At 36.7% G+C, this 144,179-nt stretch overlaps 3 protein-coding genes and 1 long non-coding RNA gene across 7 annotated transcripts in view; 3 read left to right on the forward strand and 1 right to left on the reverse strand.

Moving 5' to 3' along the window:
- The window catches only part of LOC141562529 (uncharacterized), a 10,698-nt gene extending 1,570 nt beyond the window's left edge, over nt 1-9,128 (reverse strand). Inside the window, exon 1 of one of the 3 annotated variants that reach the window (XR_012488204.1) lies at nt 7,267-9,128. This is a non-coding gene — a long non-coding RNA (uncharacterized LOC141562529). Of the gene's footprint in view, nt 1-4,860; nt 5,501-7,266 lie in introns of those variants that run through there. The other 2 variants (XR_012488205.1, XR_012488206.1) reach the window with 2 other exon arrangements.
- Nucleotides 9,129-16,754: 7,626 nt separating this feature from the next.
- Nucleotides 16,755-73,204, forward strand: POU2F3 (POU class 2 homeobox 3). Its single transcript, XM_074302188.1, has 12 exons — nt 16,755-16,776; nt 17,392-17,426; nt 49,318-49,422; nt 50,876-50,978; nt 53,741-53,823; nt 58,231-58,413; nt 59,208-59,349; nt 60,479-60,615; nt 60,936-61,097; nt 67,453-67,519; nt 68,443-68,572; nt 69,762-73,204. Exons 1-12 carry the CDS (start codon nt 16,755-16,757, stop codon nt 69,799-69,801), a joined length of 1,209 nt encoding a protein of 402 aa, XP_074158289.1. The 3' UTR covers nt 69,802-73,204.
- Nucleotides 73,205-81,947: 8,743 nt separating this feature from the next.
- TLCD5 (TLC domain containing 5) lies at nt 81,948-91,206 on the forward strand. 2 transcript variants are annotated; one of them, XM_074302551.1, is made up of 3 exons: nt 81,948-82,056; nt 88,990-89,189; nt 90,542-91,206. In XM_074302551.1, exons 2-3 carry the CDS (start codon nt 88,991-88,993, stop codon nt 91,078-91,080), a joined length of 738 nt encoding a protein of 245 aa, XP_074158652.1. In that variant the 5' UTR covers nt 81,948-82,056; nt 88,990; the 3' UTR covers nt 91,081-91,206. The 2 variants fall into 2 exon arrangements, with proteins under 2 accessions (XP_074158652.1, XP_074158653.1); XM_074302552.1 differs by lacking the exon at nt 81,948-82,056 and having other exon boundaries at nt 88,900-89,189.
- A 7,915-nt stretch (nt 91,207-99,121) lies between these two features.
- ARHGEF12 (Rho guanine nucleotide exchange factor 12) overlaps nt 99,122-144,179 on the forward strand; it is a 169,708-nt gene continuing 124,650 nt past the window's right edge. The window contains 1 exon segment of the mRNA XM_074302550.1: nt 99,122-99,362. Coding sequence (XP_074158651.1) covers nt 99,331-99,362 — 32 coding nt within the window. The 5' untranslated portion in view covers nt 99,122-99,330.

Genomic DNA, 144,179 nt, shown 5'->3' on the forward strand with positions numbered 1-144,179 from the left:
ACTTATTACCAACCATCTTCCCTCCCCAATTCAGTTCACCATTTGTAAGGATCTTTGGGGATTGAAGTGATATGAATAACTTCAGAGCACGGAATCAAGAAGTGGGGAAAGCTTACTGACAGAAAATTATCAGGAGTGTTGATTGTTGGTCATTTAGGATAAAGCTTGATTGACTTGAATAACCTCAAGCATGGGTTCTACCTAGGTTGGCTTATCTCACTAAAAGTGACTATTGGAGGAAGACAGAGGTTGTGGAAGAGTAGAAGATCTTGGGAGCTTCTGATTTCCCTGGCCTGGTGGGGCCTTTTGGGAAATAAAGCCATTAGTGAGTTAGAATGTAGGAGTAAAAATAATAAGAGATTAAAATTCTTTCCCCATCCTACCAAAGATTACTTGTGTATTTTTAGGCAAGTCATTTAAGTTCTCTGGATTTCATTTATTTATTTATTTATTTTGTGAAATGGGAAGATTTGACCAGAGAATCCCTGAAGATCTTCCAAGCTTCCAAATTCTATTAGTCTGTAATTCCTGCTATCAATTTTCAAAGTCATTCATGGAGAGGATTTAGAAAAATAATGTGGGTTTACTGGAAAGAGAAAGGAGAAAGACAGAAACAAAGAAAATAAGAGAGAAAGAATAGGAGAGGAGAGGGGGGAACACACACAGAGAAAGAGACAAAGAGAGAATATGTTAATTTAAAAAATAAAATAAATAAATAAAGCTGCTCAATCAGAATTTGGCATTTTAAATTCAGATATCCAAAAACTTTTTTGATATCTGATATGTGAAGTAGAATTTTAAGGATTTCTCCTGAATATAGAATACAGAAAACTAGTTTTAGATCAAGCATTAATTTAAGAGTGTAGTGAGGAATGTACTAAGTTATATCTAGGTATTTATTGAATCATAGTAGTATTTATTTTTTTATTTAAATCTGGCTAAAATAGAAGAAAGAAGAAAGAGAAGGGAAGGCATTCTGTTGATAAGCCTCAGTTTACCTGTTTCTATAATAGACTTGATCTCTCCACTCCCTTCAGAGCAGTATCGTGAAGGACTCTTAGATTGGGGGAGGGAGAGGGAAATGGAGAGAGAAAGAGACAGAGAAAGAGGGGGGTGAAAAAGAAGAGAGGGGGGGAGAGAAATAGGGAGAGAGAGAGAGAATATATTTGGGGTCATGGGTTCCCATCCAAACTCTTTTACATACTACATTGTGCAAGGTCATTTCACCTTTCTGTTTCTTTATCTGTAAAATGAAAGGATTTCATTAAATGACTTGTAAAATCTTTTTTAGATATAGATTCTATAGTTCTATATTCGCTTTTGCCCTTTCCCTCCTTCGGCCTGAGGTCTACCTGAGGCCTGGACCACCTACCCTCCAATATGAACCCAAGGCTCTCCAGAAACTGGAAAAGAGGATCTTGAAATCATCAAATAGGAAGACAACCTAATTCTTTCCAGAAGCTGTCCAACGTGTTCTCATTTTGCAGATGCTGGGCCAGCTTCTACCTTAAAGAAATCACCCCAGAACAGGGAGGAGTGACCTCCTTACCCTAGGGGAAATTTTCTGGGGCAAAAGCCCCTCTGGCTTCCTTTCCTCCTCCTTCTCAGAAAAGTATAAACGCAGGTTTTCCTCTCTTGGGCTATGGTTCCATTGCCCTCCAGGGTAAAAAAAAAAAAAAAAAAAAGGAAGTTTGCTAGAAAGTTAAGGGGGCCAAAAGACAGAAGCCCCTCTTGCCAAGTCCTGAGCATGGGAAACAGCGTTGTGGGCCTCTCCCAAAAAAGCGTCGGTACTGTTGACTCAAAAAAATAATAGGTGTTAATTTGTATACTGGTTTGCATCTAATTTCCATGTAGTTCCTTTAATGTTAGACTGCAAGAGCCCTAAACTCAGAATCAAAAAACCTGGGTTCAACACCCAGCTCAAAGCGTCACTGGCTCTGCAGTCTTGGGCTTCGTTTTATTTTGGGTTTTTTTTTTTTTTTTTTTTGCGCCTCGGTTTCTTCATCTGTAAAATGAGGGGGTTGGACTACAAGATTATTAAGATGCCTTTCAACACGAACATCCTACACATTCTGTAAAAAATGAAATAAAAATCTCCATGCCTGCCCTCACGTCTGCACTGTATCTGCCTAAGGAAGTAGTGGCCCTGGCTCTCTGGGTACATGTCCCCGGCTTGTCCCAGCTTGGGGGAAAAAAAAAAAAAAAAAAAAAGTTAGTACCTCGTTTGATTATATTAAGTTCATGGCCATTTGAACTGGACCGGACCTTCGCGATCACCAAGTGCAACCCCTTCTTTTACAAATGGGGAAACTGAGGCTCAGAAAGGGAAAACTGATTCGAAGTCCCGCGTAGAAAAGAGGGAAGCGGCAGATCCAAACCAAAGCGTTCCAAATCCCAGATCTAGCACAGCTTTCCCTCCGCTGCCCTGTTAGCTGGCCCAGGTCTGCACCGGGAGGGAGGGAAGCCTCCAGGTCTTCCAAGGCCAGCTCAAGGGTAGCCCTCCCAGGACATGGATGGGGACCACGGCAGCAGGGCTGCCTCCCTGGCCCAGCGCAGCTTGGGGAACAGCAGAGGAAGGATAGAGACCAAGGTGCATTGGAAACCGAGAGCAGCTACACTGCAGCCCCGCCACAGAGAAGGGGGAAACCGGACGGTTGCTATGACAACGGGGCTTCAGCCTCGATTTGCATAGGGCGCTGATTTCCCTACAGTCGCCCAGTACGGGGCCCAGCAAATTTCCATATCCCTGCCTCAGAGCCCGTGGGCGGGGGGCAGGGGGCTGAGGAGAGAGGTCATTTGAAATTCAAATGAGGATAATTTAGATTTTCTCATGGAGGGAAGCGGGGACAAAAGGGGTTAAGCCGCCTGGCAAATGTCAGTCTCCTTAACCGAAAGTTATTTAAGGGAGGAGTGCACCTGGCTGGCTCCTCTCCAACGCCCCACGCTACCTGCCTGACATCCCTCCTACCGCCAGGGCCACGGTACCCCATCTCCCACGGTACCCCATCTCTGTGCAATCTAAGACAGGTATTTCTAGACAGAAGTTTCTCTGGACAGAACACAGATTAGCTGAAACCTGTTTTTGACACTGCCTCTCACCCTCTAAGAAAAACATTTTCTTTATTGTCCAAATACCTGTTTACCTGTCTGTGAAATGGACTTAGTATCTCCACCGGTATTGAAAGGGTTTGTGATCATGGGAGAGGTGATGTGATGTGCTGGAAAACGCCCTGGATCAGGAGTCAAAGGAGCTGGGTTGGCCACTTTCTACTTGGGCAACCTTGGGCAAGTCCTTATGTTTCCAGGCTTTTAGTTCCTTCTAAAAACTTAGGAATTGGGTTAAATTATATCAGAAGGTCTTTCCAGACCTAAAGTCTATGGGTTTGTGAATGAACAGATGTTGAATTCCTTAAGAAAATGAGACTCGATTGTCAAGTGGTTAGAGAGTACTTAACACCAAGAGTCAGGGTCCCCTGAGTCCAGGTTTAAGTTCTGTTCTTTACCTTGTTCTATGGTCATGGGTAAACAGGTCACTTTGCCTCTCAGAGTCTGTTTCCCTATCTGAAACAGAGATGCTCTGTAAGTGGTAGGCTGGACACTAGAGTGCTACTCATAACCCTGCTTTGCTACTGAGTGATAAGTCATTTTACTTCTAGGGCCTCAGTGTTTTCATCTCTACAACAGAAGCTCAGCAGTGATGAACTAAATCATCTCAATGTTTCCCCTCATGCTGACATTCTATGAGGAAAAAACCCTGATTCTTCCTTGTCTCCATGATGGCACCAGAACAAATGAAATGATATCCATAAGAAGGAAAAAAAAAAAAAGTCTTTATGTTTGTAATGTTGGGTCCCCAGAGAACCCAGGAATGGGATCTCTGCCTTACAATTCCCTGGTGTATAGAATCTGGGGGGGGGGGAAAGTTCCATGTCCCAAGAGTCGCTATAGGGACTTTGTAAGAAAGTGCCTTCTCTTTTTGTGGGAAAGAAGGTCTAGAAATGTTCTGTGAATAAGAATCCTGCAGAACTGTCGTTGAAAAGTTCAATAGACATGATCCCCCACAGATATACTCTGGACTCAAATCACAACTCTTCTACTGTGACTTAAGGCAATATGCTTCACATCTCTGGGATTCAATTTCCTAATCTGTGATACATTTTTGATACAGAAATTTATACTCAAAATATTTGATTATATGATCTATAATCATATAGATTATATATGATCTTTCAATTAGCCTCCAGAATATAAGACAGTGATTCTCAACGTGTGGTCCAGAAAATCCTGGGGGGGGGGTCCCTGACTTTTATATAAAGTGGTTAGCATAAAGAAAAAAAGGAAGAACATCCAAGTGACCTTAAGGGTGAGAAGAGCCAGCTCTGCTTATGGCTTATTAGACCCAGAAAGGACTTTGGAGATCATTTAATGCAACTTCCTTGGTTTAAACATAAAGAACAAAGGTCCCACAGCTAAAAGTGAAAATCTTGAGTAAATTTGTATTTATGAAACAGTTTCTAGTTGATAGTTATTCATAGCAGCCCTGTGAAGTCAGAAGTAGATGGCTGATGAGGACCTTTCTCTACCTAAAGTTTTGGTGACATGATCCTATGAACTTTTGATACCTTGATTCTAAATTTAGGGCTCTGATCCCTCTACCACACTGCTCCCCAGGTCCTTGGACTCACTCTATCACAACTAGATAGTAGCAGGTATAAGCATCTAGCCCTTGGGATCCATAGGCACCTAAGCTCTTTGACTATCATGTCGTGGGGCATCTTTGTGATTCTTGGTGTCCCACATCTTTTGATCCCTTTTTGTAGTGGTAAACAGATTTCTATATATTATTTATATTCACCTCACCTCTCATCTTCCCCCAGTTCCACCAGAACCATTCTTCTGCAAGGTCCCATAAGCATAGACATCTGTCCTGTGAAGACAGGAAATCTTGCTCATCTCTTCACTGGCAGGAAGGTTCCACTATAGGAGTTTAAAATTTGCCTTTTGGGAAATCCTGTTGTCTTGTTTTCATGCTGACAGTCATCTCCAAGCTCTTGGGAGAGACTTCCAACCTTATCCCTTTTTCAAGGACACAATAAATGGGAAGCCTTTTCTTGGTCTGGTCTCAAAAAAAGGTTAATGCCTTCAATGCCATCCAACCAAACATTTATTAATTGCTTTTTCTGTCCCAAGAATCGAGCTAAGTACTGGGGATAAAAAGAAACAAAACCAAATAATGATCCCTGCCCTTAAAGATCCTAAGTTTGATGGCAAGAATAAGGTCTCTTTAACTCTATATTGATTATCCTAACCTCATTTCTCCTTTTAAAGCGTGGGGGGGTATCAACTGACAAGGGAAAGGACTTCATTGAAGGTACTGCTACTTCCACAACCCTGTCTAGGAGCTGTCTCCCACCATAGATGACAGAGCCCTTGCCAATTAATCGTTAATGGGTGGCAGGCAGGGTGGGAGGAGGGCTGGGCTGAGGCTTATCTTGGCTTTGTCAGGGCCGGGCTCTCATAAGACTGGGGCAAGAGGTCTCTGTGACGCCCGGCACACCCAGCAGACTTCCCTGGGGATGGTTGGGGGAGGGTGGGACTCAGAACTTCAACATTAAACAATAAGCCCTATCCCAACCACACAAGATGGTTTCTTTACCTTTAACTTCATCCAAGTCCTTTTTTTCTCCCTAAGTCCCCCAAATTTATGTTTTGAGAGAAACAAAAGGAGAAACAGGGAAATTGATACAGAATCCTAACTTTTCCCCATTGTGTGACCTTGGGAGAATGGTTCCACTTTTCTAAGCATTCCCAATTGTCCAATGATAATAATGTCTTCGTATATTTAAATATCATTCAATGTCAACAAAGTATTTTACTCACAACAATCTGTCCAGATAAATCATGCCACTATTTTGCAGATGAGGAAACCGAGACTCAGAGAGATGGAGTGAGACTTGCTCAGCAAGTGCCAGTCAAGACAGGAAGTCTCTAGACTCTTAAATCCATTACTCTTTCCACTATACCACATTATGTCTCAATGAAGAACAAGATACCTGCTTTCCAGTAGATCACATTGTCAGAATCACATCTTAACCCTGGAAGAAACTTCAAATAACATCTAGAAACTATTCCTGAACAACTCCAATAAGTAGTCACCTGACCTTCTTTAAGACTTCAAGGAGATATCCTCCCTCCTGAGACAACTCATTCAACTGTAGATAGTTCTGGGCCATATCTCACCATTTCTTATCTAACTCTTTTCTATTTCTAGCCACCATCCTGGTTGCTCAAGTCACTTAAACTTTCTGAAACTCAGTTTCCTTACTTGTAAAAAGAAATTAGATTTACCTTTATAGTCGCTTCCAACTAAATTTATAGCATTCTGTTATCTCACATTTTAACATCTGGTATCCAAGGTTATGGAATGGGAGTACTTGAGCTCTTCTGCTGAGTACTAAGGAGATACTGTGATCTTTCTCTGGGAAGTGGTAGCCCATGAAGTTTGAGAGGAATCCCCAAAAGCTGTTGTATTGTTCTGAGGAGCCCCTCTTAGCTGCACTTTATTAATCTTCTGGACATTCATGTTTAATTACACACACACACACACACACACACACACACACACACACACACACATCCTGAGCAGTAGAGTATATGTCCAGGAATAGGGACAAAGAGGGGACTTGCACTGGTCACTCTCTCCTAGGATTTCATTTGATCTTTACACCAACCCCAAGAATTAAGGTATTGTTATCCCTCATTTTTCAGATAAGTAAACAGGGATTCAACAACATTAAATGACTTGCCCATAGTCTCATACTCATAAATGGTAGGGCTGGGATTAAAACTCAGATCCTCTGGCCCCAAATGCAACACTTTCCTCCACTGCATTGTAACTATGGCCTTAGTCACTAAACTCTCTCCTTAGGGCCTGGCATCCTAGAAACATGCCCAGCCCACTTTAAGGATTTTGTCATAGGATTACAGGATTAGAACTGAGAGGGACAGAAGAAATCCTCTAATACATATTCCTAATTTTCAGGCTAGGAAACTGAGGCCTAGAGAGAGTGATTGTCTCAAAAATACACAGGTGCAATAATAGGTAAGACAGGATTCCAACTACAATTCTAGTATTCTTTGTACTATACCACTGTCTCATGATATCCTGCCCCATGCTTCCTAAGAGAGAGGACAAGAGAAGATTGCAATGAGCCATGAAATAGAGAAACAAAGCTAGAGGTTAAAAAAAAAAAATCATTTACTCACAGTGTAAACTTCTCTGTGCTTTATTTTCCAAAGAATTTAAAGTAGGGGAAAATGGGTAGCCTCTATAAGAAGCCTTTCTCAATGGCTAGCTCCTGCTCTCTTTTGATTATCTTCTTTTTTTCTTGTATGGATCTTATTTGTACATAGTTGTTTGCATACTGTCCACCTCAGTATCGCTTCTTTTTATTGTTGTTTATTTGTTGTTTTTGCTTTTGTATTCCCAGCACTTAGCATAGTACCTGGCACATAGTAGGTGTTTTTAAAATCTTGACTGGCAGATGGAGAGATGTACTTTGTTTAGAAAATGGGATGAGAAAAAGTAGAACTGAGAAAATTTGGAGCATCCTTTGTTCCTGATTATAAGACCTTAATCCCTGAAATTTGTGAGGAAAGAATATAGGATAATGTCATTTTGGAGTTTCAGTCTCACGTCTTGAATTTGCTATTAGCATTGGCAGATACTTTGGTACACTCTGTCAAAAGCTAAGCCGATGGCTAGGGGCAATTTCCTCTTCCCAGCATCTTTGAAATCATTTTGTTGCTGTTGTTTGTTTCAGTCATGTCCAACTCTTCATAATCCCATTTAGGGTTTTCTTGGCAGAGATACTAGAATGGTCTGTCATTTCCTTTTCCAGTTTATTTTACAAATAAGGAAACTAAGGCGAACAGGGTTAAGTGACTTCTCCAGGGTCACACAACTAAGTATGTATAAGTAAATAATTGTCTGAGATTGAATTTCAATTCAGGAAGGTGAGTCTTCCTAAGTCCTGGCCCAGGAACGTATCCACTGTATCACCTAGCTGATTCCTTTGAAACTATAACAAAGCACACACCCAGATCCTTTGAAATCTGAGACTTGAAAAATGACAGAGATCACTTAATTCAACTGCTATGCAATTTATTCCTGATCATTGTCAGTCATCCTGACTTTTGTCCTGCTACTGGACTTTGATGATTCTGGAAGAGAAAGTAAGGTTGATGACTTTGTATAACTCTGCTGCACTTAACTCCTGTTCACATGAGTCAAGACACCACCCCTTTGATGTCATTTGGTCCTCTTCAAAAATGAAGGATGAACAATAACAATAACATTTGAATGATACGTTGAAATTAACACTATCATTGAGTTCAAAGACCTAAGTTTGAAGCCTTGCTCTGCCTCTATTTTCTCATCTGTAAAATGGGGTTAACAATCCAGTAGAATTAAAAAAAAAAAAAAAAACACAAAAAACTGGCATATGTAAAGTGCCCTACAAATGTCAACTATCATTACTAAGTATACAAAACAGGATTTTAACCCAGGATTTTAACTCCTGCCTCTATGCCCAAAGTTCTTTGCTAGACAGAATCAAGCAATCATTAAGCATCAAGTATCACGTACTGTGCTAGGGACTGAGATAGAGACAACACTGAGATAATCCCTGCGGTCAAGGAGTTTACAGCCTACTTGGAAATGTTTCTCTCCTGGTAATTCTGGTGCGTACTCTGGAGAATTTCCAAGGTTGTATTCTCTTTTAATAAAAGCAACTCTAGGAAGTCCCATTCAGTTTCCAACTTTAAGATTAAACTAGAACTCATCCCACACTAGAATGGGAGCTGCAGGATCCCAGTAAGAATAGAAAGCAGCTTAGGTTAGCTGGGATGGAAAAGGCCTCAGTTGCTGAGTGCTCTCAGCATTTTGTTTACCAGCAAAAAGTAAAAATTCCGGCTCGAACAGTTTTCCTGCTTCCACCTCCCTCACCCAGAAAAAAAGTCCCCAGGCAAACTCACATCCCAGCAGCTGCCAGAGCTATGCAAATCAGCCAGGGCCTGCAGGCTCCTAGACCCAAGAGCTAGAAAGGCAGGAGGCTCTCCCAAAGGGGCTCCCCCCTCCCTCCACTCTGGGTTGTAGGAGAGCCTATCTTTTTGTTGAAGAATACAGCTACCCTCCTGGCTCCCTCCATCTGCTCCCATTAGATAAGCCTCTTTGAGGTAGGATAGTGGTAAAAAACTATTTTTTATAAACCCTCTCATTTCTTTGCTGACCCTCCCCCATACCTCACCATATCTTGGTCCAAAGGAATTCATTGGTACTTAAAAAAAAAAAAAAAATCCAAGAACCCCTTGAGAAGCAGATTCAGCCTCCAATACTTCCACATTCACTCTCAATTACTTCATTTCACTTTCTCACTGGTTAGAAGTGTTTTACTTGATTCTAAGTGAAATCTTTCACCAGCATAAGTCTATTTATACAAGTTCTTTGCTGACTTTTTAGAGGGAGGCTAATAATCTTTGATGTACTATGGAGTCAGTGAAACATCTGGAGCTGGAATAGGTTGGGCAGAGTGGAAAATCAAAATTTAAACATAGAATATTTTTTTCTTTTTATTTGGGAAATATATGAATTTTGAAAGATTCTGAGCATCACATGATATAGTGAGGGGAAGTACTATGGCCAGAAGGTAGCAGACCTTTCTCTGAAAATTCTTGCTACTCCTCATTGGTTGCAAGATACTTGAGAAGTTACTTTACCAATCTAGGATTCAACTGTTGTGTTTGTAAAGTGACTGTAATAATAATTTCTCTCCTCTAGTCTTGGTTCCATATCCAAGAATTGTGTGTAATCATGGACAAGCCATAGATCCTTTCTGTCATAGTTCCCTTGCATAAAAAAGTAAGGGGGCTGGAAAGATTCCATACAAGTTGGAGATCTGTAATTTTCATTTGGTTCTTGTGCTTCTGGCTCTTTCAGCTCTTCATTTACTAAAGGCCATGGAGCCTCCTAAACTGGGAATTACTTATTACTGCCCAAGGAAGAAGAACTAGCAAAAATCTCAAACTGTTGAGTCATCTGAGAAGATATCAATCCTTTCCATTCTTACCCTCTAGCCCTTTGGAATCAGGAATTTCTTACTTCTCTTGATGGAAGTGGTCCTGTCTTGCCCACAATAGTTGACATTCAGGGAAAGAACTCACCTTCTAGAGTCATACAAGGTCTAAGTTCAAGTCCTCTATTGCCACTTAGATAAGTGTGTTCCACTTTCTGAGTAACTGTTTTCCTCATCTGTTAAATGGAATAGTTGTTATATATATATATATATTTAAGTTCACAGCATTGTTTGCTTTGGGGTAGCTGGAGCGGAAGAGGAGGAAAACTGTTCAATTCTTCCTGTTCACTTCCTGACATTGGCCAATTTGTCTCCAAGTGCTAAGTCATCAAAAGTTTCTACCCCATCTCAAAATCTCCAATAAGGTAGGGAAATTAGGGCAGGAATATTTGTGAGAAAAACTTGAGAAACTTTAAAACTTGACAGAAAGTCCTCCTAGATGAAAGAGATCACAAAGAATATCTAACCCAAGCCATAATTGAGCAGGAATTCTTTCTACAAGTATTCCCCTAGCCCCTACTAAGAGCTCTTTAGTAATGAAGACTCTTAAAGCATTACCAAAATATATAAAATGGAGTTCTTGCCCTCAAGGTGCTTATAATTTATTAACATAGCTAGCATTTGTCTAATACTTTGAAGTTTGTTAAGTGCTTCACAAATATTTGATCCTCACAACAATCCTGAGAGGTGGATGCTATTTTATAGCTGAAAAAACTGAGGCAGACTGAGGTTAAGTGGTTTGCTCAAGGTCATATAGTTAGTAAATGTCTGAGGCTATATTTGAATTAATAGAGTTCTTTCTGACCCTAAGTGTAGAGAGCTATCCACTGTATAACCTAGCTGCTACTTATTTACTACTTTGCTTATTTACTGGCAAAAAAGAAGAAACATACATAGATATGTATTCACAGTAATGGACAGTCTAATGGATATTATCTAAGTCATATAGGACTACAAGTATAGAATAGGAGTATGAAATAATATAAAACCATAGAATGTTAGAACTTTGGAATCATGTCAGCTAATTCTTCCCACAACCTCCACTAATTTTTTTTTTTTTTTGAGGCTGGGGTTAAGTGACTTGCTCAGGGTCACACAGCTAGGAAGTGTGAGGTGTCTGAGGTCAGATTTGAACTCGGATCCTCCTGAATTCAAGGCTGGTCCTCTATCCACTGCGCCACCTAGCTGCCCCCAACCTCCACTAATTTTACAAGTAAATAAATTGAGGCTAAAGGAGGTTAACACAAGGAAGCAATAAAGTCTGGACTTAAAATCTTCCATTGTTTCTCCCAACTCAAATGAAGGAAAATTCACTTCCAGCTGGAAGAGACAATTTCTTGGAGGAGGTGGTGTTTGAGTTGGATATTGAATATTAAATAGAATATCAAAAGGCAAGGATAGTAAGGAAGACATTCTAGGTATAGGGAATAGTCAAAAGCAAAGGAGTGGGGTAGAAAGTCATGTGATATGTTTTGGATGTACAAGAATTAGAGGACAGAATCAAGATCCAAATGACAATTTTTAAAATTGCATTTTACAGAGATGCATGCAAAACCCTACACTAAGGTTCAAATATTAAGTTATGTAATAAAAGGAATGTTTAGATGTGGTTATTCAGTGAACTATGTAATAAAATTGCTCCCACAAAAGCCATTCCAATCTTGAATTTTATTAACACACTAAATGAACAATTAATATGTGTTAAACATCTATTATGTGCATGGACTATGCATTATAAGCTTAATATTTAGAACAAGTTAAGTTGCTGTACTTTCTCTAATTCTGGATGCTCTCTATTAAGAGGGATATTGATAAACTAGAGTTACTTTGTAGGCAACCAGGGTAAAGAGATTTTTCAAAGTCATAATAAGAATCATTCAATCACAAATGCATAGACTTGATGGGAGAAGGAAATTTGAAGGACATAAATTCAACTCTTACTAAAATCATGAATCCTCTCTATAATGTCCACCAGAAATAGTCATTAATAAGAGGTATTCTGGAAGTCATCCAAATGATGGGGAATCCCCAAGGCAGCCTCGTTCAGCATAGGTCAGCTCCACACTACAATAAGACATCAAAGGAGAAATTTCATTTTTCTTTATGCTGAGTTGAGATTAGTCTCTGTTCCATCCAACAATGAGTGTTAGTTCCATCCTCTAAGATTAAGTAAAATAAGTCTATTCTCTTTTCTACATGATTATCTTTCAATGTTTGAAGGCAATTACTCCCAACTTTTCTGTTTTCTAGGCTAAATGTCCCCAGTCAACCATTTCTCATATGGCATCAGTTGCCAAATTTTCTTTCCTTTCTTCTTGTTTATGTCCCTTTCCCTCCACTCAAATGGCCACCACATTTTTTCAAGCCCTCATTAGCACAGCACCTGCACTATTATCATAGCCTCCTAATTGACCTCTCTGTTTCTAGTTTTTCACCACTCCAAAATCCTCCATTCTGCTACCAAAGTTATTTTTCCAAAGCACAGCTTTGTCCATGTCTCTGTACCTGACTCAATAAACTCTAATGACTCCCTCTTACTTCTAGTATCAACAACTCTTCAGTACTTTTGCCCCTTTCATTTTTCTAACCTTCTTACTTACCTTCATATACTCTAAGATCCAACCACAATGGTTTTTTGTACTCCCTCACAACACAAGATTCCATCACCTATCTCCATCATTTTGTATTGACTGCAACCAATGCCTGGAATGTTCTTCCTCCTCTCTGCCACTTGTAATCCCTGATTTGATTACAAAACAAGCACAATTTTTTGTACCACTAATCTTCCTTGTTATATATACCTTCCAAGGAACACTGAAATGTAGTGCTGGAGAAACTGAGGTAAGAGAGATTAGAAGGTTTTTAATATTTTAATAGTGGAGAATTTGGACTGGCAGCCATATTAGCCAGCTAGCTGGATGGGACTCTTGTCTCAAAGCATCCAACAACAAATAAGGGATTCCAGAGGTTTTTATAGGGCTCCAGCGATCAGGAAAACAAAGAAAAGGGGGGGAGGGGCAAGTGGGGCAGAGCACTGTTAGAAGGACCAAAACTTTAAATTCTGACAGGTTGGGGGTAAAGAAAGAAGGATCATAAATTCTGATAAATTGGGAGTGAAAAAGTTAAGAGACAGGAAGTTTGAAGCAGAAGATGCCCAAGCATTTGAGAGAAACCATTTGTAGTTTTATGATTCTTTGGAATGCTATATTGTCCAGAACTGCTCAGCCCTAATTATCTCAGTCCTAATAGCCAAAATGGAGAGGAGGGTTGCCACCAAGGAAACTGAGGCAGAATAATTCGGGGAAACTGAGGCATAAAAGTATTTGTCTTCTATGTGTTCTATACACATTTATTAGAATGCACATATTCTGTTGTGTACATGACAATTTTCTTTCTTTTCCTATTTTTGTATTTTAGTTTAAAAAATTTTTTAAAGGTCTGGTGTGGGGGAAGAAGAATTCACATACAGAATATACATTCTCTCCCATTAGAATATAAGCTTCTTGAAAGCAGAGATTATTGATTGCACTTTTGGCTTTGTATCCCTAGTACCAACCTTGTATCAGATACAAAAGAGAATATTTAATAAATGTTTGTTGGTTGATTGATTGGCATGGTTTCTAGTGTCCTCATCATCCCAAGAATTCTCTTCTGGATGGGCTCCATTTGGAAATATATAGTATTTAGAATTCAACATAATACTTGTGACGTGACTTAACCAGATCACTTTTAACAAAAGCAGCCTAAGACTTAATTAGCATTTGGGACTGCTGTATCATACTGCTGATTCATATTGAATTTGTAGTCCACTAGAACCAAAGGGTTGTTTTCTTTTTCCAAACTGACTTGAAAATATGCTATTGTTGAGCAAGTGTTTTTTTTAATCTAAATGCAGAATCTTACATTTATCTTTGTACAATTTGATCTTATCCAATTTCAATTCATATATATTTTGAAATTATGACTCTCATTCAGTATATTAATCAGACTCTTCAACCTTTGTGCCCTTAGCAAATTTAATAAGCTTGTCTTCTATCTCTTCACAAAAACATTGCTAGTGACGTTTATTATTCACTTGCTTTGTGTTAGATGTAAGAAGCAACTTAGTGTAAAGGGAAAAGTGTGAGATGGAAAATGAAGAGACCCTGGTTGTCTTGGTTTTGCTGCCAACCAGCTATGTGACCATAAGCAAATTGCTTCAATTCAGCTTCCATATATGTAAAAGGAGGCTGAGTTGGACTAAATAATAAATCTGACATTTTTGTAATATAGGTTGATACATTAAATGTATTCTCTATTTTGAACCTCAACAACTCCATGAAGTAGGAGTGCAAATATTTTCACTTCCATTTTGCAGATAAGGAAAATAGAGCTTTGAAAGCCAACATGTCTTCCCCCAGACAGAATCAAGAATTTAACAAGCATGTCAGTAAAGATTTATCAAACACTTACTATATGTAACCTGGGGCAGCTAGGTAATACAGATGGAAAGACTCATCTTTGTGAATTCAAATCTGATCTCAGACACTCACTAGCTGTGTGACCCTGGACAAGTCACTTAACTGTCTCAGTTTTCTCATCTGTAAAATAAACTGGAGAAAAAAAAAATGACAAACCACAATAGTGTCTTTGACAAGAAAACCCCAAATAGATTATAAAGAGTTAGACATGACTGAAAATTATTGGACAACAAATGTGGAACAGAACTTGGAGAAATAAAGATCAAAATGAACGAGTCCCTGCCTTCCTTACATTCAGAAATTTAACCCAGATCTTCTGATTCCCTATCCTATTCCCTCTCCATTCTACTACATTGCCTCAGATGACCTCTAACATCCCTTCCAAATGTAATCCTATAAATCTATGTTTTTTTTCATTGTCCCCCAAGCCAGTAATTTTAAACCCAGAAAGAATAAGGATTATATCTAGGGAACTGCTTTCTTTAGGGATCTGTATGTACAAGATCACTAAGTAGCCTTTTTTTCTTGATGATAATAATGATGCTGGATCAAATCTCTTAAGTATGGATACATATTTTGATCTTGTATTTGATCTTTCATCTTTACATTCAACTCTCTATTATTTAGGAAAAAATTTCAGGATGATCCAATTTTTTTGGCTTCTTTTCTTCTCTTTCTTGAATTTAGAATATTGTATTACTTTTTTATACTTTCCCCAAAAAGTGGTCAGGGGCCAAGCCTGCTACTTGTAAATCTCAGTGACTAATTATTGTGAATACCTCTTCTACTGTTATACAGTTCTACACCTTAATCATGAATTTACATTTCAATTGGTCACCTCCACAAGAAGATACTGAGGTGGGACTTTAATGGAGATATTTGTGGACACACTTATAGAAAGAATTAATAAAGGAAAATATTTGGGGGAAAAATGATACAGATGTGATTTCTAGGTGACATGTAATATTCCTACCTTCCCATGAGCACTGACAATCAAACTTGTCTGTCCAACTCTGGTCAAGTTTGAAGTTAACTTTATTTCTAAATAAAATCAATAAGCTCTTCAACTCCTTTTAGAAGTTTCACCAAGAGGGATGGGCCATTTTATAGTGGAGATTGATTCATATTTAGAACAATATGGTAATTGTTTGTCTTCAAAGTTCCAGAACAAAATGTTTTTCAGAGAAGAAAAGTTGAGGCTTAGAAAGAACCAAAATAGATTCCTCTAAAGCTTTAGCCCCACAGTCCTATATTTTAGTTCTATTCTCTGAGGCCTTCTCATTTAGGTAGGTTGAGAAGTGGTGCCAGGTAGAACACATCTTAATTATCTTCAAAGCCTGCTTACTTTTCTACTAGCTCTTGGGATCAATCCTCCACACCGACCAATTAGTAACGATAATAATAACAGCTCGTATTTATTTAGTGTTTAAGGTTTATAAAGCACTTTTCTTACAACGCCTCTATGAAGTAAGTAGGAAAAGTTTTATTATCCTCTGTTTATAGAAGAGAAAATGAAGGCTCAGGGAGATTGTGTCTTGCCCAAGGTCATATAGTTAGTAAATGTTCAAGCCAGGGACAAAGCCCACGTTCTCTGACTCTACTACTGATATTTATATAGAGTGTTTTAAGATTTGCAAAGCCCTTCACATATATTACCTCATTTGCTTTTCACAACCTTATGAGAAACACAACAAGAATTATTGTCCCTATTTTATTTATGAGCAAATGAAGGCTCAGAGCAATTTGAATGACTTGCCCACCATTATCCAGCCAATGTCAAAGGAAGAATATGAGCTCTCCTCCCTATAAACTCCAGTGCTTATTCAGCATTTTCAGGAGTAATAGAGCCTGTTTTCAACTTTCAGTTTGATGACCTGTTTTCTAAAATCACTCTTAAGCAGAGAAAAATGGGGAGGGGGTATCTCTAAGATTGTTATCTATATAGAATTATAGATTTAAGGAAGAGATCTTAGAGATGATTTTGTCCAGTCTCTTATTTTACATGGGGAGAGAAAAAGAGAAAATTGGCCCAAAAAACCTAATTCTCGAAACACACAAGGTGTGCTCTTCCTAATATTAACTGTACACTCCCAACCTTGCTTATAGATGAGGTAACTGCCCAGAAATCTTAAGTGATTGCTCAAAGTCTCTTAAAAAGTAGATGGCAGAATCAAAATTCAAAAGTGAGTTTTAGTTGAGACAATAAGATTTTACAGTTAGATCCCAGAAAAAAAATTTCCTGATGGTAAAGAACCTTTAATACTATATCTGAGTCTATGGGGAGGTCACAGAATCTCCTTCCCTGGAGATGTATAAGAACAGGATTGACATCCATCCCTCTGGTGTGGCTTCAGTAGAGTCCCGCCTGAGGAGGAGGGACAGGATGATTTATAGAAATCCCTTTGAGCCATAGGATCTTGCAGTTGATTTGTTTTTGCTCATGCATGTAAAAAGGGTTTTAGAGGTGATTACTGAGTAGTAGTAGATAGTTCAGTAGGTTTTTAAGCAGAAAAGAAATAGTTGTTTCAAGTTCAAATCTCAACTCTGATACAATGTGATTTTGGTAAAAATCACTTTCCTTCTTTCTTTCACTGGTTATATGATAGATTGATAAGACTTCCAAGGTTTCTGGGTTTGGAATAATGAGGTAAGTTGAAAGCATCTGGGGAAAAAAGAAGTGGATTTTTGTTTCTCTTTGAAAGTGAATACAGTCTCCTTCCATAATGTTTTGTTTCCTTTTTAGCTTTCTATCTTTCCTGGTGCCATTCAAGTGACTAATTGTTTTCTTTCCATTCTAGGAAGTGATCGAAATGGTCTGGACTTCAACAGACAGGTAAGGACTTTCCTGTCTAGGTCAAAACTAATACTATGAAGCTTGGGTTGCAGAAAAAGCTTGGTTCATTAAAAGAACAGCTAGACAGATGGAGCATCAATTTAGGACCAAATACAAACCACATATAAGATATTAGTCAATATGTTCCAATTATGGGCCTCATAGGCTTCCCTTAATACATGATACATGCTTTATGGGGAAGCCCTAGAGAAGCTCTAGGAATTGGAGCAATTCCACAATAGTGCCTGCATTAGTGCTTTAGTATCTGAAGGAAACTGAGCTAAGTAGGTTTGGTCTTGGTCAAAGAGACTTATTCAAAAGGGGAAGGATTTTTTTTTTTTTTTGACAGGGTCAGGTTGTAGCTAGGAGGGGCTGTGGGGTTTTTTCCCCCAGATATTAGCCTATATGAAGGCTGAGAGAAAGGAGAAGATGGCATGATGGGAGTTAGGAAGTGAAGAAACTTTGGTTTCCTGGTTGAGGGGAGAATGTAAATTGTATGGTAACTGATAAGGCTAGTAAGCTGGAGGCCTAGGTATGAACCAGCAATTGCTAAAGAGCCTACAGACAATTCCTCCTTTTTTTTTTTTTTTTTTTTTTTTTTTTTTTTTTTTATCTTTAGTGAGGCTTGACGTGGACTCCTCTCAATATAGTCCTAATCTTGGAAATCCCTTAAGGGTTAGATCTTCTGACACAGGGATAGGGGAAATTTCAAGCCCTGAGCAAACACTCCATAGCAAAAACCTTTAGGTTCCGCCTAGCTATCAACAACTGATATATGGAGATGGAGGTGAAAGGAACACGTTAGATCTGGGGAATCTGCTGAGATTCATGATGAAGTCCTCCACATTTACTCTAAACTAAATAAGGAATATTTTCAATTATAGTTGGAAAGATTTAGGTGAGATGTGATGAAGGAATTCCCAACAGTGAAGATTATTAAATACTATTAGAGGAAGTGAGGAAAGCTTACAGACTCACCTTCTTACTCAAAGTGTTTGAATATAAAACAGTTGTGTCTGTGCAGTATGACCTGACTGCTAGACTTCCTAGTTGATGAAATAGGAGGATGACTTCCACGAGCTCTGGGATTCCAGAAGGGAGCTTTGAGCAGGATGGGAGGAGTCCTGGCCACTGTGCTTTCTACTCTGAGGCCTGGGGGTCTACTGGCCCCAAGTCCTCCCAGCCCTCAGCCTAGACAGAATGTTGAATTAGTCCCACACCAAGCCAAGGCTCTGCCAGCAGCACTGGGAAACCAGCTCACTCCACAGGCTGTGCAGGTTTTCACTGCCTGTGTGGTCTGACTGAGGCCTTTCGAAACCCTCATCCTGATGGTAGGAGACTGGTAATGGCATCTTCCACTACTCTATGACCAGCCTCAATTGGATGCTCTTGACTTTCTGACCCATATAAGTTCTAAAACCCCAATTCTCTGGACTCCTGAAAAAGGTATCTCCTCTCTGTCTCCAAAGTTCTGGGATTATATTTATTTCCTTTAGAGAAGCCCTGAGGGAAAGGTCTTTTCCTCCTTAGATTCCTCCCTCCTTCTCTTCCTCTTACAAATGATTTTTTGGATTTCTTATAGCCTTTGACAAGTGTCAACCAGTCTCATCCTTCCCAAAAAGAAGTGTAGAGAGAAAGGCTTAGAAAACACGTTTATCTAGCACTGATACTCTCCTTCTTACACATGTCCTCTCATACACAGTCTCTCATTCTCTCATTTGTGTGACAAAGAAGTCTGTACCCATTCCAGTTCTCTCCTACTCTTCTAATGGGATTATCACACATAGATACCCTCTCAGATTTGAATTTACTCTCTGGATCATAGATTTAGAAGTGAAAGGGACCTTAGAAGCCTTTTAACAAAACCTTCCCATTTTATAAAAGAGGAAAATGAAGTTCAAAGAAATGACATGATCTGCCAAAGTAAATAACAGAGTCAAGGTTAGAATCCAGTCCCAACTCCAAACTCAGCACTCTTTCCATGGTATCACACTCTCATAGTCCTCTCAACATCACTCCCCCAAAACACACACACACACACACACACACACACACACACACACACACTGCCCTACATGTAATCCTATGTTATTATGAACCTGAGCTCTCTCATGCCAACATGTTCACATTCATGTTCCCGCTTGTTCACACATTCTTTTTTCCTCTCTCCATCTTTCTCCTCTCTATCTTGTCTTTCTCCTGTCCCCTAATAAACACAAAGTATGTGTTTTTCCTTTGAAATTCATCAGTCTTTTCTGTAGGGTGAGACATGGGAGATGGGGAGGCTAAGTGTGATCTCACCATTACTAACTAGGTGGAAAGGGAAGAGAATAGGGAGGGGAAAAACAGGGAGTGATTGTGTAAGGTGTTTCAATCTATGAGACAGTGAAGGTGTCAGCAAAAACCTCCCAACAAAGCAATAACTTCAGTTCTCAGCACAGGACAATCTGTAAGCTAGTTGGTATAATTGGGAGTTAATAGATGAGGCCCTCAGTAAGCAGCAGGAAGTACAGATGGTTAGATTAGAAGAGCTGAATCTTTAGAAAATGTAATGCTTTACAAACATTAAATGCCCAGGTTCAGAAAGATCACTGAATCTAATTCCCTCAGTAATTCAATTGAAAAAGATACTTACTATACAATAAGACACCCTGGAATTAAGGATTCAAAGATAAAAATATTGCAGTCCCTGTCCTCAAGGAGCTTCCCATCTATTGAGAGTACAAGGTATTGCCAGTCTGACTTACTCAAACATAAGTGTATCATGAGGAGTAATGTGAAATGACAGCTATATTTGAACCAGATCTCTAAGCTTCTCAAATGCTAAACTGAGTATATATATTTTACCCTAGGTGCAATAAAGAACCATTGAAAAATTTTAAGGAATATTATCATATCAAAATTATTTTGGTAGATATATGAAGGATGAATTAAAGCCAGAAGAGCTACAAGCAAGGAAATCAAATAAGAGATTATTACAATAGTCCAGAAGAGAAACAAGGATGGTCGAACATAGGTACAGGCTGTGTGAGTAGAAAAAGGTATGGGTATAAAAGAAGTTGTTGAGGCAAAATCAACAAAGTTTAGCAATTGATTGGATGTTGGGAGTGATAGAGAAGAGTTTGTTACAAGGGTTTGATCTTGGGTTATTAAGAAATTGATGGTATCTTCAATAGAATTAAGGTAGTTTAGAAAAGAGGTGGGATTAGGACTGTAACATGTTAAGTCTGAGCTTAGATTTATGTGGCAGTCAGTTTGAGATGCTGTAGAGCTCAAAGATTGATTAAAGTTGGCTTTATTAATGAGGATAGTATCTATGTAAAAAAGATAATTTAACCAATGAAGTGGATGAGATCAAAGCATTGGAAGATGCCCATGTTTTAAGGAGCTGAATATGAGTGATGATCCAACAAAGAATGTTGAGAAAGTACAGTAAAAAAGTTAAAAAGAAAGCTAGGAGAGAGAAAATGTCATGAAAATCAAATAGGAAGAGAATATCCAAGTAGAGGAGGCTGACTGATGGTGTCAAATAATTCAACACAATGAAGGAAGGAGATATCAAAAAGGTTATTGGATGTAACAGTTAAGAAACCATTGGTAATAATAGAGATTAGTTTCAGTTAAGTAGTGAAGTTTTAAATCAAACTGGAAAGGGATGAGAGGTGAGCATATGGTAAGAAAGTGAAGACAGGGAATGTACATAAATGTTTCTAGGAGTTTGGCAGTAAAAATAAATAAATAAATAAGAGATAGAGAAAATCAGTGTGAAGACATAGTGGGGTCTAAGTAAGGATTTTTGGTTTCAAACTTTCTCAATGACTTTCGAACCAGAGAAGCAATATGTAACACTGAAAAAAGCACTGGACTTTTGGTTAAGAAAGACCTAGACTCAGATATTTTGTAGCCGTGTGACCATAGGCAAGTCATTTAATCTCTAAGAGTTTTGGTTTTTGGTAACAAGTTATGTAGTACTTACCTAACAGAGTTGTTTCAAAATTCAAATGAAACAATGTACATACATAAAGAGCTTTGAACATTGCGAAGGTCTGGTCTAGCTCCTCTTGTCAGGATAAGCAAAAGTCCTTGCCCCACGTTGGGCGCCAATTGTAGTGAGCTGTCGTCTCTAGAAGCTGCTGGATCGCTCTCTGGGAAGAGATCTGCTGTGTCTACTCACTTCCTTTCCTGCAGAGAGCCCCGTCAAGCCTGATGCAATTCTGAGTCTCCTTCTTTCTCTGAGAGTCCTCTCTTTTATTCTCCTAGAGAATGGGCGTGGGATAATGCAAGGGCTTCTGGGAAGAACCACCCCAGCCAATGAGCTTGCCCCCTCTATCAAGTCAACCTGAGTTCTCACCTTGTAATTGTCCAGAAAACCTGAATTCTCATCTTGTCACTGTCCAGACAACCTCAGTTCTCACTTAGTAATCCTAACAGAACATCTCAAAGCCATATACAAGGTATTCCCAAATCTAAGATTATTGAGACATCCTGTATAAATGTCAGCTATTATTCAGTCTTCCCATTCTGTTTTCCAACCAGTACATTGTGCTACCTGTCAATTTAAATTCAACACATATTTATTAAGCTCTGTGTGCAGAGTACTATATGAGAAACTGGAAGAGTTTCCATAAGACAACTCCTTTCCTCAATGAGCTTACTGTCTGATGGGGGGATAGGACACAATCACAAATAACAATACTCAATCAATGACTTATTAGTGAATTGAAGCACTCAGGTGACACAAGAGATAATAGGATAGACTTGGAATTAGGAAAAATCAGACATCAGATACTAACTCTGTGACTCTGGGCCAGTGACTAAAAAACAAACAAACAACTACCACCACCAACTAAAACTCACTGTTTGCCTCAGTTTCCCCATCTGCAGAATGGGGATGACAACAATAACCCTACTTCCCAGGGTCATTGTGAGGACAAAATGAGATATTTGTAAAGCACTTTACAAATCCTAAAATATCATATAAATTCTAACTATTATTAAGACAGAAACTTGTGTTAGGCTAAGTCTAAGAATTTAGATAGTCACTGAGCGTGCTACTCAATAACAGAAGGCTTTGTGAGGAGGTGGCATTTGAATTGATCTTTAAAAGATAGGTATGAATTCTCCTCATCCCCTAAACAGAATCTTGGATGTTTTCCCAAAAGATGTCTGACATGAAAGTAGTACATGAGGGATGACATATAAAGGGAATTTCTTTCTTGAAGTCTGAAGTTTTCTCTGATTTAAAGAGAGTTTACTATTTAGGAATAGGAACAAATCAGGAGGTCTTCAAAGGATAGGAGCTTCAATTCTATTAGACCCATATTATTCTCTCCATAGCAGTATCATCTTCCACTGACTACTTGAGATGTACTGGAAAAACTGCTAAATAGCTTTGCCACCTAATTACCTGTGTGCTTTGGGGCAAGTCATTTAACTCCTGGTTTTAGTTTCCTCACTTATAAAATGGGGGTGAGGTGGGAATGACTATGTTCCATATATGGTCTTTTCCAGGTCTAGATTGATATATGATCTTATTACCTCTGTGGGTTTGTTTTCTTATTTATAAAACGGGTGCTGGGATTGAGGTCCCTTCTAGATCTACAATCTTATTACTCTCTGAGCTCCAGTTTTCTCCTCCATAAAAAGAAAGATTTGGACTAAGGATCCCTTAGATTTCTTCCATCTCTAAATCCATGATTCCATGGTCCTCCTGATCTTGTGGGATAACTGAGGGTGAATGGAAAATCACAAATGACAAGTGCTATAGAGTCCTGGTGAGATGAAACATATTCTTGTGGAAATAATACCAGACTGAGAGTGAGGAGCACCTGGTGCCTAGCCCTAGTTCTGTTACACAAGAAATCTGTGACATATAGTGAGTCATTTCTCTTCATCTGTCAAATAGGAGAGGGGGGGTAGACTAAATCTCTAATGTCACTGCCAATTCTGGCATTTTATGATTCTATAATAATAATAATAACAGTTTTGCAAAGTGTTTAGATTTTATTATTCTTACTCAACAGGACTTCTAAGGATCCTAATACCTCAACCCTCCTTTAGTTCTTAGAACTTAGCTCTGTGCCTGGCACATACTAAGCACTTAATAAATGTTTATTGATTGATTAAAGAATCCCTCAGGACAGAACAATTTATCTCTGGGGCACAGAAACACAAGAATCCCTAAAAGTTTGATGTTTCTCTTTGAGCCTCAATCTGGGCTATACCCAGTACAGTTATACCAGTTGGCAGTAGTTCAGTGCTACTCTGTTTCTGTCATTTTGACTTAACCTTCGAATTAAGTAGATTTGCATATGTGCCTTTCTTGGATGGAATTGAACATTGTCAATTTTCCATAGAGCTCTCAGACTATAGTGTGAAAGGGGAAGTTTCATAAAAACATTGAAATCATACCAAAAGAAAATATTCTCAATCCTAGAAGATCTGTGATGAGGGAATTGCCTCTTTCAGTGGTGAGGAATTTCCATGAGAATATGGTTAGAATAGTTTCCTGAAAAATTGGGAGTCATCAAACTATTTAGATATCAAAGAAAGATAAGAAAGCAAACCAAACCTTTTAAGTTATAAACAGGATTTCTAGATTATAGCATCAGTTACCATTTCAGGTTCCAAAATGGTGGATTGGAAAAAAGTGGATTGTAGTATAGATGAAAATTTAAACTCTGTTATCTGCTTCTTGCTGACTAAGAAAATCACCCATTATCTTAAACCTCAGCTTCTTTAGTTGTAAAACAAGGGGCTCAGACTAAATGATCGATCTAGTTTTAAGGTCACTTTGACTTCTAAGAATCTATGATCCCATGATCCTATTCACAGTCTCAGAAAACATTTCCCTCCACCCAAGAACAACCCAAATAGAGAAAAGCTAAGATTCTCCTGTAGATAATGAGACTGAACAGTCACTATCTGGGTAAAGAAGCTAAGGCTATCAAGGAGAAGGCTTATAGTCTGAAAGGACCAAGAAAAGGCTAATCATATAACAGCTAAGAAGAAAGCAAGTTCATTTGGGGTTGTGGGGGAAGGTGGGGTTAGTCAAACTGAAAAGGGGTGAGAAAGAGAAATTCTTCCTTTGAAAAAGCTGAAGACATCAGAAAATGGGAATTAAGGATTTCATGAGTGCTTTCCATCTGCTTCTAATTCAGAACAGCTTGATTTCAGGAATACTCCTGTTCTTGGAAGCAGGAAGAATCAACTACCAACAAGAATGATGCAATGGAAAAGAGGATTGAATCTAAATTTTGATGATCTAGGTTCAAATCCCGGTTCTTTTTATTTTCTATCTATGTAACTTGAATATGTGAATCTACATCTCTCCTGACTCTAAACTCAGTCCTCTTCATTAAGAAAAGATGCAAAATGTAGTCCCTGTTTAAAATCTAATAAGGAAGAATGGCACAAAATACATAAAGTAAGCAAAAGAATACAGCTCAAGAAATAGACAAATAAGTACAAAATTATTATCAGAATTGGTATTAACTACAAACATTGAGGAGTCACAGAATGATCTGAGAGAACTAAACTAGACAGGGTTAGTTAGGAAAGACTTCCTGGTGGTGGTGGCTTTTGAATGGAATTTTGAAAAATATTATTTGAGGGAGAAAAAAGGATTAGTAGATAATGATGGCTCCTTTCCTTGAGGTCTCCTCATTTTAATTGAATTTTCTTCACATAAAATGATAAACAGACTCTTTCTTTTTCTTTTTTTTTTTTCTTTTTGGTTGGGGTGGGGAGCAACTAGGATTAAGTGCTTTGCCCAGGGTCACACATCAAGTAAGTATGTTGGTTTTGAATGTAGGTGCTCCTGACTCCAGGACTGGTGCTCTATCTACTTTGCCATCTAGCTGCCCCTCCCTATTATGATTTTTTAAAAATAATTTTACTGGGGCAGCTAAATGGTGAAGTGGGTAGATCACCAGCTCTGAAGTCAGAAGGACCTGAATTCAAATCTGACCTCAGATACTTAACACTTCCTAGCTGTGTGATCCTGAGCAAGTCACTTAATCCCAATTGCCTCAGCAAAAATAAATAAATAAATAAAATTACTGAAATGTTTTATTTTTACACCACTTAATTTCCCAATATAATACTCCCCCAACCTTCTCCCATCAAGCCACTCTTAGTTTATCACAAAGAATTAAAGGAGAGAGACAGACAGACAGAGACATACAGAGAGAAACAGAAGGAGACAGAAAGAGGGGAAGGTGGGGGGGGGGGACAGAAAGAAAGAGAGAGAGAGACACAGAGAGAGACAGAAAAAAAATTTTAATGACATTCTTTGTCTTTTAGATCCATAATCTCTCCTTCTGAAAAGAGGGAAATGAAACAACTTTTCATATGACTTTTGTCTAAGATTGGTCACTATAATTTTACAGCATTCCATTTAAAATATTTTGTTGATGTTTTTCTTTTCATTTACATTACAGCAATAGTGTTTATTATTCTGCTTACTTCACTTGGTATCAGTTCATATATTTTCCCATCTTTCTTGGTATTCATTTTTTAAATAGCATAGCAATATTCCATTATAGTTATGCACTACAGCTAGTAGTACATAGTACTATACAGCTAGTATAGCCATTCCCCAATCAGTGGAAACCTACTTTTACTTTCAGTTTTTGTTAAAAGCACCATCATAAATATTTGTGTGTATTTGGAGCCTTTCTTTTTTTTCATAATTGACTTTCTTGGAGTATATACCTAGCAGTGGAATCTCTAAGTCAAAGGGTAAAAAGAGATATTTTAGTCACTGCCCTATCCCCTGTCCCATAGTTGCAAATTGCTTTCCAAAATGGTTGGACCATCCAGAGCTCTACAAACAGGGCCTGTCTTTCCATAAGTTGTCTAATATTGGCTATTTCCATCTTTGTCACCTTTGCCAATTTGTTGCGTGTGAGGTAAAAGCTCTGAATTGTTTTGATTTACATTTACATTTCTTTCTTATCTTTGATTCAGGGAAGTCTTTCATATGATTGATCATAATTTTCCATTCTTTTAAGGGCTTTTTTTTTTCCTTTACTTCTTGAGGAACTGCTTTTGATTTTATATATTTTTGCTTATTGCCTATTTATATCTTCAAACTTCATTAGAGATATCTGGTACAAAGATTGTTTTCCCACTCAACCACATCTTTTCTTATCTTAGTTGGAATAATTATATTAATTCAAAAATATTTTCAATTCCATATAATCAAAATCTATCTTTTGTAATAGTTTCTGTTCCTTGTTTGATTAGGAATTCATTTCATCATTAACTATGAAAAAAACCACCTGATCTGGCTCTCTTCTAATTTTTTTTAACAGTCTGACTTTTATTAATATTCATTTTGTGTTTATTCTGGTATGTACAAAACTGCTTTAACCAGTAGCTTTTTACTTAGGATCTGAGAACTTTTTTTTTTTTTTTTTTAATAAATATAACTGTACTTCAATAGAATTTGTTTCCTTTGTAATCCTTTGTATTTAACTTTAAAAAAAAACTATCCATCTTTTAATTCGATACTTATTTTATTATTAATTTATGGAATAAAACAAGCATTTCTGTAAAATTGTATTATTAAAAAATAATTGCCCACAGAACTGCAAATCAATTAAGCACAATTTGCTGTTCCTTTCAAATATATAATGTTGCCTTATGCAGTTAAAAACCCTCTTCTGAGAAGGGGTCCTTAGACTTCACCAGATTGGCCAAAAGATCTATGACACAAAAATTTCTAATCTAAAACTATTTTCCACCATACTGCTTTTTAGTTTTCCTTAAAATTCTTATCAAATAGAGAATTTTTGCTAATTTATATTCTCATGTGCATTACATATTGTGTTAAGTACAATAACTTCTAATTTTTCCTTGTCCAGTTTGTTTTTTTATCCATTTTATATTTTAAGTTTTAATTTCTATGAAATAGATATAGTTTGAGTTCTAGACATGCTACTCTTCCTTTATCCCTATTTTTTAAAAGTATTTTCCTTGATACTCTAGATTTTTTTTTTATTACTCCAAATACATTTAGCTAATATTATGTCTAGTTTGAAAAAGTAGTTTTTGATAGCTCTCCTTTTTCTATCGGTATTCTTCAAGTGTAGGTTTCCAAGAAGAGAACATCAGTGAGGGCACAAAACTATACTTGCTCCACCAAGATCGCTTAAACCATTCTATGACACCCTATTTCCTTAAGAGTTCCTTTAGGGGAGTGGAAAGTGATCTAGATTTGTCATCCCCAAACCTCACTTTACTATCTCTATGCTCTGGATTAAGTCGTTTCTCTTTTCTGGGCCTCAGAATAGGCTAATCTCAGCCCCAAATCCTTTCATTCTTCCCTGGGCTGTTCAGTTGAACTGTTAGCTTCAAAAACCGGAGGATTCATAATAGAAAGCTGGTCTTCCCTGCGGTCCTTTTAGTGCACTTATGTTCCTTCCCAAAACTCCACCATTACTTTCATGGGAAAGCAGTTGTTGATAAGTGTGGTTGCATGCGAAGAGGTGGGAGTCTGGGCCCTTGCTCTGCCAGTTGGGTTCAATCTCTTGGCCTGAGGCTCAGGTGCTACCTCAGCGGCTTCCTGTTTGTGGCTAAGGCTGTAGCTACAGTTTTGGGAGGAGGGGGCTTTGCAGAGCTGAGCAATGAGGGGCAAGCAAGAGGGGAGAAAGACAGATACACCCATATAGAAAGAAAAAGAAAGAGAGAGAGGGAGAAGGATCACTTGGCTGTTTATATTTATGATATGGCTATCACCCACACAACAGACAGCTACTATGGATTCCACTCACCCAGATCCTAAGGCTACTGGCCAAGCTCAGCTGGGTTCCAGAAACACTTTTGCTTCTTCCCCCCCCCCCCCTCGCCAAGTCCCCCAGGCAATGGGAGTTTCCAAGCCTGGATTAAAGATAGAATTTTCCTCTAGGACCAGGTGTGAGGGTGGGGAGATCTTGGAGACTTCGAATGAAAGAAGAAAATAAATGGAGCCCTTCTCCCATCTTTCTGTGATGATAAAAAAAAAAAAAAATCTAGTTCTCTTCAGAGTCAGTTAGGATCTCTTTGATACTGACATTCATGAGATAGAAGGCTTGAGCCCTCCTTTAGTCCTTTCAGAATTGGTGATTATCTCTGAAAGGTAAACTGATTCAACCCCAAATTGGAGTTTTTCCAAGAAATAATTTCCCTCCTTCAATTGGGGCTGGTAGAGCATCTTTAGATTGGAAAGAGGTTACAGAAAAATGTTTCAGGAAGAAAATTAGGCTCAAGTGACCTACATGAAATTTTTGACCCTTAGTTTCTAGTGTCTACTTTTCTCCCACCTTTGCATTTATTTTGTATATGTTGTATAGACTTATCGATGAACTTTTTTTCCCCTCATAGGATATAAACTATTTGAGGGCATTTTTGTATTCCCAGAGCCTAGCTCCTTCTAGCTCTATATACTATGATCTTCTCTGCTTACTACTTGCCTTGCCAGCTTGTACCCATATATCTAGCCTAGTACAGTATAGTATCTGACACTTGGTAGAAGATTGCTGGCTTAAGTAGGGCTTAAAGAGTTAAGTAGGGCTGAGAAGGATTTAGTTGTCCCCAAGCATCAACCTAGTCTCCCTGGGGCAGATGTGGAAGATAAGGAGTCTTAATGTTTAGGGGTGTGTGTGTGTGTGTGTGTGTGTGTGTGTGTGTGTGTGTGTGTTAAAGGGTGGAGAGAGGAGAGGGGAGGGAAAGAGAGTGGATACACAGAGCTTCCTCTGTTCTCCATCAGAAATGTCTATGGAAGCAATTCCAACATTGAACAGATTAACTCCTCCCCTGAATCACAGGCTTCACTGACAATTATAATTTTTCCTTCAGAATTCTTCCCCTCTCCTGGCCCCCAAAGGGCTTTGGATTCTACTTTTGAAACTTGCCTGATATCTCTACCCCACTCCCCTTCCCTGTTGATATTAGCATCCAATGAAATAATATTTAGAAAATGCTTTGAAAATCTCAGCTTCTTACTCTATTGATACCAGCTATTATGAATTGTCTCTTTCCCATTTGTATCCCAACCAGGTGTCTATGCTGACTGTTGATTGAAATTCTACAAATATTCTCCCTTTCTTGATATTAGTTCCTATCCTGTTTCATATTGTTTTACAATCTCTCTTTTCTTATTATCCCAATAGCCCTTTGGGTTTGACTTCAGCCTCCGTCTTTGCCATTTGGCTGGAAGCATATGTCATTACTTCTTTCACTTCTAGGGAGCTGTCAATATCCAGTTTGCTTTTGATTCTTAGCCTGGGGGATTTTCATTCATATCCTGCTTTGCTTTTGTTCATTTTCTAGGCTCTGCCCATCTCTGCTATCCCCTCCAATTCTCCCACCAACATGCCAGTTGCCAGTTCACATTGGCTTGTGTCCAGTTGGTTCTTTCTTCTTTGCTACCAGATTGAAGATAAGGGGTCTACTCAGATTCTTTAGAACTACCACTGAACTGTCTCCTGATAAGTGGAGGTACAGTCCTGGACCTGTGCACCCCACCAGAAGGAATGCTAAGTGTGGAGTTCCAGAACCTGAGATGAGATCCCAGCTTTATTATTCACTACCTATGTGATCTTGGACAACTTGCCCCATCTCACTGAACCTTGATTTCCTCACCTGTTAAATTAGGGGACCAGAAGAAATTTTTTAGATCTGAAATCTCTTCTAGCTCTATATACTATGATCTTTTCTGCTTACTACTTGCCTTGCCAGCTTGTACCCATATATCTATTACTAGTGGGTAGATCCTGTGTCCAATATGACTCTGAGCACTCTGGAGCTACCTCGTAATAATATTATTGAAATTGTGTATTTCTAAACAACTGAAAGTATAATTCACTTTATATAATAAGTTTCCTGAAAAGTTGTGTGGAAATCAAATTTTTGTGAGAGCCTATTTTCATTGCACCAAGGAAATTTGTTATAATTAAAGGAATTCTGTGGGGAAATTCTAATGTAAAATAATGAATGAGTTTGTACTCTTAATTTATCTGCTTAACAAATTGAATTTTCACATCAGAATTCTTAAAATAGGCAGCGGAGGTAGGGTGGCACAGATAGGAGTGTATACCTATATTCCTATTTTTTGAAAAAGTGAATTTGATCTTTTCAAAGAAAGAATAATCCCCTAACGGAGTCTATTCAGTACAATAGTTCAAGCTTTCTGATGTGAGATTCAGGCACAGTATATGACTTCAATCATTGGAGTCTTGGATATTATTTTTTGTCCAAACATGGTGCCTGATGAGTCCAGCCTTAGAAACAACTACTCAGCTAGTTGCCCAGGGCAGAGAGTAATTTCTGGCCAGCATAGACATTATTAACTGATAGATGTGAAGCCTTCCAGAGGAGAAAGCCTGGTCAAGGTGGTGAAGAGAGGCACACTGCAGGTGTTAGAATGTTCTAGGATATCTGAGAATTTGAACCCTCATGCCAGGAACAGGTGATTAAAATAGATCTGGCTTTCATTACAAAACATAAGAGAAGACTTTCTAATGCAGATCCTATCCAAAGGGCCTAAGAGGAAGCTGAGGTTTCATGAAGTTTGGGCTAAGTTCCATTTTCAGGTTTGATATGGGATCAGAACTAATGAATGAGATTTTAAGGACACCACCACCACCACTCCCCTTAGTTGAACTGGCAGTTCCCTGAGCTGGGATTTCTAGGCTATGGAGCAGGAGTAGGCACTTTTCAAAAGTCAGGAAAATAACCAGGAAAATACTTATTTGCAGGAAATACCTTTGTGACTCTGAGCACTCCCGACCTACCTTGTCATAATACAGTGGTGTCAGATCCAAATAAAAAGTTTACTTAACCAATCATAAAGGTCACTGCTGGGCATCTCTTAGCTCATTTAAAAAAAATATAATATTATCTTTGTTTTGTTGTATTTTTATTTATTTTGTTAAATATTTCCAAATTACATCTTAATCCCATTAATTAAAATCTCATTCTGGAGTAACAGATCGTGTGTCTGACACCTTTGCTGTAAAGTTCATGAAAAGGAAAATTTGATCCATAAAAATCCAGATTTAGATTTAAGCACCCTTTCTCATCATCAACATTTATCACTTCATCCTGAATGAAAGACCTACAGATTAGGTGACACTTTCTTGTTATGTGATGGTAGATAAATCTATAACTTTTTAAGGGTATGTAAAATCAGAATAAAAATAACAATAATAATATAGTGAGTATTTAATATCTTCAGATTTGCAAAGCCTTTACAAATCTTATTTCTTTTTATCCTCATTACAACTCTGGGGGACAGGTGCTATTATCCCCTTTTCATAAATGAGAGATCTCTTATTTCACAGATTGTGACGTGTCCAAGATCATATAACTAGAATGTGTCTGAGGCTGGATTTGAATTCAAATCTTTCTTACACCATTTTCATGTTTTATCCATCATACCACCTACTTGTTCCATAATACTCGTACCTAGCAAGAGCAAAGTGCTTTGGAAACTTAAAAGCTCCACATGAGTCTGAGTCATTATAACATCAAACAAATTCAGCAAACGTTTTTCTTTTTCTTTCAGTAAACATTTTTAAAGTGTCTCTTATTTGCTGAGAGACAACAGTGTTATAGCATATGAAAGAACTGGCCTGAGAGCCAGGAAGTCCTGGTTTCAAGTTCCTCCTCTGAGGAGGAGGGGAGGAGTAAAGGATCCTAGCTATCCCTTAACCTGTTTGTACTCTTTGTTGTTGCTATTTAGTTGTATCCAATTCTTCATGATCCTATTTGGGGTTTACTTGGAGTGGTTTGTCATTTTCTTCTCCAGTTCATTTTTACAGATGAGGAAACTAAGGAAGATAAGATTAAGTAACTTGTTCACACACAGTTAGGAAGTGTATGAGACCAAATTTGAACCCAGGAAGAGTGTTCATAGTCCAGCATTCTATTCACTGGCCACCTAGCTGCTTCTGTCAGTGATGTAGGCAACTCTTTAAAACTTTAAAAGTTTCAGAGAAAGCACTGATGTGCACTAGTAGAGAAAGCTTTCTTGCCCAGGAGTTCAATCTCTAAATCCCTATTTATGTTGAAGATATTGTTCTAGGTGGTCGAGGTACAAAGGTGAAAAACAAAATATCCAATCCCTGTCCTCTTTCCTGGCTCTCAGGTGGAATGAACTACTGATAGAATGGCAGTCAACCAAGCTGGATAAGCTCTATCAAACAGGCCAGCTCCATTGCCAAGGTTTGGTCCCTGGGCAGCATTAAGGATTAATGCCATTGTTTCTTCTTTTCCCTACCTCAAAGTCTAATTTCCTCCACAGGCTAGGAGGGTAAATATCTAATTGTTCTGGGGGAATTCCCCTTTTCTCCCCACCTATATCTCCTACCTGTTTCATGGCCTTATGCTCCTAGAAATACCAAATACCTCCTCACTATTTTTTCCTTCTAGCTCAGTGACTTCCATTTAAGTCCCACTTTGGAAAGACATTGTTGTTTAATAGAAAGGGTGCCAGATTTAAAATACCGAAGATCTGGATTTCATTCCCAGCATGAAATTAAGAATCAAAGAGGTCTAAAGAACAGAACATTGGATTTAGAATCAGAGGTTTGGGGTTTAAATTATGTTCCTGCCTATTTCTGTTCAATTTTGTGAAAATCACAACCATTCTAAGCCTGTTTCTTCATCTGAGGCAAATTTATGAGATTGTTGTGAGATTAAATGAGATAAAAATTTGTAAAGTGTTTTGCAAACTTTAAAATGAAATATAAATATTATTGTTGTTATCTTTTCCACTAAATTCAGTCTTCCTTCTAACTTCCCTATTTCTGTTAAGGACCATTCTTACAATCCCATTCTAATTTGAAAAATGAGGAATTTGAATTAGGTGAGCTCTTAGCTTCTTCCTTACTACAAATCCTATGAGTATCTAAATTTTTCCACTTAGACTTACTTTATTTCCCTGTAAACTGGCAATAATAATAGGTTCTTCCTAAAGGTTCCTGTAGAAGTTCTTTTGTGATTTACTGGTGTTGTGAGGAAAGCCCTTTATAAACCTCATAGCACTGTAGAAATATGGATTATTTTAAAAGCAGGAAAAAAAAATGAAACCAGTAAGAGAAAGGAGCTAATTTTGAAACAGTAGACCCATATTTCCGGACTCCCAACATAGAGCCTTAAGTCACCTTGCCCAAGGGATTCACATTGATATTACCTTTTCTTTCTGTGTTCTGCTATGGAACTTCTCCTTTGCTCACACCCATGATGGTGCCCACACCCAGCCAGGGGGGATCACAAGAACATAGTGCTTATTTACCAGGAGAAGATCAGGTTGGCTCTATGCAAAGAGAGGTGTGGAAAGGACTCAATCCAGCTATCCATTGGTAAATATTTTCCAGTTCTCCATAGCCACTGGCCCTGGCTCTGGAAACTGTTTGCTGAGGCATCCCAGCTGTTTGGTCTGTGGGAACTGAGGGAATCCAGCCTGGTCAGAGAATTCAGTGGAGTAGGGGGAAACAAAATGTGTGAGAAAAAGCTGTTCGATGTTGTTTTCCAACTAGAGGTTAGCAGATGAGCAGGGCACGTGGACCCAGAAGGGCTCAGATCAGAACTGTTCTTGGAAGGCTCTGGCAGAGTTGAAAGTAGTCATGCCAGATATAAGGTTATTTAAATGTTGCTTCTGGGACATCCTTTTTTGGCCAATTTAAATTATTTAAATTGAAATAAATTAAAATTAAGGTGACTGATGTCCTATGAATTAATTTTACTTTTATGGTTTGAATTCACCTTGTCTTAATTCAGTAATAATATGGCTAAGTTTCTTATCAATTTCTATTGCTAGATAGAAATTGCCTTGTTCTATGATAAACCTTTTGAAGCATCTTAATATCTTCTTTTTAAATATTATATATCTAATTATTGACATGTTATCTCCTGCATTAGAAGGTGGGATTCTTAATGTCCTGGACTATTTTTGCTTGGGACATAGTAGGTGCGTGGCATATAGTAGGTGCTTAATAAGTGCTTTTGTTTGACTGGCATCATCTGAATTCTAATATATAATACATCTAATATATGATAAATCTTCACTCAATCAACACACCCCAGATCTTCAAGATGCCCCACTATCATCATGATGCTAAAAATAATGCTGATAATAATAATAATACTTTAATAAGCTCCATATTTCATAGGTTTCATAGGCATCTTCCCATTTATCCTCAGAGCATCCTTGAGGGCTAAAATTATTATTTCCTTTTTACAGTTAAGAAAACTGAGGCATAAGGGTTAGCAGCTCAATTTGATCCAAGTCCACCCAGTAAAGAGAAAGAAACAACACAGAGATACAGTTCCAGTAATTAGTTGCTAGAATTAATTGATCCTCAGCCTTGGAAAATATGATTTGGTGAACATTGTGATGCAGGGTATTATAGTACAGAGACCTAGGTTAGGATCCTTTTTCTGATACTAGCTGTGGCACTATAAATAAATCACCCTATCTCTTTGAATCTCAGTTTCTTCATCTGTAAAATAGAAGTAAAAATAAAGATTCCTGTAGTAGTTTCTACCACCAGAAAGAATCCTTGCCTCAAAAGAGAAGGACCATTTCTTCTTTAAAGACTTGGACAAAGAAGGAGAGAAGAGGTAAGACTGAGTGGAGAGGTCATCTTCCTGGTCTGTGACTTTGTCCTAGCTGTCCCTTATGTCAGTGATTCTGGAGGAGAGAGTGAGGTTGGTGACTCTGTATAGCTCTCTCACTTAAATCCAATTCATGAGCATGTAAAGACTGATTGGTGATGTCATTGGTCCTCTCCAAGAATGGTGGATGGACAACAACAATGTTCTATGTTCTCACTTCTGCCTTTTGAAAAAATTCAGGTACAGGATTAGAGGGTGAGTGACAGGAAAGGGTTGTGGATATAAGAAAGAGAGTCATTCCTACTATGTAGGAAATTTGGACTATTGATATGAGCTGTGTATTCTGGGGACCTCCTACCAACTGGACAGTGACTAGGTGGTAAGGGGAAGTAATTGGGGAGAGGAAGTAAGTATACTGAGGAATACTGAAAAAAAAAAAAAAAATTCCCAAGCCTCATCTACATATACATAGTTCCCCCTACCTATCTCTCTGGCAGAGAACTAATTCTGCCCTTCCCTCTGCCACACCCCCTACCTCAGGCTCCAAGTTGCCCATTTGTGGCTTCTTTCCCCACCTTAAATGTTCATTTTAACCTGCATACTAACTAATATGAGGGGGGGGTGAGTTTTCTCAAGCCTAGAGACAGCCCTGGCAATAGAATCAAGTACCAAGATGTATTCAACATAGAGACCCTCATCCCATCAGAGACTTGGCAAACTCAACAGAAAAAAAGGCAAAGACATAGCCAGGCTTGGAAAGAATGACAGTCTGTCTTCCATGCTCTCACCCTTTCCATTTATCCAATGCCACCACCACCATCCATGGCCATAGGATCAGAGGATTTAGAATGAGAAGAAAACCTCTGGGATCAGTTCCTGACTGTCCAGGGTCTCAGATACAGGCCCTTTACTAGGAACTTGTTGTCATTGGTAAGACCAGTGATACTACATGTCAGCCAGTATAATATAAAAAATGCTGAATTTGTGTTGGCATCCTGAGTTTGAATCCTAGCTTTGCCACTTACTAGCTATATGGTCTTAGACAAATCACTTTAGCTGTTTGGGCCACCACTTTTTTATCTATAAAATGAGATTACTTCTAGCTCTATCAATATATGATCTTCCTTTATTCCATGGTGGTACAGTAGTAGAGTATGAGGCTTAAAGTCAGAAAAACTCATCTTCAGGAGTTCAAATGTGGTCTCAGACACTTAATAGCTGTGTGACCCTAAACAAGACATTTAATCCTGCTTGCCTCAGTTTCCTCATCTGTAAAGTGAGCTGGAGAAAAAATTGGAAAATCTCTCCAGTATTTTTGCCAAGAAAACCCCAAAAGGGGTCATAAAGAGTCAGATACATCTGAAAACAACTGAACAACATTTATTCTATTATTAATAATAATATGATAAAATTAAATGCATGCTACAAAGTTGTCTCTGATTAATCTCTGATAGTTTTAAATATGTACCTGAAGCTCAGAGTTTAAGTTATTTGCCCATGTTCACAAAATTTGTAAAATTGAAGGTAGGATTTGAATCTAGGTCTTCTTTAAAAAAAAAAAAAAGGATAGTAGATTCTGCAAATTATAGGATGGTAAGCTTAATTTTATTCCTGTGAAAATTCTAGAGGCAGTTAGGAAATATCCTGCACAGAAGGCTGTTTCCAGAGTCATGAAGACTTGAGTTCAATCCAGCATCAAACACTAGGCAAATTACTTCAGTTTTCCCAGAGTTGTTGTGAGGATCAAATGAAATAATATTTGTAAAGAGCTGATCAGCAAAGTGCCTGGCTTAGGCACCTGAACTGAAAGTACTTAATAAATGCTCCAAATCCTCACGTAAAATGAGGGGGTTGAATTTTATGACCTACAAGTCTTCCATTTTGGAGTCTAAGGTCCTATGATTTTTAAAAGATTACTGTATGAATTGTGCCTTCATTTTCTTTGGACCTTTCTTCCTTCCTTCTTTCTTTTCTTCCTTCCTCCCTTCTTTCCTCCTTTCTTCCCTTTCCCCTCTCTTTCTTTCTTCCCTTCCTTCTTTCCTTCTTCCCTTCTTTCCTTTCTTCCCTCCCTCTTTCCTTTCCTTTCTTTCTCCTTCCTGGCCTCCTTTCCTTCTTTTTCCCTCCTTTCCTCCCTCCCTTCCAGGCTTTCTTCCAACAGGACAGTCCATGCCAGACTAAACTTTTTCCTCCTTTTTTTTTTTTTTTCTTGACAGGGTTGCTAAAATAGCATACCAAGATGATAAAGTACATAAGGTTTACCTAGATTTTAACAAAGCACTTAATAATATATCTTACAATATTCTTAAAGAGAAAATGGAATGATATGGACTATATAGAAATACAATTAGAGGAAATGAGTTTCAATGACTAGATTCAAAGAATAATGATTAATGATTCAAGTTCAGCTTTTTAGGAAGACACCACTGAAGGTTCCCATCAGTCTGAGCTTGCCTGGGACTCTCACATTTTGACCAGTGATTTGGATAAATTAATAGAATGCTCATCTAATTTGCAAGTATCCCCAAGCTGGGAGGGATAGCTGACATACTAGCTGACAGTCAGAATCCACAAGGATTTTTACAAATTAGGCTAATATGATGAATTTAATCAGAAGAAAATTGGTGAGGATGAATGTAAAATCGTATATTTGGATTCAAACAATCAACTTCACATGAATAATACAGGGGAGACAGGGTTAAAAAGGAGTTTATCTTTAAAAGATCCAGGGATTTTAGTGGACTTCAAGTTCAACGTGAATCATAAGTGTGAAACAGTAGCCAGGTTGTCTCTCTATAAAGTGATAATATTACATACTGGCTTCCTTTTTTTTTTTTTTTTTTTTTTTTTGGGTCTGGGCCTGTGATTTCATGAGCGTGGAAACTCCCTTCATGCATATTGGTTAATGTATCCTTTAACTTTATCCTTGGAGAGTGGCTTGGGGCACTGCCAGATTAAGTGACTTGGCTATGGACATCCAGCCATTAAGTATTAGAAGCAGGACCCAAACCTAGGTTTTGCTAACCACAAGACTAGATTTCTGCATATTAATGTAGTTATTTCTTTGGCAGTCTCTTGACTCCCAGCTCCCTCCAAGATTCAGCTCAAAGTCTAACACCTTTCCTGATTTCTCTAATTTATTATTGTCTTCCTGCTTCATTTATCCTGATTTTATTTATCTGTATTCATGTTGCTCCCATCCCTATCCATTTTACTCCCCAGTAAAAATCTTTGATGAGGGGGACTGTTGTTTTTCTGTATAAGGCTACTAGCAAAAATCCTTACACATAGTAGCTGCTTAAACTACTTATTGAATTCAACTGACTTAATGCCTACTAGAATTATTTTTATTTTAATAAAAGTTTCTTTAAAATGAAAATGTTTTAAATAAATCTCTAATGGGGGAACCCTAAACATTGATTGTGGTCAGCCAGTATAGAAGCTAGTTTTCAGAAAAGAGATCTTTGATTTACTTCCCTTTTATTGAGTCACTCTGGTGATACCTGCTTCTGGGAGAAATATGAACTCTCAGACTCTGGTAAGGTAGAAAAGAACTGAATTTTGAATCAAAAAACTAAGTTTGAAGTCTTGAGTTCTCCATTTACTACATGTGGGATGCTGGCAATTTCATTTAATCCTCACAAAAATTTTGGAAGGGTTGGTGTCATTATCATCCTTATTTTATAGTTGTGGAAACAGGTAGTTAGAGGATAAGTGACTTGCTACTAAGTATATGAGTTCAAATTTTAACTCCACATCTTCCTGATTCCAGTTTCTTTTCTTAAACTTTCTGGGATGTCACTTAACCTCTACTAAAACTCATGTAAAAGGAGGGGTTGAATCTAGTGGCCTACAAGTCTCCTTCTATTTCTAGGTCTAAGGTCCTATGATTTTTAAAAGATAACTATGAATTCTGCCTTCATTTCCTTTAGACCTTATTGGGCTATATGGAGGTATGTATTAATCAAACCCTAGACATAGACTAGTATTCTAGATTCATCTCAAAAAACAATTGAAAAAGTTTCATTGTGAACATTTATACCCAACAAATACTACAAATTAGGGCTTAATTTATTGTTGACTCTCTCAACTTAAAAAATGATGGAGAAAATGGTAATAATGCAGATTATACTAAAAGTATCATTTCTCTCCCTGGAGAGCAAGAGGTTAAGCTCTTACTAGTATACCACTGATGGGGCTGGAGGTGTGAGAGGGGCTTCCAGCTGAGACCCAAGTATTTTCAAAATCACCCAGGGAGGTAACAACTCTAGCTGTCACACAAGAGACAGATTCCCTTGTTTTCTGTATTTAAGGATTCAGCTGGTTTACCCACACAAGATCTTAACATGAAATTCTCTTCCTGAAATATAGTTAATACTTAGCAGGGAAATGCAAAGTAAGAATCCATTTTGAGTTCCATGTGAAACTTTCCTCTGAAGATCTGATTGTGCCAGATGCTAATAAAAGCTACATAAAGTGACAGACAGATCCAAAGGTTTCTTTAGATGGAATAGTTTCATACTAGAGGTTTGAACTATAGGATTATGGAAGAAAAATTGGAGCTAGAAACATGGGTTTGAATTCTGATCCTGTTATCTCTTGATCTCAGTTTCTTAACCTGTAAAATAAAATGATCACATTAGGACAGGAATTCTTATTCTAGGGTTTGTGAAATAAAAATAGACAGGCAGATAGAGAGATGGATAGCTTGATAGATAACTGAATTTCAATATAATTGGCTTTTGGGAGTAATCTTATGGATTGCATTTTATGCCTTTAAAAACATTATTCTCAGAAGTCTATAGGCTTTGTAATGGTAGCTTTGTAAACATGTGGGACCATTCCTTTATGCTTACCTCTTCTCTTCTTCTCTCCCTGCCTACCCTTCTCTCCAACTCCCCCCGCATTTGAATTTGCTCTGCCTTTTTGTAATTTCATTTAAAATCCTCTGGAATAAATGCTAGGGTAGGCATTTCTTTTGAGGTCATGGTTTATTCTCTTTCTCATATTTTCTCCTTTAAATTGGGGACCAAAAGAACAAAAAGCAATACAAAATTCAAAATAGAATCATCATGTGCATCATGAGAATAACACACTACAAAAAGAGTTTCCAGGTTAGATGATGGAAAAGGTTTCTCTCTCTCTCTCTCTCTCTCTCTCTCTCTCTCTCTCTCTCTCTCTCTCTCTCTCTCTCTTTCTCTCTCTCTCCCTTCCTCTCTCTCTCTCTCTCTCTCTCTCTCTCTCTCTCTCTCTCTCTCTCTCTCTCTCTCTCTCCCTCTCCCCCTTCTCTCTTTTTCTCCCTCTCTCCCTCCCTCTCTCTCACCCTCCCTCCCTCCCTCTCTCCCTCTCTCTCTCTCTCTCTCTCTCTCTCTCTCTCTCTCTCTCTCTCTCTCTCTCTCTCTCTCTCTCTCTCTCCTTCTGTCTCTCTCTTCTTCTGTCTCTATCTCTGTCTTTCTGCCTCTCTCTCTGCTCGTTTCTCTAACTGTCTCTCTGTCTCTTTTGCCTTCGGTCTTTGTCTTTGTGTCTCCATCTTTTTCTGTCTCTTTCTCCTTTTCTTCATTTTTGTATTTCTCTTAATCTTTCCCACCTCAGAGAAGATAGTCAAGATTCTGCAGCAAAAAGCAGATAGGAATATGACAATTGACGTGATGCAAGGTGGAGATTTCTGACAAACCATATCCAAGAAAAGTCATGAGGACAATTTTCCATGGCTACCATAATCATGACCTAGTTCAATGCACTGCCCCTAGAAAAGGTGAAAATAATTTTTGCAGTAAAAGCAGCTGTAATCAGTAGTTCATAGGATTTAGAGCTAGATGGAACCTTATAAATCATCTTGTCCAATCCTTTATTTTCTAGATCAGAAAAATGAAATCAAGTAGAAAATGACTGGCCCAAGTTCACATAAGCATGTAAACGACAGAACAAGGGTTGAAACCCAGTTCCTCTTTCCATTGTACTCCTTTATTTATTCCATATGACTTATACCAGGCAAATAATCTGCACAATGGAATTTAGGGATCTCCCTCCTTGCCCTGGGGACCAAAAATCCCAAAGAGTCCTGTTTTAGAATACTAGAATAACAGAATCATTTGCTTATAACTCTTGGAAAATCAGACATAGGGATTGTGGAAGTATTGAAATGTGGAAATAGTTTTTAAAAATGAAGGTTATGATTTTGTAGCTTGGGTTTAGGCAAGAAAGAAACATTTCTACAGGCCTTTGTTGAGGTCTCTATGCTTTTTGAATGCAATTTAAAGGATTTCTCTATTTTTTCTAGGAAGTGGTAGAATCTTATAGGTGTAAAATGATGATACTTTTCATGCTTGTGCCAGCTGTAGCAAATCTCCCTTCTTGCTAAGGAGAGAGTGAAAAAGTGTTAAAACGCTGTGACTGATAAGCTTGTAACATTTCCAGGGTAACTACAAGCAGAAGAAAACATAAAGATGTCTCTTATTTTGAGAATTTCATTTCTGGAGGTGTCAACTTCAAGTGTCAGATGGAAAAGTAATAAAAATTATAGGCTTTACAGAATAGATTTTTGAGAGATGGAAGGGACATTAGCAGACATTTAATCCAATTCCTTCATTTTACAGATGGGTCAACCAAAGCTCAGAGGAGTTACTATGTGTTGTCACTATACTAAGTTCTGGATGCATTTGTCACTGAGGGTACAAAAAACCAATCTCTTCTCTCAAGGAGCAGACATTCTAATTGAGTATTGGGGGAAGAGGGACCACACTGTGTAAATAATTGGGTACATACAAGATATATATGCAAAGAAGATAAAAGGTAATCTGAAAGAAGTGGGGGGAAGGGTAGGAATCAGGAAATGTCCATCAAACAATAAACATTAATAAGCACCCACTAGGTGCCAGACACTATATTAAGCATTGGAAAGATCTTGCAGGAGATAGGATTTGAGCTGTATCTTAAAGGAAACCAAGAGGGAATTAAAGTGAGAAAACTGGGCATTGGATCACACAGGCATGGGGGTCCAAGACAGGAAATGGAGTGTCTTGTCACTTTTTGGAGAGCTTTGAGTTGGCTGATATAGCTGTGCTGTAGACTTTGTGCAGGAGAATTGGATCATAGCCAGTAAGCAGCAGAACTCAAACCCAGAGCTTCTGATTCCAGGTGCAGAATTATTACCTGTTGTGTGTTGATTGTGTCTGGCTCTTCATGGAGTTTTCTTGGTAAAGATACTGGAGTGGTTTGCCACTTTCTTCTCCAGGTCATTTTACAGATAAGGAAACTGAGGCAAACAGGGTTAAGTTCCTTACCCAGGGTCACACATCTTGTATCTGAGGCTACATTTGAACTCAGTTCTTCCTGATTCAAGGCTCAGCACTCTATCCCCTGCACCCCTAGCTGCCTTATTATTGCACTAGACCATGTATTACTTAAGGTCATAAAATTCTAGATTTGGGAATGATTAGACAGCCAACCCCCTTGGTTTATAGTGAAGCAAATTGAGATTTAGAGGAATTAAGTAACCTGCCCCAGGTCACATAGCAAAAACAGGACCAGATAGCAGCTTTCCTGGTTCTCAGTTCATTTCCCTTGTACTTCACCAAATTTGAAATATGTGCAATTTGTATGTGCAAAGGAGCTTTCTTCCCTGCTGGGAGATGGATGGAGGAGGGGACTTCTCCATCTCCTCTACCTGCCATGGGTCACACAGATGGTTTAAGGAGATGGGGCGATAGGTCTGTGGGGCGGAGCAGGGAGCAGAGATGGAGTGCCCTGAGCCACGGCGCAGGCGCTGGTCATGGTGGTCCCTCGGGTCCTTGCTCACCCCTGCTAGAAGCCGGATTCCACCACTTGCAATATGTCTGCAGGATGTTTTCGTGAGCAGCACCTTTGCCAAACCTTTATGGATCAGTTACAAAACAGAAACTGTTCCTCACTGGTAGGGAGAAGCAGAGAAGGGGAGGGAAAAAAAAACTGGGCAGTAATTGAAGGCAGGTTGGGAGATGTTCACTCTTTGAAATTCTCCTTCTTGTGAAATGTTTATGAAACACTTTCCACAAACGAGTTATGCAACTAGGGCAACAGCTTTGATCACTTTCATCGCCAGTGATATATTCATTAGTGTTTGGTTGTTTTCCCCTTGTGGGTCATGTGAAAATGTCAGTGGACTCTTCCTGTGGAAGGTGAATGACTATCGGCTGGCTCTGTCCAGCAAAGCATGCCAAGGGGTGAGGGGAAGGGTAGAACGTGCATCCTTTTCCTCATTGTCTCTCTCCTGCTCCTGGAAGATCTGAGTTGATTTCCCGGGCCAATCTTATCTCTCAGTTTTTTAGGGCTTGGGTTTTGTTTGTTTGTTTTGTAGAGAAGACATTAAATGAAGAAATTTGGAGACTGGGTTATTGATGTGGCTGAACTAACTACTTGGAAGAGAAGTTTTACATCAGCCTCTTAATATTTCTAGGCCTTGGTTTCTTCATCTGTCAAGTGGGACTAATAACACCTGCTCTTTATCTCTCCTTTGGGTTGTGCAGCCAAGTGTATGTTAAATGTTTTTGGTCCTTTCGAGGGGCTCTCTCCTTCCAAGATTAGCTCACCATATTCTGATCTGAACAGTGCCAAGGAGTTCATTGAGATTAAGGAAGAAAAGAAAACAAGATGCCATTTTAACCACCTGGGACACCCCTGAAGATACAGGGTACCACAAGAGCCACCTCATTTGGTGGAGATAATCAACAGAAGTAAAGTGCGAATATTAAGGAGGTCCAGAAAAGATTTTTTGGAAGAAGGTGGAATTTTAGCATGGCCAGGTTCTAGTGAGCAACTGGCAAAATTGGACCCTGTATCACAGTCCATGCCCTTAGCCTCCAGTGAATCTTTTATTAGAGCTTAAAGAAGTACTTCACACTGTATGTAAAGCCTCAAAGAGAGAGATGGACAGACAGACAGACAGAAACAAAGACAGAGATAGAGCCAGGGGACAACCTGTATGTTTCCAGTAAAGCTGTGAGTTTGGTTTAGTTTTTACAAATATCTATGGCAAGGGGTGGGTGGGTGCAAGAATCAGATTTTCATCCAATTCGCCTCAGGTTCTCATGTTATGAAGTTATGAGATCCAACTGAAGTCTTCTCTATCTTGTCTCCCAAATCCACAGCAACACCCAGTTGCCTGGAAGGCGTCCAATCTTTTCCCCTCAGCAGCTGTAAAAACGTTTGCTTCCCCCCCTCCCCCCAGTTGGAAAGGACTCTGGTTCTTGAATACTTGGATCCTTCTTTGGACGGCACCTCAAGAGCATTTGAGAAGTCAGCTGGCAGCAATGGAAGCTGTTACTCTCCCCCCCCACTTCTCCTTTCTTTCCAGCTATGGAGTTCCAAAGATCCACAAAATCCAGATAGCCAAAGTTGTCAGACTTAATTGGAAAACTGGAGAATAGGGATTTTGTTCTTTAGGGGGACTTTCCCCACCCCATGCCTAATGGATGATCAAGACATCAATATGAAATAATGAGGGTTGAGAGAGTCCCTATGAAGCAAGAGAATAGAATCAGAAAAGCATGAGACAAAGCTCTCAGAAAACTCCATAAATAAATGTCCAAAAGGACATTTCCCAGCATCCTGTGGACATCCTTGTCAGAAGGGGCTTCAAGAGACCCCTAGAAGGAGGGCAGTTGATCCAGGGAATAGATGAAAGGGTGAGTTTTCTTTCATGATGGCACTGGGTACTGAAAGTAAGTGTTGCAGGAAGACCTGGCATTGATTCTAACAGATAGCACCCAGTTTGGACGCAGAGCACATGTTTTAGAGCTCTGTCATAGCTGCTCCTCCTTATCTTCTCATGGTGCATAATGAGTCTGTAAAGGAACCCTACTACTTGCCTCCCAAACTGGGGCCCTGCCAACCTGCCTGAGGTGGTTCCACTGGAGAGATTCTGGCTCCTTATTTTCCATATCCTCCCTTCATTCCCTTCCTCCCCTCTCCTCCCCCAATCCTACTTCTCAAACTCCCAAAGTTACCAACAGCAATGAGAAGTAGGGGGATGAAACTCTGTGGAAACTTGGATACTCAATCAGAAAGATTTCCCTTAGATTGAGTAACAATATCACTGCCTCTCCCCAGTTTTAGACCAAGGTTTAAGATTTTTTTGAAACCCTCCATCTCTCTCTCTCTTTTTTAAACCAGCTGCCAAATGTCTTCTTAGAATCTGGCGTGTGGAAATCTAAAATTCTCGGGGCAACAGTAGAACACCTAGAAGTTACTCAGAGCTGATCAGATGATGGTGCCATCCAAGGCGGGGGTGGAAAAGGTGAAGGGGCAACTGGGGTAAGAGTCTCAGAGACTCTTCTAATGGACCAACACCTAGGAAGTAACTTACATGTTCCTGAGGCCTTCTTTTTCTCTTCTGGATGACATTCATCCTTTCTTCTCTGTTGTTGACCCTTATTCACAGGACCCAAGTGTGGTCCACTGAGGCAGGAGGAAAAGGAGAGGGAGATGCAAATTGGTAAGATCATTCCAGAAAGAAGCTGTCTTCAACCGTTATCTGGGGGGGAAAGGTCTCCTTTTGTATTCTATGGTTTTATCCAATAATTCCAGAGAACTGGCAAAATCTGTATTCTCCAAATCCCCAATTTCTCATGACATAAGGATTGCCATTTGTGTTTCATAAGCTGATGGGAAAGAATCATAGCATGAAAAAATATTAGAAGTGGAATACTTAAAAATCATAGGATCATAGAATTTTAGCAGGAAGTGACCATAGACCTTGATGTGTGACTTTGAACAAGTCCTTTCACTTCCCTGCTTCTCAATTTCCTCATCAGAATAATGAAAGAAGGGTAGAATAGATTACATGATACCCAAAATCCCATCTCTAACAGTATATGGAAGTTGCTAAAAAAAAAACAAAAAAAAAAAACCAATAACAACAACAACAACAACAAAAGCCTAAAAACCTTGGCTAACTCATCTTAGAGCACATAGTCTGTGATAAAGTTGGGACTAGCTCTCAGGTGTCCTAATTCCTAGTTCAGTTTTATTATATCATGCTAGAGATCATGGGAGATTTTAACCTCTGTAATTCACTTCTCAGATACCAAAGTCATTTGATAGTGTGTTTTGTTTCAGTGAAAAATGTCTTGGCCCTAGCTCATTCTTATTCCCATAGGAATTTCACATGGTTATCTAGTATAAATTTCATTAGGGGAGGGAGGGGAAGTGTACATATTTTATCTGACTACATCTAAATTATATAGCTTTCTCAATACCTATAGTGAGAGTGCTCATCATACAGTAAGTCCTTAATAAATGGTGAATTTGTCAATCAGTCTATCAATAAATATTTATTAAGATCTACCATGAGCCAGGAATTATTCTAAGCATTGGGGATACAAAGACAAAAGACAATCCTCCTCTAAAACCAGTGTGTAAAGAACTTTCTAACACTTCTAACCAGCATGTAAACAACTATGAATAAACAAGCTATATATAGGAAAAAATTGTAGATGATCAACAGAAGAAAGACATCACAATTAAGGGGAAATCTAAAAAGGCTTTTTGTAGAAGATAGGATTTTAGCTAAGATTTGAAGGAAGCCAATGAGGTAAGCAGGCAGAGATGAGGAAGAAGAGAACTCTAGTCATGGAGGAAGGTTGGTGAAAATAGCCAGAATCAGGTGATATAGTGCCCTGCACAAGAAACAGAAAGGAGCACAATGTTGTTGTTGTTGTTGTTATTGTTTTAATTTTTACTTTTTTAAAAAGCTTTTTATTTTCAAAACATATGCATAGATCGTTTTCAACATTTGACCTTGCAAAAACCTTATGTTCCAAAATGTTTCCCCTCCCTTCATCCCCTAGACAGCAAGTAATCCAATATATGTTTAAACATGCAATTCTTGTATACGTATTTCCATAATTCATGCTGCACAAGAAAAATCGGATCAGAAAATAAGAAAAAATGAGAAAGAAAACAAAATGCAAGCAAATGACAACAACAACAAAAGTGGTAATACTATGTTATGATCCACATTCAGTTCCCACAGTCCTCTCTTTGGTGCAGATGACTCTCAAGGAGGACAATGTTATTGAGTCAAAGAGTATGTTGGCTGAGAGAGAGAGAATGGAGGGGAAGCAAAGCATAAGAAGATTGGAAAGGGGTATGTATGTGCATGCATGTGTGTGTGTGTGTGTGTGTGTGTGTGTGTGTGTGTGTGTGTGTGTAGGGAGACAGAAGTGTATTGGAGTCAGCTGGCAGGCTCTCTGGAGCACCATTATTAAATTTTCAGTGTGAGTATTCACATGGCAAATTGTAGAAATCAGGTCTTGATTTATCATTTTGTTGATTGTCTTGAAAAAGAGATGGAGAAATATTAATAATGTAGATTAAACTTAGAAGTGTATCAAAGTACTTTTTCCTCCCAGCGATCCTCATTCATTTATTCTTTCAACACATATATAGTAAGCATCTACTATAGATCAGGACTTGTGCTAGATCCTGGAGATATAAAGATAAATTGAAATAATTCTTGTCCTCAAAGATCTCACATTCTGTTGGGGAAAATTAGCATGAACACAGATGAATAAACACACAATAAAGACAAAATAATTACCGGGAAAGACAGGAGAGGAATAATACCCTATTTCCCTTTGTAGATTTAAAAACCAATTTCAAGATATATTGGGTCCCCAAGTCTAGCCCAGAATACTAGAGGATCACATAACAAACTGGAACAGTAATGTTACTGTAGAGTAAGGATAGGAGATGAGCCTGAGAAACAAACAAACAAACAAAAAAAGACCCCTTGGGACTCTAGTATGAAAATTGCTGTTAAGTCAGGAGACACGTTAATGCCTGCAAATAGGCAATGGGGTGGAGGGGGTTGAGGGGGTGGCGGGATGGGATGGTAGAGATTGTCACCAAACTCACTGGGGTGTGGTGGCAGCTTCCCATGTGAAGGGCAAGCAGCAGTGGAAATAACAGCATCATGGCATTGCAGAATACCAGAGCTTTACAATTCATCTAGTCTTACACAATCATGGATGAACTAGCATTCACTAAGTTTTAAATAGTTTGAGGCACTGTGCTTAAGACTGGGGATACCAAGAAATACATAAGATAGTTCTTGCCCTCAAGATGTTTATAATCTAATGGGAGAGGCAAAAAATACAAATAAGTAGCTATCTACTGGCTATGTGCAGAGTATGTATAAAGAGTAGCTGGAAAGTAATCTTGGAGGAGGAATGTTTGAGAAGTTGGGGGAGTAGAAAGGGAAGGTAAGGAAGCTGGGGCAGGGGGAAACACTGAGAAATGTAGTTTAAAACAAATCCCTTATTTGCAATATACTTTACAAATCAGAAATGAATCCTTGGGGTGGAGGTGGGGAGTCTCAGTCTTGTTTCTTTGCCTTGTAAACAAGTATTTATAGTATTTAGCCCCCTTATGGACTGGTCTACCATGATGGAGGCCCCCACAAGTAGCAATACTGATTTATATATGGCTTTATATATATCATCTCATTCGAGGAAGGGTTTACTAGTATAGTATCCCAATCAAGAAACAGACTGAGAGATTAGTCCTTTATTGATCAAGCAGTCATCAATAAATTGGGCTTCTTGGTCCATGCTTATAGTCCCTGGAGGGTGGGACTACCGGAGGAGGCTGAGGTTGGTAGATCACTTGAGTTAGGGAGTTTTAATTTGTATTACTGCTAAAAACCAAATGGACACCCACACTAATTATGACACCAATTCTCCTGGAGTGAGCATTGGTCAGATCTTCCAAGCTGGGGACCATCACACTGATAAATGCAGAAAAAACTGGTTTAGATGGGAAATGGAATAGATCAAAGCTTGTGAAGATCAGCTTTGGATCAGACCATGAATAGTTGATACTTCCATTCTGGGCAAGACAGGGAGATCTTTAAAAAATGAAACGAGCAAATCAACAATCTAGTTACTGTGCTCTAGAAACTGTGTTAGCTATGCAAACAAACAAAAAAAAAAAAAAAACAAAAACGAAATAGCCTACTCCTCAAGAAGCTGGTATTCTACAGAAGAGACAACGTGGTCACACATAGCAACAGAGGGAATACTTAAATATAAGTATTCTTTTCTAGAAATCTAGCACTCTATCAAATCTGAATCTGACACTGCTAGCTTTAGATAGTCAAACAAGGTAATTTGCCACATACCCAGTGCCTTTTTCCATATGGTGAAGCAAGTAGTTATTTACGGAATCCAGTAGTTTTCTATTCTCCCCTACTCCTTGACTTACTCCAGAACTTCTTTGAAAGAAACTTTAACTCTTCTCTTTCTTCTTGCAGATCAAAACTGAAGACCTCAGTGATTCCTTGCAGCCATCTCTATCACACAGGCCCTGCCACTTGTCTCAAGGATCTGCCATGATGTCAGGAAACCAGATGCCTGGGGTAACTATCAGCCAGTTTCAGGAAGCTTGGATCTTCTCAAAGGGAAGATGGCATTTCTCAGAGGCACCCCAGTGACCCACTCCCTCCGAAGTCAACCCATACTTTGTCTGAAGAAGCCCCAAGCAGTGAGTGTTAGGAAGGGGCTAGAAAATTGAGACAGAAGGAAAAATTTCAAAAATCAGCTTGGCTAAGAAGTTGGGGAGAAAGAATTCTAGTTCTCCTGTGGAAAACTGAATACCAAAGATACTAAATGGAAGGCCATTTCAGAAATGCCAGTGTCTTCAGGGGGACCTGCCATCAACGACTATCAACGAGGGTTACTGTTGCATGATCTGACAGTCCCAGTGGCTTCCTTCCTGGTTTTAAGACAGAATCTTTATCTCAGAATTAACCAAGTTGGGGGAGAATAAAAAGACAAAAGATAAAGGGAATGTTCTATTATTCAGATTGGTAATTTGGAAAGACAGGAATCTCCTTTACTAGAGGCCCTTCATTTGTTTCTTAAACAAATATTTATCAAAATATTTAAACAAATATTTATCAAACAATTAACTATAGACATAGCATCCTATGAAAGCTACATGGCACCAAGAAGCCTAGATTCACTAAGCTTCCCTTATGGCAAATTGGAAAGAGGACCATAGAGAGAGGTATCAGTCTGATCTATGTAAGATCTAGGCTAATTACTGGGTCCTTTTTAAAGGAATTAGAACATAGAAAGATGCATTACTGTACCCTCGTTTGACAGGTGAAGAAACTGAGACCCAAATAATAAATAACTTGACCAGTGTGATGCAAGTAATAAGTAGAAGAGCTAGAATTGATGTCAAATTCAGGATATTTTTCCAGTATACTATGCTGCTTTTGAATTCTTTGATTGGATTCTCTCATCTATTTAGCCCAGGGTTTTAAATCTTTTTTTGAGGGAGGCCAATCTAATGAAGCCTATTGACCTGTTGTCAGAAGTGTTTTAAATGCATGACATACATATACAACATTGTAAAGGAGAACAATTATATTGAAATACGATGATCAAAATTAAAAAAAAAAAAACAAACAAGTGAGTTCACAGACCTCAAGCCTGTGATATAACCCCTAATCTAGTCAAAGTTAATGTCTTCAAACTGGGTTTAATCTCATATGACTACCAGCAAGGCTTCTGGTCTGATCACTGGATTTGGCGTAAATCAGTTTAGATGTCTGGGAATGCTTCTGAGCTTCCAGTGCCCTCAAAGAACATAATAGAATTTAGGCAGATAAACTTAACACCTATTTTAAAAAATAAATGAGAAGACAAATAACAGAGGTGAACAGTACAAAAAGTTTTCACTAGGATCTGTGTGATTAAGGACTAAGGAGAGAAAATAGTGGCTATGCCAGACATTAGATTCAGGTGGATGGAGCAGTTGAACTTAGCTCAAATGTTTTGTAAACTATGTCTCTCCACATATAGGACATGGCTTCTCTCCACCCTCTCCAGCAACTTGTACTGGTTCCCAGCCATTTGCAATCTGTGTCACAGTTTCTGCTGTCTCAGTCTCAGTCTGGGCAACAAGGTAAGATGCCCTGAGGTTCTCTACCTGAACCCAAATACCATTTTGTCAAACCAGGAAACAGCCAGCCTCTCGGTGGGGAGCACAACCTGTTCCCAAGAAAAGGACCCCTGGAATTCTACATTTTGGTTGTATCGTTCTGCTCCCATGGCCCATATCTTGCTAGATCAGTTTCAATCTCTCTCCTTTCTAGGCCCCAACCCTAGGGGCAAAAGGGAAAAGAAAAGCCTCTTCCAGAGCAGAGCAGCAGCTGTTGCACCAGGAAATCTCAGTTCTGTGGAAATCTTGTCTTCTCCGCCTTGTGGCTACAGTGGGAAGGAAGATTGCTCCAAGTCTTTGGGCTCGGGGTGTGTCGGGGGGGACTATGGCTCTGTTTGGGCAGAACAATGGTGCCACCCAGGGGCAGCAGGGAGGGCTGCTGGGAGGTCGGGGGTGGGTGGAGTAAGCTGTCACCCTTGACCATCCTGGGTCCCCTAAAGAATGTGTCTACTTTTCTAATTTCCTGGATCCCTCCCTCTCTCCTCTACTCACCTACACCCCTCCTCCCAAATCGGGTGGCCAGAAAGCACACAGACAAAGCACCATCCCATAAATATATTCTGAATACATCCTTGCCCCCTACCTCCTGAAAATGTCAGGGGACTGTGTGGGAAACCAGATATATATGTATATATGTATATATATATATATATATACACACACACACACACACACACACACACATATATATATATACACACACACACACACACACACATATATATATATACACACACACACACACATATACACACACACACACACACACACACACACACACACACACACACATATATATATATATATATATATATATATATATATATATATATATATATATATATATATGTACATTTGCTCATGCTTCCCAGCACTGGACAGGAAGATAACACCTAGACTCAGTTTCCAAGCTTCTGAGAATAATGACAAAGCCTTGAACCTTCTTTCATAGGTTTATTTAGCTATTCTTCAATCCCTTTACTGAGATAGGAAGAGGAACAGCTAGTTCTTGAGATTTCTGACAATGAGGGAAATAACAATTCAAAACAGCTGAGACTGGAACCCATTTGGCTCTCCTGAGTGCTTGCTTCCTGTGATCTTCACCCACCATTGTGTTTTGTTTTGGTTTTGTGGGTTTTTTTTTTTTTTTTTTTTAAGAGAATCAAAGCCAGCTTCGATGGATTTTCTACTTAGTGTAGACAGCAAAGATAATCATGGCACTGTCACACAAACCACCTCATCAGTGTTTACCTTAGTGTCTAACACATAGTGCATAGGGGATAGGAGGTAGGGACCTAAGGTGTCCCTCCTCCCAGGAGGCATTCCTGCAAGGATGCTTCCTCTACCAAAGCAGGTGTAATTTGTTTTCTTAGAGAGTTTGCTAGTCCAATAGTGTCAAACTTAAATAAGAAATCATATGTTCTGTATAGGCATAGTGATTTAGAAAATCACATTTTACCTACTGTATTTTTATTTATTTAAAAAAATATTTCTCAATTACATTTTACTTATGAGGCCTCATTCTGCTAGCTCTGGCCTCTACCACTGAGGTTAAATGACTTGCTAAGGATCACACAGCAAATTTGAACTGAGGTCTCACTTGTTCCAAGAAAAGCCACTTTCCCATTACGCCATGTTGCTTCTTGCTTAGAACATAAAAATAGGCATTTAAAATGCTTGATCAATGTCCCTGGATCATAGCTTCTATCTGTGGCAAATAAATAAAGATGTTGGACTACATAATTTAAAATTTTCATTCTAGCTCTGAATATGATCCTGTGGCAATTGACAGGAATACTTTTTTTGGCTTTGATGGCTCACTTCCTTTTTTTTTTTTCCCCCCCTGAGGCTGGGGTTAAGTGACTTGCCCAGGGTCACACAGCTAGGAAATGATAAGTGTCTTAGACCATATTTGAAGTCGGGTCCTCCTGAATTCAAGGCTGGTGCTCTATCCACTGGGCCATCTAGCTGCTGATGGCTCTCTTCCCAAAGCAGGTCAAAGGAAAGGAAACTATTGTTTCAACTTTCTGGGACAGACTGGGTGTCAAAGTCAAAATGGCCCCTCCATAGTTAGTTTCACCAAAGGGGAAAAGAAAAAAGAGGAATCTGAAATGACATTTATCATTTAGGATGTGATACAAGTAACCAATTAGGTGTGAGTTTAGAGACTTTCTGATATACAGCCAGTATCTTCATAGCTAGCCAGCTGTGTTTTTCTGTGGAAATCCTGTGGAAACACAGGATTCTGGTTTATCCAAAATCCCTGGGCTCCCATTTGAATTTTCAGAAGAATCCCCTAAGACCAGGTCCTTGGTTCTCCTCCCCTCTTAAGTTTCTTCATGAACAGCCTGTGTGTTATCTGATGTATCTTGTTTATAACTCCCAGAGTTATCAACTTGGCCCTCCCTCACTCTTCTGCACACCTCTCCCTGCCTAGCAGAAGGACTGGTTTGGGGACTGCTGTTCCCATCCCTGTTTATCCCCCTGTCTGATTCATCAATTCACTACCGCCTTCATGTAGCAATCAATGCCTGGTAGAGCTCAAGGCAGGTTTTCCAGAGGGTATGAAATGCATTAAGGGACCTGGTATGAGAAAGAGGTATCAATCCTGCTTTAAAACTGGCATTTTATTTTTACTCTGTTTTTGACTGTCTCTATCTCTGTCTTTGTTTCTCTCTCTCTCTCTCTAATCCTCACCATACTTCCCCTTCTCTCTTTTCCCTCAGGTTTACAATCAAATCTTCTCCCATTTCCTCAGCAACAAAACAGCTTCCTCCTCCCACAGACTGGACCTGGCCTGGCATCTCAGGTAATCAGCATTCTCTGTATTTCCTCTTAGAAGACTACTTATGCTCATTCCTATCCTTATCCTTTTACCCCATGAGCAAAGAAAGCAGCAAGAAACATTCTCTTTTCAACAGACTTTTCCTCTGTGAAATAAAAGGGTTGACTAAAAGATTTATAAGGTTCCTTTCAATTTTATGATCCTATTGTCCCAGATAGGAAAACCAGAGCTATATCAATGAGGAAATGGCTTACCTAATATCAACAGGAGATCTAGATGCAGAACACAAACACTTTCAGGTTGACATTCTCCTCATTAAGTCACATACCTTCTCAGTATATAATGGCTAGCATGAGTACTTTAAAGTTTGCAAAACACTTTATAAATATTATCTCATCTAACACTCCCAATAATCTTAGGAGGTAGGTGCTATTATTAACTTTACATGAGGAAACTGAAACAAAGAGGCTGTTAAGTGATTTGACCATGGTCACACAGCTAATCTGTGTCTGAGGCAGGACCCAAATTCAGATCATCCTGACTCCAAATTCAATGTTTTGCCCACTGTACCACCTAGCTGCCTATAACTGAATCCCATTCCCCTGAAGAACATCTTGAACTGGCATCACACCCTTGGGAACTAGGTTTCAATTTCCCAGGCTTCCCAGCTGGGATCTAGTTTTCCATTTGCACTGAGGAAAACTAGAAATTTGCACTAGATGTTTATGATGAACTGGAAAGCCATAAAGCCATCAGCATCTCATTTAAGTTCCAGAGCCCCTTTGAAGCCAGCAAAGAGACTGTTCTAGGCTTGATCCTCCAGTGGTACCACATAAGGAAGAAGGATCATGGGGACTAGAACTGGGACTTTAGATATCACTTAGTTCAACCCTATTACCTTTACAATGAAGTCCAAAGTGATTTGCTCAGGATCACATAGGTAGTAACAGAACTAGAATTTAAAAAGGAAGTCTTCTGAATCTAAATCTAATGTTCTTTCTATTAGAACTTAGTGGAGGACCCTGAGATGGATGGATAAAAATGTAAGGAAAAGAGTGTGTGTGTGTGTGTGTGTGTGTGTGTGTGTGTGTGTAAGAGACAGAGCAATACAGACAGAGACAGAAAGTCACAGAGTGAGACAGAAAGAGACAGAGAGACAGATGAAGATAGAGACAGAGAAAGAGCATAAGAACAAACATAGTGTTCATTCTCTGGAATCCTCGTGTACACGAAAAATAAAAACACTATTCTTGACCTTAGACTCCAAGAATCAAACCTGGATGAATCAATCATGGATGAATTAATGAAACTTGCCCTCTTGATTGAGTCTTCAAAAGGAGAGAGTGCCACCTAGTGGTTAAATAAAAATGGGGACACCTGGGTTCTAACTTTGATCTCACCTTGAGTAGAATCCTAGAATAAGAAAATGCTAGAGCTAGAAGGGATCTTAGTTGCCCCCTACAAGTCATCAAATAAAATTCTTAAGGACCCTGACAAGTCATCTTGTCTATCCTCTATCCCCAAGAAGGCATTCCTCTAAATCAGTCCAGACAGCTACCAATCCATTCCATTTTAAAGACTTTCTAATGAAGGAATAATGGGACTTGAGTCAGAGGTATTGAAGACTGAAATCTCTATTAGGATAATTGAGTATTAAATCTAATTATACCTCTCTAGCTCACTTACCTTCTTCGGTCATCAACACTGGTTAATACTTATGGGATACCTTCAGCCTACTTTTAAAAGTTGGAAAAGTTCTTAAAGACTATATATAGAAACAGAGAAGAAAAATTAATTGGCCAATGTAATGCAGATTCTTAATGGCAGAACCAGGATTCGAAACTAGGTTGAATTTAGATCAAGTACCTTTTTGACTAAACCACAAAGCTTCTTCTAAAAAGTCATCACCTACCTTAATGTCAAAGAGAAGAGATTTGCCCAATGTACTCCTTATTTAGAAATCCATAGATTCCACTCTAGAATCCTGAGTCAATGGATTTTTGCATCATTTTGGGAATGAAGAACACTTTGCAAAGTTGAACCAATATCACTTTGTTCTCTTCAACATTGGTATCATGTAAAATGTAAGATACATTTTAATGTAATGGTAATATAAGGGATTTGGGTGATCTGATGGAGAGTACTGGGCCTGAAATCAGAAAGTTCTGAGTTCAAATCTAGCCTCATATACTTACTAGTTTTCTGACCCTAGGCAAGTCACATAACTTTCTTTGTCTCAATCTCCTCATCTGTAAATTTGGGATAATATTAGTACTTACCTCTCAGGATTGTTATAAGGATCAAATAAGATAGAAATGGCACGGTGCCTGATATATAGTAAATGCTATATAAATGTTAGTTTTTATTATTATTATTATAAATCTACTAACATATGACACATCAAAGTGTACAAAGTGTTATATATATATACACATATATATCTCATCATCTCATTTAAACCTAACAAAAACCCCTATAATGCAGGTACTAGAAGTATTATTATCCCTGTTTTATAGATGAGGAAACTAAGATTCAGAAACATTAAGTGACTTGCCCAGGATCACACAAGAAGTGAGTAATTGAGACAGGATTTGAACTATGATCTTACTGAACTTCTAGCCACACCTCTGGGCTAATATTAGGTTAAATCAAGGTGAGGGGAAGATATTAAATATGCAAGGGATGCTATGATGATAATAGATTGGTAGAAAGATAAAACAGTATCCTTTGTCACCAATAAAATCAACTCTACCTAGAAAGGATGACGGTGGTTTGGGAAGTAAAAAGAGTAGTTATTATGGTTTAAAAATGTCTTCACTGAAGCTTGGAACATCTATTAGGATAATTGAATATTAAGCTTAATGATACCTCTCAAGCTGTCTTACCTCCTTCTGCCTTCATTAATGAATACTTATTGGATACCTTCAGTCTGCCCTGAAGAAACAGATAAAACAAAACCTGAGTTCAAATGTGACCTCAGACACTAGCGGTGTGACCCTGGGCAAGTTACTTAATCTCAATTTGCCTGTTTCTTCATCTATAAAATGGGAATAATAAGAGTGCAATCTTCCAGAATTGTAAGGAGGATCAAATGAGATTAAAAATTTGTAAGGCATTTTACAAACCTTAAATCACTATGTAACTGCTAGCTGTTATTAAATCACTAGGTGATGTAGTCGATAGAGTTCTGGATCTGATTGTTACCTCTGATGTTTATTATCTGTGTCACTTAAAAATGATCTGCTTCAGTTTTCTCAACTACAAAATGGAAATGATGATAATAGAACTTACTTCCCGGGGTTTTTGTGAGAAACAAATGAAATCATATTTGTGTTTTTTAATTTTTAATAGTACTTTATTTTTTCAAATACTTTCAAAGATATATTTCAACATTCACCTTTGAAAAATCTTGTATTCCAAATTTTTCTCCCTCTTATCCCTCCTACTTCCCCAAGAAAACAAAGCAATCCCCAAAATAACAACAAACAACGTGCAATTCTTCTAAACATATTTCTATACAAGAAAAAGCAAGCAAACAAACAACAACAAAAAGGTGAAAACACTATGCTTTGATCTACATTCATTCTCCATTGTTCTCTCTCTGGATGCAGATGGCACTTCCCATCACAAATCTATTGGAATTTCCTTGAATCACCTCATTGTTGAAAAAAAGCCACATCCATCACAGTTGATCATCAAATAATGTGCTGTTATACATACTTGTTGTATGATGTTCTCTTGGTTCTGCTCACATGAAATCATATTTCTAAAAAACTTTGTAAACCTTTAAAAGCACTTTGTAAATGCCAGCTATTATTATTATTATTACTTTTTTGAAGTATTGTTCTGTAGGGTTGGGATTTTGTTACTCCATTGCTTTGTCCATGAAAACATACTACTTCTAAGAGAAGCCCACGTTCCTATTATTCTACTTTGAAAATTTTTGTCTCTCCTATTATATTGTGAGCTCTAGAGACAGCAGAGAATTGTCTTTTGCCTCTTTTTGTAACTACACATAGTACAGTGACTGGCACATAATTGGGGCTTGATGAATGTTTATTGATTGATTATTGATTGAAATTAGAATCCAAGTTGCATCTAAGATGAAACAACATAGTGAAATAAGAAGAATACTGAATTTGGAGTCAGAAAACCTAGGTTTGGATCTCAGCTCTGCTAATAACTATTCATGAGAATTTGGGGAGATCACTTAGCTTTCCTGTACCCCAGTTTCCTGATCTGTAAAATGAGAAGGGCTGAGGACTCTTTTCTGGTTCTAAATTCCATGACATTATCACCCCTGAAATGCAAGTAGGCTGACATGCTACTTCAGAACATATCAGAAGAAATTTGTTTATTAAGAAATATCAGAACACTTCCTGGGATTTAGAGAATTTTTGATTTGGGGTACTTTTATTTTTTTCCCAACAGGCAGTTGGTCGCCCTGGGCTGCCAGGATCATCTTTAGACTCCCACCTGGATGTGTCACAACATATTCAAGTTAACAAACATTTGCCCAACTCTGGAGGACCAGATGAACCCAGTGACTTGGAGGAATTAGAAAAGTTTGCCAAGACCTTTAAGCAGAGGCGTATCAAGCTCGGCTTTACTCAGGTTGGGATTTAGGGCAGGGACAAGAGGGAATTTTGAGAAAGAGAAGGAAAAAAACCCAGTCTTATTAGTAGAGAATTGGGGTAAGACTAATGCAAAATAAAGCAGAAAGTTAACTAACTCCCTAAGGGAGAAAAAAGACTTTTTGACAGGTTTACTATGAGCTCATTTTCCTGTGTGCTCTGAAATTCAAAACACAATGATCACTTAGAGGGAAACTGAGGATATGGATGGGTTATCTTTTCCCTCAAAGAAATATGAGTGGGAGGGGCTCGTTTAGGGGCTATTTGGGGAAGCATCATCTTTGGTTATGCCTTTGCCCCACTTAAAGTCTAAGACTTGTTTTTGCCTTCCTTCTCTCTTTTGCCATGGGAAGAAGTCATATTTATTCCTCTTCTTTCTGTGGATCCTCTACCCCATGTATACTTTCTGTTATGCCTCTCCAGGTAGTCACACTGGCCCAACGTTTGACAAAAGGAATACAAACAAAGCCTATATTAATAAGGAAAAAGCCGGATTTCCAATGTAGGGAGGTGACAGATCCCAGACAGCAGTGCCATGTGCACACTGGTCCCAGGACAGATGGAGACAGCTCTATTCAAAGTGAATGGAGATTAACTAATCTTCTTGTCTAAAGAGATACAGGCTTGTAAAGAAACTTATGTGATATATGTGATGAGGAATGGGTGCTGGATGGCTTGTTAAAGGACAGGACAAGCTGGTAGGGTACTGGGAGAGTTAAAGAATGAAGAAGAAGACAGTCTCTCTTAGAGCTCTCTATTTTGTTCCAATGACAGGGTGATGTAGGGCTGGCCATGGGGAAGCTGTATGGCAATGACTTCAGTCAGACCACGATCTCAAGATTCGAGGCCCTCAATCTGAGCTTTAAGAACATGTGCAAACTCAAACCTCTCCTGGAAAAGTGGCTTAATGATGCAGGTGGGTGGTATGGATGGCATGCATGGGAATTTTAGAGGCCCAGCAAGGGTGGTGGTCAGCTCCTGATACCCTGATAAAAATGGTTACTCGAGTCTATCAGCTTTGACTATAACTTGGAGAGGTTTCAATGAGGCATTTGGGAGAGTGAGGAGATGATGTTAGTTAGCTAGTCATTTAGCAAAACAACAATAATTCCCTAAGTGTCAGGCTTCTTAATTTGAAATGTCAATTTGCATTTTACTTTTACTTAACCTTCCAGACATGTTATATAAAATAAATTTCTTAGTTTAACCAATTGCAAATGCAGTCATATGAATGTATTTGTGTATCTGTATATACACATATCTCATCTTGCTTCCTGAAGCATCCATAAGCTACAAATCTAACATCCATTGCTGATGGGTAGCAGAGATAGCTTTGGCCCCAACCAGTTGGAAAAAAAAATCTGAATTTGGCAGACTCTTTTCAAGCATGACCTTTCCTTCCTGTGGGGCAGTCCTGGTAATGGAAATGATGCTACATGTTCACACAGAACTTATTCAATGATATCTGGCCTAAAGTCAATTCAATTCAACTAATATTTATTAAATACTTTCTACCTTATGAAGCTGGAGGTATAAGGACAAAATCTTATCCCTACCTTCAAGGACTCATGGGGGAAGAGTTGGTATTATATGCTCAAATAAACAAAATATAAAGAAAATTGCTCACCAGAGGAAGGATTCACTTAGGTGGTAATACCTCATATATGTCTTGATAGAAACTAAGGATTCTGAGAGATGGAGGAGAGAAAGTGCATTTCAAATATGGATAGTAGCTTGTGTGAAGAAATAGGTATGAGAGATGGAGTATCAAGACAAAAGAAATACTAGAAGTCCCAGTTAGTTGGAATATAGAGTTTGGGAATGGGGGAATGGTATGAGCTAAAATAGGAAAGATGGGTAAAAATGGTGGATGGCTTTAAATGCCGGTTTGGAGAATTTGTATTTTATCCTAGAGGCCATAAGGGGGAGCCATGGAAGGTTTTTGAGCCAAGGAGTAACACGGAAAGACCACTGGAGTTGGAATTTATACTGATCCCTTTTCTTTTTATGGAGTCTTTCTTGTATGTCCTTCTCATTCCCTACAGAGTCCTCTCCTTCAGACTCCACAGTGAGCACCCCCAGCTCTTATCCCTCCCTCAGTGAGGTTTTTGGTCGGAAAAGGAAAAAGAGGACCAGCATTGAGACTAACATCCGCCTGACTCTGGAAAAGAGATTTCAAGATGTAAGTTCACTTCTTATTTTAGTTTGGATTTACTTTCACTGAATTGTCCCCAAAATATCAGTCATTTAGGAAGGGTGTTCAGATATTCATTCCTCCCCTGACCTAAAATAATGAAGAGAATGTAAATTCAGTTCCCCTCCAAAACCGCCAGCCAAAACCCACTGGCATGGCAAGTTGATTGCCATGCCATCTCCTCCCGACCCATAGGTTACCTTGTAAGTCCTAAGCTTTCCTCTTTAGGGCTGAGTAGGGGATGATTGTTCCCCCAATGCTGACCCTCCACTTATACTACCTCTTCCTGGTCTTTCTCTCCCTTATAGAACCCCAAGCCCAGCTCTGAGGAGATCTCCTTAATTGCTGAACAACTCTCCATGGAGAAAGAGGTGGTTCGGGTCTGGTTCTGCAACCGACGCCAGAAAGAAAAGCGAATCAACTGCCCCATGGCCACACCCATGAAGTCGCCCATCTACAACTCGAGGCTGGTATGAGGCACCAAGCCTGACAGCCTGCAAAAGTCTGAGGGGAATGATGCTTGCAGGGTAACAGGGTGGGGGAAAGGTCACTCTCTGGCCTAGTTCTTGTCCTGAATTCCTGATTATTTCCCGAGGGGAAAATCTGCAGCAATATAATAAGGCTGGCATCTGGGTGCCCTAGAGTGCCTCAGTACCTCTACCCCTACTCCATCCCAACCACCATTACTTTATAGGAATGGAGAGGATAAGGGATAAATGCTGAAAACTAACTTCTCAAGATGACAAGAGTTGCTTTTGAGAGGCAGCACAGCACATTGGATATGACTCTAGACTTAAAATAAGAGACCTAGATTCAAATCCCACTTTATATACTTCCTAATTATGGCAAATACTTAATCTCTGTGCCTCAGTTCTTCCTTAAAGTGAGGAGGTTGAACTCAATGACCTCTAAGATACCTTTCCAGCTCTGTATTTCTGATTTTTATGATGAAAAAGTAAGGGAACAGAAGGAGAAATTACAATAACAATTTACACTTAACTGATTAACCTTATAATTTAATAGAGGAATAAACTGAGATTCAAAAAGCTATATGATTTCTGTGGTATCCACCAAGAACCAAATTCAGATTCTGACTCTAGGTCCAGCATTCTTCCCCCATGAGAATACAAGGTGGTCATGACATGAAGGTGACAACTAAAGCCTTCAGGGGAAGGGAAGGATCATCAAGTTCATTTCTATTGGTCTCTTGAGGGTGTGGGTCAATAAAGTATATCAAGATGAAATCTTGGAATCATAGGATTTAGAGAACCTTAGAAGTTACCTGATCCAAACCCCTTGTTTTGCAGATAAAGAAAGTGAGATATAACAAAGTTATGGGATTTGTTCAAGATCATACACCTATTAAGTGGCAGTAAGATCCAACATGTGAACTTAATATCATTGACTTTAGATCCACTGCTTTTCCATATTATTCCTAAAGGGGAAAAAAAAAAGGAAAAGTGAGAAATACAAGGTGATACCTCCCAACAAATAAAGCTGCCATCTCTGGCTTTCCTGTCTCCAAGGCTTAAAGTTAAGAAAAAGCCTAGGAAGTTCAAAATGTGAGAACCTAGTGAAGATTGATAGTTTAAGGCTGCCATGAACCATTTTTTTTTCTTTCTTTTCTCCCTATTCGTCTCCCTAGGATTGATTAAAATTCATTCATTTCCACAGACATGGCATGTGGCTTCTACTGAGGCTGAAGATACTGACATAAACATGAGAAATAGTCATTGTCTTCCAAGAGTTTGCTTTATACTGTGGAGATACATACAATATGTACATAGATAGAAAATAAAAGATGATTGGAAGAGAAAGAGAGCCCTCATATTTGGATGAATCAGGGACAGTGTTGCATAAGAAGTGATTTCTTAACTAAGGAAAAGTATAGTAAATGGTAGTGATAAGAAAGAAACATATTACAAATATGGGGGGATGGTTTTTGGAAATGCATGGAGATTGAAGATGGAATGTCAAGTTTGGGATACATTATCTGGAAAAGTGAGTATATGCAGAATATGATCTGTCTAAAAAGGTAGATTGGCAGGCAGTACATTGCTCTGAGCTTTAAATATTAGGTTAAAGAGGTGATATTTTTATGCTAGAGATCGTAGGGAACAAATCAAACTTTTTGAGAGAGAGTGACATGATCAGATCAGTATACCAAGAACAGCAATATGGAGCAGAAATTAGACAAATGAGAGAGTAATCTGGAGGACCAATTAAGTAGCTAATACAATAGTGAGATGTGATTAGGAGCCAAATGAAGATTCATGTGAATAGAGAGAAGGATGCAGATGAAAGATATTGTGTAGCTGAAATCTTAAGGATTTGTTATACAATTGGATCTAGATAGTGAAGGAAAGGGAAGAGTCAAGTATATACCTGAGGTTATGAATCTGGGTGCCTAAAAGGATGATGGGGCCTTTACCAATATTAGGAGATGTCAATTAAGAATGGATTTAATGATGAAGATAATGAGTTACACTGTGGACATATGGAGTTAAAAAGAGAGATATCCTGTAAATAATGATGTGGTTTGCCTGTCGTTGAGGAGAAAAATCAAGGTTGGATATAGATTTGAGAGTCATTTGCATAAAAATAGTTATTCAATTAATTTGAGATGTTGAGATCACTGAAAGAAAGACCAGTGGGTCAATTCATATCTGCTCTGGTTTCCTTCCCACTCTTCTCAGTAGGGCTGACTAGTTAATCTACTTTGCACTTGGCACACGATTTGTCCTCTGTGTTCACTATCCTTATGTTCACTATCTTAACCTGGGCTATTCCTATAAAACTCTGAGGGTCTTTCCCTCCCAGACTGATTTTTTAATGAAGATAAACTAAGCTTCTTTGCTTCTATTCTTACCTCGATTGCTGAATGGGTGTTGTCTTAGACAATCTGAGACGCTAGAAAGACCTTAACTTTATTTTTTTTCTCTATTTTAATTTTTTTAAATGTTTTTAAATAGCTTTTTATTTTAAAAATATATGCAAACATAGTTTTCAACATTCATCCTTACAAAAACTTGTGTTCCAAATTTTTATCCCTCCCTTTCTCCAACCTCCATCCCCTAAATGGCAAATAATCCAATATAAAATTAAACATGTGCAATTCTTATAAACATATTTCCATATTTATTATGCTACATAAGAAAAATCAAATCAAAAAGAAAAAAATGAGAAAGAAAAAATGGAAATACTATGTTAAGTTACAATGTTAAGACCTTAATTTTAAAAGGCCAAACTCCCCTACTACATCCAGGGTCATCTCCAGTCATTCTGATCCATGTTTTGCCACTGAACTCTGGTGACTCTGGAGGAGAAAGTGAGGCTGATAAATACACAGCTCTGCTTCACTTAAATCCATTTCACTTGCCAAGTCAAGGACATCACTTTCCTGATATCATTGGTCCTCTCTGAGGATGAAGGATGAACAACTCTTGTCATAAGAATGACAAGAGCCTGGGGAAGGGGAGACAGGTAGATGAAAGAAGAGAAAGGGGAGGTAGGATGGTCTTTCTTTAGTTTCCCCTAAATTTTATGCCCCCTGGGAAGCAGAGCAAAAACTCAAAAGGAGGGTGGCAGGTCTCCTCTCAGCCCCCAAATGGGTCTCTGTTTAAAGTTGCTGTACCACATAGGTCTTGCCTCTGCATTTCAGCAGCAGTGGTTTGGCTGAACTTTAGAAGTAACTGGCTTCTAAGTGGCTAGTCTGAGGGTCTCTGCCTCAGGCTCAAGGTCAGACTTTGCTAGACCAAATGCCAGGCAGGTTCTAGTTTTGGTTCTCTCCCAAGACATGTCATTACTGGGTTTGATTGCCAGAAAGGGGAAGTAAAAAAGGGAGAAGACAATTTAGTTTCTCCCTCCACCCTTCTCAATGTTAGAAAGAGTCACTAAAAAAAAAAAAAGAAAGAAAGAAAGAAAGAAAGAAAGAAAGAAAGAAAGAAAGAAAGAAAGAAAGAAAGAAAGAAAGAAAGAAAGAAAGAAAGAAAGAGTTACTAGCTCCTTTCTTAGTTACTCCCAAGATGACCTCTCTTGGTTTCTTGGAGGAAAGGGTCCTGCTTTGTTATTTCCTTTATCCTCATTCCTTTTTGTCCTTATGCCAGGCTTGGATTGGTGTGTGTGTGTGTGTGTGTGTGTGTGTGTGTGTGTGTGTGTGTGTGCAGATATTTTGTGAGTCTGCCATTCCCTTGTCCCTCTCTGCCTGTCACAAGAGCAGTGCTCTGCTCTAAGTGCTCTAAGTCCTGTGACAGGAATGGCAGACTCACAAAACGTCTGAGCCAGAAGACCCAAAGCCCTCACTTTAGAGAGGAAGAAACTGAGCTTTAGAGATGGGACATAATCATTTAGAGACAAAATTGGGAATCGACAAAAGAGATAAAAATGAATCGATGGCACTCAGGATAACAAAGCTAGAAGTCTCTGGCAGAAGATCTTAGGATGTCACAGGGGAGCTACCAGGAGCTTCTTTCCTTACCCTGGCCCCACTCTCATGTCTGTGCATTCCCAACCTACTGATGAGCCTTATAATAAAAGAAAAAGAGAACAACAGTTGGAACTAGGTCTGATAAATTAGAAAACAAGTGCATGCTGCATTCTGCTGAAATGGAAGATTTGAATTATGGATCCCAGAATGTATGTATGGGAGGGATGTGTGTAAATCATAGTTTCCTGAGCATATATAATATTTAGAGATCTATAAATTGAATCGATCAATAGGGATACACCCCCAAAATAGGAATGGGAATTAGACTTGTGATTTAATTAGTTAATTTAGGAAATCTTGGATGAGAAAACTCCCTTTATCAATTCAGATAGCCACTTTCTTTGAAACTTGTAGTCTGAAAGAATTGCCCAGAATACTAAAAAGTTAAGTGACTTGTTTAGCAGCTCTTTTTATGGTAGAAAATAATTGGAAAAAGTTAAGTGACTTGCCAAGGGTCACACAGTCAGCACCAGTCAGAGGCAAAATTTCAACCCAAGTTTTTCTTGTTCTTTAGACTGGTTCTCTCTCCACCACAACACACTGCCTCTTAATAATAACAATAGGGACAACTAGGGGATACAGTGGATAGAGCACCAGCCCTGGAGTAAAGAAGCTCTGAGTTTAAATCTGGCCTTAAACACTTACTACTTATGTGATCCTGTGCAAGTTATTTAACCCCATTGCCTCCAAAAACCAATAACAACAAGAATAATGATAATAAAATAACAAATAGCATTTTTTTAGCACTTGATGGTTTATAAATCATTTTACATATGTCATCCTGTTTAATCCTTATATCTTTCTTCTAAGGTAATTGCTATTGCTATTTTCAATTTTCAAAAGAAGAGGCTGAAGGAGTTAATTGATTTACCCACAGACACTTTGGTAGAAATGGAGTGAGGCAGAATTTGGACTCAATATTCCCTGATTCCAAAGCCAAAATGCTGATCACTATTCCATCTGGGCAGCTAAGAACCCATTTGGTAAATTATAAGGAAGAGAAAGGGAAGGGAAGGAGCATTACACAGCATCCAGCTCAAAACAAAGACAAACTTTGCAGCTACTAATGATGTCTGACAATGAAATGGGGCCCACTTGTGAGGAAGGGCAGGAAGGTGGCATAGTGCATAGAGTGCCAGATCTGATGGCCTTCAATACTCGCTAGCTGTGTGACCCTAGGTAAATCATTTATCCCTGTTTCCCTCAGTTTCCTCAACTGTAAAATGAGCTAGAGAAGAAAACAGCAAACCACTCCAGTATCTCTGCCAAGAAAAGGGGTTATGGAGAGTTGGACATGAGTGAAAACAACTGAATAACAATAATGAGACATAACAATCTGCATTTTATAGAAAGGGGGACTAGCTAATAAATATAATAACATTTAAATATCACTTCAATGTTTGTAAAGCATTTTACATTTATTATCTCATTGTATCCTCATAACAAGTCTATAACATAATTGCTATTATAATTCCCATTTTATAAATGACAAAGTTAAGTAGATAAGTGATTTTCACAGGGTCACATAACCAGTAGGTCTGAGAGAGGAATGAATTCAGGTTTTCCTAATTCCAAATCCAATTCTCTATCCACTATGCAAGTAAAATTAAAAAAAAAATTCTTGCATTGAGTCTGTGACTGAAGAGCTGTGGATTCTTATTTTAATCTCAGTTCTGTTACCTATTTTATTTTTTGGAGGCAATTGGAGTTAAGTGACTTGCTCAGGATCATATATCTAGTAAGTGTCTAAAGCTGGATTTGAATTTAGGTCTTCTGATTCCTGGACCAGTGCTCTATGCACTCTATCCCATTGTGCCACTTAGCTACCCTAAGCTCTGCATCTTATTGACTGATTTCTAAAGTCCCTTCCAATTCCAACAAATATGAAGCTATGATTCTTTGAAGTCTTCAGAGCAGTTTGGAGAAAGTCGGTGGTCTGAATTCAAATCTTCCACGTATTTCTCTCATAAGCTAGGTGTTTGTCCTCTATCTTCTTTGGACCAGCCTCTTTTGGCTTGTTTCATTTCCAGGAAGGAGCTGTACTGAAGTGAAGCCTCCAGCTTTTTATCCCTGCCTTAGCACCAGGAGGCACTGTGGCATTGCATAATTCAATACACTTGGATGGTGTGTATATGGAACAAGAGTTTGCAGTAGCACCAGCTCATGGGAACGGACAGACCCGTGGGCTTGTTCAGTGGGGAAGATCCTCCTGGGAGAAAGATAGTAAATTCTGTGTATGGAATCACAATCTGGTCCCACTCTGTGGCTGAATGCCAATAAGGGATATCTAAGGGAAGGGGAAAGAGGAGCTAGAATGTAACAAGACTGTTACTTTTCAGGTCTCCACTGCAGGGTCTCTTGGTCCCCTCTCTGTCACTCCTGTTCACAGCACCATGCCTGGAGCAGGTAAGTTTTCTGAAGGTGCTTCAAAAGAGACTGAGGAATCCTGTCATAGAATTCAAGCCAAAAAGGGACCTTAGAAATCACTGGACTTTAATGATGGTCCATGTAATAGTGGAAATAAAACAGAATTTTTGAGTTTTGGATTCAAATCCTAGTGCTGCTAACTTTTGGTTGTGGGGTTTTAGATGATTTAAATAATCTAACCTCTCTGGGTCTTAATTAATCTGTAAAATGAGGGGATTGAATTAGATTACATCTCAGCTCTAAAACTAAATTCTAATCTAACTCTTTTATCTTTCATAGAAGGAAAGTTTGGTCTAGAGGGGTGAGGGGACTTGTCCCCATACAGTAGCAAATAGCAGTGTCTGTATAATAACTAGCTCAGTGCATTTTCCATAAAACCCTACCTCCTTTTGGGGGAATGAGAAAACTGGACAGGCTGATGGGCTTAATTTTGTTCAAAAAGCCTTAAAGGAGTCCTCCTAAGGCTGGCCTCAGCTTCTTGCAGATTCTTTTCCCCTTCCTCCTATGGCCTTCTAGTCCTTTAGCAAAAGGTCCCTTTTCATCTCTCTTGCTGATAGGGGTGGAGGGGCCAATGCTGTACATGCCCAGCCTTGGGTGTGTCCTCCTGGAGTAGGCTGATTTGAGCATCCATCTTTGCCAAATCTTGGGCTTGCAGAACCAGCTCTTCCACTCTCTAGGTTCTAGGATGCAAAAAACACCATGTTTAAGGGCTGCTCAGGGTGGTGTTGGTATAAATGTACTAGGAGTTGGGAGGTGGGAAGGAAGGCAGTGAACATACCAGCTGTCACCGAGTGAGATCCCTTCTGGGATAGGGAAATGAAGAAGTGTGTTGATAGGAGGAGAAAAAAGTTCCTAGGATCTACAAGAAGGATTTCACCTTTGTTTTTGCCTCTCTTTTGTAGTAACGTCATCCTGTTCCCCGGGGAACAACAGCAGACCTTCATCCCCTGGCTCAGGACTCCATGCCAGCAGCCCAACTGTATCTCAGACACACTCAAAAACATCAGTGAATTCCAGTTTTAACTCCTCTGGGTAAGATGGGAGACTCCTAGCATGCCCCACATCAGACCAAGGAAGAGTGAGAAGCTAGGATCAATGCTATGAGAAATAGTTCAAGTCATAAGTGTTAGGGGAAAAAAACCAAAAACACAAGGGAGGTAGCCAGAATACAAGATTGAAGAATCACTCTTTGGAGCTTATCCTGTAGAGGGTGGGAATTAAAGGGGAAGTTGCAGTCACTGTTCCTGGCTAATAGCTGAAGTCAACAATTTTGCCAATATTTTCCTCTCTTCTGTGATGGAAATTTCCAAACACTCCCATTAAAAAGGATTAGGTCATGTGCTGGGCTCTGCAAGTGTGCTGCTCATTTCAAGCCAAACCCTAGATTCTCCAAGCTGTTCTGAAATGGGTCCACTGTTCAGGCACAAAGAAAACACAGTTTGGAGCAGGACAGTGCCAGTTTCTCCCTTTCCTTATTTCCTATCCCTCTCAACTTTAACTTCCCTTCTCCTAGAATATGCATTGGAGGAAAAAGACTTTTCATCAAGGAACCATGGATTCCTTTACATGTGAACCAAAGAATCTTCTTAGAAACATAATTGCTAATCTCGGAAGTTTTGTTCAAATTCAAAGATCTGTCACAATTTTAAGATCTAAAGCTATTAGGGACCTAAACTTGTCCAGATAATTTTGTCTCATAAAGATCAGCAAGACCACCAATGAAGCCTGAGAAAAGGAGAGCCCACCCTCCTAACTGACTATATGGCATCTAGAGTAGGAAGGCTATCTCATCTCACACCTTGTTTTACAGAGGGAGAAACTGAAGGCCAGACAGGGGAATCACTTACCCAAAATGAATGATGTAGTAAGTGGCAGTCAAGATTTATACCCAGTTCCTTTCATTGAAAATGCAATGTTATTTCTGCTATGCTATGTTACAGGCATGCATTTGTTCACGATAGCTATAGGTCTTTTCCACCTAATATATATGTGTATGTGTGTATATATGTACATGTATACACACAAACCCACACAATGCACATATAGGCATGTATAATGTGTGCATGTATGTTTATGTAGAATTGTATATGTCTATTAAAATACGTATCAATATAGCTATAACAATGTAGTTATAAATATACACAGAATACAACTGTAATTATCTGTATCTATTTCTAAGGTGATTTTTAACTTTCTCTGTGGGTTTCTTTCTGTACTCTAGATCTTGGTACCGATGGAATCAACCCACCTACCTCCATTGAGACCAGAGAATCTCTGCCACTGTGCATCTGACCTTGTTTTCCTCATTGCATGGAGGGAAGTCTCTTGCCTTTGGGTTATGGACAACTTCTCTGAGAAGAAGAGAAGAGACTCTACTATCAACAAGCCCAAATTCTTGCCTTCTTTAGCTGCAAGAGGCTCAAGAGATTCAAACTGTGATTGCACCATGTGTTGACTTTTCATGCTCTTGAAATATTAACCCCTCCCCCCTCTCTCTAGGAGTTTGCCAACCTCATCTTCCCTGCCTGGGATCTTCTTTTATAATTCCAAACATCTGAGATGACTTCTCATTCCTAGGGTCTGTCAGAGGAAGGAGGCCTTGGTCATTCCTTCACAGCTCAAAGAAGGGTTAGCCATGAGAATATTATACCTAATATACCACACCACAAATACCGATGGGGCTATACTGACATTAACTATAAACTGAGCCGTGGTCACCAAATTCATTTCAATAGAGAATTGTATCGAAATTTGAAAGTGGTGCTGCCTACATAGCCCCTCTGCTTCATTCCTTTATCTGTTCAACTAAATTTTTAGGTCTGCATTCTCTTTTCCTTTATCTTTCTTTTACAGACATCCTAATCTACTTATATGTGTATGCTTCCTCACTGCTAACCACCATCCTCCTATTTGTAGAAGACTGACCTATCCTTAATCTACAAAGCAATCTCCTTCTGTCACCCAGTCTCTGAGAATGCTGTTTTCTCTGTATATTCTTTCTTTTCCTCTTCCCTACTCTTCTGGGCTTCCTTGGCTGTGGAATGGTAGGACTAAACACGCACAGCTACATGAATAATAATGGCAACAACATATTTGTAAATAGGCCCCCAGCTTCCCACCTCCTTTTTTCCACCCCAGTATACTCTTTCCTTAAGATGGAGTTTTCAACATATGTAACTCAGGTGCAAATTTTAAAGACGTGTAATATTTTATCTTATTTTTTAAAAAAAGAAAAGAAAAATACCAAAGTGTGAAATACTCTGTTAGCTTTCAGAGTTCCTAAGCTGAAAAGGATCTTTGAGATCCGGAAACTGAGGCCTAGAGAAAGTAACAACTTCACACAGTCACACAGATGGTCAATAACAGACAGATTTTGAACCCAGAACTTCTGACTTTAAATCCAGTTCTCTTCCAACTCACTATACTATGCTGCCTTATTACTGAACTGGAAAGAGCACCTTAGTTAGATTTCCTGGTGATGGGGATAATGAGGACAAGTGAAGAGAGATCCTTATGTGGATTTCACTGGTGAATACTGTCTTAACATGAAGTCATTCCAGCAGACTAAGGACATGACAACCTGCTTACCAGTGTAAGCAGGTTTAAAAGTTGGACTGCCTTGTGAATTACGCTTCACAAGTCTTTGAACCTTCACTGTAACATAACTTACTATAAAGTAGACCTATTGGCCAAGGGGAATGGGACATGGGCATGGAAATATAATGTATGTATATACAGATAAATGAGCCTGCATGTATACATGTATATGCATATGTATGTTATAAATCTATGTACATACATATATATCCAAACTCACAGATATAGTGCCCCCAAAATCTTAGTTCAATTTTAAGTTAATCAAAGCTTAAAACTGCACTGACTTTGAGACATCCCATATATGAATATCAGAAATTTAAGAGTTGTAAAAGAGCTCAGAGTTAACTATCAAGTTAAACCCACCTATGAACATGAAGCCAATTTAGAACATATCCAATAATTGGTCATCCACCCTCTCCTGGAAGATCTCGAATAAAGGAGGAACTAGATCCAAAGATAGCCTATTCCGCTTTTAGAAAGCTGTAATTGTTAGAAAGTTTTTGCCTACATCAAGTCTAAATCTGCCTCTTTGCAACTTTTATTCTTTCTATTTCTGCTTTCCAGAGCCAATTAGAATAAATCTAAATCCTTTTTCAAGTAACAACATTTCAACAATCTGAAGACACAGCCATCATGTCTACTCTTAAGTCTTTTCTTCTTCAGGCTAAACTCCTCTAATTCTTCCAACCAATACTGTTGGGAAAGAATCTTAAAGACCCTCATAATTCTGGACACTTTCCTCTGGATGCTTTCCAATCGATCAAAATGGTTCTAAAATATTACATACAGAAATGAACCCAATACTCTAAATATGACCTGTCCATGGCAGAGGATAATGGGATTATCATCTTCTTACTCTTGGACTCTATAAAGAAAGTTCTCATGAAGCCCAAGATTGCATTAGCTTTCTTGACAGCCATATGTCACTATTGACTTATTAAACTTCTAATCCTGTAACACCCTCCACCCCTGCAATTTTATTCCATATGAACTACTGTCTACCCACACTTTCTATTTAGGAAGTTGACTTTTTTTAAGCCCAAGTGTAAAAATTTATATTTATCCCAATTAAATTTTATCTTATTAGATTTGGTCCAACTTTAAAAGAGTTAGAGATGTTTGGGGTCCTGTCATCCAATATATTAGGTATCTCTCTTAGCTATAGCTCCTATCCAACTTAATCTTCAAATTGGCTAAGCATTTTATCTATGCCTTCATCCAAAAAGTCTTAAGTAGCACAGAACCAAGAAGAGATCCCTGGGACTCAACTGAATATTTTCTTGAAGGATGACATTAAACCACTCAAGATTATCCCTTGCGTCTAGCTATTCAACCATTTCCAAATCCATATAAATGTCCTCCTATCTTGCCTATATCACTCTATTGTCCAGGAGAACAAAGTTAGAGATGTTGTCAAATGCTTTGCTAAATCTGGATAAACCATAACTATGGAATGCCCCTGATCTACCAGTCAAATAATGCCAAAAAAAATGAGGTTGTTGACATGATCTGTTCTTAATGAAGCCAAGGTGGCTCTTTGTGATGACTGCTTCTGTTTTCAGTTGCTCATTAACCATCTCTTTAATAATACATTATAAAATTTTTCTGGGTTTAAAAAATTCATAGTAATCTATAGTTTGCAAACTCCATTTTCTACATTTTTTGGGGGGAGAGCAAAAAATGAGAAACTTGCCTTTTTCTATTCCCATGGTACTTCTATCTTCTAAGAGCTTTCAAAGATCACTGACAGTGGCTCAGTAATTAATTCAATCTTCTAGTTTTTTTCTGTATGGTACAGAGTTGGGGTGTGTTAGGTGGGAGAAAGAGAATAGATTTACATCACAAATTGTTTTTCCTTAGTCCGTTATAAAATTATATAATTAGTGTCTCCAGGGCCCACAGTGACCAAAAGGTAAAAAAGGAAGTTCAGAAATGTGAGGGGATAGATTATGCTAAGTAGGTAATCTACATCTAGCCAATTTATATCTGGAGACAACTGTAATCTTATGAGTGAACATCAAGAGCTTGTACTTAACTATATCACAAAATTAAAGGAGTTTTTTGTTGTTTGTTTGTTTGTTTGTTTTTTGCCAATTATAACAATTACTTCTTTAAGACAATAAAAGATTTATAACAAAAAAAATAGTCAAACAAGATGTGGGTAATAAAAAAGAAGGGGCAAGAAGAGGTGGCAAGAAGATGTGACAACTGAGGCCTTTAAGCCTTTTCTTGAGTACATAATTGGTTTTCCTCTTGACATATATGAATGCACATATGCTCTTGTAGGCATATATCTGAACCTATGTGCACATCTTCTTCCCCAACCCCTGATCCCTGAACTAACACTTTTCCATAGTAATCCCAGTTTCCTTGACTCTTTGGCTAGTCCCAAGATCTTTTGATTTTAATTCATATATGTTTGGTTTTTTATTTATAAAATAAATAAAGAGAAATATGGCTTAACTACTCAACCTCCAGTGGCTTCTAATATCTATAAATCAGGTCAATTGCAGGGAAGGGAAGGGCTAAGAATGAACTCCCAATGTCTATAGTCCAATCAAAGCCCATCAACTCCAAATGAGTTTCTCTGTGGCTTAAAGGTCTTCCTTAGGAGCAACTTGATAATAATAGATGTCATATAATCTTATAAATATAGTCAGTAGGAGTAGGGATTAGGGGAGAGAGAAAAAGAATTCATGAATGCTTTCATTTTTTAATTTAAATTATTCCCTCTGTTTAAATAAACCTAAAAATGTTGAATAATACCATGGGCTCCAAAAAGCCATCTATTCTATCCCCAAAATCAGGATGGGCATCTAATTCAATTAAAATATTCTTAAAATGCCTCAAACTATCATTTTTTCCTCTCTCTCTCCCTTCACAGCCAAACTTCTAAAAAGAGTAATTTGCCTACCCTTCGATGTCTGACCTTCCTCACTTACTATTTTGTCTTTGACCTCCTAACAACTTGCCTCCATCCCAATCACGAATCTTCACCATAAGGTCACCAAGGTCTCCTTATCACTAAAATCAGTGTTTTATGCCCTTATCATCATTGACCTCTCTAAATGAGATACTTTGAACCATTTTTCCCACTCTGACTTCCTTCTTTATATCTTTTCCTCCCATGAGCTTCTGAGATCTTGTAGGTTCATGGTTTTTTACCTTTCAGGTCATCCCACTGTTCCTATTTCATGATCCTCATTTTCTTCTTTTCCCTTGAATACCAAGTTTACTTCTTCTCCTGACTCCACATGTTCTCTGAATAATTTTGAATCCTTTCTTGGTTTCAATTATCCCCTCTAGGAAGATCATTGCCAAATCTGTATGTTTAGTATCAGCATCTCCCCAAAGCTCTAGACACATATTTCCAGTTCTTTGCAGGATATTTTTATCAGGATATTCAGCCTCAAAATGAACATGTCCAAAAATGAACTAAACATTTATTCCCAAAACTTTGCCTTCTTTTCAATTTCTCCATTTCTGAAATGATATAACCATTCTCCTAATGATCGAAGCTCATTATCTTGAAGTCATATTTGATTTGACTTTTCCTTCTCCCTCATAACAAGCATCAGATTTATTTGCCAAGTTCTGTTGTTTCTACTTCTCAATCTCTATCTACTGCACCCACCCTCATTCAGGCTCTCATTTCTTCTTGTCTATGTTGTTATAATAGCATCTCTTATAATGTTCATGACTTTAATAGGTTTCCTATCCAATCAATCTTCCACCAAACTGGAGTAATCTTCTACTACATTTCTATGATGTCTCTGCTCTATTCAAAAGACTTTAATGGCTTCTCATTGCATATGGAATAAAGCATAAATTCTAGATTCTGGCATTCACAGCCCTCTAAAATTTTATCTCTTCTTTTTTATCTCATTCAAATTCCCCTCTTTTAGCTTGCATTCCAGTTATTTGAACTAATCTCCATTCTCTATTCTTCTCCTGCTCTTTTCCACCTCTATTTTTTCATTCACATTGGGCATCCTCTTTGCACTCCTTAGAATGGATGCCCTTCCTTGGCCTTTCCCACCTCCATATGTTGTTGATCTTTCCTTCCTTCAAGGCTCTACCCAGATTCTAATTCCTCTATAAAGCAATCAACAAGCGCTATTTTAAAAGGTTTTTTTTCCTGATGACCCAGTAAAAAGTGATCAAAGTGATCTCTTCCTCCTCGAATTTCTAGTAAAACTGCAGAATTTCTTCTTTGCACTTATTTCATGCTCTCTTGTATCATGGTTATATTTTTTAGCTTCTTGAGAACAGAGCCCATGTCATATTTGTCTTTTGTATTTCCAGAACCTAGCACACAATATATGAATGTATGTGTATAAGAAAAAATATATTATATATTCTTAACTTGGTATTTATTTTATTCATTTAACAACATTATTTTGAGAAGGATGCTAGGTCCATGACACATAAGAAGATTAATAATCCCTGTATTGAATGTTTCTTTTTATGATTTCTTCTATACTTGGGATAGTGTTAGGCATATAAAATAGTTTTTGAATTTAAGTCACTTCAATTCAACAAATATACACCCAATTAGTGCCTGTGTATAAACAAATGTGTTCTAATGTCCAGTACGGTTTGAAAAAGTCTACATATTCCATTCTCATATTTTAATCAAATATGACTTCACCCATTTCTATTAAAAACTCCAGAGAGCATAGGAATGAAATTAATTTCTCTGAAAATGATAATCCATGATAAGCCATAAGCAAGTATTATCTGTAATGGGTATAAATTAGAAGTCTTTCCAATAAGATCAGAAGTGAACAAGAATGCCCATTATCACCAATGTTATTCAGTATTGTACTAGAAATATTAGCTTTAAATAAGTGAACGAAAAGAAATTGAAGGAATTAAAAGAGGAAACAAAACAATTACTCTTTGCAGATGATATGATGGCATACTTAAAGAAACTTAGTGAATAAACTAAAAAAACTATTTGAAATAATTAACAATTTTGGCAAAGTTGTAGGATATAAAATAAACATATAAATCATCAGCATTTTTATACATTGCCAACAAAGCCCAGCAGCAAGAGATGGAAAGAAAAATTCCATTTAAAATAACTGTTGATGATATAAAATACTTGGTAGTCTACCTGCCAAGAAAAATGTAGGAACTATATGAACACAAATTACAAGACACTTTTAACACAAAGTCAGATCTAAATAATTGGAGAAACACCAATTGCTAATGGATAGGAAGAACAATAAAAATGAAAATTCCACATGTTATTTTACTTATTTTTAGTGCCAGACTATCAAAATAATTGTTTTATAAAGCTAGAAAAAATGAAAACAAAATTCATCTGAAGAAAAAAAAAAGATCAAGAACATCAAAGGAAATGAATTTTTTTAAAAGGCAAAGTTGTCCTAGCCATACTAGATCTCAAACTATATTATAAAATGGCAATCATCAAAACTATCTGGTACTGGCTAAGAAATACAGTGGTGAATCAGTGGAATAAATTAGGTACAGAAGATAGAGTAGTAAATGATCATTGTAATATAATGTTTGATAAATCCAAAGACCTAACTTCTGGAATAAGAAGTCATTATTTGACAAAAAATTTTGGGAAAACTGGAAAACAATATGGCAGAAACTACTTATAGACCAACATCTTATACCACATATCAAGACAAGGTACATAAGACATAAAGGGTAACATCATAAGCAAATTAGAAGACTAAGGAATTGTTTATCTGTTAGATCTATGGAGAAGGGAAGAATTTATAAGATATAAAGAGGAGTATGATATATAAATTGGATAATTTTAATTATATGAAATTTGCAATTTTTGTGCAAACAAAACCAATGCAATCAAGATTAAAGGAAAAAAGAAATTTGGGAAACAATTTTTCCAGCAATTATCTCTGATATAGGCCATGTTTCTCAAATATATAGAAAATGGAGTCAAATTTCTAAGAGTTCAAGTCATTTCCCAATTGATAAATGTTCAAAGAATATGAATAGGAAGTTTTCAGACAAAGAAATCAAAACTACTTATAGTCACATGAAAAATGCTTGAAATCACTATTGATTAGAGAAATGCACATTAAAAGAACTCTGAAGTATCATCTCATAGCTCTCAAATTGGCTAATATGACAGAAAAGGAAAATGAGAAGACGTGGAAAAATCAGGACACTAATATATTATTGGTGAAGTTGTGAACTGACCTGACCATTCTGGAGAGCAATTTGGAACTATATCTAAAAAGAAATCATGCATGTGCATTTTGACCTAGCAATGTCACTACTAGATCTGTATCCCAAAGAGATTTTTAAAAATGGAAAAGGCCTACATGCATAAAAATATTTATAGCAGCTTTTTTTATTGTGGCAAAAAATTGGAAATTGTGGGATGCCTATCAATAGGAAAATGGCTGAACAAGTTGTAGTATATGAATATAATAGAATACTATTGTGCTATAAGAAATGATGTGGATTTCAGAAGAACATAGAAAGACTTATGTGAACTGATGCTGAGTGAACTGAACAGATCCAGGAGAGTACTGTAAAATGTGATATCAACAATGTGTAGTGGTCAACTCTGATAGACTTAGTTCTTCTCAGTAATACAATGATACAAGGCAATTCTAAAAGACTTATAGTGAAAAATGCTCTTCACATCCAGAAAGAACTGTGGAGTCTGAATTCAGATTAAAGCATGCTATTTTAATTTTCCCTTTTGTAGTTTTTCCCTCTTGTTCTGTTTCTTCTTGAAACATGACTAATATAGAAATATGTTTTACATGATTGCTCATATATAACCTATATCATTAGGGAGGGAAGAAGAAGAGGATGAAAGGTGGGAGAAAATTTGGAATGCAAAATTTTAATTAAAAAAATGAATGTTAAAATTGTCTTTACATCTAATCAGAAAAAGCAAAATTCTGTGTAAAAGAAAAAATGTTCTAAATCATTAATAAGACAAATGAAAAATAAAGCAATTTTCAATTAAAAAAATTTTTTTTTAATTTAAATTTTTGGACATTAGAAAGTAAGCCTAAGGTGTATAATTGTTGATAGTCTCACTTATCTTTTCAGCAATTATTACACAATGTGATTTGTTTCATCTAATTGCTTGTTATCTATTTTTCTTGAAAACCAATCCCATAATGCCATCAAAATGGTGCTGCTTTCTTTATGGATTACCTGATTCAGAAATCCTCCCTACCTATGGTTGCATTTTTAATGGCTATTTCTACTTCCTCATTTTGTATACTAATTATTATAAGGACAAATAGGTGGCACAGTAAATAAAGCACCAGGCCTGGAATCAAGAAGGCAAGTTCAAATTCAGAAAAAAGTTCAGACACTAGCTCTGCGAGCCTAGGCAAATCCTTTAATAGTTTTTTGTTTGTTTCTTTTGTTTTGTTTTGTTTTGCTGAGGCAATTGGGTTTAAGTGACTTGCCCAGCATCACACAGCTAGAAAATGTCTGAGATTTGAACACTGGTCGTCAGGACTTCAGGGCTGGTACTCTACCTAGTGCTCCACCTAGCTGCCCCCTTTAAAAGTTTTTGCCTTAGTTTCCTAATCTGTAAGTAAACTGAAGAATAAAATAGCAATCCACTCCAGTTCCTTGCCAAGAAAATCCCAAATGTAGTAACAAAGGATCAGACAGGACTGAACAACAACAGTAACTATAATGTCAGAGTCCAAATGTTTTAGGAATCTTAACAAATCTTTTCCATTTTTCATCTATTTCATTCTGAAATACAATTGGGGCGATATCAAATTTAATTGTATGTTATACCAAACTTTCCCTCTAATATTTTATACTTTAAATCGGTATTGCCCTTGCTGACATATCTCCTTGCTTGGTAAAGAGTTCTTTCATGGCTGAGATATTCTGGACTTCTGATTACTTAACACCAGTTAAACTTTCATAGCTATCATGATAGTCCGTGTCAAAATCTTTCCTTTTATCTATTTCTTATTCTTTTTTTGGTGTTAACAGTTTGTTTAAACAGCTCATTTTGGAAGGTCTTCAATTTATCATTTAGTTTGGATAGCACATAATCATTAGTATTCTTTCTTCAAATTTGTGGTCAGTTTTGATCTTTTCTCTAAGTTAATAGTATAACCATAACAAACAGAAGATTCAGAAATGAATCCCACATTGGCAATCAGTTATTTCTTATCCATTAAGATAAAGTCAATTTCATTTTTCTGTGATTCTGTTTCATGTGCAGCATGTCTAACACCTTTTAACTTGTTTTTTTGGAGGGAAAAAACTATGATTAGATACATGGGAGGTTTCTGTGTGGCATACAAACCTTTGTCTTGTTTCATTTATTTATCTTATACCAGTTTTCTTTCCCTATGCCCATCTTTGCATTAAAGTCATCAAGCATTAAAAGTATGTGTTGATTTATTTTTGAGGGTCTCCAATCCCAATCAGCAAGTATTTATTAAGGCTTACTGTATATTAGGCATTATTATACATTATAGGGATACAATGAAAATGATGAAAAATAGTCCTTGTCATCAAACGCTTCGTTAACAGGATCTTCTTTAATTCTTCTACAATTTTTATACCTCTTCATCCTTTGCCATAGATATTGGCACAAAAGAATGTGGTATTTTCATGGCAGAAGTTTTACTTCTAATGAACACTGCAATTTGAGATAATCTAGTGTAATAGAAAGTAGCTGTTTTTGGAAGTGATATTCAGACACATGATGAAAATATCTCTGCCAATCCTTTATAACTAAAATGTGATTCCTGAGGGCCATATATGACTTTTGATTTGACAGGTATTGTGAAAATTGTGTATGATTCTGTCTAATATATCAAGATTTGGAAACTAGTTTAGAGGAGTTTGAAACTTGATAATCCAGTCATACTGAAACCACAGCCAAAGCTGGAATTGTCTCATAGGCCAATTCCCTTATCTTATAGATAATGAAACTAAAGCCTGTAGAGGTTAAATGAGATATTGAGGTCACACTAACTATAAGTGGCAGAACTGGAATAGGAAACCAGTCAAATTGATTTCTGATTCAATATCCTGTCTTCTCAGTATCCTGAAAGTCTTTGAAAACAGTGATGGAAGCAGGAATAAAGAAAAGCTTCCCATTAAAAGAAATTATTCAAATACATGTATATGTCTGTATCTGCATCTAAATAAATAAGTATAGATCTAGATATCTATATAGGGATATCAAAGGAATCAAAGGTTCAACCTCTATCCTTTCTTCCCATAGTTTCCCCTTTGAGATTTGATATTTTTGACGGCTAATTGTTCTTTTATTGTTGTTCTTTGGAAAATGAACAAATCAGCGTAATAAAAATATAGATATGATATAGACATATTTATATGTATGCATGTATAAATATATGCCTCTATATATGTGAATTCAACCTCTATCCTCTCTTCCCATAGATTCCCTATTGAAACTATACCTTTGTTTTGACACCTACTGTTCATTTACTATCATTAAATGGATAACATTCAAAGAATTATTGCTTTTAAAGGTATATATGTATATATATATATATATATATGTATATATATATATATATATATATACATATATTTACATATATATATTTTCAAGATTTCTTCATATTAAAAGTATACCATGCGAGTCAATATAGCAAAAAAAAGTGTGTATAAGTAATAAAATATCCATCTCTCTATATAAATGTATGAATGTATGCATGTGTGTATCTTTTATAAAGTCCCTATCCTCTCTTCTCTTAGACTTGCTATTGAGGCTACACTTTTGTTTCCTTGTTGTTCTTTTAATATCATTACATGGAAATACAAGTCATTATTTTCAGAAAATGTGTGTATATATGTATGTATATATGGGGTGTGTGTATGTGTAGATACATGTAAATGTGTCCAGTTATATAGATACATATAGAGAAATCTACATGTATCTATGTGGTCAACATATATACACATGTATAAGGATATATAGATATATTTAGATATCTATATTTATCCATAGGTCTAAATCTATATGTATTTATATATAATATCTTTATATTTATAAAGATGTACAGATAGATAACCATATAGTTCTATTGATACCTACACAACTAATATACGTAATTATTTTCTGTATTGATTTGATGATATTAAAAGAACAGCAAGGAGACAAAAGAATAACCTTAACGGGGAATTTTGGGGAAGAGAAGAGAGGGACAGAATTTGTTATTTTACGAGTTTATGGAACATTAAAGTGATGAGATAGCACCTTTATGACAACTTTGTCTTGGAGAATTACCTTATTGCATTGAGAAGTGGATTAATTCGCTCCCAAATAACACAGCCAGGCTTTTTTCATTGTTGAAATTTATAAGTTCGCCTCTACCTGGTTCCAAGGGCAGCTCTAACTAACCGAGCCCCGTGCCTCACAGCAGGGGGAAACATCTGAAGAAATAAGGGGGCACAGAAAACGTGGTTGGATGGGCTGCGTTAGCAGAGGACACTCATAGCGGATCCAATTACAGACCCTTCCCAGAACCACATCAAAACGGAGAGGGGGCAGAACCCAGGCTGGCCTAGCTTGGGAAAACAAGCACTAAGCACAAAGAGGCTCAGGTCCGTTCAGCCCCGAGAGGCACATTTCACTCCAAGCTCCTCCCTGGCTACGCGGGGGGCGCTCGGGCCCCCTCCTAGGGGGCCTCCTCCTCCAGCCCTGCCCCGGCTCTGCGCTCTGTCCTCCCTGCCACCAGGTGCCCCCAGACCCCAGACTCCTCCTCACCCGCCCGCCTCGCTGCTTCCTGTTGCCTGGATCCGGGCCTGAACGCTCGGGCTCCGAGGCGCCCACGGCAGCATCCGCACCATCTGTAGCATCCGTAACGGCGGCAGCAGCAGCAGCATCCTTGCTGCTCCTCCCCGCCCGGCCCTGTCCGGCCCCGCTCGGCTTTCGCCTGCAGGTACCCTCGTGGCGCGAATCCTCGGCCCCAGCCCCCACTCCCCCTCACCCCAGAGCGCTCCGGATTGCGGTCGGTGGAAGAGGGAGGGGAGGCAGCCCCTTCCCGCGCCCCCATCCCCCTGCTCTCTCCTCCCTGCCCCAACTTGGGCCACCGCCCTCTTGTGCCCATTCTGCTTCTATTCCTTTCTTGCTTCTTCCGGAATCCTACCCCCGAAATTCTGACCCTTGCTCCCAAAATGCTGCATCTCCCTTCCTCCTGCATCCTTCCCCTTGCACCCTGAATTTGCCTATCCTCGCTTAACATCCTGGACCTTGCATTTTACATATCATTATAATCAACATTGATATAGTGCTTTGAGATTTGCAAAGTCCTGTATACATACATACATACATTCCTCACAAGGACTCTGATGCTATTTTTATCCCCATTTTATAGATGGGGAAAAAAATATCCGGAGAGGTTAAGTGATTTGATTGCGCAGATAAAAGTCTAAGGCAAAATTTGGACTCAGGTCCAACATCCCATCTCTACACCACTTATAGCAGCCTCACCACAGTCCTAGCACTCTGCACTTACGTCCTAGAATTTTGCACCTTACTCTTGCTATCCTGTTTTTTCCTGCTCAGTGTTTCTTGGGGTGCTGGGTTTGGGGCTTAAATTTCTACCCTCAGGAGAGTAAATCAGTAACAGATCCAACTGTTCTTGGTCTTCCTCAACTGAAAGTGTCAGTCACAAAGTCTTGAGTGATGTGATGAGGGGCTGACTAGAACTCTGGAACTTCAGAGTATGAAAAGATTCCTACAGTGACTGACTGCCTTTAGGTTTAGAATAAAGTATCTTGTATTGGGAAGGGAAGGGCAGGGAGAGAATGTGGACGTAAGCAGCTCTAAACTTTGTCCTTTCACACTCCTGCTTCCAAATTTGATTGTAGGTGAGCATCTCTCATGAAAAAACTTCTCTTTAATTGGTTATCCACTTATTTATTTAGGCTTAGTATTTGCAAGTGGGTTAGCGTGTATATGCTGTCAGGGAATTAGGATCCCAAAGAAGAAAACGGCTCTATAAATACCAAGTATTATGAGCATGTCTCAAGAAGCTGATCCGCCTTACACTAGCTATTGACCTTTAGGAGGAAGAATAGGTGAGTGCTTGCTTTCTTTTCATTACAGGGGTCCTGAAACACTATTTTTTCATTCAATTTTCTGAAAATTAACTGTTTTCCTACAGAATTTATCCAGAAGTATAGAGTATTAGAATTCTGAGAGACCTTTGAGATGAGTTCATACAGTTTAAATATGAAAGGTACTTTTGATGTCATCTAATTCAACCCCCTCATTTATAGATAAGGAAACTGAGGCCTAGAGAGATTAATCATATAGTCCAACTCCCTAATTATTTAGATGATGGTCATACAACTTTAGGCAAATCTCTAACTTTTCTGAGTTTGTTTCCTTAGGTGAAAAATTAGAGAGTTCAACTCTATGATTAACCTCACTGGGCCTCAGTTTCCTTATCTGTAAAATGAAAGGGTTCGAACTAGATGACTTCAAAGGTTTCTTCCAGCTATAAATCCTATCTAAACCTTTGGTGGCAAACTAGAACTCATGTCTCCTGACTCCTTAAGAGTTGTAGACATCAAACCACACTTCCTTAAATAAAATCTGGATGGTGAAAACATGCTGTGGTTGCATATTGGCTTTATTTGAATGTATTTTGAGGAGTGGTCTGTGAGTTGGGGGGAAAATCCTGCTGTATTGTAATTCATTGGTTCATAGGCACTGTTCATCATCTGTCAGAATGGAAATAAACTGTTTTAATGTACTGAAATTCCTTTTGAGATGAGAGGTAGACATGAAATAATTTGGCCTTATTTATACTTATAGGGAAACACTTCATGAATATTAATAATATAAAGCCATTTGCATAGTTTCATCCTGAATGAAAAATTCATTCAGTAAACCCCAAGTGGGGCAAATTCCTAAATGAAATTCTCTATCTTTAACTTTTCTAAAAATGATTTAAACATTTTAAAATATATTTTTTCAGTTACATGTAAAACTTTTTTTACATTTATTTTTTAAAATTTTGAGTTCCAGATTCTCTTCCTTCCTCCCTTCTTATCTATACCCTAATCAAGAGGGCATGACTTTTATGCAAATGTTGAAATTATGTAGGGCATTTGCATAAAAGTCATGTTTCCAGGAAAAAAAAGTAGATCTTCCTGATCACCTTCCACCCCCCCCCCCAAACAAAACAAACCAAAAAAAAAACAAAAACAAAAAAAAACAACAAGAAAAATAAAGGTTTTTTTTAAAAGTGTGCTTCAACCTGTATTCAGATGCAATCAGTTCTTTCTCTGGATATAGATAGCATTTTTTCATCATAAGTCCTTCAGAATAGTCATGGATCATTGTATTGCCAAGAATAGTAGTCATTCATAGCCGATCATCTCATAACACTGCTATTACTTTGTACGTAGTACATTTCATTTTACATGAGCTCATGGAGAACTTTCCAGGGTTTTCTGAGAGTATCCTGTTCGTAATTTCTTATAGAACTATAGTATTTTAACATAATTACATATCACAATTTATTCAGCCATTCTCCAATTAATGGGCAAACCTTTAATTTTTCATTCTTTATCCTGAGAAAAGAGCTGCTATAAATATTTTTGTACATATAGGTTCCTTTTCTTTAAAAAAAAAAAAAAAAAAAACTCTTTTGAGATTCATGCCTGGTAATAGTATTGTTAGGTTAAAGGATATGCATGATTTTATAGCTCTTTGGACATAGTTCATATCTTTTTATCATTTGTCAATTGGGGAATGGTTCTTATTTTGTATAAATTTGATTCCATTCCCCATACATTAGAAAAAAGAGGCCTTCATCAGCGAAATTTGCTTCAAAATTCTTTTCACAATTATTGTTGCTAACTGTATTCCCCTCCTTCATTTATTCTATTCTCCTTTCACCCTATCCTTCCTCAAGTGTTTTGCTTTTTATAAATATGCATACATATATTGGATTTAACATGTTTAACATATATTGAATTACTTGCCATCTACGGGTGAAGGGGGGGGAAATTTGGAACACAAAGTTTTGCAAGAGTTAATGTTGAAAAATTATCCATGCATACATTTTGAAAATAAAAGTGTTTTGCTTTTAAGCATCTCTTTCCCCAAAATGCCCTCCCTTCTTTCATCCTACCCCTTTCTCATATTCTGTTTCTCCTCCCCCCCCCTTTCCTTCAGGGTAGGATAAATCTCTATATCCATACTGAATGCATGTGTTATTTCCTTTTTGAGCCAATTCTGATGAAAGTAGAGTTCATTCACTCTCCTTCCCCTTCCCCTTTTCCCCTCCGCTGTGAAAGCTTTTTCTTGCTTCTTATATGCAGATAATTTTGCCACTCAACCTCTCCCTTTGCCTTTTTCCCAGTATATTCTCTCACGCCTTAATTTTATTTTTTTAATATTATCCCTTCATATTCAACTTACATCTGTGTCATCTGTTTTTTTATATACTTTCTAACTCCCATAATAATGATTAAGTTCTTACGAGTTACAAATATTATCCTTCCATGTAAGAATTGTAAATAGATAAAAACCTTATTAAGTCTCTTATGATTTCCCTTTCCTGATTGCCTCCTTATGTTTTTTTCTGAGTCCTGAATTTGAAAATCAAATTTTTTATTCAGCTCTGGTCTTTTTATGAAGAAAGCTTTAAAGTCCTCTATTTAATTGAATGCCTATCTTTTCCTCTGCAGCATTATATTCAGTTCAGTAGGGTAGGTGATTTCATGGTTGTAATTCTAACTCCACTGCTCTCTGGAATATCATATTCCAAGCCCTCTGATCATTTAATGCAGAAGTTGTCAAATCTTGTGTTACTCAGACTGTGAATATTTATACTCCCTTATACTGAAATTATTTATTTCTGCATGTTTCCAATATTTTCTCCTTGACCTGGGAGTTTGGGAATTTGACTATAATATTTCTGGGAGTTTTCATCTTGGAATCTCTTTTAAGAGGTAATCAACGGATTCCTTCAATTTTTACTTTATCTTTTATTTCTAGAATATCAGGACAGTTTTCCTTGATAATTTCTTGAAAGACAATGTGTAGGCTCTTTTTTTGATCATGGCTTTCAAATAGATCAATAATTTTAAAATCATCTCTTCTGGATCTATTTTCCATGTCAGCTTTTTTTTTTTCTGATGAGATATTTCACATTGTTTTCTATTTTTTTTTATTCTTTTGGTTTTGTTTTATTGTTTCTTGATTTCTCACAAAGTCTTTAGCTTCCACTTGCTAAATTCTAATTTTTAAGAAATTATTTTCCCCAGTAAGCTTATGTACCTCCTTTCCCATTTGATCAATTTTGCTTTTTTTTTTTAAAAAGGCATTCTCATTTTCCTTTTGCATGATTCTCATTTCTCTTTCCAGTTTTTTCTCTACCTTGATTTTCAAAATCCTTTTTGGCCTCTTTCATGGCCTGAGACCAATTCTCATTTTTCTTGGAAGCTTTAGATGTGGACTTTTGACTTTGTTATTTTCTTCTGAATGTATGTTTTGATCTTCTTAGTCACTACACTAATTTTTTATGGCCAGAATCTTTTTCTGTTGTTTGCTCATTTCCTTAGCCTACTACTTGGCTTTAAAACAATTTTTAAGTTGGGTTCTGTTTCCGTGATAGAGGGTGTAATGTCCCAGGCTTCAGGGTTTTGTGTAGCTGTTTTCAGAGATTCTTCTAAGAACCTAAACACAAGCACTCTTTTTTGCTCTGGAACTGTGAGGAGGGTACTGTTCCATTGTGGCTGTAAGTTCTAGGGTACTAAAGCAACAGAGTCCTCCCTTAAGGTTAGTAAAGATATCTCCTGTGGGCTGAGGTCTCTCACTGTGGCCACCACTGCCCCCTTCTGGTTTGCTGATTTTCCAAAGTCCATTCATCCTAATGAAACAAACCTTTCCTGCCAACTGTGCAAGTTGTCTTTGGTATCTTTGAGCTGAGAGGTCTGGAAACTGTCAGTACTGCTACTAATTCAGAGTCCCCAAAGCCTGCTCCTGTTTTGTTGGCATCTGGGTGGGCTGGATTTCAATCCTGGTGCAACAGACCTTTCCTGCTGATCTTCCAAGTTGTCTTTGGCTGGGAAAATGTTCCAATCCATTTTTTTTTTTTTTTTTTTTGGATGGGCTGTGACACTCTAAAATTTGTTTAGAGTCATTATTTAAAGGAATTTGGAGGAGCTTGGGGGAGTGCTTAGTGAGTTCCTGCCTTTACTCCACCATCTTGGTTCCACTCCAAAATCACTAAATTTTAAAGTTATTTCCACAGAAAAATTAGAATTTCTTCCTTCTTTTTTCTCATCCCCTTTCTCCTCCTTTAATGAATGTTTGGATAGAATTCAGAATTAATTACAACTTTGGCTGGATTGTTGTTTTTCTTTATTGTAGAACATCTGTGAATTTTTTAATTGAATTTGAGGTTGAATTGAATTTAAAGTTACTCCTACATTTTGATTTTTACTTCATGGCTCTGATAAGTGTGTGGCTCAAAAATTACCTTGGAAACCTTACTTTGATATGTGTATGTTATCAGATTAAAATTGTCATATCCCATATGACCTCCCTGAGTCACAACAAGCAATAATGATTCCTTTTTTAAAACATGTTTTATTGATGATCTTAAAACTCACATGCACATGTGTGAGTGCGCACGCATGCACACACACACACACACACACACACACACACAAAACTTCCTAGTGATATTTCTTCTTCCTTTTCTATCCCCAAACCTTCTATAACAGACAGGTACATACTTTGGACATATATGGAAAGCCTCATTTAATCAACCAATTCATCAGTCATCAAGCATCAAATCCAGTCTCAGACACTTATTAGCATGTGACTCTGGGCAAGACATTTAACTCTGTTTGCCTTAGTTTCCTCATTTGTAAAATGAGTTAGGAAAGAAAGTGGCAAATTACTTCAGTATCTTTGCCAAGAAAACCCTAAATGGGATCACAGAGAGTCAGGTAGGACTAAAAAAACAATTAGAAAATGGTAACAAAAGAAACATTTCCTAACAATTCAAGCCATCTGAAAATGGGATGAGCAGTTTTGTGCAATGATGAACTACATCATTACAAGTGGTTTATAGGATTTGGAACTGGAAGAGGCCTTGGAAGCCATCAATTTCAATGTCCTCACTAACAAACTCCAAACAAAATAGGGTCAGGACTGTGCTGGGCATAGGAAATATAAAAACAAAAACAGTATTAGCTTTTAAGGAATCTGTAGTTTATTGGAGAGGCAACATGTATATATATATGTACATACAGAATAAAGATAATACATATGTGTGTATGTGTGTGTCTGTACACACACATACACACACACACACACACACGAAGGAATTAAATTGTCTGTAGAAAAATGCAAGACCTGCCTCACTCATGTCACAATTATTCAATTTTGTGGCTGCAATATTTCTTGTTTCTCCTGGGGAAAAGATTTCATTGTGCATTTTGAAATGAATACATTCTCCTAACATGTATGTTATTAAAGTCACCCTACCATAGAGGAAATACAGGGGGGGAAATCAAGTGACTTTCTGGAGGCCACAGGGAAAGTCAGCAATAGAGCTAAAGACTTTTTCACAGTCATTGAGCATACTAGGCACCGTACAGCGTACAGAATCTGCCTCTTGAGATAAGATGGGTCAAGAGGACTTTCATCTAAATTTGAATAGAAAATTTGTAGCCATGTAAATTAGGAAGAAGAGTCATGGTGAGGACAAGTTATGTGCATGTGGGTTTGTGGTTTCAAGCACTCTGCATCGGAGATGAAGATGCATGCATACAAAAACCTTGATTGATTTTTTTAGAGTGAGTTCCCCTTGATGTGTCTGTTTTTGGTTTCTCTGTGACAGGATGGCAGCTGCTTTGTGTCTGCAGGTTCTCTGCAGCCTATGTGGCTGGCTATCACTCTACTTCTCCTTTTGCCGCTTAAATAAGCATCGGAGCTATGAATGGAGCTGCAGACTGGTTACATTTACACATGGAGTCCTTTCCATAGGCCTCTCTGCTTATATTGGATTTATTGATGGTCCCTGGCCTTTTACTCATCCAGGTGGGTTTGAGGATTTTTTTCCTTGGGATTTCTAGACTGGGGGAAATGTCTTAGAAGAAAGGGAATTTGCTATAGAATTGATATTCATATTAAGATCATTGTTGAGACCCTCATCCATCCCCAACACTATTTACTTTTGTTTTCTTTGTAATTGAACAGAAATTCCAGTTTCCTAATGCCTCAGCCCCTAAATAGGCCCTGGGAATGAATCTATGTCATGCTATTTAGATATCTTTCACTGAATATCCCACCTAGTAAATGTTGATTAGAGTAGAATACACAAAAACTTTGTTTTTCTCCTCAGTTGTCTCAGCCATTGATACTGTAAGATCCCTATTGAACTTATGAGTTTGTTCCTCAATTTTCATTTCTAGAAGAAAGTTGCCTTCAAAGTTGTTTCATGATACAAATATTCATGTATATTAAACATTTTAGTTCTGCAGACCATTTTTCATGGGTATATTTGTGGATGTGTGTGTGTTCCCAGTCATGTCTGACTCTGTTACCTTATTTGGAGTTTTCTTGGCAAAGACAATGGAGTGGTTTGTCATTTCCTTCTCTGGCTCATTTTGCAGATGAGGAAACTGAGGCAAACAGGGTTAAGGGACTTGCCTAGAGTCACACAGCTAGGAAGTGTTTGAGGCCAGATAGAACTCAGGAAAATGAGTTTCCCTGACTCCAAGCTCATCCACAGTACCCCCTAGCTGCCCAGGTACACTGATATCATGATGCAATGATTGTGATCCTTTTTGAGTATAAGAACAGAGCTACAGTCTGTCTACTATCATAACATTAGGATGAAAAATAAATTTTGTCCAGGGAAGAACATAATGAGACTATAAAGAACAATTGATCTTTGAGAATTTAACTAAATGATCAAGTGCTTTGATTGGTTTTATTTTATTTACTAATGAGGATATATTTTCTAGACTTCTTTGGCTCTCAAAGCTTACATTTATACAATGCTGAAAAGTTTGCAAAGTGCCTCAGTATGATACAATTTTACAGATGCAGAAACTGAGGGTCAGAGAGGTTAAGTGGTTTTCTCAGTGTTACACAGTGTCTGAGGAAGAACTTGAACCCTGGTCTTCCTTTCTCCAAATCCAGAATTCTGTCTCTTATACCAGGTGTCTTGGTTCAGTTCTAATTGGTGGCAAATTAATCTTTGGGTTCTAAAAATAATTTTAGAGACTTGATATATTTATCATCATCAGAAAACATGTATTAAAGGTAACAAAGAAATGTACTTGCCATTATTCTGGCTACAAAAACTTGGGAGATGGTCCTGGATCTCTGAACAATATAGCATGGCTCACAGTCACTCAATTTAATCATCTTTTCCTTTATTTCAGGATCACCCAACACTCCTCTGCAAGTACATGTTCTATGTCTCACCCTGGGCTACTTCATCTTTGATCTTGGCTGGTGTGTCTACTTCCAGACAGAGGGAGCTCTGATGTTAGCTCACCACACACTGAGTATCTTGGGCATCATCATGGCCCTTGCTCTTGGGGAATCAGGCACTGAGGTCAATGCCGTTCTCTTCGGCAGTGAGATCACTAACCCATTGCTACAGATGCGATGGTTCCTCCGGGAGACAGGACACTACCACAGTTTCACAGGGGATGTGGTAGACTTTCTCTTTGTGGCCCTATTCACAGGAGTGAGGATTGGTGTTGGTGCATGGCTTCTTTTTTGTGAAATGGCCTCGCCTAAACCCAAGTGGTTTGTGAAGGCAGGGGGAGTGGCCATGTATGCTGTGTCCTGGTGTTTCATGTTCAGCATTTGGCGCTTTGCCTGGAAAAAGAGTGTCAAGAAATACCATGCCTGGCGTAGCAGGCGAAGTGAGGATCGACAACTGAAAAAGAATGGACATCTCAAAGTGCATTAGTCAGGGCTTTCAGCTTGCTATGAATGGGGATAGGTTCTTAAAAGAGTAGGCTTGGGAATCATGTTGAAAATATGGGATGCTCATAACAAACTTAGGAGAAAAAAAAATTTTAAGGGTTTAATCCATTCAGGAACGTATTCAGTTCTAGAGCACAAACATAAATATCAGTATTAAGTACTAATTTCTATACTGGCACACTTGAAGCAACTGAGGCTACATTGCAGGAAGTGTCAGAACTGTGTAAAGAGCTCTGCTAGAACCCCCGTTTATTGACTGAAGGCCCTCATGTCTTTGCACAGCTTGGAAGGGTCAGCAAAGTGTATTTTTTTCCCCTTATTACTTTGAGAAGAGTGATTCTTTCCATCTATTTATTACCTAATGATATTCCTCACCTGATTTATGCCACCACCCCTATTATGAAGGAATTTGGTGGAAGTGTCATTGACAATTTCAGTAACTTATTCTCTGTCTTAACAGATAATCCTTGCAGAAGAGAGGGGTATAAGAAAGGAGCACTCATGCCTGTAGTCTCAGCTAGACTAATTCTACAGCTAGAGGGCTTCAAGCTTTTCTAAAAAAGCTGCAGTGCAGAAAAATTTATAGGGTCCTGTTGTACAGGTTCTGTTGTACCAAGAAAAGTGTACTCCAGTTCTCAGGGGCTTTAGTACATTAATCTCTTGCGCTTGAGAGGCTGTGGCTGGATTCCATGGGGATTTACTATGTGGATTCCACTGGGCTTGAGATGGCAGTTCAGGTTTCAGCTCAGCTGTAAGCACCTCAAACGACAACCAAAGAGAGTAAATAGTTGTGCTGGCCCCAGGGCAATGAGGCTGCATTTTTTCCCCTTCTTTCTCTCTCTCATCTATTATTTCTGTCTCCTCATAAGACCTTTACTCCTCTAGGTTCTTAAAAATGTGCCACTAGATCTAAGTATTCAGTTATATAGCTGATCTTAAAAGAACAAAAGCACCGCCATGGATCAAGCCTGCCTCCTGCCCACAAACAAAAAGGGGTCAGGAATCTCAATTTCCTGGTTTCCATATACAATACCACCACTAATTTAGCAGATGATATAGATACTGTATCATTGTGGTCTATTGGGAAAAGCACTGGATTTTCATGTAGAAGACCTGGGTTCAAATTCAAGCTCTGCCATGTACTTACTACTTGTGTGACTTTGGGAAAATCACTTAAGCTTTCTGAGGTTCAGGTTCCTTATCCACAAAATGAGAGAATTTGGATAAGATGATCTCTTGAAGCTGATTTGATCTTATAGGACCAGTTAAAATCTTGCTGCAATGGTAACATCTGCTTGAGCTACTGTGGATATCTGTAAGGAAAAACATTTACAAAAGGCAGATATGCTATTTCTTTATTTGGATAGTGGCTTATTAGCTCAATTGGTTAGAGTATAGTGTTATTGGAACTTAGGTCACAGGTTAATCCTCATATAGACTAAGGGAATTTATTCTATTCCATTTCCAGAGACTCCCCTGACTTCATCCAGTTGTCACAAAAAGGGATACCTTTGGCCACAGTAGGAATCAAGCACAAAAATGGAAATGAGTCAATACATTACACTTGGAAAAACAATACAATTCATCTTATTATTGAAAATCAGTAGCAGTTTTGAGAAACATAGGGCATTACTCTTGGTTCAAGAAGCATTTCTTATTGGGCATTGAAATACTCTTCTAACACCCATCATCTGCATTTGCTTATATCACTGTGTCCATGGAATGCTGACTTCAGCAAAGCTTATGGTGAGGAGTGTGGCTTGGCACATGGACTCCAAAGAAAACGGGTCTTTAGATTTTGGCACAGTGAAACCTCAGAACTAGCCAAGTGAATGCTCCTGATATTACAGCACATTCCTTTCTCCTTCCCCTCGACAAGTGTACAGGGGAATCTTGCTATTTGTGGATAATCTCATGAGAAAAAAGCTCTTATTAGTTTGTGGAATGATGAGTTAACTCCTAGGCAGCTGGCATTGGGAAGGGATTTCTCATAGCAACTCTCCTGTGTGTTGTGGTTGGTACTTGTGTAGAAACTTCCCCAAGAGAAAATATGAAATGAAGATCACTCAGTAGCTGAAGAAATAAGCTTGAGACTTCCATCGCAGGTACAGAAAGAGCTAACTCACCTATGGTACTGTGGAATGAAAATGAAATACTAATTTACATTTGGATTACTATGTAATAACATTTTAACTATGAAGGATTTATATATAAATAACATATATATTGTTTGTACTAAATTTTATAAAAATAAAACAACTTTGTATTAATACTGAATCTGCATTTATATCTTCATTTGCAGCTTTGTAGATTGGCTAAAAAACAACTGGGGGCCTATAATCATTGGATTTTTAATTGGTTCCATCCACATTACACATTAAAATAAATAACTTCCTCTTCTTGCCTAGTCTTTCAGCATTACTCCTGTTCCTTCTGTCTCCTAACTTTGGGTGGATTTAAGATGATTGTGTAAGTTAGTTTTGCCAGTCACAATGCTGCAGCAGCTCTGTCCCTTATGAGAGAGCATTTATAATTTGCTTTGGCTAATAAAAATTCACCACTACGGCCAGGGTGATGTCAAGACTTTTTAAAATGGGCTGAAATAGTCCTTGGATTTCAGACTTAACTAGTGTATCAGTGAGTCTGTAATCAAAGCCTTTTCAGGTTGGCAAGACCTGTTAGAGCTTGTGCTTCGTTGGCAGAGGCTGCAAGTACCTGAGGGTCTTCACAGTGCATCAAAGTAGGTCTTTAATGAAATATTCTTTTTATCTTTTTAGTGTCCCAATATGGGATTTCATCTGTGGGGGAAAAAAGGAAGAGGGGGGAGAATACTTCCTGGTGTGGAAAATCTTTTTACTAATGGAGATATGCAATTGTGCTATAAATTTATGAACTAAGAAAGTTACTTGGATCTAGGAAAGTTATAGAATTTATCCATTTTCACAGAATTAGCATGTGTCCAAGATAGAAATGGAACCAATATCTTAAAGCTAGACTTCTTATATCTCTTGCTAAAAAATAGTACAATAGTTGCAAACAATCATTATTCAGTTTGATTCAAGAAATGTTAAATGCATACCTACACACAAGGGACTGTGTTAGGTGCTGAAACATACAACAAGCATATAAGTTCAGAGTATGTAATCATCTCAATAGAAAGAGACCTCTAACATCAGTAGGGGCAGGAAAGGCTGGAAGTAGAGGTAGCCTATGAGCTATCTACTGAAAAAATATGAGGTGTCTATTGGAAAGGTGAGGGAGTGTATTCCAAACATCGTAAACCACTCATTTAATAGCATGGAGATAAGATGAAGGAATACCATGAATAAGGAACAGTTAGCAGGGCAGGGGACTAAGGCTGGGAAAGTAGGTGAGAAGCAGGCTTTTAAATTCTATGCTGAAGATTTTGTATTTTATTCTAGAGGAAAAAGGAAGCCACTGAGGATTTTTTGAGTACAGCAGTTTCACTATTAGATGTTTTAAGAATATTAGTTTGACAGGTATGTGGAAGATAAGTTAGTGAAGGGAAGAAAATAGAAACAAGTCCAGTTATGGGATTAGTGTGACAATCTATGTGACAAGTGATAAGATCTTTACCTATAAAGTTTCCCCATATAGAAAATTTCTCCATGTACATATGTTCCTATGAAAACCTAAAAAAAAAAAAAAAAAGACAGAAAGAAAAAAGAAAATACTTAAAATATATATTTATATATTTAAAGCCTTCAGCCTGATTTTTCTTAAGCCTAGAGACATTACCTTTAGACTCACCTAGGTTGAGCTAGGTTAGGTCAGGGGTTAAGCAAGCAAGGTTAAAGTGGAGGGATGATCCCCTTAGGCAGAGATCACTTAAGTTTGCATGTGTTCCTTGGCCATAGTCTGAACCCCAAGTCCTTAGCCAGCTGAGTTTCATTTTTGCACTGTTGGTCACAAGGGGAGCCAGCTGAGAATGTGTTATAGAGCTCACTGCAAAAGCACCACTACTGCTAAAAGAATAACTCAAACACATGCCCTATTAATGTCAGGTCACTATTGTCATTTCCCAATGTGGAAATCAATATATTTCTTTTGGGACACAGAACATGTCAGGGATACAAGTTTATTTGATTCTAAAATCACTCTTTTAATCAAGTTTTTAAAAAAAAATTTAAAAATAAATTTTAAGCAATGTAGTAAAGCAGAAAGATGGCTGCATAGGAAATTAGAGGATCTGAGTTTGAATTCTGTCACTGCCTCTCACTATCTTGAGCCATTCACTTGATTTTTGTGACTAATCTTTCCAGTCTCTACATCGAAGAGGCTAGACTAAATAATCTTTATTTTTCTTTTTAGTTGTAAATTCATGATCTTAAGTGGAGCTATCTCTGTTACTTTTTAAACTGTTTTGGGAGAGATAATAGCTGTTTTCAAGTGTTTGAAAGGAGGAATGTGGAAGATATTAGTCTCATTCTATTTAGCCCATGAGGGAAATACTAGGAACAATGGGTGGAAATTGCAGAGTCAAATTTAGGTTTGATGTAAGAAAAAACCTCAGAACAACAAACAACTTCCTAACAATCAGACCCATCCAACAGTGAAATGGGCTATCTCAGGAAGTAGGAGGTTTCCTTTCATTGGATGTCTTCAAATAAGGGCTGGGTGATCTCTTATGGAGGATATTACAGGGGGGATTCTTTTTTCATGTGACTATGGAGGTCCCTTCCAATTGAATTCCATGATTCTATAAGCTATTGGTGACTCAGAAACAAGTCAATTATTCTATAAAAATTGGGGGGGGGAGAGATTGATTTTATAGTACTTCAATGAATAGTTACCATCTTAATCTTACATCACCACTATCTACCATTGCCTATTACCAATTAGAAATTAGAGAGCATGGGGCTGGGAGTTAGGAGGACTGACTTTTAGTCTTGGTTCTGCCACTAACTCTTTGTATCACTTCATCTTTATTTCTCTACTTGTGAAATAAGGATCTCTAAGGATCCTACTAGTTCTAACATGATTTTTTTTTTTTTATTCATAACTGGATGTATAAGTTTAGAATTACGTTGAAAACAGTTTTTCAGAAATATTGTCTAGGAAAAAGAACCTTTAGGATCCCAAAAGGAAGACAGGAGTCCATCTTTACAATGTACCACCTAATGAGTCACTGAAATAAATAAGATATATCCAACAAAAGGATTATGTCAAAGGAATGTACAGTTAATTTATCATTGTGAAAGTCTGAATGAGTATATAGAATACATTAGCTGAGTTTATGCACCAGATATGGATCTTAGTCAAAGCTGATTGAAATGGCTGGATCTCTAGCTATTAAAAACAATAATAATAATAACTGCAATTTTGCCTGGACAGTTCTTAAATTGGAATTGTGTCATCCTAGGATATTCCAGCAGGTGGCAACATATCCTGCTGACATCACTAGAACTGAAGTGACCTGTATCATGAAATCTGTTTCTTTCCAAAAATAAACATTACAAAATTAGCTGGCTCTTTACTGATCTCAGAAATCAAGCAATTAGAGTCATCTTTGGACTCTGTTTTTATTTTTTCCTCCTATGCTACGTCACCCTTAGCTCAAGCACAAAGAGCATTCAAGGATAATGATCCTCCTTGCAGAATGACATTCACAGAAAGCAATGTGGAAAGGAAATTATTTTAACTAAAATTCCTAAAACTTTTAAAATTATGATAATTTTCCATTTTCCTTAAACAGCTGAAATCATTAAGCCATCAAGACTGAAAATAAGACAACGATCAAGGTTACTTAGAGTGGGTTAAGCATGTCAAATTTGACAATTTATTAAACCCTCTACTCTGTATGGAATCTTTTGGGGGTGGATACTCTTGTATTCATGGGATTTACAATCTAGAAGGGGAAGATGACATATACACACAGAACCATAATAAAATACATGTTAAATGGCCTGGCTGAAAGCGGGCTTCAAGTCCCACCTTAATGCTTGTGTTATCTTGGGAAGGTCACCTTTTTGTCCTCTTTTCCTCCTCTCCAAAATGAGGGGACTGGATCCTTTCCAGCCTTAAACCTCCGATCCTCTGTGATGTGCATAGGGAGATGGGGACCAAACACTCACCAGGAAGGTGGGGGATGTCGCTACTTCCCAGAGGAAGGGTGGGGGCAGGTGGGCATCGGAATGGGAGAGTACAGAGGAATTTCCAGCAAAAGGATCAGCCACAGCTTTGAATACTTGGACATGAAGACTTGTAGAACACGGGTATATTGGCTCAGATTCCTACCATGTTGAACTTTACGTCATTTATAAATAGATAACAGTGAAGTATGTGGAAAAACCTCCAGAAAAAAATATTTTTCAATATGATCAAAATACCAGAAAATGCCTTTTCTTTTCCTTCCACAAAGAGCCAGGAAAGCCTGCAAAGAAAACAGCACAGCGCTCTCTCCAGTGACTGCAAATAGCACACCCTATTTTTCAGGCAGAAGTAGGCTAAAGGTAACATACCAAGAAATCACAAAATACAGCGCTGGAAGGGCCCCGAGAGATCAGAGAGCAGATAGCGAACTGAGCGGCCCGACCTCACCTAGCGATTGCCCCTCTTAAGCCCAATGCGCAGGCCTTTTCCTACGTGACCAACAAGCCCTCCGATGATCCCCATCACCACCGATCCTTAGACACGGGGATGGGAGCCCAAGCCCACCCCCTGCACAGTGAAGAAGTTTTTGTCCCGCGGTGGAGGTTCAAATCTGTTCTCAAGTCCCCCGAGGCCGGCTGGACTCGGACGGACTCGGGCCACATCCTGTGTACAACAACACTCTACTCAACCCCATTTTACAGATGAGGCTAGTAGAGGCACAGAAGGCCTTGTGACTTGCTCCAAAAGCCACTGGTGAGATTTAATTCTCGGGTTCAAAGTTACAGTACTCCATAAAGTCAATATCCTATAAAACAAGCTCATCTGACGGGCGCGCTGGAAGCCAAAGAGCGCAGTCCCGTTACCAGGCGCAGGGAGCTAAAACCTAACCGCCCTTCCGCGGGACTACTTTTCCTTTCTCTGTCCACAACACTGCCTGCGGGGGAGACAACTGGATCACGGGCGAGTGCGCGGAGGCGGCGGCGGCGGCAGCTGCACTCGCACCCTTGTATGTGTATGCCGCGCGGAGGAATCCAAAGTGAGGCGGTTTCCAGAAGTAAGAGAGGAGGCCGGAAAAAAAGCAAAAGAGAGAGAAAAGTAGGGCGGGGGAGGAGAACGAGTGTGGGAGAACGAGCTTAGAGCTGGAAAGGACAGAACCGGAACCGGAACCCGTGCGCGGGGCTGGAAGCGTCGCGACTGCCCCCTTCCCCCTCTATCCGCGCGCCGCCTTACCTCGGGCGTCCAGCGCATTCCCCGCTCCCCTCCCCCTCCGTCCCAAGCGCGCTCCCGAGGAAACCCCGCGGGACCCGGCGAACCGGCCCTGAGGGGAGTCCCTTCAGCCCCCGCCGCCGCTCCTAGCAGGCCGGGCCGGGATAGGCCCCTCTTCGGGGAGGAGTCGCAGCGGAGTGCGGAAGAAGCCCGAACCAGTTCCCAGGGGATGGGGACCCGCGGCCCGCGGCGCTGAGAGTCCTCAGCTCCCACCTCCTCCTCCTCCCCTCTCGGACTGACTCAGCGAGTGCCCGCGCCCCTGCCCCTGCCTCAGCCGCCACCGCCGGGACAGCCCTCCCCCCGGGCGGACGGGACGGGACGGAACCCCGCCCCGGGGGACATGGAGGAGCCGAACCCTGCGGTGCTGAGCGAAGCCAGCGCGGGACGGCCCCACGAGAAGACGCTGCAACAGCAGCAGCGGTGGCGGCAGCGACGACTCGTCCGCAGCCCCAGATAGAGCCGAGAGGCCCCAGCCCGGACGCGGCCCCCGAGCCCCGAGAGGAGGAGGAGGAGCAGGAGGAGCACAGCACCCGGCCGCTGCCCGGAGACGGGGAGCCAGTCGCCCCCACCCCGTGGCCGCCCCCGCGAAGACGCGAGGTTCCTCTCTTTTTGCCCGTGCCGAGGATTTCCGGCGGGCCCGGAGCTTGTGCCCCCCAACCCCCGAGACTTTTTCGCCGGAGAATCCCCTCCCGTCCTCCCCTTCTCTCCCGGTGGATGCCCTATGACTGGCCGGAGTTTGGAGTCGGACTTGTGCGTCCTTCTCGGAGCAGCGCTTGCTGGGGGTGGGGTGGGGACTGGGATGTTGTTGTAAAATGCAAGTTGGATAAAAAAAGACCTCTCGCCAAGGGCCCCAATGAGTGGCACACAGCCTACTATCACGGACAGGTTAGTATGAAGCTCCTTTTATTGCTCAGTCCTTGGGAGTGATCGGCTTCCACGAGTTTCATCCCTGCTGAGGTTGACAGGCCCAGGGGAGAGCGGGGTCTGGAGCTTTCTCAATGTTTCCAAGCTGCGGTCGCCGCGTCCCCCGCCGGATTCATGTGGGAGATGTGACTAGGGATGCGCACCTTCAGTTTTCAAAGTGAAGCGAAACTCCTGATTCTCTGGGAGACACGTAGGTAAAAGTAAGATCGGGGTTCTTGTGGCCCTAATGGGATTATTGACCACCAGTCCTCGGAGGGAGGTCACTTTGGGTGAAGGTCAGTGCCCAACTTGAGCTGAATATCAAGGCGCTATCAGTCACCCAGCGGTGGGGGCAGATTTATATTCTGATTGTTCCTGAAAGTGGAGAGCTCTGTTGTTGGCAGTGTGTTCGTGAGCTCTTTAAACGGGGACTTGGGACTAGTGAACTTTTTTGTTGTTCAGTTGTTTCCCAGTCGTGTCCGACTTTTCCTGACCCCCTTTGAGTTTTTTTTTTTTGTTTGTTTTGTTTTGTTTTTGTTTTTTCAAAGATGCTGGAATGGTTTGCTATTTCCTTCTCCAGCTCATTTTTTTTTTAGGTTGAGAAACCGAGGCAGACAGGAGTAAGTGACTTGTCCGGAGTCATGGTAGGAAGTGTCTCAGGTAAAATTTTAATTCAGGTGGCTGTCTCTTCTGACTTCAGACCCGGCACTCTATCCTGACTTGAATCTTTTTAAGATGTTGCTCTTTATAGTTTTTAGTTGTTATAAAGTAACTCGACAGATCCCTGGAACTTTGTATCTTGTGTATGTTTATGTAAAGCTTGTGGGTGGAGTTGTTTTTTTTTTTAAGCTTTCTGTATATATCATATTTGTATTTGTCATATATACCATTCCATAGCTGTTATATTACCATTATTTCTGGTTGTTATATTTCCCAGAAAAATGTCGTTTAAAATAATGTATTTGTCATTATTAGCACTAAAAATAGATAGATCATAAATCAGCAAATATTCCTTTTAAGTACTCTGAAACTTTGAAAATTAAACTTTTAAATGTGATGTGGAAAAAATTAAGCATATTCAACTTCATGGCATTTTTACATATATCATTTTTTTTAAAAGACTTTGGATCCCTTTCACATTGTTATATAGTAATGCATATTTTTGTTCCATATGCCAGCTTTGTTTTTCTTTCTGTGTTCTGAATCAGAATTCCAAATTGGAAGTTTTCTTTCTGCCAGAAAATCTTAACACCACTCAAGAAAGTTGAAGAAGAAACTAAAACTGAAGTTTAATAAAAGAAGCCTCAGATTTAGAAAAGCTTATTTGTCTTTAAATTATTTTGCTGTTAGGTGGAACAATAGGACTCTGACAAAAAGTGTTTGAATTACTTTATAAGAGTTACACCCTATTGCTGGACTCATTTGTTGATTAAAAAAGGACTAAATTCTATTATCATACCAAAACAGCTTCTCCAGAGACAGAAGTTGCACTTCCTCTTCCTGTTGATACTTTCCACAATGTCACATGCACCCTCACCTAAAGCATTCCACTGATATTTTAAAACTCTACATATGTTCTTTTGAAGCGCATCATTTCTTAAAAATGAAATTCTATTGTTTATGAAATGTTTGTTTTTGTTAATTTTTAGTAGCCACCATGCTTCTCTTGTGCTGTCTGAATTTGTTTCTGTTGCCCTTTTTTTTCCAAGGAGTTTTGCTTCTCAGAATTACTTTAAGGGTTGAATAGGTAATTGTTTTCCTGCCTCATTCATTTCTTATCTTTTCTCTTGACTTATTAGACAGAAAAACCCCATTAGAAACAAATGTATTAGTAGTTTTTTGGGTTTTTTTGTTTTTTGTTTTTTTTAACCTTCTTGCTGGTACTGTTTAATTTTGTAGAAATGGAGCTTATGGTCACCAACTTATGCCACACAAGTTAACCAAAGAGTGATCTTTTTTGAATGTTATTAGTGGGGATTGTTTTTGCCCATCTATTTTCAGTTTTAAACATATATTTTCTTTGTCATTTAGGTAAGTACATGATTCCTGTAGGCATTAGACTAAGTTGCAAGTCAGGAGAAGTGCAACTTTAAATCTTCTGTATTTTAGTTATTGATACTAAAGTTAGTTTTGGTATTTGGTATTTGATTTTGAATTTCTTCAGATAGTTCATAGTGCTCACTGATTTAAAGTAATATGGCAAAATCTTTAAAGATTTTTTTTTTTAAGGTTCAGAGGACAATATGTAGGCAATTTAATGAGGCAGCATATTTTTTTTAAGTTATTTTGTTACAAATTCTTTCTCCCAAAGACTGTACTTTTGCTCACTATTTTGTTTTAAATATAGGTATTGTATTTTACCTAATTATTAACAGCCATCATAATGTGAATAGTTGTCCTATTCTAACTGTGCAAAACTTTGACTTAATCTGACTTGTAGTACTGATTTCAGTGTGTTGAGGATAAAATCTGGAAGTACTGGTTTAGTTTTGCTTCTGTGCCAAGGATCCTTAAAGTAGTGAGTAGGGAATGCTTCCCAGCTTCCTCTAGGCACCACCCACTGTGACCTCCTTCCTACTATTCAACTCCAAACAAGTGCTGATGTTATAGTTGATGTCTGACAGCTAAGTTTTCAGTGATTGGCAAACTTACAGTGCTAATGGACCTCGTTATGGTCTTTTCACATTTGAGGTATGTGGTATGTTTTGTAGTGTGTGTGGAATCACTCAGACCAGCTGTGTATCAGTCCATGTTCCTTGTGGTGCTTCTGACTGCACAGTCTGTCTATCCCTAGCTAAAATCAGACTGGCTGGCTTTGGGCGTTGCTGTTTTGCAGTTTGTGGCAAGCGACACATGGTTGAACAAGATAAGGGTTTTATTCTTCTTAGGGACGTGCTGAGACTGGGATCGACTTTAGCTTTGCTCATGCTCTGATTGGCCACTTTGGATGCCCAGAACTCTGTTGTATCCTGTTATTACTTTGTGGTTACATTAACACATACATTCATTCTCTCTTCCCTTTTCTTTCTCTTTAAAAACAAATAGGAATCCCAGACTCAAATTAAACTGAAACCTAAAAATGAGAATTTTCTTGCAATCCATACCATTTCTGATAATTGGCTATAGTTATTTTCTATGTAGTTAGAATATTTGAGAAGAAATAGGGAAAAAATAAAAGCAATTAAAGTAATGCATTTACTAATGAGGATTTTCTTGTATTGCAATTTTTAATGTGAGTCCTAGCAAATAATAGTTTCTTCATTTACTTAATTTTTATTGGGAAAGTGGTAGAATCTATACATTGCTTTTGGGAGACTTTTGATGACTGCTTTTCTGATCACTCGGTTCTTAAATATTCTAATTGTTTTAGTCTCTTTAAAATAACTTTATGCCATCCCTGAAATCGTAGAGATCTGTGGTTAAAAGGGGATGTATTTTGATTGCTAGACAATGGAAAGATCTTTCATTAGAATAAGGGAAATATATCATATAATCATTAACAAACTTTTTAGAAACCATCTACAACATCTAATTGTATAGGAAATTTTTTGATGACTTGAAATATTAATGTTTAGGTTTTTGTTTGGGTAGTTGATTTATAAATTCATAAATTAAGAGAAAGTTATTTTCTGCAAAATATAATCAATTTCATTTTTATGTATAGTGTTATTTGATATTCTGCATACCTGTGCTTTTTGATGCTTTTCTTTTAAGAAAGCATTTATATTATTAAGGAGTAAATTCTTTTCAGTTTACAAATCTTTGATCTCTCTAATTACTAATCTAAAATTTTCAATAGTTTTCTTGCCATATTCATCTCTTCTCACCAAGTATCAGAGTATATGTTGAGTCAATATAAAGGATCTGGTTGAGGTCTGCATACAGTTTCATCATCCCCCTCATTTTCTGTTAACAGATGGTGGTGTTTAAAACTGCTATTATTTTCATAGTGGTCATTTTGCAGATTTTTTATCATGAGGACTGCAATATGAGATAACCAAATGTGAACACTGAGCTGATATTTCTTGTTATTTTTGAGTACAAGATAAAACCATTTCTGGTCAACTCTTTTATTTGTCTCTCTGAGGAGATCTATCCTTTTATTTAACAGTGTTTTCCTTCTTGCTGATTTTGTTTATAATGAGAATGTAGAAATTGATAAAATGAGACCATATTTGGAATACCAATAACCAGTTTAGAAATGTTAAAAACTATGTGATTCTTAGCATCCTTTGCCTCCTTTTCTGTTTCTGCAGAATTGGAAAGGGACCATGCTGAAAGTGATAAGTGGTAAATTTGGGAAGATATGGACAATCTTAGAGCAAAGTAGTCATTTAGTGGAGGAAATGTGAGGCATTTGATCCCATAGATCAGTATGTTCATTTGTATTTTTAATCATAAAGTATTTTTTCTTTCAAGAAAGCTAATGCTGTATACTGAATTAAAAACAAAAAGATCCAAAAGTATTTCGCCTATATGCTATATTTTAATTTGTCTTTTTTTTTTTTTTTGGATAAGGCAATTGCTAATTGTTAAATGTTTTTTCCCCACTGCCACTGAGTCCATTGAGAAGCCAAGAGTAGAGTTCTAGGTTTTTAGTTTTAATTGCATTGTGTTCAGCAAAAGTTTGTTTCATGGTTAACTGCTTCTCTATTATTCTTTAAGTTTAAAAAAAAGTTACAAAGTAAAGGTTCATTGGTGTTGAGTTAACTGACCTCATATTTTATAAGCCGTGCTTCCTGGAACACTTTAAAGTGCTAAATTTGAGGATATAATTTATAGATCATGGATAAGCAAACTTTGGAAATTGTGCTTCAGTGATTATAGGAGAGGCTGCTTTATACTTGTAAAACAGGCAAAGGCCTTTTCTATTTTGATATTTTTTCTAGTTATATCATTAGCATGGCATAAATTATCATTACAATTCTATGATCTGATCTTATTGCTATCCTATATTAGGATTCCTGGGAAGACCAAGATCTTTGAACTTTATCACTTTTAGGATAAATCAATCAACAGGCTTTGAATAAGCTCCTGCTAATGTGTCAAGCAATGTGCAACAGACTTTGAATAAGCTCCTGCTAATGTGTCAAGCAATGTGCTAAGTTCTCAAAATTTAAAGATAAAAATGACTTGGTCCTTGCCCTCAAGAAGTTTATTAGAGAAAAACAATCTTGTGTGTGTGTGTGTGTGTGTGTGTGTGTGTGTGTGTGTGTGTGAAGAGAAAGAGAGAGCGCTTCAGATCTGTGATTATTATCCAAGCAGGGAGACTTCCATGACAATACAAAATAACTTGATAAAGAGTTATCTGGCTCTGAGAAGTCAAGTCATTGTTCTAGTCCCAACATAGCAAGTATTGGTAGAAGCAAGACTTGAACCTGAGTCATCTTTTCTATCCACTTTGTCTTGATGCCTTTTTAGATATATAATGTATGCAAAATGAGTAAAAGGAAATTTGGGTTGCAGAGGGAGATCTGAAAGAATTTTATCACTGGAAGTGTACTTAGGCATCATGTGTTTCATTCCCCTGTTCATATAAATAAGGAAACTAAACTCAAGAGAGATAAAGCAACTTGACAAAAGTCACACAGTTTCCAGCAATAGTCAGGATTCAGAGCAGGATCCTTAGATTCCAAATTCATTATTATTCTTACTTCATCACACTGCTTTCTCTGGAACTCAATTCCTTCAAATGGCAGGTTTAGACTAGACATATCATATTTTCAAACTAAAAACTTTAGATTATTTTCTATTTCATTCATTTAGTAAACATTTATTAAGTGCCTATGATGTGTCAGGCATGTGCTAAGCATTGAAGATACAAAAAGAGTCCCAACCCTTAAGGAATTTCTAATCTAATGGGGGAGGCAACATGTAAATGAAACAAGCAATATACAAGGTAAATAGGAAATAATTTAAAGAGGGAAAGTACTGAAATTAAGAGAAATTTAGGGAAGGCCTCTAGTAGAATATGACATTTTTACTTGGGACTTAATGGAAGCTGGGGGGTTAGTAGTTGGAGTGGAAGAAGGTGTGTGTTCCAGCCAGAGAGAATACTTAGAGCCAAGAGATAGGGAGACTTGTTGGTGAAACAAAGATTTTTTTTTCCTTTTTTGAGACAGTTGGGGTTAAAGGACTTGTCCAGGGTCACACAGCTGGGAAGTGTTAAATGTCTGAGGCCAGATTTGAACTCAGGTTCTCCTGACTTCAAGACTGGTGCTCTATCCACTGAGCCCCTTAGCAACCCTTAAAACAATGATATATATAGGTATATGCTGTTAGATGGTGATTATAGATGAGTCAGTGGTTATAGTTCTGTGTCTGGAGTCAGGAAGAACTGATTTCAAATATGGCTTCACATTCTTACTAATTGTGTGATGTTGGGCAAGTTACTTTGCCTCTATTTTAAGTCACTAGAGAAGGAAACTACTCCACTATTTTTGCCAAGAAAACCCCAGTATGATTTATGGAAACAGCAACAACAATCCATGTTAAATGTTGGGGGCAGCTAGATGGTGAAGTGGGTAGAGCACCAGTCCTGAAGTCTGGAGGACCTGAGTTCAAATTTGACCTCCCATGCTTAAAACTTAACTGGCTGTGTGATCTTGGGCAAATCACTTAATCCCAGTTGTCTCAGCAAAAAATAAAATAAATATTAGATGTTAGGTTCAATACTTTAAATGTGGCTCAACCTAATGGTAGTTGAATTCACTTAGTCCCATTGGGTCTAACCTTCTGATTTGTCTTTGCACAGGGGCACAATGAGTTATAATGAGTTTATAATGATTTTATTTCATGACAGAATTATGTGGAGTATGCCTGTCTTTCTTCTAACCCCCCTATTTGATTGTCATGTCAAGTCAAGAAACATTTATTAGTGAGTATTATCTGCTATGCTTCTTGAGGATAGGAATTGTATCTTATTTATCTTTGTGTCTTTTAGTATCTAGCATAGCAGAGTGTAGATACTTTGATATTTTTTTTGATTGAAATGTTCTTAGCATATTTTGTTCTGTTTAAAATTTGAAATCCTTATTTCAGCAAAGTGTTTAGAATTAATTTAATTATAATTTTTTTTAAATTTCTAGCATCAAATGAAGTAACTACATTTGGCTTAGTTAAAATCAGGCCATATTTATTTCTTGAATTGTGTAAAATGAAAATATAGCCTGTAATCAATATTATATTTCAATATTTACATTTTTATGTATTTATTTTAAGATATATTTAATTTTAGGATGGTGGCCAATTTTCTTGGAGTGGTATTTATATGGGTGCATATACATTGCCTACACACATACATACATACATACACACTCATATATGTATTTATATATCTTTATTTTTTTATCCTTCTTTATTCTCTGTAGTAAGTTAACAAATTTATTCTAAGTCAGAAATGGATAATTCCCAACAGGATGCTTTTTAGTGCCTTGTTGGGTCTAATTTTAAGTATCTCAAGGGGATGAAACTTCCGTCACTTCCTGAGGAGACTGAACTACAATCTGATCTTTGAGTCAGGAAGTTTTTCCTGATACTTAGCCCAGACTTTACTTTTAAGTTCGTTCTGTTACTTTTATTAAACTTTCTGCACCAGGCTAAATAGTTCTCTTCCCTTTTTGTGTTTACACTTATCTAAGGGATATAAGTAGTTATCATCCATTTTACTTGTCATATCCTTTACCAAATTTTCTGTGTTTCAATCCCTTCAGCTTCTTAGTGTGTAATAATTATATCTAGACTACCTCCCAGTCTTTGAATACAATATTCTCTGTTTTATTTTGCTGAATTCCAGAGAAGTGATTCCCAATTTTGCTTTTGCAACAATTCTGTTAATAATAATGCTTTAAAGTTTGCTTTAAACAGATTAACTCATTTGATCCTTAAAACAACTTTGTGAGGAGGCTGATATAATCATCCCCATTTTACAGAGGAGGAACCTGAGGATAAGAGTGCTTAAATGATTTGCCAAGGGTTTTTTTTTAGCAAGTAAATGTCTGAGACCGAATTTGAACTCAGTCTTGACTCCACTATACTACCTTGTTACTTAGGTATACCAGTTGAGGTTTTTTATAAAAATCTAAACATTAATTTTAATCTCCCTTAAGAATTATTAATCATGTCACTTTTTAATTCTGCAAGTATTATCTTCATCTCAACTCCTCTGCTTTTTTTTTAAACAGCTGAAGAAAATGAATCTCAATGGTTGTATCTTACTAAGTGTTAGGGATTGGGGACAGGTTTGGAATGAAGAACTATCAACTCCAAGTTCCTCTCTACTTTTTAAGGCCCAGCTCAAATACTACTTTATCACTGCAAGACCTGACATTTTTTTACATTTGAGTATGACAACTACAATATTACACCACAGGATATGTGGTTGTGTCTTATTGTAATGCTATACTTTAAGATTCATGAAAACAAGAGACTATCTAACTTTGTATCCCATGAGTTGGTATTTAGAATGTTTGGGCTTCATTTGACAAATAACTCTAAGTCAGTAATTAAAAATGAAGACAAAGTATCCTTAATAAAGTATCATAAAAATGTGAACTGTTTTTTTATTAATGATAATTTGTCTTAATTTTTTGTTGTGGAATAAATAGGAGCTGCTTACTAAACGGTTACTTATTATATGTCCTTATTATAAGGGACATAAGATCTTTACCAACATATAAGCAAAGACTAACTGTTGCAAAGATGTTATTACAATGATAAAAAGATTACTTAAATCAAAGTAACATATTGCAATTGTGTATTTTATCAGTCTCTTTTTATAACTACTTAGACTTTAGATTTCAAATCTAGAAATTTTGTTTTTCTGCATATATATTGAATATTTGATTTTTGAAATAGGTTTTTTAACTTTAGGAGAATCTATGAAGCCAAATAGCTTTAAAAACATACTTAATTTATCTGATCCTATAGTAGTAATGCTTTAGGGTATAGAAAGTAATCATTTAATTTGTTTTCATCTTTTTCCTAAGCTGTTCAAATATCTGTCACTGACTTTTGATAAAAGAAAGAAAATATACTAAGTTTACCTCATTGTATCAGCATGTACCAGTACAGCTGACCAAGTTCAGATTCATACCAAAACAGGATCTTTTACCAATTTGAATGCTGAGTCCTGGTTTCTGAGATCATAGTCACATGACAGCCTGGGTGATTTCCCAGTATTAAGAGACTGGAGAATCTACTGGCCAGTCAAAAATTAGTTTTCCTGTCTTGAGACTGTGAGTAACTAACATGTCTATAAGGGAATTGGAAGGATTTAAAATAAACTAGCATTGTTAATGCTAGAGACAATTAGTTTCCCAGTTTCAGTTTATTTTTCTTTTGAAGTCTTAAGATTTATTGTAGTCATTTAAGAAAGCAGTTTTAAGACAAAAATACTGATGATTACTCTGAATCTTGGTGTTTGGGGAGTCATTGTGGTGATCACATTTAAAACTTGCTTTTAGAGTAGGGCTTTTTTAGATCTTCCCTAGATTGATTAGTTGTAGAATTATATTTTGGCACAATTTAGTATTTTTATTAGAATGGAAAGAATTCAACCCGAGCCTTTATTAAGCAACTACTGTGTACAAGCCACCAGTCTAGTAATGGGAAGACAAAGACAAGACATAAATTAGTTATTGCCTTCAGGTAGCTAACATTCTTCTGCAGGGTACCACATATATAGAGATAAGTGAATATAAGGTAATTTAAGAAAGGAGTGAACACTATAACAACCAAGGGAGAAATAGGAAAGGCTCTCTTAGGAAATAAAATGGTTCCTGAGTTAAACCTTGGGAAGTTAAAAAATATGAGGTCGAGGTAATGTAGAGTACTTTCTAGACATTGGAGGCAACCTGTATAAAGAAAGGCATGAAATTGGGATATGATATGTTGAGTTTGGGGAATATTCAGTAGGTTAGTTGGACTAAAGTGGTGGGAGGGAGGAATAATGTGAATTAAGGATGAAAAAAAAAGCTGAATTTAAATGCCAAGCTGAGAAGTTTTCTTTTACAACCTGTAAGAATTCAGTGAAGTTTTTTTTTTCCTCCATTTTTAATGGTATTTTATTTTTTCAAGTAGTTGCAAAGATAGTTTTCATCAGGGAAGATTCTTAAGTAGAGCAATTAATTCAATCTGTGCTTTAGGAATATTATTTTGGATACTCTGCACACAGTAGTTCTGCAGAATTGATTGGAAAAGGGAAAAAGTGCAGGAAAATATAGTTTAATTATGAAGCTATTGATAGATTTTAGGTAAGAGATCATGAGTATCTCAATGGGAGAGGTGAAAAATGAAGGAATGTTCAAGAGATGGTTCAGAGATAGATTTATCATTGTCAATTGATTGGAATAAAGGGTGGGATAGAGTGAAGAGGTGACTGAGATTGTGATCCAGATGACAATATACTGCTTTAATGGAGTTAATAAAGACATGAAAGTGCTATATATTTTGTAATATCTGGAAGGGGTGTAGAGAGTTCAGATCCTGAAATGCACCTAGAAAATCCTGTGAAGGTGTTCTTACAGATTTTACCATAAGCTTTAAATTGACAATCAGACTGTGTTAGAGACATACGTTGATACATTGTGGTTTGTTTTGTACAGTCTCTGTGGTTTGCTTAGAGGAAGTGGTTCTTGTGGGTGAAGGTCTGATCTTTTCAGTGATTGTTGGTGGCATATGCACTATCAACTTATTTCCTGTTTTATTAGCTCTTTGGTCAAGACCTATTCAGGGGAAGTGTTGCTAAAAGAACATTTAGTATTCTCTAGTGAAAGGATAGATAGTCATTTGTATAATACCTTTTCAGTGATAGGAAGTTTAAATTAATGTTCATAAGATGCTTTAAGGTGGTCATTTCTGCTCTTCTGGCCAGAAATCCCCAGCCATCTATCCAATCCTTCTTTTAATTTTTGTACGTACTTCATGAGATTTAATTCTAGATGGGCTCATTTTATGAAATAGGTGCTTTGTCTATAGTAGAGTAAGCACTGGTTGAGACTTGTTCACTGGGTTTAACTGCCTTAAAGCAAGGTTCTGTGCTTGTTTAACTGGAATTCTACTAAAGTCATATTGAGAAAGTTTTCTTTTATGTTTACTAACACTTTTATTTTCAGAGCATGTATTTTGCTGATTGCAGATTCTACTTGATTTTAGGAATCTGAAAAATTAGGCTAATTTTTTGTAAGTTTTTCTTTTCTCATATGTCTCCATTATTAATGTCCATTTTTGACTTTTTCAGCCTTTTTGATTCTTACACTTAGAGAGTGAAAGTGGAAGAGAGCTTAAATTGATCCTATAATTGTCAGATTTGGGGATGAAGTTTGTCAATGAAGGAGAGAATACCTATTGATTATCACTTTCTAATAGCTTGAGGTCATATTTCTTTTGACTGAAAGGTGTATGGTAGGAGAAGGAAGTTAATGTATTGCATTCTGGGATTTGATATACAAAAACATGTTTTGATTTCATTTTGTATTTTCCTTCCTTTTAATATACAAATACATTTTTGGGGAAAGACTGAAGCAGAAGTAGGTAATTAACTGTGAAAAAATATAACATTGCTATAGATTTGATTTTCTTCCAGCAGTTTCCAGTTCTCAATGAGCCTCTAATGGAATGAAGGAAATAAAAGGTTCTACTCACTTCACTCAGAATCAGTTCATGTAAGTCTCTCCAGGTCTTTCTGAAATTACCCTCCTGATTCATACACCATATTGTGTGTGGTGTATTCCCATTCCCCATTTTGATTCCCAAATTGATGAGCATCCATTCAGTTTCTAATTCCTTACCACTACAGAAAGGGCTGCTACAAACATTTTTGTACATTTTTTTCCTGATCTCTTTGGGATACAGACCCAGTAAAGGCACTTCTGGATCAAAACCCTTTGGACATACTTTTTCTCCTTAATGGCTGCAGGGAGCCCTCTGTCAATGAAATTTATTTTTACCTTCAAGAAAAAAGTTATAATGACTTTTTAAAATCTCACATTCACCTATACTATTAGTTTGTAGGGAAATGATTCTAGAAGAACAGATTTTTAAGATGTCACTGTGAAAAAGATCTTTTAAAATTTTGATTAAGAAATAATCTAATTTGAGGCAGCTATTTAGTATAGTGGATAGAGCATCAGCCCTGAAGTCAGGAAGACCAAAGTTCAAATCTGGCCTCAGACACTTCCTATCTATGTAGAGTAGCTCTTCCTTCTCCTTCTTTTCTGTGATGGGGTGTATTATTGTTATAGAGTGAGTCTCTGAAAGACCTGAATTTTGGCTGCTTAGATGACTTTTCCATTCTTCCTTATAATTAATTAACCATCTTTGATGGATAATCTTGGAAAAGGTGATTAGAGCTAGATCTTGTTTTTTTAGAGCTAGACTTTTATAGAACTACCATTTCCCCAAAACAATTAGGCTTATCAGTTAAAACATTTATCAAATAATTAGTTCCATGAAAGATCTTGTATCAAAAAAATTAAACATTATCTTTTTCCTTTATTGATAATATGATAGATAACAGTGGCATAGATAGAGGACATGCAGCCAATTAAAATATAAATTAGAATTATAATGTACTTTAAATTTATTTTAAATCCTATGAATGTAATGATTTGTGCTAGATGATATAGGACTGGACCAGATTGTCATTAAATTTGTAATTAACTATCTCTTTTATTAGATTTAGAGATATTTACATTAAATCTACTTTCACTGACATCTAAATAACTTCAGTTTTTTTACTTTGTTTAGTTCAATTATATTATTTATCCTACTTCAGAATCTGAACAGAAAATACAGTAGAAAATGTTTCCAATACAATTTGCTTCTAAATAAAGAATTCTCCCCTTTTAAAAAGTGAATTATTATGATGTTGCTATACTATATAGTTTCCTGAACCACTTGCCCTAATTTTCTTTATAGAAATTTTCAATTATTAAATTACTACTTATTGACTTTGTTCCTGTTTCATTAGAAGAAAAAAAAAAAACTTAATCCTTTTGAGATACTCAGATTATGACTACCTTCGTCAGGATAATAGTTTACTGTATTGGTGCAGTGGAAAAATTGTGTCATTTAGATATTGCTTCTATGTTAGGAGGTTAGTGATTTCTGATAAGTGTACAAGTTTAGAAGATTTACATGGCTGGGATTTTCTACACAATGTATTAGAAGCTTTACACCATGCAATCTCAATGGGAATTAAATCATACCTCCAGAAATGAAAATTGTTAAAAAAAAAAAAAAAGCTGTACGGCTGAAGCTAATTATGATTATTGGACTGAATGTAGTATTCTAGCTGTATTTAAAAAAGATTATTTTCCTTGCCAAAGTTAAACATTTGAAGCAATTTTTAAAGTGTGGGATAGTATCCCTTAGGGAAAAGTAAACACATTTTGTGAAGGCAATGGATTATTATTGGGCCATAAGAAGTAACAAATGAACAATTTCCAAGTAAATGGGAAAAATTTCTGAAATGATGCAAAGCAAAATGAGCAAAACTAGAAGAAAAATTTTTACAATGACAATTTTTTATTTTATTTTTAAAACTTCTTATTTTCAAAACATATACATGGATAATTTTTTCAATTATAGCTTTACATTTCAAATTTTCCCCTCTTTCCTCCCACCCCTTCCCCTAGATGGCAAGCAATCCAATATATGTTATTCATGTTAAAATATATGTTAAATCCAATATATATAATTGGAATATAGCAAAAAAGAATGAGAATGTTATGTTGTGATCCATATTCAATTTCCACAGTCCTCCCTCTGGGTGTAGATAGCTTTCTTCCTCACAAGTTCATTGGAATTGGAACATTATCAGAATTGATCGCAATGACCACATTTAAAAAAAAAAACAAAAAACAAAAAAAAAACATGGAACTCTAATGCAATGATAAGCTACAAAGCCAAAAGATCAAAAATGAAATTTGCTATCTACCTCCTGTTTTTGATTTAATGGACTTAAAATTCATAACGAAGCATACAGTTTTGATATAGCCAACATAGGAATTTTTTGTTTGTTTGTTTGACTCTGCATATTTGTTATAAGTGTTTTCTCTTTCCTTTTCTTTATTTTTAAAATTGCCCAGTTTGGGAGGATAGTGGGAAGGAGAAATAATGAATGCTTGCTTTAAAAAAAAAAAAAAGAAAGAAAAAACTTAGCCATGAAAGTAACATTTCTTTTAAAACGAAGAATAATGTAGAGTAATTGAATGATCATTAAATGTCCTGTGGGTTGTTTCTGTTTAGAAAATAGTCAGCTTTTCCCTGAATATACTTTTGCATATATGATAAATAATTTAGTTATTCCATCTCCCTGCCCCATGCTTCTTGTTCCCTACTCCCACCTTCCACCCCCAAATGGTAGAGTCAAAACAAAGAGTGCACTATTTGCCATGGAAGAAAGTCAAAGTAGAGAGGCCAATTTGGAAGTTGTCCTTTCTTTAAACTGATACCCCATTCTTGCTAATCTCCTTCTATTCTTATTGGTCATGGAAGAAAGAGAACATTAAGGACTACTCAGAGTTTCCTACATCATACCAAAATGGCAAGTCTTTAGAGCCCTGGGCTACCATATTGCTGGAAGCAAACATCAAATGTGATCACTAGGACCAGGAATTATATCTCTGAGCATGTTTCAAGAGAGAAGACCCCTGCTACACTTTGATAATTATGTATTACAATTAACTAAAAATGCATTCTATAAAATCACTTACTTGTGAGAAAATAGAAGTTGGTAATTATGATTAATATTAATGTACTCTGCCTTGAGGGCAGGGTAAAATTTTTTTGCCTTTGTAACCAGGATGGTGTATAGTACATTGTAGATATTTAATGAAAATTTAATTGGGGGAAAAAAACATATCTTAAGTTATGGACAAACTTTTACAATTTTAAGGTAGCTTAGCTGTTAAAAATATTCCCTCTATGCTCCTTGACTTCTTTTCATTGGGGTGTTGTAGGAGTTGAAATGGGGGTTTAAACATTTTGGATGGAAGTGTAATCTTTCAAATCTTGTTATTGTTAGCTATAATCTTGTCAAACACTGCCTCATACATGGTCTCTTTGCATGTTTAGTTAATGAAGATGATATTTGTTTTCCTTGATTTCCATGTGATTAATTACATTTGTTGATCAAATGGCTAACTTTTAATCTATGGTTGAACTAAAGAAAATTTCAGATTCTTTATGGTTTTCAATTTATGATCTTACGATTCATGCAAAAGAAATAAACTGGTAATAAATGTGTTTGCATAGCCAAATGAAATAGTAAAAATTGTGAACATAGAGTTTGAGAATTCCTAATTAGGTCATTTTAAGAGGAAATGATTATTGAATGATTTTTATTAAAATGTTCCCCCTAGCCTCCAACTTAATCAGATATGCCTCTTAAGATATACATGATTCTCAAGAACTGATAGGGCAAAGAAAAATTATGTAAACAATGGAAATTTCATTTTATCAAAGACAATGATAATAATGAAGCAACATATTAAAACTTATGGAATCCAGCTAGTTCAAGATAGATAAATAGATCTAAAAATCATTGGTATAGATATGATAATTAGATCCATGGGAACTGATGAAAGTACCAAGCAAAATAGTTCAAGGGGACAAGAGAAGAAAGTTCAAGAAAGAGGATCTTCATGGTTAGAGGACATAATACTGAAGAGAAAATCTGTGTTTCTGAAAGCTTTTATCAGCAAAAGAAAAAAAAAGAAAAATTCAGTGAATTGGGCATGCAGTTAAAAAGTATAAACAATATATCAGAGACCCCAAACTAAATAACAAAGTAGATTCCAAAAATGAAAAGATTGATTAATTGAAAGTAAAAAAGATCATTGAAATTGATAAATAAAATTAAGACTTTTTTTAAATACTAATATATAAAATTGTCTAAGTTGATTAAAAAAAAAAAGGAAAACCACATTGTTCATATCAGAAATGAAAAAGGATAACTGAAATTGAAGAAAAAATAAACTGCTATTAGGAACTATTAGAATTGCTAAAAAAAAAACTGAAAACTTATAGGAAATACATACATACTTTAAAAATATAAAATGCATAATTTAACAAAAGAAAGAAACTTTAAATGAGCCAGTATCACAAAAAGAATTTGAATCATCTATGAATAAACTCTGAAAGCAAAGCAAAACAAAACTCCAGGACCAGATGGATTCACAAATTAATTCTATCAATCATAGAACAGTTCATTCGGTTACTCTATAAATCTAATAATAATAAAAGAAGATATTTTTCCAATCTCTGTGAATCAAATAATGTCCATGATCCATAACCAGGGAGAGAGAAAGCAGCAAAACACAACTAAATAGAAATATCTTTAATGAACATTGGGTTTTTTAAACTTTAAATATTAACAATTAAGTCATAAAAACATATTAGAAAGATTATATACTATGATAAAGTTGAATTTATGCCAGGAATGCAGGATTGACTTGATAAAGTATAAATATATTAAATCATGATAATGTAAATAAAACCATGATTATATCATTAGATGTTAAAATACTTTTGACAAAATTCAATACTGATTTCTACTAAAACTGTTGAAATAATAGGAATAAATGGAACTTTCTTTAAGTTTTAAATTGCATTTTTCTAAAAGTAGAAGTAAATGTTATTATATAATAGAGAAATGTTAGAAGCCTTTCCATTAATATTGGAGGTAAAACAAGGCTGTTCTTTATCATCACTACTCTTTGGCATAGTACTAGAAATACTAACTATGGCAATAAGGCAAGAAAGATAAATTGAGAGAATAAGCATGACAACCCCCCCAAATCATCCTTTTTTGTAGGTAATTTTGATGGCATATTTAGAGATTTTGAGTCTATTAAAAGGTAACTTTATTAGTATAATTTTAAAAGATAAATCAATATAAATCAGCATTCATACACATATATATGTATGTGTATATGGAAATATAGGTATAAATATATTCAACAGAACCTAGCAAGAAGAGTGAAGAAAAGTAATTCCGTTCAAAATAACTACAGAAGCTACAAAATACCTGGAAGTATATTTTAAAATATTCAATATACAGGAACTATATAAATATAACTATAAAATGTGCTACAGAAATAAAAATAAGTTCATGAATAAATCAAGCCAGTATTATAAAAATGACAATACTATCTCAATTAATTATTCAATGCTGTAGCAAACTTCCAAAAGAATATTTTACAGAATTGGAAAAAATAATAATGAAATTCATATAGAGGAGTACAAAGGTCAGAAATTTCAATAGTAATATGAAAAAAAAGTAAGAAGAGGCTTTATCAACACGTGTTTTCAAACTACCACAAAACAGCAATCATTAAAACAATTTGGTAATGTTTTAAAAATGAATAGGACAGGGATAGCTAGGTGGCGCAGTGGGTAGAGCACCAGCCCTGAATTCAGGAGGACCTGAGTTCAAATTTGGCTTCAGACACTTAACACTTCCTAGCTGTATGACCTTGAGTAAGTCACTTAACCCTAATTGCCTCAGCAAAAAAAAGAATGGGACTAAGCACAGCATATAAGAAGCCAAATAGAGTAGAATAGCTTTAGGGAAAGGAAGTGTTTTGAGACTGAACATGTGATAGAATCATATAAGATAAAATAAGCAATTTTGATTACATAAAATTTAGTTTTTCCAGAAGCATCTTAGTTGATAAAAATTAGTAGGGGAACAAGTAAATGAGAAAATCTTTTCAATAACTATATCTGATGAATGCTAATTTTCCTGATATACAAGGAACCAATGCAAATTTATAGGACAGAGAGCCATTTCCCAGTAGATAGATAGTGAAAGAAAATGAATAGACAATTTTTTTTCCTGAGGCAATTGGGGTTAAGTGACTTGCCCAGGGTCACACAACTAGGAAGTGTTAAATATCTGAGGCCAGATTTGAACTCAGGTCCTCCTGACTTCAGAGCTGGTACTCTATGTCCACTGTGCCACTTTGCTATCCCTGAATAGACAGTTTTAAAAGTCTAAGCTATCAATAATCACATTAAAAAAATGCTCTGTCACATAAGTTCAAATTAAAGTAACTTTTATATTCTATATCATGCCTATCAGCTTGGCAAAAATAGCAGTCAAAAGAGGGAAATGATAGATCATGTTAAAGGCCCTTTGGGAAAACAGGTATGCATATATATACTGCTGTTAGAATTGTGTTGGTTCTTAGTCCAACAATTTGAAACTATACTTAAAAAGTTACTAAATTGTGAGTACCTCTTAGCTCAGTAATACCCCCACTTGCTCTGTACCTCAAAAAAATCCAAAGAAAGAGCAAAAGAGTTTATATTTATAAAGCTATTGTTAATAGGTTTTTGTTTTGCTTTATTTTGTTTTTTGGAAGCCCAAAATAGTGAACTAAGGATACTTGTGGGGAATAAATTTAAAGTGCAGAAAGAGAGATATGTTTTCAGATATGGCTAATGTAGGAATTTGTTGTGACTGACAGTTTTTCAGTTTTTTGTTTCATATATTTGATTGTAGGGGTAAGGGGAAAAGGTAAAAGGAAGAATAAGTTAATTTATATATATGTATGTGTATATATATATATATGTGTGTATATATATATATATATATATATATTTGTAAAACTTGAAAGATAAAAATTAATTACAAGTATTAAAAAATGGTGATGACCATAAACCCCATATTCCCCAATTTTAACATGTCATTTCAGTTCTGGTAACATTTCTATAGTGTTTTAAAGTCTTCAAGGCATTTTCATACCAATTTGAACTAGAGAATGTTCAAGCATTATCCTCATTTTACAGGTCATGAAACTTTTAAGCACAGAGTTATTTGCTTTGCCCATGGCCATTCTTCTAGTGAGTGTCCAAATCTAAAATTTAAATTCAGGTTTTTTAATAGTGATTCAGATGTTCCCAAGTATCATTGAAGAAATTGACAATATTCTATTTATAAAGGTTTCAAATTAAAATTCAAATAGAATACAGTAATCAGTATTGGTTTAATACTACAACATATTCTATTCCTCACAATATAAAGCATGAGGATGTGTGTCAATTATTTTTTTCTGAGGCAATTGGGATTAAGTGACTTGTCCAGTGTCACACAGCTAGGAAGTGTTAAATATCTGAGGCCAGATTTGAAATCAGGTCCTCCTGATTTCAGGGCTGGTGCTCTATCCACTATACCAACTAGCTGTCTCTGTAATAGTGTTTTAATTTTCACATTGCGATAAAGGATAAAAATTAAAATGTCTCTTAGCTGACATGTAACCTTTTTGGACTAAAAAAAGCTTACAGTTCTATTTAAAGGAGCAACTAAGATACAAAATACATGGAAAGAAATCAGCTATATCCTGATTTATGTAATAAAAATTAACATTTTACTTCTGTAAAGCTTATAAGCTTGCAGTTTGGTGTAGTAAGTATTCTGAACTTGGAGGAAGAAGATGTGAATTTGAATCCTGGCTTTGATACTTATTAATAATAAGGTATGCTTAAAAAAAAAACCTATTCATTAAAACATACATACAAACAAATGGAAAAAAAAAATCCCACCTCATCTTTCTGTTAAGAAACATGGGCATTATGATTCATTTTCAGTTCTCTTATATGTTTGATCTCTTAATTGATCAGTGTTTTTATAATGCACTTACAATTGTAATAAATTGTTCTGATTCTGCTCACTTCGGTCTACTTGATATCATAGAAGTTTTCAGTTATATATACAGTAATTTGGGCAGCTAGGTGGCTTATTGGATAGAGCACTAGGCCTGGAGTTAGGAAGACTCATTTTCCTAAATTCAGATCTTTTTCAGGCACTTATTTAGCTGTATGACCCTGGACAAGTCACTTAATCTTGTTTGCCTCAGGTTTTTCATTTGTATAATGATTTGAAGAAAGGAATGATAAACCACTCTAGTATCTTTGTCAAGAAAATCCCAAATGGGGTCACAAAGAGTTGGATACAACTGGCATAGGTGAACAAGAAAATGATAGTGATTCTCAGATTTCATATCCAGTCCTAACCTTTTTCCTGACCTTCAATTTCATATTTGTTGCCTTTTGGAAGTTTTTAGTTGGTTGTACTACTAACATCTTAAAATCCACACGTCCAAAATTGAATCCTTTATCTTTCTTGCTGAATCCTCATCTTTTTTTTTTTTTTTTTAAACTTTCTTATTACTTTCATGTATACTCCCATAATTGTCCTAGTCATAAATCCTAGGTGCAATCTTTGATTTCTCACTTTTATTGCTTTCCATATTTAATCTATTCTCAAATCTTATTGATTCATGATCTCTCTAGTGTACTTCCCTTCTCCCCTCTGATACTACCACTACCCTCGTGTGGAACCTCATTACCTTATTCCTGGATTATTGTATTAGCTTACTGGTGGGTAGAAAGGCCCAGTTGTCAAATTGATCTTAAAGCTCAAGTGTGACTACATCATCCCCCAGTTCAATCAACTACAGTGACTTCTAACTTCAGAGAACAAATAATGAAATCCTTTGTTTGGCTTTTAAAGTATTTCATAATCTGGCCCTATCTTGTCTTTCTAGCCTTATTATATACCTTGTACCCCTATACATACCCAGTAATCCACTGACACTGATTTTCTTACTTATCCTTGCACACAAAGCTATCTCCTGATTTCTTCCCTTTTCAGTGAGCGTCTCTCTTGCTTAAAAATTTTTTTTTATTCATTTTTCCCTCCTGGCTTCATTAAAATCCTACCTTCTGTAAGAAGTTTTTCATGACCCCACCTTAATGCTAATCTTCTCTTGTTTGATTGTCTCCATTTTATCCTGTTTATATCTTGTTTGTAAGTGCTTCTTTGTATATTGTCTTCTCTTTGAGGCCATAGACTTCTTTTTTTTTTTTTTTTTTAATAACTTTTTATTGACAGAACATATGCATGGGTAATTTTTTATAACATTATCCCTAGCACTCACTTCTGTTCCGATTTTTCTCTTCCCTCCCTCCTTTCACCCCCTCCCCTAGATGGCAGGCAGTTTTATACATGTTAAATATGTTGTAGTATATCCTAAGTACAATATGTGTGCAGAACCTAACAGTTCTCTTGTTGCACTGGAAGAATTGTATTTAGAAGGCAAAAATAACGTGGGAAGAAAAACAAAAATGCAAACAGTTTACACTCATTTCCCAGTGTTCCTTTTCTGGGTGTAGCTGATTCTGTTCATTATTGATCAGTTGGAACTGATTTGGATCCTCTCATTGTTGAAGATAACCACTTCTATCAGAATACTCATCCTCATACAGTATTGTTGTTTTTTTTATTCATTTTTCCAAGTTTTCCCCTCCCTCCCTCTACTCCTCCCCTTGGATTCCGAAGGTATTAGGTAACCTGGGTAGAAAGACAGTAATGCTAACAGTTTACATTCAATTCCCAGTATTCCTTCTCTGGGTTCAGCTGTTTCTGTCCATCATTGATCAACTGGAAGTAAGTTGGATCTTCTTTATGTTGAAGATATCCACTTCCATCAGAATCTATCTTCATAGAGTATTGTTTTTGAAGTGTATAGTGATCTTCTGGTTCTCAGCATCAGTTCATGTAAGTCCAAGCCTCTCTGTATTCATCGCTGGTCAATTCTTACAGAGCAATAATATTCCATAACATTCATATACCATAATTTACCCAACCATTCTCCAATTGATGGACATCCATTCATTTTCCAGTTTCTAGCCACTACAAAAAGGGCTGCCACAAACATTTTGGCACATGCAGGTCCCTTTCCCTTCTTTAGTATCTCTTTGGGATATAAGCCCAGTAGTAACACTGCTGGATCAAAGGGTATGCATAGTTTGATAACTTTTTGGGCATAGTTCCAAATTGCTCTCCAGAATGGTTGGATTCTTTCACAACTCCACCAATGCAGTGTCCCAGTTTTCCCACATCCCCTCCAACATTCATCATTATTTGTTCCTGTCATCTTAGACAATCTGACAGGTGTGTAGTGGTATCTCAGAGTTGTCTTTTTGCATTTCTCTGATCAATAGTGATTTGGAAAATTTTCACATGAGTGGAAATAGTTTTAGTTTCATCATCTGAAAATTGTCTTTTCATATACTTTGACCACTTATTAATTGGAGAATGGAGGCCATAGACTTCTTAAGAGCAAGACTGTTTTTTACCTTTCTTTGTATCCCTATCATTTAATACAACTTGTGTCATGCAGTAGGCTTTTAATAAGTGCTTGTTGATTTTTTGAAACAGGAATTTGAATGAGAAAATCTTGTTTCAGCTGTGCTGATAAGTGAATAAAAAAGATATTTTCTTTATGAAGTACAGAAGTTGCAGTTATTAAAAAGACAAAGTTCTCTTAATTAGTGGTTGAAAAAGAATTACGGATATCAATATGATTGATGAGTCACATTTTAAGAAACTTTGTGCTAAAAATAAGTCCACTCATGTTAATAATAGGATAATGGTTACTATCTTTATAAATTATAAATATGAAAAATTTAAAGAATGAATGCCATTATTTAAATTTCTACATACTATTTTTGTTATATGTTTGATATATTTTATAAAATTTTAGTGCATGAATTTATTTGCACATGATTTGAGCTAATGAAATTATCTGGATAAATTATTAAAAGTGGGGGATACACACAGTTTTCTGTTTTGGTTAAAAGGAAGGGTTTAATAGACCAGAATTCTGGAGAAAGGTGTTAACTCAGTGGAATTGACAAGACAATGGTTAACTAGTTTAGCATGGCGATTAATAGTTGTAGCTCACTATATGTACATAGTACTTAATATAGTTCTATAAGATTGACACCTATTCTACAAGGTTCACACCTATGATGATGTAATTTTAATAGAGTATATAAGCTAGGACAAACTCAGCCAGAGACATTTATTCCATCTCCCACCTTTGTGGTGATTGGAGGCTGGAGTACAAGCCCTCGGACTAAGACATTGATTCTATCTCCCACCATCATGGGGGACTGGAACAGACTCGGAAGATAGAGGACTGGAGGCTGGAGCAAGACAGAGACCATGATGGTGGTCCTCCTGTCTCCCCCAAGGAAACCAAGACATATTTCGGAAGATGAAGGCTGGTCCAGAGACTTCTAGAAAACTAACTAGAACACTACAGAAGGGGAAGAAGAATTTAATAAAATGTGGATATCATTAGCAGAAAATTTGTAAAACATTTCATTCATCCCAGTCTAATGAATTTTGAAATGTGAACTTGTAATCCTCTAGAACTCAACTCTTTTCTGAATTTCTGTAGTTAAGGATATTGTTATCCTTCCTGTTATCCAAGTTCATATCCTCATTATATTAGATTCTTCATCTTTCACCACAAATATACAATCAGTTCCACATCTTGTTTCTTTTTCTACAGCATTTGTCAAAATGTCCCTTTCTCTTTATGCATATTGTCACCTCACTACCTCAAGTCCTCATTTCCTCATTTGGATTATTGAATGACCTCCTAACTGGTCTCCTAGCCTAGTCTCTCTCCACTCCAGTTCATTTCCTACATAGCTGCTAAGGTAATTTTCTTGAAATTAAATCTGACTGTGTCACTCCTCAATTTAGTAAATTCCAGTAATTGAACAAAAGCTCTCATTAAGCTTCAAAACCCCTTGCAAGTTGACCTCAATAATTTTCTACTGTTATTATATATTAGACTCCTCCCAGCAGCCCATGGTCTATTCAGACTGGCTTTCTTATTTGTTGCATATAATGTTATTATATCTACCATCTCTGCTTTTTGTACTAGTTGTCCCTGATGCCTGGGACACTCTCAGTTATGCTTAATTCCTTGCTTCCTTTAAACCTTAGTTCAAGCATCACTTTCAACATAAAGTCTTTTCTGATCCTCTACCAAGCTGCCAGTATCATCCTCTAATTTCTTATTTTACATATAATCATATGTAAAAAAAAAAATGTGTAAATCATTGTTGTCTCCAATAGAATTTTTGTGGGCAGTAGCAGTTTAGTTTTTCTCAATATTCATTAACACAGAACCAGTTACCACATAGTAGATTCTTCATTTGCTTACTGATTGATAATAAAAAATCACTAGACTCACTGAAGACTTGGACTCAAATTCTGACTCTTCTGCTTTCTAGTTTTGTGATTATAAGCAAGTGCCACAGTAATCAAAACTTATGCTGAAAAGGATTTAAGAGAGTAACTAACCCAACCATTTCATTGTAGATGTGAGTAAACTGAAATTTAGAGAGTTTGTGATTTATGAAAAATTCTTGTAGTGGCAAAGAACTAGAATTAATGGCAGAGTTAATGACAAACTTTGGGATTGGAATTCAAGTCAACTATGTTCTGTTCTAATATTCTTATCACCACTAGTGTTCATTTAACCTTCCTGATTTTCAGTTTTTTTACATGTAAAAAAACCTTGCCTATCTTAAAGTTATTATGGTGAGGTATCAAATTTGAAACATATTACTTTAAGTTGAAATTCTAACTATAGAGTTCTATTTAAATAAAAAATGTTATTCTGTTATAATAAGTACATACATAAATTTCTTTATACTGAAAATAATTAAATTTTCCATGGACTTTGGCTTTATTAATCCTCTAATACAATACCCTTCCCCCCACAATTTTCTTCAACCCTCATGAGATTATAGGACATTCTTCAAAGTAGTCATATTAATAACAGTAAAAATTTCAGGCTTTACAAGAAAAGGTTTCCTTTTTACTAACTGTGAGGAGGCAATGTTAGTCAGAATGAGATATGGTAAATATTTATGCAAAATTCAGACCTTTACCCCAACAAGGAGGCTCCAAGCATGGGAAAAAAAGCAGCTTCCCAAAACACCACATAGCGGATGTGTGGTGCTTTCCCTAAGGAATAGAAGATCTTTGCATCCTTAAGAATGTTTGCAAGGGCAATGCCTAAATAACAGGATCCTTTTGCTTTTATTCTTTCCTTCCTTCTTTTATTTATTTATTTATAAAAATAATTACTTTTTATTCTCAATATATATACAAAGATAATTTTCAGTATTTATCTTTGCAAAACCTTGTGTTCCAAATTTTTCTTCTTCCTTGACGCCTCACTCCCTCTTCTCGACATCATGTAATCCAATATAAGTTAAAACATGTATAATTCTTCTAAATATATTTCCATATTTATCATGCTATACAAGAAAAATCAGATCAAAAAGAGGAAAAATGAGAAGAAAACAAAAAGCAAAAAGGTGAAAAAACTATGTTGTGATCCACATTCAGTCCCTACAATCCTCTTTCTGGATTCAGATCATTCTCTTCATCACATGTCTATTGGAATTGGGCCAAATTACCTCACTGATGAAAAAGAGCCAAGTCCATCACTATTGATCATCACATAATATTGTTGTTGCTGTATACAATGTTTTCTTGGTTACACTCACTTTACTTAGCATCAGTTCATGTAAGTTTCTCCAGGCCTTTCTGAAATCATCCTGCTGATTTCTTTCTTGTAAAAGAGTAATATTCCATTATATTCATAGACAATATTTATTCAGCTATTCCTCAACTGATGGGAATCCACTCAGTTTCCAATTCCTTGTCAAATGTAGGTCCTTTTCCCTTTTTTATGATCTCTTTGGGATACAATCCCAGTAGAGATACTGTTAGATCAAAGGGGTGGTGCATAGTTTGATAGCCCTTTGGACATAGTTCCAAATTGCTCACCAGAATGGTTGGATCTTCCTTCTCCTCTCTCTCTCTCTCTCTCTCTCTCTCTCTCTCTCTCTCTCTCTCTCTCTCTCTCTCTCTCTCTCTCTCTCTCTCTCTCTCTTTTTTTTTAATAATTTTGCTACAGCAGTGTATCTTCCCCTCATCCTCTATAACCTCTTATTCTCAAATCCAGCCTAGTAACTATTAAAAAAGATATAAAAAAAAGAGCTAGAAGAACTAGCTCTAAATCTTGATGATCCTTTGATATATTGAGTGCCATTCATTCATCCCACTTAAGAAGTACTCAACATAGAGCAAACAAATCTCAAATTAATATAACATTTTAAAGTTTACAGATTATTTTGTTTACAGTAATGCTGAAAAGTAGTAAGTAGAAGTATTATCATCTTCATTTGGCATATGAAGAAACTGAAGCTTAGAAAGATTAAAAGATTTGAAACAAGAAATAGAGAATTTTAATGACCCAATTGGAGTGGGGAGGGAGGATGAACAAATTATGAACTCCCCAAAAGTTGGGATATAAAACATAACCCTGGACCAGATAAAGATGAATTTACAAGTAAATCCTATCACATTCAAAGAATAATCAATTCCAAACATAAACCATGTGCAAACATAGAAAAAGATTTATTTTTGTTGTTATTCATTTGTTTGATTCTTTGTGATCCTATTTAGGTGTTTCTTGGAAATTGAGGGATGGTCATCAATTGGAGAATGGCAGAACAAGTTTGTGATATATGAATGTAATAGAATACTATTGTGCTAGAATAAATGATGAGCAGGTCGATTTCAGAAAAATCTGGAAACTCTACATAACCTGATGATGAGTAAAATGAGCAGAACCAAGAGAAACATTGTACACAAGTAACAGCAACATTCTGCAGTGGTCAACTATGACATAATTAGCTATTCTCCAGCAGCAGAATTTATCTCCCTCCTTTTCCTGACTTCTCCCTATGACAAGAAGGAAAATAGGGAGACTGTAACAAGAAGGAACTCTTCCAGGTTATCATTCTTGTGGCACAGTAATATTCCATTACATTCATATACCACAACTTGTTCAACTGTTCCCCATTTGATGTGTATTCCCTCCATTTTCAATTCTTTGCCCACCACAAGATTTGTTATAAATATTTTGTGTGCATGTGGGTCCTTTCCATTTATTTTATTATATCATTGGGATACAGAACTAATTGTGCTATTGCTGAATCAAAGGGTATGTGAAATTTTATAGTCCTTTGAGTATAGTTCCAAATTGCTCTCCAGAATGGTTTGATCAGTTCATAATTCCACCAATATTGCCTTAATGTTCCAGTTTTCCCACATCTTCACCAGCAATTATCATTTTTCTTTTCTGTCATATTAACCCATCTGGGTACCTCAGAGTTGTTTTCATTTACATTTCTCTAATCAGTAGTGGTTTAGAGCATTTTTATATGACTACAAATAACTATTTTCTTCATCTAAAAACTTCCTGTTGATATTCTTTGACCGTTTATCAATTGAGAAATGACTTGTGTTCTTATAAATTTGACTCAGTTCTCTATGTATTTGAAAAATGAGGTCTTTATCAGAAATACTAGCTATAAAAATTGCTTGTATTGGTTTTGTTTACACAAAATCTTCTTAATTTAATATAATTCAAATTATCCACTTTATATCTCACAATCCTCTCTTTCTCTTGCTCAGATGTTGCTTTTTTCCTTCTCCATAGATCTGACAGATAAACTATTGCTTGAGCTCCTAAATTTGCTTATGGTATCACCTTTTATATCTAAATTGTGTACCCATTTTGATCTTGTCTTGGTATAGTATATTAGTCTGCCTAGTTTCTGCTTATTGTTTTCCAGTTTTTCCAGCAGTTTTTCAGATAAGATATTCTTAACCCAGAAGCCAGTCTTTGGGTTTATCAAACAATAAATTTCTGTAGTCATTTTCTACTGTTTTGTGTTTCTAACCTATTTCATTGATCCTCCACTCTGTTTTTTAGGCAGAAACAAATAGTTTTGATGATTATCACTCTTAGATATAGTTTTAGATCTGTTACAGGTAGGCCACCATCCTTTGCATTTTTTTCCATTAATTTCCTTTATATTCTTGACTTTTACTTCTAGATGAATTTTATTATTTTTTTCTAGATTTGTAAAATAATTTTTGGCAGTTTAATTGGTAGGGCACTGAATATATTCATTAATTTAGGTGTAGAATTGTCATTTTTCCTATATTTGTTCTAACCATGAGCAGTGATATTTTTCCATTTCTTTAGATCTAACTTTATTCATGTGGAAAATGTTTTGTAATTGTGTTCATATAATCTCTGGTTTTATCTTGGCAGGCAGATTCCCAAATATTTTATTTGAATATTTGAAAAATGTTGAATATTTGAATAATAGTGCTGATAATGGGTATCCTTATTTCATCCCTGATTTATTGGGAAAACATCTAACTTATTACTATTACATACAGATAAAACTTGCTGTTGGTTTTAGATAGCTATCATTTAACATTTTAAGGAAAGGTCCATTTATTCCTATGCTCTCTCGTGTTTTTAATAGAAATGGGAGTTGTTTTTTGTCAAAAAGACTTTTTCTGCATCTATTAAGATAATATTATTTCTGTTAGTTTTGTTTTTGATATGATCAGTTTTGCTGACAGTTTTCTTAATACTGAACCAGCTCTGCATTTCTAGTATAAATTCCAACTGATCATGGTATATAATTCTTGTGATAAATTGCTGTAATCTTTGTTAATATTTTATTTAAATTTTTGCATCAGTATTTATTAGGGAAATTGATCTGTAATTTTATTTCTTTGTTTTGGCTCTTTATGGTTTAGGCATCAGCACCTTGTGTCATAAAAGTAATTTGGCAGCACTCCTTACCTGTTTTTCCAAATAGTTTTTATAGTATTGAAATTAATTGTCCTTTAAATGTTTGATATAATTCACTTGTAAATCCATCTGGCCCTGGAGATTTTTTTTCCCAGGTAGTTCATTGATAGCTTATTCAATTTCTTTTTCTCAAATGGAGTTAAATATTTTATTTTCTCTTCTTTTTATCTGGGTAATTAATATTTTTGCAAATATTAATACATTTCACTTAAATCATCAGATTTGTTGTATATAGTTGGACAAAATAGCTTTTAATTATTGCTTTAATTTTTTTCATTAGTGGTTAATTCACTCTTCATATTTGATACTAATAATTCAGTTTTTTTTAATCAAATGAAAGATTTATCTATTTTATTTTCATAAAACCAGATCTTAGTTTTATTTTTAGTTCAATAGCCTTCTTACTTTCAATTTCATTAATTTCAATTTTATTAATCTTTTATTTTCAGAATTTCTAATTCAGTATTTAATTGGGGATTTTTGATATGCCCTTTTCCTAACTTTTTTGGTTGTATATCCAGTTTATTGACCCATATTTTATTCATGCAAGCATTTAGATATACAAAATTTCCTCTAAGTACTGCTTTTGCTTCATTCCCTAAATTTTTGTATTCTGTCTCATTATTGTAATTCTCTTTGGAATTATCACTTGTTTCTGTGATTTGTTGTTTGACCTCTTCATTTTTTAGGATTAGATTATTTTTGTTTCCAAATTATATTTAATTGATTTTTTTTCATTTGTTGCTTGTAATTTTATCATATCTTGATCTGAAAAGGATGCTTTTAATATTTCTGCCTTTTAAAAATTGGTTGTACAGTTTTTTATTCCTTTATATATAATCAGTTTTCATGTAGGTGCCTTGTAAAAAAAGAATGGGCAGATTTTAAAGATTGGATGTACATTTTGGTGTACACTTTAATCATCTGGCTTCAAACACTTGCAAACATCAAGATTGGTTTGGTGAAAATGATGGGATAATTGTGATGGTACTAAATGAAAATTAAAAACTCCACATGGTTTTACCAGGAGGATAGTTTGTCTCTCAAAAGGCAGCATTTAATTCTTTCAAAACTATCCTTGGCTTAGTAAGAAGGCAGATAAAATTTAGTTTTACACCTATACTAACAATCTAATGTGCTTTTATGATTCTCTGAAGGTTGTGTTCCAAATTGCTATGGTACAACTTAGCTACTCAACAATGATGAAGCCACATTGATTGGTATAAGGATATGATCCTGGGGGAGATGGGTTAAGTACTTCTGTAATGTTTTCAACAGACTGTTATCCACTAAAGATGAATCTATTGACTATAGTGCAAGTCAATCCTTCTCTGCTTGAATTTCCAAATGAATTTCCAAAAGGTTTCTCATGTGTGGCAAAGCTCCTGGTGCTGATTCTAATCCACCTGAGATTTACAAAACAGGGGTCCGCTACTTATATAAAATCTGACAAATCTTCTGGGTTATGTGACAAGAGGAAGTTATACTCTAGGGGTTCAAGCAGGCCTTCATTGTCCAGCTCCATAAAGGAAAAGGAAGGAAGTAGTCCTGTGATAAACATGGGGGTGTGGGGGGCATCTCTCTCTCTTAGTCATGGCCAGCAAGGTTCTTGCCAGAATCCTTCTTATAAGCTAATCTTTCACTTGAAAGATGGTCATTTACCTGAAAGCCTATGTGGCTTCAGAAAGGGCCAAGTAATGGTTCATATGGGGTTTCCTGCCTAATACCAGGAGAAATGCTGGGTGCAGAAGAGAATATACAGTGTTCATTGATCTGACCAGTTGTGAAATCTGGTGGAAGAACATGGCAAAATTTTTTGGCTGCTTGGAGAAATTCATCAATATTGTACACCAAATCCATGAAACTGGATGATGGATGATACTTTCACACTTTCCCAGTCACCAGTGAAGAACTGTGTATTATTTAGCACAGTGTTTTCCTTGATGTTGTTGGATGCCTTTAAAGAGAATGAAAATGGCATCAATGTCAGTTACTTTGTAGCTGATTGTAAATTATTTAACTTGAAAAGGCTTCAAGCCAAGACAAAGGTGGAGGGAGAATTGGCATTCCACATTTTGTTCATTGATGTTTGTGTGCTCAATGCAACCTCTGTGGCTGAGATGAAACAGAGCATGGATTGATTCTCTACTACTTGTACTTATTTTGGACTGACAAGAGGCTCTTCACTAGCCAGCAGCATTTGTACTTGGAATGGTTAAATCAAGTAGAGAAATTTTGAATGCTGTGCATAAGTTCACTTACTATTGATTGTATACATTCTAGGGATGTACACATAGTAATGAGTTTGATGCATACATTGATAGAGCTAGCTTAGTGTTTAGGAAGCTCCAAAGGAAGGTGTGGGGGAGAAGTATTAGGCTGCCTTCCATACTGAAGATCTACAGAACCATTGTGGTTATCTCATTGTTATATGCCTGAGCCCTGGACAATCTGCCAGCTCCATGCCAGGAACCTGAATCGCTTCCATTTCCATTTCCATAAATTGTTTTAGGAAGATTATGAGGTCACCTGGAAAGATAAGGTATCAGAAACTGGAGTTCTTTCTTGAGCTGAACTTCCAGGCATTCAAACTCTACTGAAGTGTGTGCAACTCTGTTAGGTGACCAAATTATTTGAATGTCAGAAGTCTGTTTGCCTAAAAGATATTTACACAAGGCAGGTACTCATGGAGGTCAGAAGAAGTGTTATAAGACTCTCAGTCTTTCTGAAGAACTTTGGAATCAGTTGTGAAACATGGGAGACACTGGCACAAAAATACCCAGCATGAAACATGCATATCAAAGATGATGCTGTGATTTAAGAGCAAAGCGGAATTGCTATAGTTCAAAAGACATGTGAAATGTGCAAATATAGAGACATTTCTATTCCATTTGTTCATATGGACTCTGCGCTCAATCTGTGTTAGAGCCTTCTGATTGTTTTCCTCTGATCAGCCACAGTTGGATACACTGTACATTGAGCCTGACGTAGTGATGTCATTTTGGTTCTCTTCTACTCCAAAAAACAATCAGCCACACTTGTTATAAATTGCCACATTGTGCTGTAGAATCTTAATAGTGTTTGGAATAAGTATTTAGATTTATTGGGGACTTTTGCAAACCAGTAGAGCCTATAAAAATGGAGCTTACATATGAAAGTGAACTAAATTGCTGAAATTAAAAAGATAGAATATTTTTAAAAATTTTAATAACTTTTTTTTTTCAAAGTACATGTGAAGATAGTTTTCAACATTCATCCCTGAAAAACCTTGTGTTCCAAATTTTTCTCCCTCTCTTCTCCCACTTTCTGCCCTAGACAGCAAATAATCCAAAATGGGTTAAACGTGCAATTTTTCTAAACATTTCCACATTTATATGTTGTACAAGAAAAATCAGATCAAAAAGGAAGAGGAACAAAAAAGGCAAGCAAATAATAACAAAAAAGGTGAAAATATTATGTTGTGATGTACTTTCAATCGCCATAGTCTTCTTTCTGGATGCAGATAACTCTCTCCATCACAAGTCTATTTATATTGGCTTTAATCACATCATTGTTAAAAAGAGCCAAATCCATCACAGTTGATCATCTTGTTGCTGTGTACAATGTTCTTTTGATTCTACTCATTTTACTTAGCATCAGTTTGTGTAAGTCTCTCGGGCCTTTCTGAAAACATCCTATTGATCATTGGTCGGATCAATTCACAATATATTTAGTGTCCTAGTTTTCCCACATCCCCTCCAACATTTATCATTGTTCTTTCCTGTCATCTTAGCCTATCTGAGAGGTGTATAGTGGTACCTCAGAGTTGTCTTCATTTGCATTTCTCTAATCAATAGTTATTTAGAGCATTTTCTCATATGACTAGAAATGACTTTATTATCTTCATCTGAAAATCGTCTGATCATATCATTTATCAATTGGAGGATGGTTTGTATTTTTATAAATTTGAGTTAATTCTCTATATGTTTTAGAAATGAGGTCTTTATCACATCCTTTCATATCCCTTGCATGTAATTTTTCCCCCCATTTTCTGCTAGAAGAATATTTTTTAAACTGAAAAGTTGGTGTTTGAAAAATCTAGACTAGAGAAAGAATGGCAGGAGACTTGATAAAGATCAAGATGGATTTTGATGATTTGGATTTTACTCAAGGAGAATGTATGTGCTAAAGTAGCTGACTACCATGTGCAAAAGACAGAATGAGAAATATTAGAAAAGAAAATAAGGATATTCATTATATGTGAATCTGAACACATTAGACACAAGCTGGTAGGTAGTGTTATTTTTCATACTTTGAGGATAAGTGGATCAGTATCACTATAGTTGAAAGTATTTAAGGATCTTGATAAGTTTCAAAAGTAAATATTCTTATGTGCATAAATATTCTTATGTGCCTAATTATTTATTATTAATGATGATAATTATCTATGCTAAGCTTTAAATTAATAGGAAAGATGGAAAAGATTGAATGTAAGAGAGGTGTTATCATTTTGAGATAAATAAATAGTAACATTGTTATGGTACGAGTTGGAAAGGACCCTTGTTTAATTCAACCTATATCTGAATGAAAATCTGTGGTACAACTTATTGGATGAATGAACATATTAATCTTTATTAGGAGATCATCAATGAGGGGCTACGCCTTACTTTTCAAGGTAATCTGTGCAATTTAAACATTTTGCTGGACTTGTAATATATGGAAGTGTTATATTTTGAAAAGATTTGAGCACATTGGCATGTAGAAGTTCTCTGTTTCATTCCTTCCTCAGCTATTTGCTAGCTATGTGAAACTGGTCAAGTTATTTAACCTCTCTGATATTTCAGGTTTTAAGTGGGTAAGTCATTTAAATTATCCATATCTCATATGATTTTTAAGATCATCTGTAGAATGATTTTAACAGTATCTTATCTTTGCAAAGACAAGAACTAAGACCAGATGATTTCTTGAGGTTCCTTCCAACTCTAATGATTTTAAGATAAATCATAGATAAAAAAAGATCAGATCCTAGGAGACAGTGTACATAGAGAGGTTTTTGTAGAGAGGGGAAAAGAACTTAGACATAAACTTTTAGAGAAGGAAAATAACATTAGAATTTATCTAGCCAGCACCCTTTATTTTACAGTCAGTGAAACTGAGGCACAGTGATTTTAAGTAACTTTGCAAAAGTTTCTCAGTTCAAATTTAAATTCTCTGCTTTTTTTTCTTCTTCTTTTTTTTTGGGGGGAGGGGTTGTCTTTTGTTTTTTTAAGAGTGTAACGAGCTGTCGTCTCTAGAAGCTGCCGGATCGCTCTCTGGGAAGAGATCTGCTGTGTCTTCTACTCAAATCTCTCCAACAGATTCTTCTTCCTGTAATGAACCGTTGTCTCCAGGCAGTTGCTGTTAACTCTTGTCCTTAGAAGTGACTTCCCTTCCTGCAGAGAGCCCCGTCAAGCCTGATGCAATGCAGAGTCTTTCTTCTTGAATCCTGGCTCTGAATCTCCTCCAGCTCTTATCCTTCTCCAGGCCGATCTGCTCTCTGCGCCCAGTGCTGTCTCTTTTTATCCTCCCAGAGAATGGGCGTGGGATAATGCAAGGGCTTCTGGGAAGAACCACCCCAGCCAATGAGCTTGCCCCCTCTATCAAGTCAACCTGAGTTCTCACCTTGTAATTGTCCAGAAAACCTGAATTCTCACCTTGTCACCATCCAGACAACCTGAGTTCTCACTTAGTAATCCTAACAAAGAGGACCATGACTTCAGGGCAATCATACCATGAGATGAAAGTGAATTGAATTTAAGTGAGGGAGAATTGTGCAAAATCACCAACTTTCTTCTCTTGAGCCATCTGGATCCAGTGGCAAGATAAAAGATCAGATAACTGAGATGGCCCTGGATGCAATGAAAGATCTTGGCCTTTTTAATCTAAGGTCTTTAACAGGTTTCAGTTTGATTAAGGCAGTACCCATTCAGTCATTAAAGACAGCTAACACAGAATGGTCTCTTTTACCTAACCAAAAAAATCCCCAAAACAAAAAGAAACAAATAATCTAGGAAGGGAAGACTGTCAAGAGTTTTTGGCCAAAACAGAAACAGTTGCTATTTACCTTTCACTTTGAGCCATTCAGGACTCAATAACCAAATGGGACTTGAAATGGGACCTACTATTGGTCAATCAGTGGGAGCCAGAATGATTTGGGTTAAAGGCATGGTCCCCACCTATAAATCCCAAGACACCTTGGGAAGTTTCAGGGATCAATATTTATATTTTGGGGGGCAAAATATGCATAACTAAGGTTATGATACTATATGTGAACAGAGGGAAGGGAAGGAAAAGAAAAGGCAAAACAAAGCAAAGAGGAGCTGTGTTGAGTTTAGTTTTGGATATGCTGAGCTTAAGATGTCTAGGGGTCATCTAGTTTGAGATGTTTCACAGATTAGTTTTCAAGTTAAGAGAGATGTTAAGATTGAGTAAGTAGATCTGAGAACCATCAGCGCAGAGATGATAACTGAATCAATGAAATAGCATAGAGGGAGAAGAAAAGAAAGACAAGGACTAGGAAACATCTACTCTTAGTGTTCATGACCTGGACAAAGGTCCAGCAAAGCAGAATGAGAAGGAATAATTAGGAGGAGAACCGGGGGTGGGGGGGAACAGCATAGTGAAGACCCCTAGGAATAGGCTATCAGGGAGAAGAGGATGATTGACAGTGACAAATTAATTTGGCAATTAAGAGATCATTGGTATCTTTGGAGAGGAGTTTGAATTGAATAATGAAGTCAGAAGCCAAACAATACATAAAAATAGAGGACAGCAATTGGAGCCATCATTTGCAGATAGTCTCCTCAAGAAGTTCAGCTAGAAAAAAAAGGAGAAATATGGAAGGGAGAATGGAAATGCTCAGTTCAAGTAGGAATTTTTTGAGGTGGGAGTAAACATGGACATATTTGTAGGCAGTAGGGAAGCAGCTGAAGATAAGTGAGAAAGCAGGGACGATAATGGGATAGTCTGCTGAAAAAGACAGTTATACTGAGCAGTGACTTCAGAGTAATATTATTTTCCTGGGTAATTCATAAAGTAAATCTGAAGGCAATTTCAAAAAAATTTCAATAGGGCAAACCTTGTTAAGAATAAGTTTGTTTCTTGGGATTACTACTTTAAAGTTTTTCTATGTTCTTTAAAGAAAAATTCAATTATTTTACTGTTATTTCATATTTTGGTGGCAGTCACTAATGTATTTAAATAATGTGTTAAATTATTAAAACCACCTTTGGAGAGAAAAGATAATTCCTGTAAAGGAGATCTAGTTCAATTTAGAAAACTCCTCTGAGGAGATAAGAAGTGAATGTAATTAAGGGCATCCCAAATAGGTAATGAAGAGAACAAGTAGATGGATTTTTTTTTTTTTTTTTTTTTTTTTTTTTTTGAGGATCAAATAGGATATTTATTTAGAGCTTACCACATTGCCTGGCACAAAGTAGGCATTTAATCCATGTTTATTTATTTATTTTTTTTTATTTATTTTTTTTTATTATATATATATATATATATTTTATAATATTATCCCTTGTATTCATTTTTCCAATTTACCCCCCCTCCCTCTATTCCCTCCCCCCGACGACAGGCAATACCATACATTTTACATGTGTTACAATATAGTCTAGGTACAATACATGTGTGCGAATATCACTTTCTTGTTGCACAATAAACATTAGAATCCGAAGGTACATGCAACCTGGGCAGACAGATATTAGTGCTAACAATTTTCATTCCCCTCCCAGTGTTTCTTCTCTGGGTGCAGCTACCTCTGTCCATCATTGATCAACTGGAAGTGAGTTGGATCTTCTTTATGTTGAAGATTTCCACTTCCATCAGAATACATCCTCATACAGTATTGTTGTTGAAGTGTACAGTGATCTTCTGGTTCTGCTCATTTCACTCAGCATCAGTTGATTTAAGTCTCTCCAGGCCTCTCTATATTCCTCCTGCTGGTCATTTCTTACCGAGCAATAATATTCCATAACCTTCATATACCACAATTTACCCAACCCATTCTCCAACTGATGGACATCCATTCATCCTCCAGTTTCTAGCTACAACAAAAAGAGCTGCCACAAACATTTTGGCACATATATGTCTCTTTCCGCTCTTTAGTATTTCTTTGGGATATAATCCCAGTAGTAGCGCTGCTGGGTCAAAGGGTATGCACAGTTTGATAACTTTTTGGGCATAGTTCCAGATTGCTCTCCAGAAGTAGATGGATTTTATATCATCTTAAATAGATAAAGAATTGGAAGGAACATTGGAAGTAATCTAGTTCAACCTTATTTTACAGATGAGGAAACTGAGATCTAGAGATATTAAATTACTTTTCCAAAAACCACAGTCTGGATTTGAACTCATAGCTTGTGACATAAAAATCTTTAAAATAAAATAAAAAACTACCATGCTTATTTCAAAGAATCTTTGAAGAGACTGGCAAAGAATGGAAAGTGGGATTCTGTAGGAATTGCTTCTGAAACTGGTTTATCCTTTTTATACATGGCCTGAAAGAGAAGGGAAATGTACAATTTTGCAGGTAATAAAGTTTTAAATACAAAGGAATAAACTATAGAAGATTGCATAAAATGGGCATAAAAATGGCAGATGAGCTTCAGGTAATAATTAATAAAATGACAGTTACCAATTTATCACAATCTGTAACAGGGAACTAAAAGTGATTAATGAGAACAGAATCTCAGATTTGTAAGATACCTTGGAATTACTAATCATAATCTAGCAATAAACTCAGTTTGGGTTTAATTGTCACATACTGTTGTAGAAATAGTCTTGCATATTTGAAATAAAACTTTGTTGTTAGTTTAAAAGCTAAGAAAGACCTAGCTTCGGTTTTGTCTATATATAGATTTTTTTCCCCAAAATTTATTTTATTTGAAGAAACAGAATAAGCAAAAAGAAAAACAAAAACAATACAAAACAAAATAAAACAGCAGAACATAAGGGAGAATTCAAAATATATAAACATGCCAATTTAGGAAAGTATGTATATATATATATATATATATGTATGTATATCTATATATATATATTAGTAGAAGAAATTATTATATATTCATGGATGTTTGTCTTTTCTTTACTTCTTTGTAAACTGTTCTTTTGTTATCTGCTGCACATCTTACTTAATTTATTCTTTTTTCTCCCTTTTCATCCCTTCCACCCTCAAGTAAACTATAGTTAATAAAGGATGTTATATATGGATATTTAGATACATAACACACACACACACACACACACACACACACACACACTCTATGTCTCTTTCATTCCCTCACTACTCCAATGCAAGCTACAGTTAAAAAAAGATATATTCATGTATAGATATGTCAATATATCCATACATAGACACACACATACCTTATATATACATTTTCAGAACTGTGCGCTCTTCTCCCTCTAATGCCTCCCTGTCTATTCTTTCCTTTGCACCTTATTTGCATGATTATTATTTTTACCTTTACTCTGCCAATCTTTCTTTTGTGTTTACTCTGTTGTTGATAAAAATCTTAAAAATGAAATATACATTTTATTAACAATTCTTGTAAAACAGGTAGTTCTTTCCCATAATTTCGTTCTTAGAAAAACTTTTCAATTTCACCTAAATAAAATTAATAATAATAATATCTAGCATTTATATAGTTCTTTAATATTTTTAAAGCACTTTACAAATAACTCATCTGATCCTCACAACCACCTTGGGAATTAGATATTATTATTTGCATTTTATAGATGAGAAAACAAAGACAAATAGGTTGTAAGATATCTAGGGTCACACCTCCAGCAAATGTCTAAGGCAGATTTTCATCTCAGGTCTTTTGACACTAGCTCTTTATAGACTTAGATGCCTATATTTATTTTCCCCCCTCTTCTATCCTGTTTAGTTAAGAATTTTCACTATTGCTCTGTTATAAAGGGTATCCCCTTCTATTTTTCTCCAATTCTTTTATTTTGTAATATAATCTTTTATATTTAGGTGAGTTATTATTTTAGAAAATTTGAGAGCTATTGTGGTTACTAGAGAAAGCACTGCATCTAATCAAGACCTGGTTCAAATCACATCTTGAGATTCTTAGTAGCTTTGTTGTTACTGTTTTCTCTGTGCTTCAATTTACTCATTTTTAACTCATTTTTAGATTGAGGGGTTTGGACTCAGCTTCCATGGTCCCTTCTAGGTGTAGATCTTTGTGTTGTATAATGCTGATTTAAACTTTTTTTTGGTCAAATTGTTTTCCAGATTTCCCAGAAGTTTTTCTTTAGGAAGTTTTTTCCCAAGTTTTTTTTTTTGGTGGTTGTTGTTGTTTTTTAAGTGTTTTGAGGTTTAAATGACACTGGGTTATTGAGTTCAATTCTTTATTTTTGCTTATATTGTTTGGTACCTTAATTTTTCTACTTTAAAAATCAATATTAAATGTTTTATTTTGTTTTTTCAGTCACAGCTTTATGATGTATTTATATTTTTACTACTTCTTTCACATTAGCTCCTTTTTATATAGAACTTTTGTTCCGATCAGTTTTGCTTTTAAAATTTTTGATCTAGTTCTATATAACAACTCTTTGGTAGTATGATACTAAATTACTACATTTAAATAGTATGATCATGTTAATTGTATTGGTGTGGCCCAATTACAAGCAATGAATATCTAAAATGACAGAGAATAGTCAGCATTAAAAGACTTGAATAAAGAGATACTACCTTATAGATTCAGCTACAAATTATTAGTTCATCCATTGGGGGATTGGGGCAGAGTGAGGGAAGCAAAGAAATCACAAAAAAAGTGTCTTACCTATCCATGACCTAGTAGAGAGCCTACTGTTACAGAGAGCCTACTGTTACACAACAAAGAGGTTCAGGATCAAAAAGAAAATTCCTACCATAGGCCACAACATATTAGAACTTCTTGTCATAGTGAAAAACTGGAAAAAAAAAAAAGGTTGAATAAATTATGCTCTACAAATGTATTGTGATATTGAGCTTTAATAATTACTACTAAGAATTCAGAGAAATAGGGGACAATTTGCATTAACTGATAAGGAATTCAAGTAAGCATAACCAGGAAAACTATATATATCTATAACAAAATATAAATGAAAAGAAGAATAAAAAAGGGGACACTTTTTTATTGATAATGGTGGTCTTTGCCCCAGAGAAAAAATGAAAAAAGTGCCCCTTCCCTTTTTTAAATGAAAGGTCCATTATATATTGCATACACTGTCAGATTTGGTTTATGCTTAACTTTTTTTCTCCTTTGTTATAATAAATGAAGTTACACTGGGCAAGTGAGGAGGAGGAGTATTATCTAGAAACTCCTTAAGTATATAACTTTTTTTCCTTCAAAAGAAATATACTATTCAGTGACTTACCCAGGGTAATGATACTTCCCCTCCCCCCCAGGCAATTGGGGTTAAGTGATTTGCCTAGGGTCACACAGCCAGGAAATGTTTAAGTCTGAGTCATATTTGAACTCAGGTCATCTTGACTCCAGGGCTGGTGCTCTATCCACTTCACCACATAGCTGCCCCAAAGATAACTTTTTAAAAAGAAAGCACTTATAATTAACAACACATGTCCCAACTCTTGTTTTGATAAGAGTTATTAACAATATCTAGTATATATACATTTCAATTCAATTAAATAATTTTTATGGTTTCTTTTTGGTTTGTTTTTTAATTATAGTGTTTCTTTTGTTAGAACCTGGCACATATACCTTCTAAATATCTCTAAATATCTTACTTATTCTTGGCTCTGATTCATTCTGCATTAGTTCAGATATATCTTTCCATTCTTCTTCATATTCTTGTATTTTAAAATTGTAATTTCTTACAGCATAGTAATATTCCATTACATTCATATATCACAATTTGTTTATATTAGTAATACTTATTAAATTGATAATTTCTCATTCATTTATTTCATAAATGCTTATTTTATGTTTATTTTGGTAAACATAATTTGGTACATAATCTTTCTTTTGAAAGATTTTGTAAAATGAAACCAAAAAACAAATCATTTCCTTTAACTTAATAGTGATTTTAAATTTATGGGTATTTGTGAATGTTATTTTGTGTGTCATCTGAGTTGTGAGGTGTTATTAGTCTTATTTCAAACAATTGTAAACAGAAGTGTTTTAAGTTGAATCTTATCTAGTGGTTTGCCATGATTTAAATCAGTTTGATTTTAATCAAATCTGCCTTCACTTTCTTTACATAGATATTTTCACTTTTACTAACTCTTAGTATTACTTTTTTACATAAAGATACACCTTTTAATTTGATATAGCTCTGCTTTGTCCTTTTGCCCGCTAAACTTTTTCACCAGAATCACAATCTCCTCTTCCTATAACCACAATAAAAAAGAAGTTAAATTGACAGATTGGAGTTTTAACATTCTCTTACCCAGTGAAAATAAACTACCATTCAGAGCCCCAGCACAAAAAGGTTAATGCTTACACAAACTGGTTAACCAGTTTTTGAATAATTGTTAACTGCTTATTCAGTAAAATGCTTGCAATCAAGGAGAAATTAAGTGACTTAACTAGAATTACACTACTCTCACACGTGTCTGAAGCTTCTCTTGAATTCTAGACTATCTGAGGCTAGTTTTATATCCTCTAGTCCAAGCTGCCTTTATAAATTATGGACCAGCATTAACAAAGGGATTTTTCTTACTATAAGTTAACCCTTACCAATAAAAAAACAGTTACTCTTCCAAAATTAATGTTTAATTGTTCTCTTCTTTTCTCATGGTACAAATTTTTCTCAAATTGAAAATGATTATCATGGAAACTAATATAAAAATATTCAAGATTAATTTTATTTTTCAACTCATACTATATAGCAAACACCATAAAATGAGTTGTCGCTAAACTCCCTAGGAGTCTTGAGATTGACGTCAAGGCATTAGTACAGCTGTGTAAGCAGCAGGAAGAGTATTTTTAATGTTCCCTGTTAGATCTCCTCTTTGACCCTTCTATTTCTCTCCCACTCTTCCTTAATTAAAAAAAAAAAAAAAAAAAAGCTGTAATGAAAGCATTAGTTAATACTTTGAAGCTGTTATAATGGTTCCTAAATTAGTGTGCAGGCAGACTACCTACCCTCCAATATTTCCCCCCTTTCTTTCCCTTCTGTCTTGTCAGTTCAATTTTGGATCTCTTTATTTGATTGAAATGCCTAGTCTGTTTTGCTGGCTTTGTGGTTGTTCATGTTGTTGCTTAATTTAGGATAGTTATTGATTTTGATACTAAATTCTACTACTAAAATGCATTAGGTTTACATTTCAATTAGTCATATAATTCTGCTTTTCTGGATTTGAATTTTTTCTATATGTGAAAAATAGAACCTGGGATTTAAAAAACCTCTTATATAAGATTGTATTGCATTCTTGTTTTAGATCCTCTTATATGTGTTACTTGCTAATTTAGTTGCTACACATACAGACTTGTGACTATGTATGAAAAGGGTCTTTTGGAAACTTTGGGGGTGACATGTTTATACATTTTAATTTTTATTTTAGTAGGATGGAAACATATTTATATCTCCTTTTATAGTAATGGGAAGTCAGTTAGTTAAGTGATTGTTTGGTCTTTATTCCCATAAACCTCTCATAAGTTTGAGAAACTTACTGGTTGACTAAGCATAAATTTGGGATCCAGAGAATAGGTGAATCTATAGGATTGTTTTCTGCAGTGGAAGATTTAATTTTAAAAATTTATCACCTTTTTTTTTATTAGCAAAATTTTCCCTACTTTTGCTTTGTCTTCCCTTCCAAGAAAACCACCCTAAATAACATTATATATAATTAATAATAAATAATGCATTTCAGAAATTTTAAAAAGAAATTTTAAATCACCAGAACTGATTATTATATCTCAAAATTCTTCAAAGCATGTGTACTATAACTCAATTGTGGACCTCCCACCTCTGTAAAGGGGTGAGATAGGAGTGTCTTCTTATATCTCTTTGGAGCCTTGTTTGCTCTTTTTTATAGCATACACTTTGGATTTTTCTGTAGTTCTTTAAATTTTTACATTGTTGGAATCATTCTGTTATTGGATTCTTGGCTCTGATTCATTCTGCATTAGTTCAGATATATCTTTCCATTCTTCATATTCTTGTATTTTAAAATTGTAATTTCTTACATAGTAATATTCCATTACATTCATATATCACAATTTGTTTACTACTTCCCTGACTATTTTTGGTCATCTTTGCCCATTTTCAGGGTGTGAGGTATAATATCAAGGTTGTTTTAATTTACATATCTTTTAGATATTAGTGATTTGGGGCATTGTTTCTTATGATTGTTAATAGCCAACTAGTAACATAGTGAATATAGCTGGACTTGAGTCAGGAAGACAGGAAGTTCAAATACAGATTTAGACAGGATCAAATGAGATGAGATTTGTACAGTTATTCGAAAACCTTAGTTGATTAGATATTTCAGTTGTATTTGACTCTTTATGACCCCATTTAGATTTTCTTGGCAAGGCACTGGAGTTATCTTCAATTACCTTTTCCATTCAGATGAGGAAACTGAGACAAACAGGGTTAAGTGACTTGTACTCAGAGTCACATAGCAATGTCTGAGGTCACATTTGAATTCAGGTCTCCAGACCCTGTGCTCTGTCTCTGTTCACTGTACCTCACTGCCCTTAGCTGCAAATCTTAGAGTGTTTTATTAATGCTTTATTATTATTTTTATTCTTTAAAAAAGTTTAATATCCCTTGACCACTATTAAGGGAACAAGTTTTGTTTTCTTATCTGTGATCTTTCTTTGATACCAAATTTATGTCAGAGTAATTTCATAAAAAGTTTTAGAAGATAGTCTTATCTGGAGCCATGAAATTCTTCCCTGTTTTTTTTTTTTTCCTTTAAAAAAACCTTATCCCAATCTTTTCTTCTGCAGAGGAGGCCTTTCCCAAGTCACTACAGGTTCTAATTCCTTTCCTTCTTAGGTATTTTCCTTCTCTGTATAATCTTGTATATATATCTAATTATTTTCATGTTATTTCCCTAGTTAGAATTCTTAAAGAGACTGCTTTTACAATCCTTGCTCTTAATGAATGTTTATTGATTGATTGATTTAAACTAAACAGATCTGGATACACCCAGATCGAGTATATTATAGAGAATATATAACCTAGAGTGTTATAACTGCTCCTAAGGGTAATGATTAAACACTGAGATTTAAGGAAGTTCCAGGAATGGATTTGTAATACTGCTTTCTATCAATATCAGGCCAGAATCTAATAGAGTTAGAATTCTGACTTGGACTTATTAACATGTGATATTGGATAAGTTTCTTAACTATTATAAGACTTAATTTCTTCTTTTGTGAAATGCAATAAAATTCAAAAAATAAAATTCAATTAGTAATTTTTGTATTTCCTGTCTCAGAATATCTGCCCCTACCATCTAATAAAGAGGCAGTCCTTTTTTGTAAATTTTATTTTTTATTCAAATATTTATGATACATTTATGAATTGATCACAATATAAAGCATAAGGAACCTATTGATAAACTTCAGAAAAGGCAACCATTTTATATATATTGTGTTAGAGTGAAGTATATATGGCCAAGAGTGGATGGGATGGGATGGAATGGGATTGGATGGGTTGGGATAAAGGAATATAGAAGACTTTGGCAAAAAAGGCCACCCCTTTGATGTGGACAATCAGTAAATCTTATGATCAGTGACTTCTGGTATTCCTTGAAGTAAGGTACTTGTTTTTATTTGGAATAAGGTGTTGAACTATATGGCCTCATGCCTACAGTTCTTATATGATTCTAGGAGGGTGGTGTTTGATTCAAATTTTAATTTGAACAAAATTGTATAGTTTCTAGGAAGTTGATTAAATGATTTTCTCTCCTGTAAGTTAACTCCCTCATTCTGCTGCAGTACAGATGCTAGTTAGTAGAACATTAGACCTCATATTGCCTTGGGCACAGTTAAAACTCCTGTAAAATTGTAATAATCAAACCCAGAATAGCTTGAAGAAATTTCTCTCCTGCTAGTCTTGTTTACAAATCTAATTTCAGATCATTGGGGCAGAAAATGCTTTCTTCCCAACTTCCCCCCCTCCCCCCACTCATTTTTTGAGCTCCTACCTTTAATTGTCTATGAATTTAGCCAGTCATAGTGGGAAATCCAAAAATGTCTTTTTTATATATTATGCTTATTGGTTTATTATATTCTGA

This window comes from Sminthopsis crassicaudata, chromosome 3, assembly GCF_048593235.1.
Source record: "Sminthopsis crassicaudata isolate SCR6 chromosome 3, ASM4859323v1, whole genome shotgun sequence".
NCBI classification, from domain to species: Eukaryota; Metazoa; Chordata; class Mammalia; order Dasyuromorphia; family Dasyuridae; genus Sminthopsis; species Sminthopsis crassicaudata.

Excerpts from the sequence above, each read along its gene's own strand:
- POU2F3 (XM_074302188.1), top strand. The coding sequence starts at position 16,755 with ATGGCAGAATCAAAATTCAAAA. Across the intron at positions 16,777-17,391 it reads GGCAGAATCAAAATTCAAAA|GAAGTGATCGAAATGGTCTG; the intron begins GTGAGTTTTAGT and ends TTTCCATTCTAG. Across the intron at positions 17,427-49,317 it reads GTCTGGACTTCAACAGACAG|ATCAAAACTGAAGACCTCAG; the intron begins GTAAGGACTTTC and ends TTCTTCTTGCAG.
- TLCD5 (XM_074302551.1), top strand. The coding sequence starts at position 88,991 with ATGGCAGCTGCTTTGTGTCTGCAGGTTCTCTGCAGCCTATGTGGCTGG. Across the intron at positions 89,190-90,541 it reads CTGGCCTTTTACTCATCCAG|GATCACCCAACACTCCTCTG; the intron begins GTGGGTTTGAGG and ends CCTTTATTTCAG.